The following is a 124,500-nucleotide window of genomic DNA, read 5'->3' as shown; positions in this document are numbered from 1 at the left end:
TTTTGCGGTACGTGGGCCTCTCACTGTTGCGGCCTCTCCCATTGCGGAGCACAGGCTCCGGACGCGCAGGCTCAGCGGCCATGGCTCACGGGCCCAGCCGCTCCACGGCATGTGGGATCTTCCCGGACCGGGGCGCGAACCCGCGTCCCCTGCATCGGCAGGCGGACTCTCAACCACTGTGCCACCAGGGAAGCCCCCACTGGCTCTTTAAAGCTTACACAAATGTTAAATAAAGGGGTGGTGCAGCAGCTTCACTTTTGTTGGGTTTTTGAGCCTTTGCACCTAAGTGTTTCTTCCTCTTTTTTTAATTTTTTTTTTATTGGAGCATAGTTGACGTAGTGTTGTGTTAAGTTTCTGCTGTACAGCAAAGTGAATCAGTTGTACATGTATCCACTCTTTTTTAGATTCTTTTCCCATATAGGTCATAGAGCAGTGAGTAGAGTTCCCTGTGCTCTACAGTAGGTCTTATTAGTTGTCTGTTTTATATACAGTAGTGTGTATATGTCCATCCCAATCTCCCAATTTATCCCTCTTCTGCCCTTTCCCCGTTGGTAACCATAAGTTTGTTTTCTCCATCTGTGCGAGCGTCCCTTCCTCTTAACGTGTGTGTGTGTGTGTGAATTTAAGCCGTACATAGCATGCCATAAAAGGGGCAAGCAAGTTGAAATTCTGTAAAAGTCTAGGAAGTCACCTCTTTGAGAAAGTGTCTACACTTTATAGCAGAATCTGCCAGCATGACGAAAAATGAGCGGGTTTCTGAAATGTCTTATGTGATTATGGATGAACTACGTTGTTGGATGACCAGGACACCCTGGGGACTGCACCTTGCTTCCAGTGCTTGCTGAGTCTGGGCTTTGTGAATTTAGGCCAGTGCTGTCAGTCCGTATCGGAGCCATGAGAGGCTGGTGGGGGAGGAAGAGGAGGTAGACTTTTTCTTCGTAGTCCCTTTAACTGGCTCAGCTTCTAGTACAGAAGACTAAGGACACCCAGAGATGTGTGATGTCACAGATTAGACCACAAGGCTAGAGTGTGCATTCCCAGTTAGATCAAAGAGCTGTCTGTGAAAGCTCTCAACGTGTCATTTTACTAAATGCAAGCAAATGTGGTTTTTTAGGAAGTTTATTAACCAGCGTAGTCCATTGAATCTGCTTTGGCTCATTCTTTTACTAAAAAAAATTCATATGTATATGTGTGTATTCATATATATGTATACACACAGATACATAAATATATATACCTATACACATGCATGAGTAGGTAGCTAAATAGGCAGACACACATGACTCATGGGACGGTTTATCAGTTAGGGTCTCACCAGGAATCAGAAACCATTTGAGTTCTTTAAAAAGAGGGACTTTAATGCAGGGAGTGGGTTATCCAAGCGTGGAATGGCGGAGAAGCTAAACCACGGGGTAGGGGGTGAGATGAGTGAGAAATTGGCAACCTCAGGGAGTGAGAGGGACAGTAGGGGAAGTGGAATTCCCGGAGTCTGCAGTCAGGGAAAAGTGTGATGAGATCTTTCTCTATTCCCCCGCCTTTGTTTTTCTACCGCTCTTCTGATAGCAGTTTCTGATATCTCTAACCATTAGAAGGGAAAAGAAAGAAGGGGGTGGAATGGGTGGGGGAAGACAGTTCTTACCCGACAAGTCACCTGTTGGCAGCTGGAACCACCAAGGAAACAAAACGACTATCTCAGAGTCCATCCATGGCAGAGGGACAAGGAACGTGCCCTGGTTTCTTCCCCCTCGGATCTTCCATCTCTCGGCAGCACCTGTCACTGGCTGAACCCAGCTAGATCTCAGCTGACATGGGAACCTGGGACAATGGCCTCTCAGAATCAGATCTCTTGTATTAATTTTCCATACCTGTGTAACAGATTACCACAAAGCTAGAGGCTTCAAACAACACATTTATCATTCCATACTTTCCCTGGGCATAGGGAGAGTGGGTCTTCTACTCATGGGCTCACACGTTGAAATCATGGTGTTGGCCAGGGCTGTGGTCTTATATGAAGCTCTGGTTCTCTTCCATGCTTGTTCAGGTTGTTGACAGAAGTAATCTCCTTGTGGTTGCAGGACTGAATTTCCTTGCTGGCTGTGGGGTCTAGAGAGGCCCCTAGAGGTCGTACTCAGATCCTAGCTCCCCGGTCCTCTCACGACATGGCAGCCTTCTTCCCTCTCCACTCTGCTAAGGCAGAGTCTTATACCACGTGGCCTAATCAAGGAGGCGACTCTCCCATTACTTTCACAAATCCTGCCCCCATTCAAGGGGAGGACTTTGTGCAGAGCATATATACTAGCAGTTAGAAATTTGGGGGCCATTCTAGAATTCTGCTACCACAGCCCTGAGATAATAAACAGAGTGGGAAGGGGGCAAAAAAATGGATCTGGGGGAAGCCAAGCCCAGGGCCAGCACAAATGCAAAAATCAAAGCAACTTTATTTCCGTATCACTTCAGTTTCCTTAGTGAGACTCCTGAATTGCTTACCTTGGGTGAAAATGTTAGCAGACCTGGTAACTTCCTGGATCGTTCTGAAGTCAACACACCGAGGCACTTTAGGGTATGAGAAGGTCCGGTTGTGAGTGAGAGTCGGTACTTTTCAAACTGATCAAAGTTGATGCTTCTCTTCCTTCTCCCAACTTGGGCCCAGTGGAGCTTGGAAGCTGCTGTTGGGGAAGATGGTGGGATCATTCTTTGCTCTGTTTCCTTACTTTGCTCATCTTCTCTTCCCCGTGTTGCCAAGGGCAGGTTCTGAGACCGCCACCATTGGAGCAGAGGGGAGAGAGGCCCACAGGGTGAGGGTGGAAGGCGGGCAGGAATGTCCTCCTGTGTCTGGGGCTGTCAGACGTCGGCTTCACGCTTTCTGGGCCTGACAGAGGTTGAACACTTTCTCCCTCTTGTGAATGCTTCTGTGGAGACGTCTTCAGGACTGTCCCACCTACAGGTTCCTTAATGAAGGAGGATGAACCTCTCTTCCCACTGGTCCCTAATGGCTCTTTCCTCAACCTCTGTGAGTCTGGACTCATCTCCAGCCTCTCTGTGCTGAAGTCCCTTTGCCGGCTATCTGTCCATCTTAGACTAGATTAAGACCATCTCTTGTCAGCTCCCCCCCACATGACCCTTCTCCAGTTACAAGAGACGCTCGTGGATCCTTTGCTCTCAGAGATTCTCACAGGCAGGGCGATCCTCAGCTCAGCCACCCTTCCTTGAACCAGCCAGCCTGCTTTCCACCCTTCAGGGGGAGGAATCGGAGTCAAGTCCACTGAGCCCCACCATGTCATTCTAACCATGGAGTTCTGGATGGAGCCCCACTAGGCTTGAAGTGCAGGGCACAGTCTCGCCCCCCTGCTCCCTTGGGTTGGTGTGGTGAAGTGGAGTTTAAAGCACCCTAATAGCTCTCTTTTCCACCCTTTCATTCCTTAGATGTGGGTAGGGGCTTAAGAATCATGTAACAATTTTTGGTTTTCTCTTTTGAGAAAACTTGCATCTTGGCCTGGCACCCGACTTAGGAATATTATCTAATTAACTCAGTGCTTCATTTGAAACTTTATTTTTCCAGATGGGGAATCTTAAAATCAAGGGAATGCCCAGATTGCATAGAGAGGACATACCCATGTTTCAAGGGAAACTGATCTATCTTCCAGCCTCCACTTTTTTCTCCCATAGAGGGACTCAAGTATCGTGAGAAGCTGTCCCAGATACACACCTGGGAAGATCATTTGATTTCAGAGCTGAGAATCCAGCCTCATCCTCAACAGCTTTCAGACTATGGAGTAATTCTAATAAACTTATTAACTTGGACAAGTGTCTGTGAACATTACGAGTCATCGTTCATCAGCAAGCTGTCAGAAGCAACTTGAGTTGACTTACAGCCCAAGAAAAGGAACGGAATCAACTTTGTTTCCCTGCAGCTCTCTTGTTCTGCCGTTGGTGTTTCAGTGATTTCTCACATCTCAACATTGAAACATCCATCTCGACTAATGGCAGAACTACACCCACGGGGTTTTACAAAAGACAAAAATTTGTCCTCATCGTCTATCTGAGTATTCTCCCAGAATGTTTAAGTCCAGCATCTCCAGAACACCATGTGTTCTGTGACACCATGTGACAATGTTTATCTACGTAGACCCTCTGTGATTTTTTTTCTTCCTGTTTTGCTGATAAAATTACAAATGAAGACGTTTTCCATGCTACAAGTTAAGATGGAAAATATCAAAGTTGTATCGGGGAAGAGAAGCAAGTTCTTCACCCAGGAAAGCAAAAGCCCATCACAAAATAAATAAAACACACTTAGAAAGCGGTTATTTCACAATAAACTTTTTGTTACCATAGACACAAATCCTTCTTTTCAAGCTTCTTCTCTGCCATCCTCGTATACATCTCTTGACACTCACAATTTCACATCTTTCCCAAATATCCGTTTTCTATCAGATGCCCCCAGTTCTCAAAGATGTTTCTGTCCTCTTCGAATGCCATTCTCTGTCATTGCCCGATAGCCAAGACTTAATTCAAATGTCTCCCTCTGACCTGTAGACAGAGGAGTCGGTGCCTGATTCCTTGTAATCCCCTAACACAGAGCACAGAGGTTGGCAAACTACAGTCCTGTGGGTCAAATTCAGCCTGTCACCTATTTTTTTATAAATAAAGTTTTATTGGAACACAGCCACCTCATTTGTTTCTGAATTATCAATGGCTGCTTTCCTGCTACTGTGTTAGAGTTGAGTCATTGCTAACAGGGACTGTATGACCCGCAAAGCTTAAATATTCATTATCTGGCCTTTGGCCCTGCCCTAAAACATTTGCATATATAGAGCAGGGTCCTTGCCATCTTGGACAGAAATTGTTTGCTTATTTACCTGCTTGCTCACCCACATCATCTTTGTCTTAGTCCTTCAAGGTACAGACCATGAAGTACAGGGGCTCTGGAGATGGACTGCCTGATTTTAAGTTTTAGCTCTGCCCCTAAACGTGTGACCTTGAGAAAATTACTTCGTCTGTCTGGATCCTCAGGTTTCTCATGGGTAGAACAGGGATAATAATAATAATAATAATCTCACAGGGTTGCCATGAGGATTAAATGAGATATTACAAAAGTGCTCTGAATAGCGTCTGCAACAAAAAACGTTCACCTGTAAGTCATCTTTGTATCTCACATGCCATTCAAATGCCTCTCATTGTTAGAGTGCCTGAAATCTAGTGCTCTCTCCATAAAGGTTTCTTGCATTTGTTGAAAGAGTAAATGAAGGGGAAAAAAAACATAAATATTCCTGGAGACTTAAAATAAGAGAAAATACCCAAAGTTGTAGACTGATTCCACGCACAAAGCCAAAGTATAACTCAGTGTACTTAAAGGAGGGGCAATAAAGCAAAGACATAAAAGCCTTCACAGAAGAAAGAGAAAAGGAACAACTGGAAACCTTTTGTTAAATAATAGAAATTCTCCGTGTGTTACGTAGTTTTTTAACAGAAGAAAAATATAGAAATGTTGTAGGAAAGCTTGCCCTCCTCTATTCTGTTGGGTTTGAAAGGAAGGAAGTTGTGACACCAACATAACCTTCACCCACAGTGTATAGTAAGGGAGGAGCTTTTCTAAATCCTTATGGACCATGACTGTGAAATTAACCAAATATGTACCTACAAGAAATACCTACAATCTGGCCCCCATTGGGACTAGATACTTCTCTAGCTTGTGCATATCCAGGACCTCTACTGTGCATCTCTTTCCAGAGTCAGTGTTTCCTATGCTCTTTTTAATCCTGTAGCTTCTAAGCTGAAGCCAAAGCCATAGCACTTTAGCTCTGTCACTGCTACGGGGAGCTGTGCTAATTTGCCATGATTAGAAAACGTTTGAAGGTCTTTGCCAGTTTTTATCAAGGCATAAAAAGCAATTATTACAATTAATGCAATTTACCGTGTGTTACTCTTCCAGAAAAGCTATTTCAGGGTAGGTCTGCCATCTGTCCCTTTCAGAGTTATAAATCTTATAATTTAACTCTGTCCAGAAGCCCAGGTTTTGCATGTAAAACCTCAGAGAGCATCCTCAGAGAAATCAACTCCAGCATTTGCCTGTTGGGCTGTCCAAGGTCTCACGTTCATGGGCTCACCTTACCTCCATTGTGGGAAAGACTCTCCTGGCTGGGCAGGGGAATGAAAGAATCCGCCCTCTAAATGGATATTCAGACATTTGTTTCTGCAGAGGGAGAAACAGCCAGCAGAGGGAGCCTCCTTTTTGCCGTCAACAACCCTGTCCCTTAATACAACACTGATGCTTGAAGATGCAGTCCGCCAGCACGGCTTCTGACAACCAGGAAATAGGGAGGAAGCCTTATAGATGGCATATGCTGTCACCCAAGCCAATAGAAAAGAGAAAAATGCTTTGCCAGGGGGATCCAGGCTGAGCAGAAAAGAAAGGAGGAAACAACGTGATTCCTAGTTTATATACCATGTGTTTTTAAACAAAATTTAAGGTGGACATCCAAGATCAAAGTTCAACTGTCAAAGTTCAAGATAAAATGTAAAACAACTATTTGTTATTGTTATCCTTTGGGGGAGGGAAAAAAAGCTTTATCTCTGTCTTTATCTTCCTTTTTAAATGATTTGGGGTTCTTGGGAAATATGAAGCGATATGACCCATTTTAAAAAGCATGGTGCCAGCCACATGGCTGGAAAACTCGTACTTTGCTTCTCACCAATTTTCCTCCTCCTTCCTCTGAAAGAAATCTGGCTGCAGAGCTGCTAAGTGTGTAGTGAAAAGAAAAACGGGGCAGTCTTTTCCCAGTGAAAACAGGATTCCCAAAGACAGTGAGAAACAAACCAGCTTTTCTCCCTGTTCACGCGTTTGGTGGAAGCTGCCATTTCTCAGGTTTGGCACCTCTTTCTTTTCCAATAAGCAAGAAGATTTTATGTAAGATGTTTGTACACCTATAAAATACTATCTGTATGGGTTTTTTTAATGGCTGAATTTTTTTTTAAGTAATTTGTTTTTATTTATTTATTTTTGTCTGCGTTGGGTCTTCATTGCTGAGCGTGGGCTTTCTCAAGTTGTGGCGAGCGGGGGCTACTCTTCGTTGCGGTGCGTGGGCTTCAGTAGTTGCGGCACACGGGCTCAGTAGTTGTGGCTCGTGGGCTCCAGAGCACAGGCTCAGTAGTTGTGGTGCGTGGGCTTAGTTGCTCCGTGGCATGTGGGATCTTCCTGGACCAGGGCTCGAACCCGTGTCCCCTGCATTGGCAGGCGGATTCTTAACCTCTGCGCCACCAGGGAAGTCCCTTAATGGCTAAATATTTTTATAATTTTTTTTATCCCGATGCTTTGGCTTGTACATCTTTTTTTACTGAGATCCATGTAGCCCTTGGGTTTTTAAGAAGTTGCTGGAAAATAAATTAGGTTCTTTGAGATGACTTTTGGAACCTTCAGAATTTGTTTTTCAGGAGACAGACTCTTTCCTCTTGTCTACCTTCAGATGAAGCCAAGGAATTGGGACGAGGGCATTTGTCTGAGGTGTAGCGACAAATTCATCCTTCTTCAGTCAAAAGGGCTTGGAGGTGCAGGGAGTTAAACTTACTGTTGCTGGAAACTTTCCATTTTCCTCAGATCACATGAGCCAACTTCACGCTCTCACCCACGTGGCAAGGGAAATAGAGACATCAGTTTTCAATGTCAGTTTCTTAAACATCGTGTACCTGACAATGTTTTAGCCATGTATTTGCTGTCACATTTTATATCTGCTGTCAGGCTTTAGTTTACAAGTTAAGGTGAATATTGAAAAATCGCTATCAAGATACATCTGAAGATTTTACACAGGATTGGGTTTTACATATACTAGCTCATGTGCAAATATATAATTGGCAAAGTAAATGAAATACAGTTAGTAGATATGAAAATAGCCAATAAAGAGATCACCATTGTTATCGTAAGTGTACGGCCAAACCCTTTTATACCATTTCAGACTGTGAGCCTTAAAGTAGAACTTCGGTGGCAACTGAGATTCACGTGAATGGAATGCAAAAGCAAAGCAACCCGACATACCTGTCATGGTCACAGGCTCTCCAATGACTCCTTATGGAAGAGTGGGCTCTGACTGGACCAGTGGTGTGCACGTGGTCCACTGGCAGCCCCAGAGTCTCTGTGAGAGGGTCCAATGACCGGAGATGGCCTCATACAAAGGACTCTGCCCAAAGTTACTATAGTAATGAACTAAGCAAAGAAGACCAGGTCCTTCCAGAGTCTGAGAACACACAAAAGAATGATCAGTTAGGACCTAGAGGAGAACTGAGCCCACACACACAGAACAAGGAAAACAAGAAGGGATACTTAAGAGAGAACATAGACACTAGAAAATCAAGCCAGTCTTAGAAGGCATCTTAGTTCCTGATGGGTTTTGATCTTGCGCATGAATGTTTTTATAATATACGCCCTTTTGCTTCCGTTTCTAAGGTGAGCCTTAGTTCCTTCTTTCAGAATAATCCTAGTATGAGAGGTACTACTACAGATACTACTACTACAGACTATTATAAATAGCCTAGTTTAATCCCTAGGACAGATATTATTGTTATTCTTAAATATCTCATAAATATACTCTTAAACCTATATAGAACAAAGATGACTGCTCTTCACTTTCACATGGTACTATGTAGACTTGATTTCTGTATGTAGAATCTTTCTGCCCTCTACAGACAATTAAACAGTTCTCCAGAGAATATAGGTCCCTGGCACATACCACCTAGTCAACCAGCTGCCCCTATAGATACTTGGAATGGTGAGAAAAAGTGAATATCTGTTTGCTTACGGCTGTTCCTTTTATTTAGGTGTTGTTTTTTAAAAAATAACATTGGAGAAAATAAAAGTAGAAAAATTATAAAATTTCAATGAAAAGGAAACCTCAGGGAGAATGGGACATTTTTCAAAACTGGAAGATACAGGCACCTAGATAGGACTGTTTTTGGTTGGTGTTGACCTCCATTCCCTGTGAACTGTTCATAAAAAATAAAGGAAAGTTATGAGGTAATTCTCACCGTTCACCTGCGGACAAGTGGTACTGAGGTTTGTAAAGGGACTGGGAGTAGAAAATGGACAGGAGGTAGACATACATGGAACGGCCAAAAGCCACAGGTATAGTTCACTTATTCAACAAGTATTTACGGAATTCCAGACATTATTTCAGGTGCTGGGGATATAGCAGTGACAAGAACAAAGTCCCTTCCCTCGTGGGGCTTATATTCTAGTTCAGGGCATCCCGAAGTGTGACTTACAAACTGCTAGTCTGTGGAGGGTCAGTGGTCTATAGTAGAAAGGGGGTCCTCTGATTTTAAATGTTGGAAAATACTTGGTTGAATGAAATCAGGTAGATTTTCTTATAGCAGGTCTTTACCACTGTATTGGTTTGTTAGGGCTGCCATAACAAATTACCACAGACTGGGGGCTTAAACAACAGCAATCTATCGTCTCATAGTTCTGGAGGCTGGAAGTCCAAGATCAAATGTGGGCAGGAAGAGGCCTCTCTCCTTGGCTTGTAGACGGCCGTCTTCTCCCTGTGTCTTCACATGGTCTTCCCTCTGTGTCTGTGTCCTCATCTCCTCCTGTTGTAAGGACACTAGTTACATTGCATTAAAGCCCACTCCAGTGACCTCATTTTACCTTAATTATCTCTATGAAGAGCCGATTTCCAAATACAGTCACATTCTGAGGCACTGGGTGTTAGGACTTCAGCATATGAATCTTGGGGAGAGAAACAGTACGACCAGTAACAACACTTTTGTGATCCTGAGTCTTTCAGAATTGTAAATCGGATCATGTCAGTCCCATCCCCCTGCCTGTGCTAAGACCCCTTTAATGAAACAGTGAATCCTAATGTAAACTGCAGACCAGTTATTAATAACGTATCGGTGTTGGTTCGTCAGTTGTAACAAATGCACCACACGAATGCAAGGATATTAATAAAAGGCAAAACCATGTATGGAGGACAGACGGGATATATAGCAACTCTGTACTTTCTGCTCTAATTTTCTGTACACCTAAAACTGCTCTTAAAAATATCAGTTTTTTAAAAAAAGACAAATCCTATATAAACAGCCAAGAAAAAGACCCTTTGAATTACCAGAGATCTTGGGGCGCTGCCCCTTCCCCCCACCTTCTTCCCCTCCTTTCCCTCTGTTCCAGCCATACTGACCTTCCTTGTGGTTCTCAAGCCTGTCAGTCTTGTTCACAAGGGAGGGTGTTTTGCTAGTTGTCTCCTCAGCCTGGATTAACTTTTTTTCTCCCCAGATTTTCCCGGTCTCAGTTTATCTGTCATCTCCTCAGGGAGGTCCTCCGAGACTACGTCTAAGGTAGCCCACAGGGCACTGTCCCACCTCCCTGCTTTTATCTTCTTCACAGAATTTATCCTTGCCCGGTTCATTATATTCTTGTGTCTATGCTCTGTTCCTTCCTTTTTGGCCCCCAGGTTCTGGTTCTCACTGAGCCCTCGCTGACTCCTTATCACCCTGAGACCTCCTGGTCCAATCCTCCATCTGACCTGATCTATTCCAGCAGCCTCCTAACTGGTTATCAATAAGATACAAATGGGGCTTCCCTGGTGGTGCAGTGGTTGGGAGTCCACCTGCCGATGCAGGGGACACGGGTTTGTGCCGCAGTCCGGGAAGATCCCCCATGCCGCAGAGCGGCTGGGCCCGTGAGCCATGGCCGCTGAGCCTGCGCGTCCGGAGCCTGTGCTCCGCGACGGGAGAGGCCGCAACAGTGAGAGGCCCGCATACCGCAAAAAAAAAAAAAAAAGATACAAATGAAGATGGGTGGGAGTCCTTGAAAATGATTCCAACAATTTTGTCCTTTCAGTCCGATCTGGATTTAATTTCACACACAAGGATTTTCCCGCCCCCCGACCGTTTTCTCTTGGACAGTGCAACTGGAAACACATGAAGAAAATAAATAAATAAATAAATTCCCTTCTTCCCATAAAGATCTTTGTTTAGCATTTCAGATTGAACATCTTGGAACTCTTAGGGTAACCACCTGAGTTGATCTCAGGTGGTATAGTTGAGAAAGGTGATCCTGAGAACAGCAAGAATTTATGAGGCAATTTAAAAAAAGATCGTTTGAAAAACACAGAGTGTTCCTGGTAGACTTTGGAGCACAGGTGTACCTTCTTCTATTTGGAAAGAATTGCAAAGCAATACTGTCCAACACTGTAGATGAGCTGATGCATGGCAGCAGCTCCTCAATTACCTGGAAGTAAATGGGCTTTAATGGATGATTTAAGAGGTACAGGAGAGGGCTCAGGGACTTTTATGCCTCATTCTCGGAAGGGAACTACCCCTGCATCTCAAAAAACCATCGCGGGGTGAATGCGTCAATGGTTTTATTTTTTGTTTGTTTCGTTTTATCCTTGTGTGTTTTGCTCTGTTTTGCAAACAACAGAAACAAAACAATTTTAGCCAAGATGGGGCAGGGGAGGGGGGAGTTGGTAACAGAGACACGGGGGAGTCTCCTGGAAATGATGGGCAGAAACGGAATCTGGTTCCAGAAGGCTCCCTGTCTCCCTTCCCCTCTGCCTGGCTGCCTGTGCCTTAGCTTTCTCTGCGAACTGCCTTTCCTTCTCTGTGTCACAAGGTGGGCACCAGTTGCCCTCTTTCTGTTATCTAAATGGACAAAAATAAGTCTAGCAGCTGCAAGAGGCCAGCATGAGTCTCTCGGTGTCAATCCAGATTCCTGGGAGAAGTCATCTCAGTGGTACAGTGTCCATCTCTGGTCCAGTATCTGTGGCCGAGGGGAACAGGGCAGAGACTCACGGTACAAACTCGCCTCCTTCCACCTCCGTGCTCTGTACATTGTGAGGGAGGGATGAGAGGTAGGTTGGGAAGTGAGAAAATCCTCAGAGAAGGGGAGTCGTTGGGAGCCAGACTAATACTCCCCCAGGGTTCCACAGCACATGTATATTGGTCATTCAGTCATTGAAGATTTATTGAGCTGCTACTATAAGAGGGCAGACTTGCAGGTACTGAGAACAATCCCTGCCCTCTAGAAGCTGGGAATCTAGCCGGGAATCAAAATATACATGTACGGAAGTTGTCAGGAAACATGTAAAGAGGACTAAACATGTGTAGGGGTAAAATATTCATTGAGTACTTGCACTTGTAAGATGCTACAGAATGTTAGGGAGTGAGGGTACTAAACCCCCTCCTCCCTGCCCAAGTTCAAAACCAACTGAGAAATAATATAAAGAAAACAGAGACTGAAATACTACCTTTATTACCAATAAAGGCTAGGTTTTGGGGAGGTATAGTTGTTATCTGCCATCCAATGGACTTCCCCAGAATTAGGCAGAGATGGTGTAGCTGGGCATATAGAATGGAGTTCTAAACTTCATTTATGTGAACACCTACTATATGCCAGGCCCTAGGCTCTAGATAATGAAGGTACAGCGGTGAACAAAATTTAAGTTTCTGCCCTTATGAACTTGGCTTTCGAGTAGAGGGAAACAGATCCAAAACAGTAGGTAGTAATGTATACACCTGTATTGTCAGTGCCGCCATTACAAAGTATTACGGACTGGGCGGCTTCAACAACAGAAACAAATTTTCTGACAGCTCTGGAGGCTGGAAGTCTGCAATCAAGGTGTCTGCAGGGGTGGTTTCTTCTGAGAGGCATGAGGGGAGAATTTGTTTCAGGCCTTCTCCCCTTGGCTTGTTAATGGCCGTCTTCTCCCTCTGTCTTCACTTAGTCTTTCCTCTGTGTGTGTCTGTGTCCTGATTTCCTCCTGTAAGGGCACCTGTCACATTGGATTAGGGCCCACATTAATGACCTCATTTTAACCTTAGCACATCTGTAAAGACCCAGTGTCCAAATACAGCCACATCTGGAGGTACTGAGGGTTAAGACTTCAACACAGGAATTTTTGAGGGGGGACATAATTCAGCCAGTAATGAAAAACAAAGGAGCACGATAGAATGCCAGTGGATGGAACATCATTGTAGACAGAATGGTCAGGGAAAACATTGCTAAGGAAGTAAAACTTGAATACAAGTTTTCTCTCTTTTTGTAAAAAAATTGTATTGGAATATAGTTGATTTACAATGTTGTGTTAGTTTCAGGTATACAGTAAAGTGAATTAGTTATACATATACATATATCGACTCTTTTTTCAATTCTTTTCCCGTATAGGTCATTACAGAGTACTGAGTAGAGTTCCCTGTGCTATACAGTCCTTGTTGGTTATCTGTCTTGTATATAGAAGTGTGTATATGTGAACCTTAATCTCCCAATTTATCCCTCCCCCTTCGCCTTCCACCCCCCGTAACCATAAGTTTGTTTTCTACATCTGTGACTCTATTTCTGTTCTGTAAATAAGTTCATTTGTACCATTTTTTTAGATTCCGCATATAAGCGATGTCATGTCATGTTTGTCTTTCTCTGTCTGACAAGTTTTCTTTTAATGAACGATGAGTCTCTTGAGACCTGGGGCCTTTGGAGATATTCCAGATGAAGTAATGTAAGCAAGGACTTGGGCTTGGAAATGTGTGTGAGATATGTGAGGGGAAAGTTGAGGAAATTGATCTGCGGGGATTCACAAGAGGTGTTTGGTTTGGTTTGGTTTGGTTTGGTTTGGTAGCAATAGGAATGAAAGTCACAAGCATGCAGTTAGCATGAAGTTAGGAATTTAGGATTTATCTTGAGACAGCTAAGCTGAGAGAGAGTCCTTTGAAGGTTCCAAGAAATGGGAGGAACAATGAACGGTGTCTCTTGGGAAGAAAAATCTAAGCTCGGTACATACAGTGAACAAGAACCGGGCAAGCTGAAGGCCAGGAGATCGTGCAGGAAGCTGTGATGAGGGTCCTGGTATGTGATCATCAAGACCTGCTTTTGATAGCAACTGGGGGAAGAAAAAATCAAAATTAGAGATGGTTTCTAAAGAAGAATCAACTGAGTCAGAATCGACATTCAAATCTCATAGTTACTTGAAAGAAGTCGTACTCATTAAACTCCCTGGAAATGGTAACCTAGAGTCAAGCTATGCCCATGTCTGTAGTTCATCTGTTGCTGCAATTAAAATGAAGAAAATGCAGCCACGCTTGGATTGGAAATGCTGAATAGGTCTCCAGTCTCAAGGGACGGCAGTTCCCCGGCTGTGCTAACAATTGGAATTCTCAGTGTTCCTTTGTCTTTTAGGCATATCCGCACTAGACCATTAGTTATGGACTGAACTGCGTCCCCCACAAAATCCATATGTCCAAGCCCTAATCCCTAGTATCTCAGAATGTGACCGTATTTGGAGATAGAGCCTTTAAAGGGCTAAATAACATAACATAAGACCGTATGGGTGGGCCCTAATCCAGTGTGACTGGTATCCTGTAAAGGAGATCAGTGCATAGTCACACACAGAGGGAAGACCACGTGAAGACACAGGGAGAAGACGGCCGTCTACAAGCCAAGGAGAGAGGCCTGAGAAAAAACCAACCCTGCTGACACCTCGGTCTTGGACTTCCAGCCTCCAGAACTGGGAGACAACGAATGTCTGTTGTTTAAGCCACCCAGTCTGTGGTACTTGGTTACAGTAGCCCAGCGAGCTGATCCACCATTCTATTCTGGTGGCCACTTCTGAGTATGCCCGAGAGTTCCAGGGACCTTCTTGGATCATCTTTTTCTCAGGTTTGGCTCACAGCCCACGTGTAGCCTCATTGCTTCAATGAAATCCATTTCACTTGTTCTGTCCTTAAATAGATAAAAAGGATTCTCATCACACCGACCCATCCAATCCGTAGGCACTAGTCACCTGTGGTTATTTCAACTTAATTAAAATTCAGTGAAATTTAAAAATTCAGTTTTTCTGTTGCACTAGCCATATTTGAGATGCTCAGTGGCCACACGTGACAGCACGTAGATCAAACATTCCTAGCATCACAGTAAGCTCTATTGGAGCAGTGCTGGTACAGGAGAGAGCTTAACCCTCTCTTAAAGCCCCAGCCAGGTTGCGTTTGTTATGACTCTCTCCATTGTGAGCAAAATAATCCCACTTGAGGTAGAATAAGTTTAAAAAAAAAAAAAGAGTAGAGGGATAGGAAGGTAGTGGTGGGCCTTCTTGGAAGATATAAAATATCCCACAGGATTACTAGGACAGATAAAAGAACCAAGGGCAGCTCTAACAAGTTTTGCAAGAGGCCTTTGTGGGCCTTTCTTCAGTGGTGCTGTCAATTTCCATGTCTTTCTATTCCACGTCTCAAAAATCAGGAAAGGGAAGCATTTCAGTGGCCAATTTTGAGACAAGGTTCTACTCAGCCAAACATGGGTGGTAAAGAGATGGCTCCTTAAGGAAAACAATGGTCACATGATGTCCACCCTGGTTTCTTCCCCTTGATCTCAGGGAACAAGGAGTCAGTGTGAGTGGGACCACCACCCCAATCAGGGTCCAGTCCTCTGGATAAAGGTATCTCTTTAGTTGTTGCTTCAGAACCTTCCATGGCATAGTAAGCCTTGCATATGCTTTGATCTTTCAGTAAGTCACAACCAGCAAATAAGATGGTTCTCTTTACCTGTTTTGACAATTATCGGAGACTCACTTGGTACCCAGGTGCTGGTGTGGATGCTATGGGAGATATAAAAGGGAATAGGATATATTTTGTTAAAAATACATCTAGTCCCTTAATACAAACTCGTCTGTACAAAACTGGGTAATGTGAGAGAACTGAAAGGAGGCAGGTTTCACTGGATTCTCGGTCTCTTACTTCACCAACCTGAAGAAATACTTTTATCCTTTTTTGGCTTCACCAGTATGAAAAATCATACAAAACAAACAGCCTTCAAAGCAAAGGCTCTCCCTTCCAAAGCAACCATCTCATCTACTTTCACTAGCTCACATTGCCAAGATCAGCTGTAATGACATCTTGCCAAAGCCCAACATTTTATGTGAGTGAGAAAAATCCTGTAATTTTCCATTTTCATGAATAGTTTACTCCAAAAGAGTTTTCCGACTTGAATCCTGTATGTTTTATTTAAGTCATCGTATATATATCCCCCAACCATCCTGCAACGCTGAGCTCTATCATTGAAGCTAAATTCCACACAAAGATTTCAAACCCCTTTAAAATATGCTTCCTACCATAAAGAGGCCCCTTCGTTTTGAAGAACTCAGTTGAGATTGAATTCTCTCCTACTTGAAATTAAAAAACGTTACACGAATGAATCATTACAGTAATTGCATTTGTAGTTGAAAAATTAAATCACTAATGAGTCCAAAATTAATAATCAGCAAACAAAGGGAGGAGTATATGGAGTTGATGACAGCAAAAATGAATCTCCTGGCCAACAAAACAGGGGAGATTTTAATCTGGAGTTGCCCACTCCCAGCTGTCGAGTCCCTGATGAATGCGAGGGACCACAGTTTATCACGAGGGCAGAGTGCTAAGCGCATCAACGGATTTTGACTTGGTAAAGGAGATAACAGACACCTGTATGGCGAATCGCCACCGTTCCTGACTCCTCTCTAATTCCTTATTTCCAGTTGCACTGATAAATACCGTAATTGTCTTTTCCCAAGGGTTCCCAGTTCTTTGGAAATGCTCACATTGCTTCAGAGCTTTGCATGACCACGACGAAAGGTAAACGCGGAACTTAACCGTGCTGCCATATTTGAAACTTGAGTTATCTGAAGAAAGCTTGGTTTGTAAAGCCCTCCAAGAAAGAAAGCCAGCAAGTGATTTTTCTCTCTTGTTCAGATTCTCCTTTACTAGTTTAAACCACCTGTATTTATTCTGTCATTTTTATCTCCCTGGCTCCATTCCCTTTTGTGTTGTGGAAGAGTATTTACTCTCCCCCTTTGTATTACATAGTGTTTATTGCTTTGTAAGAGCAGTTTGCCTTTTGCCTTTTATCTTTTGCTGATGGGAGAATGTTGCCTTCTGAGTGGTTTCTGAACCCCGGGTATTAAAGCACTCAGCACAGGGCTGGCTTTCCCATCCACTGAACCCATTTCAAGTTCATTTGCATTGCCCGATACATATTTCTATATTTGTGTGTGCATCTAAGAGGAGCTGAAAATCATTAAAATTCACACTATACTGCATGCTCGAAAATCTTCAGAAAATTCATTGGCTGTCTCAGGAGTACTGGGATGCTTTTACCTTGCGTAGACTTGTCCATATCTTAGAGATTGTGAGTAAACATCCAGTGACTTACTCTAGGCTAAATTAAGGAGGTGTTGGGATTGAAATAAATATGCTTACTTATAAATGACCCGTTGAATGTGAAGGGAGAAAAGTGATTTTTTCATCTGCAGCAAGTAGATCAGTGTTTGCAGTTCACAAGTGCATACAGCTGTTAATTTTTTATATGGGTAGTTCCTGGTGTTTATGAATATCATTATCAAATAGTATATGCGGGCGTTTTCTGTTTACAGAATTGGAGATTTACGTGTGATTCCGTTAAATTCCTATCTGCTCAAAGTTGTTTTTATAATACGAGTAACACTTTTATATCTGTCATAATTCACAGGTCAAAATATTGTAGTCATGGCTTGGGAACAAATCTGCCAAATGGTTTAACTTTTTTTTTTTTTCTGTAGCTAATCACATTTGACTGATCTTTTCAAATTACACACTAAAAGGAAACAGAAATGTCGAATTTATTTGCGTTTGTTTTCGCTGAGTTTTGTCACTCCAGGGATAACGTTTACTGCACTTTTGATTTCTATTTGAAAATAAGTCGTCACCTCTTTTGGTTGAAACTCCACTCTCTGCTCTTTCTCCCATTCATTCTGTTCTTGCTAATTATGTGTTTTCTGGGAGCAGTATTTGCCTCTTATTCAACATGTCAGCTTTCTTTGAATGGATTTCAAGATGTTCTAGTAAGCTGAATAAGATTTGGGCTACTTTAGTTCCTCTTTGGGGAATAGTTCTTCAACCACCTTGACTGTTATCTATAATATTAGTTCATACCCCCTTCTTGATAAACTCTTCTTAGAATTCTGTGAGAGGAAACATTCTCTTTCTCCTGAAAGACTGATGTTTCTTTTAACAAATCATGAGCTAAAGGTAACTCATGGTGTTTCCCTTTTTGCCTTGGCTATTGGGGAACACAGAAGTATTTGATTTTCTATAGAGCATCTACTGTCCTGGATGTAATACTCCTGCTGCAGTATTTTTCTCCCTTGCCTAGCCCTTCTTTCAGTCACATAGCTCTAGTTCTCATATTTTTATTGTAAAGGAACTATTTTGTATGTCTTTTTTTTTCCTTGTCAGAAACTTCAAATACTTCTTTGGAAACAGTTGAAGTTTAAAAGAATTGATATGATCATCTGTATTTTAGAAGAAATATATTGTCTCTTTTTAAAAAAATTTTATTGTATTGTAGTTGACTTACATTGTCGGGTTAGTTTCTGCTGTACAGCAAAGTGGATCGGTTACACATATCCACATATCCACTCGTTTTTAGATTCTTTTCCCTATGGATAGGCCATTACAGAGTATTGAGTACTGTGCTATACAGTGGGTCCTTATTACCTATCTATTTTTTATATAGTAGTGTGTATATGTCAATCCCAATCTCCCAATTTATTCCCCCTGCTTCCCCCCCCAACCCCCAGTAACTTTGTTTTCTACGTCCGTTGAGCCTATCTTTGTTTTGTAAAGAAGTTCATTTGCACCATTTTTTTAGATGCCGCATATAAGCGATATCATGTGATTTGTCTCTGTCTGACTTCCTTCATTCAGATTGACTATCTCTAGGTCCATCCAGCTTGCTGCAAGTGGCATTATTTTGTTCTTTTGTATGTCTCTATTTGTTGACAGCAAACAGGGTATAGGCAGAAAATGTTTCAACACATCTTAAAGAAAGGAGGGGATGAACCCCATAAAAGATACACTGGAGGGGCTTCCCTGGTGGCGCAGTGGTTGAGAGTCTGCCTGCCGATGCAGGGGACGCGGGTTCGTGCCCCGGTCCGGGAAGATCCCACGTGCCGCTGAGCAGCTGGGCCCGTGAGCCATGGCCGCTGAGCCTGCGCGTCAGGAGCCTGTGCTCCGCAACGGGAGAGGCCGCAGCAGTGAGAGGCCTGCGTACCGCAAAAAAAAAAAAAAAAAAAAAAAAAAAGATACACTGGAGGATTTAGCATAGGTGATTCATATGGCCATGCTCTCAGACAGAAATCCCTGGGGAGTGCATGTTCCCCTTCGGTAATCACAGGAGAATTTTTGCTCCCACCATACACATGTTATAAAGTGTTTTGAAAATACGATGGTTGAACAAACCTAATAGTGTTTTTAAACTATTGCGACTGGTGCTAAGTGTCAGTGAGTCCGCCATTATCACTTCCTGCAGAGAAAACACATATTAGGTCTGACATCTAAGGCCCTAATGAGTTTCGAATCCCAATTCTTGTACAGATTATTTCTCAGTTCTGTCGTTTCTTTTTTTTTCATAATGGATACTAATCTGGTTCTTAATCTAACATTTTGGGCAGTTTAAAGAATGTTCAATCCTTGGAAATGTCTCATTTCCAGTCCAGGCGTGTTCGGTACACCCAGATTTCCTCAGTCTTAAAAAGTTCTTTTGCAAACCCTGCTGCTGATTCCCAATTCAGCAATTCCCATCAACAAACATGTATTTAGCCCCTAGTAAACGTGTCTGTGGTGCATGTGGGTAGGGGGAGGGGAGGGGTGGGAGGCCGAAGATGAAAGACCTGGACTCTCTCGCCGTCACGGGAGAAAGGACACGGGCCTTTGGCAAAGCAGAATGAGATCAGTGCTGCAGGAAGAAGGAGACTCATGGAGCTTGGGAGAATGATGCCGTGGCAGGAGGGGAGGTGGGTGGTGGAGCCGTCGGGAGAACAGAGGTGGCTCTGCAGTGGGGTCCACAGCAGGTGCCAAAGGAAGGTGCCTGCAGATGCCGTGCATGAAACAGTTTGCAGGTGGGAGAGGCTGGAGGCATAGGAAGGGGACAGCCAAGTCCGGCTCTCTTCTGGCTTGTTTTCAATTAGATTAAATTGAATTAAATGGAACACATTAATGAGAAGATAATAGAAGCGGCTTATCCAGAGACTTCATTCTAACTAGTGCCATCAAACGCCAGATAAAACATTAGATTAGCCCCTTCTGAGCTTGCTCTGAATTTCTGAGGAAAAAGTTAATTATGTAGCTTAGACCCAATGCATGATTTTCTCTGAAAGACCACACTTGTCCTAAAATTCCTTCTAATTAGCTCCTACTTTTTTCTTCTTCTCTTTTCTGCCCAAGGCCTTTGTAAAAAAAGGACCATGTGGATGCCTCCTTCAACCCTCAGGGAAATGGGTAAAGAGGTCCAACCAGTGGTCTGTGTAATACAAGGACAAATGCTCATGTGTCCCGGGGTGTCAAGGTCATGTTCTGGGGCTTTCAACAAAGAGAAACCACCATGGGTGGTCCATAGCTAGCTCTCATTATCTGACCGTGAAGACCTTCTGCTTATATATATTTACATACACACAAATATATTGATATATAAATCATATATTATATATATATGTATTATGTATATATATAATATATGTACCTGTATTACGATAATATAATAAATGTGCCATATTTAATATATATAATTGCGATTTTATATATATAGAAATATAAATACATAATGGCATCTATTGGATAATAGACATTTTCAGTTAATCCCTCTAATTCAGCCAATAATTTTAAATTTTCCGCCACGAAAATTTACGAGAAATTCACAAAAGCAGCCGTTGGTAGTAAAATGAACAATCTTGTCTGTGTTCCCACCTCTGTGAAGTTGCTGGCTTTCTGGAATGGTCCCAACAAGGCAGCAGTGGGCAATAAACGGCTAACACACCCAGAATGATTAACATCACACTCAGAATCTTCCTGCCTGCTGGTGTGTGTCAGAAGGGCCTGAGTGAAACCAGAGAGCCTTTGTGGATACAGGAAAAAGAAAATCACAAAACCCTGGTCTACGTAGGATCGACTTTTGCTGCCTTTTTCCACTTTCCAGAGCTAAAGATCAAGTAATTAATTGCATTATGAATCATTACAGGTTCTTTCAATGGGAGATATTGGCGTATTCACCTACTTCCATTGAACATGCAGCTACCTCCGATAGGTTAATTTTGGTTTTTCTTCCTTCCAGCTTATTACAAATCTAAACTACCTTCACAATTTATTTTTAGGATTACGGTTTGAAATTCTATTTTTACACCGTTTAAAACTATTCCCAAGAGATTGCCTGCATTAAGGAAAAGCTGATATGTCTGTTCACATACAGATACGCAAGGGACACAGTATTTCTTCATAGGACACATTGTTCATATTTGAAGGTCAGTTGCCCTGGGAGGAGTAGCAGTGGGGAGTGGGCCCAAGCGCACCCTCATTTGATGGTCACGCCCCCTGCAGCCTAATTACTCTTAGAGCTGGTTTCTGGAATACTGGCTGCTCTCAGCAGGGTCTGGTTCCATCCGAAGCTCTCCTCTCAGAATGCATGATGCTTTAGATTTTTAAAAACAAAACAGCAAGACTGCCTCAATTCTTATCGCTGCCTGACTGGTTCATCTGTCTGGTGCACAACTTCTGAGCTGTGTCCCTAGGATGTATCTTCTGCTGGAAAGTTCCCCGCAGTCTAACAGCAGCCACTTTTAGTTTCTTTTCTTAAAAATTTTACTGGAGTCTAGTTGATTTACAATGTTGTGTTAGTTTCAGGTGTACAGCAAAGTGATTCAGTTATACGTATACATATATTCATTCTGTTTCAGATTCTTTTCTCATATAGGCTATCACAGAATACTGTGTAGAATTCCCTGTAGTAGGTCCTTGTTGGTTATCTATCTTATATATAATAGTGTGTGAATGTTCATCCCAAGCTCCTAATTTATCTCTTCCCCCCTCCACGCTTCCCCTTTGGTAACCGTACATTTGTTTTCAGTATCTGTAAGTCTGTTTCTGTTTTGTAAATAAGTGCTATTAGTTTCTTGAGTTCATCCATCTACCTTGTATGACTGAGTTGTCCTGAGCATAGCTTAGGAGGACTTGCTGATCTCTTAGATTTCATTCTTTGTAACATTTCAATTCTACATTAAGTAGAGTCATAGGGACCATAATATTTGATCCATGGCAAGTCGAAAATATCATATCCATACTAGATATCTCATCCTTCTATGGAATGATATAGCAAGAATTGGAGACCAAGTTGAAGCCATATATTGTAACGGAGTCTTACGTCATGTGCTGGTTACCTCCCGTTTTCTGACAGTAGATCTGCCAAGCTAGCTGTTCAGCTCACCATCTTCAGTGGAGAGTTTTGTGTTGAGAATTCTCTCCTGAGTATGTTTATGACTTAGGTCCCCAGCAGTGTGATCGCTCTTCTGGCTGCCTGTACAAAGCCGCCCTCTCGGGTATGTTTGCTTTGTTGAGAGTCACCCTCCAGAGGCTCAGGTCCTGAATAACTGCCTCAGTGATTTTTACATACACTTGCCACTTGGGATTTGGAGAACTTTCCAGAGGACAAAAAGCACGTTCTAATGCTTCCCTACTAGGTTCTAAGTCTAAAACCTTGGTCTAGCAGACTGCTGTGAATTCAAATGACCTGGCTATGAAACGTTTTCTTCCTTTGGAGAAGGGTAAAGTGATCTTTATTTTGAGTTGTGTCTTGCTTTGTTTTATAACACAGAAGGCTGCTCTCCTGGAGAACTTCTGTGTGCTTTCTCGTTTTGTCTAAGTTTGTAATACTTATTGCCCATTGGATGTCATTTGTTTGAAGTCTGACTCTTTGCTTTAACTTCCTTGAGAGCCTTGTGTTCTACCATCAAGTTCATAGACATACACTACTCAGTAGACCTACAGTATACTAAGATGAAAGCTGACATTTACTGGGCTTTTCTTGGGCATTGAGTATCATTGTAATTATATGCATTAACTCAGTCCTCGCAACAATCCTGATTTAGGTATTTCACAGAAAAGGAAATTAAGCCTCAGGAAGTTTACAAGTAACTTCCCCAGCTACTAAATCAGGAAACTAAGATTCAAGTTAAGACTCCTCTGATTCCAAAGCTTCCCTACATAACTCCAAGCAGACCCTGTATGGCTGGAAACCTCCAATTCTTCAGTCAAACGAGTGTGTGTCCTGAAATACAATTTTGAGACCCAGAAATTAAAGATCAATAGCTGATCCGGCCCCCATTTATCAGCTAAGCCTTTTTTCATCCTGCCCCCATTTTTTTTTTTTTTTTTTACATTCTTAATGTCTATTTCTTTAGATAGCCCTTGGGTCTGTGAATTCATTATTTTTTTTCCTGTTATAAGAAATACTATTTCTGTTGAAGTGCTGCTGGATTTGGAAATCATTCTCATGACTAAATATTTGTTTGCCTTGGAAGAGCCCGGTGTAGGGCTGCCAGTGGGTGCTCAATAAAGATTAATGGGTGGCCACGCACGTCTTTGTGGAAGTCGTGTGTTTAGGATCTGCTCAGTTCTGCGAAAGAGACAGAAATGATGTGGGAAAGGTGAAAATCACAGGGGCATCACCCAAACCAGATCATGCGTTTCTGTTGTTTTTTTTTAATTAAATTTATTTATTTTTATTTATTTATTTTTGGCTGTGTTGGGTCTTTGTTGCTGCGCACGGGCTTTCTCTGGTTGCGGCGAGCGGGGGCTACTCTTCGTTGTGGTGCGCGGGCTTCTCATTGCGGTGGCTTCTCTTGTTGTGGAGCACGGGCTGTAGGCGCCCAGGCTTCAGTAGTTGCAGCACGCGGGCTTCAGTAGTTGTGGCTCGCGGGCTCTAGAGCGCAGGCTCAGTAGTTGTGGCGCACGGGCTTAGCTGCTCCGCGGCATGTGGGATCTTCCCGGACCAGGGCTCCAACCTGTGTCCCCTGCGTTGGCAAGCGGATTCTTAACCACTGCGGTAAACCCAGGGAAACCCCTGGGTTTCTGTATTTGACTTTATTATTTAATGGTCCCAAAGGCCCAGGGGCAGAAGGAATGGGAAGATGGAGCCTGGTGTTTTCTTGAGAAATGATTGGGAAGTTCTGTGAAAATTAGACTCCAGGGCCTGCTTCCAAAGCTAACATCAACCGTGAGAGAAAACTTGGTCCTCTGATGAGGACTGAAAAGAACCAAATATTTTTTTAATTGACACATTTTCTATTATTATATACATATAAAGATGATGAGTAATATGCCATATCAGATGGTTTATTCAAACTGTCAGAATAAGGGCTGAAGCGTGAGTAACTTTCCAAAGAACCTTCTGGGAAATTCAAGCAGTGAAAAGTGGCAGGAACCAGCCATGAGTTCATCTACAACCCAGGCATCCCTGAAGATCTTGGGGGAACAAAGGAAGTTTCTCCCAGAGTACAAATACTTGGTGGGACATTTCTAGAGGAAAGGAAGGAGACGGATCATTTAAACTTCCTTCACTAAAAAGCCAAATGCCCATGCGCTGTCGAGGTGTGTACGCTCGATGGAAAGACTAGGGTCAGCCATGGGACATGGGGGATGGTGTCCTCACTGTGAAGGATGACGATTGAGCACCAAGTCCAAATCTCAGCAGAACTTTGAGATGTTAGAGGCCTCACTTGGAAAAATCAAGCTCTGCTTTGGCATTAGAGAAAGTAGGAGGAGGAGAGCCTGAATTACTAGGAACAGTACCGCAGGTCTTGGGCTGGGCTGGGCTGCGGTGTACTGATACTGTGTTGTAGAGGAAGGTGTACCAGCAAGCGCATGGGATGACCCTGATTCTACTCGAGGCGTATGGGTCTCAGTCTCACCATCTGCCAAGCGAGCAGGTAGAGACTTGCTTTCCAGGGTCCATTCTAACTCAACTATTTCAGCCTTGATGGGTTCCTCTCTTCGTCCATGAATCTTGAGGGTTTTGATGAGAATTTATTTATACAATTCTACCTTTCAAAAACCTTTCCTTTTATCCCCACTCAACTCTCCTTAGCGATAGAGAAGTCTTATGACGTTTGATCATTTGGTGTATCAGGGAAGAGCCCGTTTCATTAATATATTACCCTCCACTGACACCATGTGTTACCATTTTGTACCCCCCTAAAGAAAGGTGACTTTGAGAAGCAACCCGGAAGAGATTTTAGGAAAACAGGTGTTGTAGCCAGGAGAGAACTTATTATGTGTTTGCTGCTTAAACACATGAAAACGATGCAGCTCGTGTGAACAAAAATAGTGTGAAATGTGCGTGTCATTATGCCCAAGGTAAAGACACATGTTTATAAAAGCAGCCCCCTCGAATAAAAGTGAAAGGTTTGAGAAGTGAGAAGGACTGCGTCCCAGTAGCAGGAGCAGGGCCTGTGTCAGCATCCAGAGCGAGGGAGAATGGAGACGGGGGAGACCAGGGCTGGGCTGTGCCTCACAGCCCAACGCCTCAGTGGTGATTCTCCCAGGAAAGACCTGACGAGCTGCTGACATTTCTCTTAGAAGAATCAATGAATCTTTGTTTCCTTCTGCCTCCTCATTTGACCTTATTTTGTTCTGAAACAGAGAAGGAGGAAAGAAAGAACTGAACTGGTGGGATGGGGATAAGGGGTCTAGGCTGAAGGCTGAGCGGAGGGGAGGTCCGTCCATGCTATGGAGCCCACGGACCAGACCACAGGCCCCTGATCGGCGCCGGGGATGTTATTGTTTGCTTACTGTGTAGTCTTATTTGTTTCTGCTTCTCATTTCAATTCTCGCCCTGGTGTGTAATAAGTCACCATCTTCCCAGCCATCATCCCCGTATTGACAAGCAAATGTCACCCACATTTGACTGACATCCGTTGCTCCTGAATATGCAAAAGTATGATGTACGAATCAATTCTACTTGTTTATTTAAAGCCCTTCTTGTGTGTCTTATATATTTGTTGGTGGGATACCTTGCCTCACAGCTACTCCGGGGGCTTTCCGTTAATATCATAAATCCAGGCTGTTCCTTCTCCTGTTTGCCACGGCAAATGGGAGCTCTCCTCTCTCATACTTTGCTTCTGTTCCCCCTCCCCCAAGACACATGCAGGAGATATGCTCCGAAACTTACAGGACTCTTTCTATACCGTAGGAAAATATCTTGCTCAGTACTTTGGTGAAAGCTGCTTGCTTTATCTGAAGACTTTTGAAGGCATCTTGACAAGTGCTTATTTCTCATGCCTGTGGCACCTTTAAGTAAATGCAGCTTAGGTCAGTGGCTGAATCTCCTGAAAGGCTGCTGGAATTGTACGTCTGTAAATAAGAGTTCGTATGTATACACCCACCATCTGCAGCGTTAGTAAAAAGAAGCAACCCTCCCCCGCTTTGATGCGGTGGGCACGTTCATTTAAAATCATTGAGAAACGGCCTTTGTCTCTTCAACACACCTTACTGTTCTCTGGGAAACATCTTATTTCATTTTGGAAGGCTGGTGAGGAAAACCATAAGGTTAAAAAAAAAAATCACATCTACCATCTGGAAAATTCTAGAGGGCTCTCCTTATGTTAAAAGTGGCATTTTGAAAAAACACCTGAAACGCTGATGGTGGGTGAGCCATTAGAGAAATACTGTCGACCCAGCCATCCTCCTTTCAACCTTCAGCTGCACCCTCCAACTGGGGCTGCAGGCAGTGGGGAAACAGGGGACTTAGGTGTGACTCTTGAGTGCTGAAGGCTACAGCACGTCTGTCTCACTCCCCACCCCCATCTGTCCAGCGAGAGCGCCGCCATCGGCTGGGCTCAGCAAGGGAGTATTCAGAATCTCACTGTTCATCCATGTGCAGAGGGTGGGGGGGGAAGAGAGGCCGAGGGGGGGGAAAAATCCCACATTGTCAGAGTAATGCCAAACTCCCTTTGAGTGGGATGAGAAGAGCAGATGCCGCAATGAGATGCCAAAGCGGCTCCCCTTCCTCTGCGCCTTGGGTGCCTATAAATTGCTCCGGCGCGCGTTTGTCAGCCTCCTCTTCTCCTGGCAGGTGGTACCCAGGCAGAATTCTGCGTTCGCGGGCGGCGAGAGGGCGCCCCGCGCACCCCACCCCCTGCTCGGGGACTTGCGCGCAAGTCGCCGGGCGTCCGAGCTCCCTCCCCAGCCGCAGCCTCGGCTGGGGGGGAGCGAGAGCAGGCGAGGAGCGGCCGGCGCGCGCGCCCGCCCAGGGGACTCGGGGTTCGCAGGGGGCTGTTTTCGGCTCTGAGGAGGTCCCCGCCCAACCTTCAAAATTTTGTCCAAAAGCAGACAAGAGGATCGCCCCGCGCTGAGCCGGCTGGTGGGCAGCAGGAGGCGCCTGATCGCCGCCGGGGCGCTGGGGGTGGTGATGGTGCTTCTGCTGGTCGTTCTCATCCCGGTGCTGGTGAGCTCGGCCGGCACGTCGGCGCACTACGAGATGCTGGGCACCTGCCGCATGGTCTGCGACCCTTACGGGGGCACCAAGGCGCCCAGCACGGCCGCCACGCCCGACCGCGGCCTCATGCAGTCCCTGCCCACCTTCATCCAGGGCCCCAAAGGCGAGGCAGGCAGGCCCGGGAAGGCGGGCCCGCGGGGGCCCCCCGGTGAGCCCGGGCCGCCGGGCCCCGCGGGCCCGCCGGGCGAGAAGGGCGAGCCCGGCCGCCAAGGCCTGCCGGGCCCTCCCGGGGCGCCCGGCCTGAACGCGGCCGGGGCCATCAGCGCCGCCACCTACAGCACGGTGCCCAAGATCGCCTTCTACGCCGGCCTCAAGCGGCAGCACGAAGGCTACGAGGTGCTCAAGTTCGACGACGTGGTCACCAACCTCGGTAACCACTACGATCCCACCACGGGCAAGTTCACCTGCTCCATCCCGGGCATCTACTTCTTCACCTACCACGTCCTGATGCGCGGAGGGGATGGCACCAGCATGTGGGCCGATCTCTGCAAAAACAACCAGGTGAGCGCGGGCAGGCGGCGGGGAGGGCGGGGAGGGAGCGCGGGAAGGTGCAGGCGAGAGGGAGGAGACCCCGGGCGCGGGGGTGGGAGCCCGCGGAGGAAGGGCGCGGCAGCCCCGCTCCCGGGAGCCGAGAGCGAGGGGCAACGCCGTTCTACCCCGGGAAGGCTGGGGTCGTACGCCAAAGAGCGCCCGGCGGCCTGGAGACTGTGGTTCCCGAGCCCGGGACCTGCACTTGGTGCGCGCGACCCCCGAGGGGTGGAAGCCGGGGTTCGGTCCCCGGGGCAGTTTGTGCACCGCGGGGAGTCCCGGAGCAGCGAGCGACCCCCGGCTGCGGGGTTCTCAGCCGTGCGGGGTCACTGTCAGGCCCTGGCGGGGATGGGAGGGCTGGGGGAGCCAGGAGTGGGCGTGCCAGGGTGACAAACCCGGGGGAGAAAGACCGGGGCCCAAGGGAGAAAGAAGGGGCGCGGAGTGAGTCCAAGCCGGGCGCGTCCAAGGCCGAGGCAGAACCACGGGGCCGGCGGTCGCAAGGTCCCTGCGGCGTCCCAGACCCGGGAAACTCACAGATGGTCAGATTCGAGATGCAAAAACTCTGCTTTAGATTTCAGCTGAAGAAGGGGGAGATGTAATGAGTGCTGCTAACAAAAGGAAAAGTTGAGACTCTGGGTCTGTGCCGTAAAGCACGCTCGCAGACACAGAACCCAAACTCCACTGGCTGGAGGCGGAGGGCGCACGGGCAGGTGGTCGGGAGGCCGGGCGGAAGAGCCCAGCCCCGGGGCTCTGGGCCTCAGTGCCAGCGAGCCCCAGGGCGCCTGCGTGAGGGTCTTTCCAACCCAGCCTTTTGCTCACAGGCGGCAGTGGCCTTGGCCTTGGCTGTGAAATAGCCTCAGATCAGCCCTCGGCCAGAGGACCTGCTCTCCTGAGCCGAGATGACCGGCGCTGCCACAAGGGCCACTGGTCTGCAGTGTTATGCTGGGGCCACTTCCCCGTTTGCTTGAGAAATTCGCGGTCATTGCAAAACCAAAGTGTGTCCCATCTCTTCATGGGGGGAGGAAAATAATATCTGTAATTACCTCAAAGTGTAATCAGACCCTCTGCAGGTCTGAATCAGCAGCCGCTGGGGGAGACCTTGCAGCCTGCAGTCTGGGTTGAATGCCTGGGCTTCAACTTTGCTTATTGGGTGGTCCAGGGAGTGGCCCCCGCTACCCTGCCGTGGCCAGTCGTGATTTTACAAGGGCTCTCCGGCTTCAGGTCACTTCTCCCTCGAATTCAGACCTTTCTAGCTGTAACCCAGGTTTCTATTAGCAACATTAAAAGCAGAATTTATTCCAAAGTCCTAATTCACAGTGTCAGAATTCTTCCAAAGTGGAAGACAAATACCCTAAACGTATAAGAGGAAGGACAGAATATCCTGTCCCTCCCGCTACCTACCACCCCTCACTTCTAAAGGAATTCAGAAGTAAGTAGCTTAAGGGACCCTAAGGTCACGTAGAACAAAAAGAGGAAAAATGGCCACCAGGAGGCACTGACAGGGTTGTTTATCGTAGTTCTTATACACGAAGATAATATTAAGATAAATAAAAATTATTCACCGAGCAGTGGGATAGTTATAGGTAAATGGCTAAAAATGCCATGACGCATTGTACCAAAATAGAGCTGTCGTGTCACCCTCACAAAAGGACTTGTGAGCAGCCCCTCAGCAGGCAGGGATGAGGCACCCGTTTATTTACAAATTGGCTGTCTTCTGACTCAAAGGTTAGGTCTGGCAGATACTATCAGGCTGGAGAGATTGTTTTCAGAGGTATTAATTCAAATAGGATAAGATTCAAGTTTTATCAATGTATAAAAACACACTTCTTTAAGTATCTGGAAATTGCAACTGCATGAAAAGCTAGGGAACAGTACATTTAAATTAGTTTAAATGTTGATGCTGAGGCCCAGGTCAAGATTCCAAGAAAACCATTCCATATTATGTGTTCTATGTGCATTTTGGTTTTTTAAAAAATTTTTTCATTGTTTGGAGTGTAGCATGCTTTTTTGTATCATCCTAGCATGTACATTCTATGAGGATGGAGGGGGAAGAAAAAAAAAAAGGCACAACAGCTGACCTTAAAATGTCTAATGCTTTGCATTGGCATTATTAAGCCGATACTTCTACAAAAGGTGAGCAACAAGTTATTCAGAAAAACAAATCTAGTAGAAAAACGATATATTTTCGAGTTCAGCACGGACTGTTTTGCAAAATGGTTATTGCAATATTACTGTTAAGGAATTCTATATCTAGAATAGAACTGTTTTGTAAAGTCTGGTCTGCAGGCGTTGCAAATGAGAAATCTTTAAAAATCCTTTTCTAATTAATATTAAAGAAAGAGTTTTTCCTTGATTTTCAGTTTTGCTCTTGTCTGATCACTTCTTAGTTGGCAGGCAGTTCCCCCCTCTGAGCTGCCCTAATTTGTTTTCATAAAACAGAAACTCAGAGATCCATGTCAGCGTAATGTTCTATGGATTAAGTGGATTTGGGAAGCACAGAAAAATTAAACTAAAAATGCAGTTCACTCTAGGATAGAGGAACGCCTCTGGACGCTAACCACATGAGAACCATTTTATTTATGCTTTGTGTTTGAATGCAGGATCACAGATGGAAACATCAAAGGCCAGTAAATTAACCTGTTGCGCCACTTAACCTTTTGTTTATGATTCCACAGAAGTACAATGAAAATGAAATTATGAGAGCATCAGTAGCGATTAATTAAATTAGCAAATGTTACCATAAATATTGTCTCTAATGATAAACCCTCCCTAATAAGATAATGCTGAGGCAGAATAGCCTATTACATCCTCACAAACACAGCACTAAAAGGATCACGGTTCTCATGTTCCCCAGAAAACCATCAACCTAAATTTAATCTTACCCTGTCTAAAAAGCCCATGACAGTGCATATTAAAGGCAAAAGTTGGACTCAAATAGCTTTCCATAGAGACTGGAAATATTTTTTTAAATGTTTGTATACATTTAGCAGGAAACCTGAATAAAAAATATTGCTATTTGAATCCAGTCACTGTAGTACCACTCTAATAAGCCACTCTAGCAAAAACTAAAACTGGCTTAAGGTTAGAACTATAAAATAATTAAAGACTAGTTTTTACTCTAAGAATTTATTAGTTATGGCACCATTGAACATGACATATATTGGAAACAAGACAGTTTGTGGGCTGTTATTCATTTATTAGCAAGATTAATGAAATGTCAAATGAATTATCTTTTTAGGGGCTGTGAAACGTGCACCAAAGATCAGCAGAATCTAAATAGTTAACTTAACGAGATGGAAAGGTATTAGAGTACATTTAGGTAGAAATGGGTATATCGGGCTAAGGAAAGGATGCATCATATCGTCAGAGAAAATGCTGCAATCTGTGTACATTTAGGAACCTGAAAATAGCCTCCAGGGTGGACGCATTACTTTCCTCAATAGTCTGATGGCTTAAAGGAAGAATTGTTGGAAGTTACTGGGCTGGATACTACAGCTTGAAATGTCAAGTCCCATTATACCTTTAGAGTGTGATCAGGTGAGCGGGCATACTAGAATCACGCAAAGCACTCTGGAGTATGGCAGGTATTTAATTGGGAGAGTCTTATGGTTCAAATCTTAGAGAATCACTTTCATTAAAAAGCAATCACACTGGCTTTATCCAACAAAGGAAGTGAAAACCATAAGGGTAACCTTCCAGTCTGTGGGATCATAATAATGCATTTGCAGGGTTTTGTGGTAACACCTACTGAATAAAGATGGTAACAATTTTGTGGGCTTGTGGTTATATCCCACGGAATAAAAATGGCATGTTATATTTATTTATTTAAGACTGTTGTCTCTAAATCAAGGGATTTTAATGAACCCCAGTTCCCAAATGCCCTCATGTAGAAAACAGTGTTAAAGCATAATACCCATAGAACTTAATACTAAATACCTAAAGCACTAAATAAAAATGTGTGTCTGGTTATTAATCATAGGTGAGAAGTATATCATAGATTGATAATTAATTAATATATTACTAATATAGCTAATTCGTATTTTATATTTTAATTTTTCTCACGCATTAAAAATCCACACATTAAAAAAAAAATCAGGTCCTAAGAGTACGGTTCTTTCTCCTTGTAGATTTTTTTTTTCCCCCTGGGGACTAATGACTAGATGAAATTAATGAATCAAAGCATCCAACTCCTATAAACTAGTGATTAATTCCTAGGAAATATTATGACATTAAATTGTATTATTACTTAATGGTCAAAACGGATCAACTCACCAAGTTGGTGTATACATTTAAGTCAGTGCTTGTGAGCATAATTATATTTTGCTTTCATTTTATTAGTGTCAGCGCAATGTTAAGAAATTCTGAATCTTTTAAGCCCTTTTCTCCTTTTGCTATATGATACCCAGGAATAATTTTTTTAAATACTACTCAAATTACTTTACAAGTTCAGCAGTGTCAAAGAGTCTTCTCCTTTTTTAACATTTCAGCATTAATGTGAGAACATACCACATGAAAATTTAATTTGAAAACCAATCATTTAAATTTTGATGTCTCATTTCTCTCATTTTGCCAAGTGATAAAATCTCACATATTGCACCCCAAGTCACGCATTATTACGTAGTGCAGGTTTACAAAACCACTAAATCACTTGCTGTGTTATTCGGAGAAATATCATTACAGTGGAAGAGAAACAAGCCACAAAGTAGATGTTTTACTGAAATAAATCAAGTACACGTCTGCCTATTGAAAAAATTTTTTCCAAGTCAGAATCAAAATATAGCTAAACGGATATGAAGCCTAATTGGAGTTGAGGATGTGACAGAATGTCCATATTACTTGATATGATGGGTGGGCAATTGGACTGTTTGCAAATGTCTGTCAGCTCACTAATGAGATCACAGGCTCAACCTGAGTGGATTAGAAGCAAACCTCCATCCTCAAAGCAAACCACACATTCAGAATCACCTCAATATAAAAGGGTATTCAATGAGATCATTCAAAAGAATTTAGAAATTTTAGAGACTTCAAATTATAGAAATGTAGTTCCTTCTATAACTTTTAGATGTGTAGAAATTAAATAGCTTATTTACGTACACACATCACAATTAAGTGATAAAAAGGCACAAATAGAAAAAAGAACTCTGAAGACTTTTAAACCAAAGATGTTTCATTGAGTTAAGCTTTGGGTACAGGGGCTTTTCCTTGAATTAGATTTCAAAAGCCCAAAATCAAAATGATTTTTCTTTTTTTCTTCCTGTATAGTAGAGTTACGGGAGTGGGATTTCTTTGAGTCTGTACGTACTGTGGATCTCAATTTTCTAATAATCATGGGGACCAACAGAAGTTTGGATTGAACTTCTGTCCTCCAACAGCTGGTTAGGATATCGCTGCCTGGCTTTAATTAAAATGCAAAAAAGTGGCCATTTCAAGAAGTGATTGGGTACAGAGTCACAAGGAATTAGAAAAAGTCATGATTTAGGAAGAGAATAGAGTGGTTGGTATGCATTGTTTACCGCGTATAGTAAAAAGAGAAACAAAGACTGTTAGAATCACCTTCACGAAAGCACTATTTTCTCCTTTCCAATAACATAGTCGAAACTGTTACAAAGATATCCTCATAAAGCCCCAAGGCCAAGGTGGACTTGGCTGTGCTAAATTCAGTGCCATGGCAGCCAGTCTGCTTATGATGCTGTGTGAATGCCAAAAAAAAAAGAAAGAAAGAAAGAAAAGAAAGCCTGAGCTTTGTGACCACCTAGAGGGGTGGGATAGGGAGGGTGGGAGGGAGGGAGACGCAAGAGGGAAGAGATATGGGAACATATGTATATGTATAGCTGCTTCACTTTGTTATAAAGCAGAAACTAACACACCGTCGTAAAGCAGTTATACTCCAATAAAGATATTTTTAAAAGAAAGAAAGCCTGAGAATTCTCTCTTACAAATTCTAATTCTTGTCTGTTTCACGCAGGTGCGTGCTAGCGCGATCGCCCAAGACGCTGATCAGAATTACGACTATGCGAGCAATAGCGTCGTTCTTCATTTGGAGCCAGGAGACGAAGTCTACATCAAATTAGACGGTGGGAAAGCCCACGGAGGAAACAACAACAAATACAGCACATTTTCTGGATTTATTATCTATGCTGACTGATCATGCAAAAACTAAGCTTATTACTCTGAGTTTGGACACTGGATTCGTATGGCTAACGTCAGTGAATCGAGGACCCCAGGGGATGCCGGATGCGGGGCGCCTCAGCTGTGTGTATGTGGGGAATTCAAATGCTACCTGACTCACATCTGTATACTCAGAAACATTATGTAAAAAAAAATATTAAAAGCAAGATAAGCAGATGTTGATCCACTACCGCCAAAGCAAATATTCCTATTGTTCGTGTCGATGTGAATGAAGTCCTATATAGATCACACATTTTTATAGAAAAATCTAAGACACTGAATTATTTCTTCCATATATACGATACTTTGGTGTACTGTGATCTTGCTGCTTTTATCCATATGTCAGCTTTGGTTCTTGTGAGTTTACCTGCTTATTATTGATACTCGGGGTCCATTCATAGCGTGGGGAAGAATGATTTTTTACCCCGCAGGAGGAGGTCTCATTGACATAATGCTGCTTTGTCCCCAAAGAAATTGTCTGCCTTGTACTCCTGTTAACTTTAGAGCTAGACCTGGGAATGATTCAACTTTAAGCCTTAACCTGGAATTTTCTGGATTTGAGGGAATTCCCAAGCCTGTGATCACGTTTCACATTCTTTTTCTTAGGAATCTTCTTTCCTCTCTTTTCGGGTGATAGTCTTTAAAAGTAGAGATTGAACTTGTATCATAGGATTACCCTCTAAGTGTGTAAATGTGTAATTACGTATGGTATTTAGAAAAATCCCCCTGTGTCCAGTTTGTCGATAGAATGCATTTAGGTTTACTTGGAAAGTCAGAGAAATTTATTCTTTGGTGTTAAATCAGACTGAGGCTTTTGCCTTCTTTGGAACAAAAGATTATTCGTAACCCAACGCATATAGGTTTAATTTGCGCTGGTGCATGCGTCACCAAGGGGACACTAAGTAAGGCCTTCAAATAGTTACCTACAAGTCATGGCCTGAGGTTATTTCGATGTGAACAATTTCACATATAACCAATACGACAATAAAGTGTATATATTTTATACAAATAACCTGCTACATATATATATGTATGTGTACATATATATATGTTAGATGAAAAATATATATGGCTTCAGACCGTAGGCACAATGGCTGTATAGCCCCAAAAATTTAATTTAAAGAAGTGTACGTGTAGGCACACACACAAACGTGTATAAGTTATTTGACTTATCTTGGATTGAAATATATTTTGGAAGACAAAAATATATGAAGTAGCAAAATAATTTAGATGACTTCTAAGAGTTATCCAGAAAATTAAATTTTATTAGGTTAAAATGCCCCGGAAATCATGTGTCTGTAAATTAGGTCTGTGGCTTCTTTATTACCATATGCCAATCAATACTTTCACTGCGTTCTGTGGCCGACTGTTACTGTTAGGACTGCAGAGATGAAGTAGCTCTCCTTTGCAGTGTTTATGAAATATATACATTTGAATGAGCGATGTTTTTCTTTTTTCTCAGGTGGACCGAAGCTGACAGTAAAGTAGATTTTGAGAGTAGTGCAAATCCTTCCTCTCTGGTTAAAGTACACTGCCAAAAGCCATCTCTTTAATCTAAGAAAAAGATTTAAAATGCGTGTTGATACGTCCTAACTATCAGACAGCTTCCACTATTACAATGAAAAATCTGTTCCGCTCTCAGGTGCCTTTGAAGACTCTTTGAGAAGTAGATTTCAAAAACAGAGATTGAAAAATCTGCCTGTTTTACTGGCGAAGGACATTTGCATTTTTTTCATTTAAAGGAGTTAGTTTGTTCTGTTCGGCTCATTTCTCTTGGATACTTTCTGTTCTAATACACAGAAAGCTTGACCATCGTTGATCCACAGAAATATCTTTTATTTAGCCAACCTCAGCTTTCCAAAAGAGTTATGCCTGGTGTTCCCATCTGAATGTGCTGTTTGCTTGGTTTAAATGCCTTGGTCTGAGTAACTCTCGTGATTTATATGATTAAACACATGTAAGCCCGTTTATCAAGAATAATGACTAATTCTATTTGGCCTTTCTAATATGTAAGATAACTCATAAAGGAATTGCAGTGGATTTTATTTCCATTTAACAATATGTATTTATCAAAGAGGAATTAGCAGTAAGGGTTTGGAGATTTTTGTTTAGGTAACAAATCATAGTAAAGGATTCGACCAAAAGATTAGCTTATAAACAGCAGAACACGTCAACTGAGAGTTTTAAAAAGGCTTTATTTACACAAAACATCAGGGCTGGGTGTCTTTTAAAGAGTTGGCTCTAGAATCAGACTGTCACTTCTAATAGATCTGACATTTTCTTCAGATAAGTAAGCGTTATTTTCTCTGTTCAGGCCCACGGAAAGACAAATAAAAGGTAAAGGAAATAAAGAGAATATATATAAGGCAAACATTTCTCTTTTTTTTTTTTTGCATTCTATATTATTAATTAAATTGTGGCCTTTGTTACTATAAATGTAATGATTCATTAAACTATATTATGTAATATATTTTGACTTTTATGATTGAATTTTTCTAATTGAGTACTGTGTTATGTGTTCATGTCCCCTTGTACAAATTTTTCAAAACACAACAAAATTTATAGGAAAACTGGATACCAGAAAGCCACAGGCAACAAAACTGATTTATTATCAGTATATATAGATAGGTGAACAGCATATAATTAACCTTCCACAATATTTTTACCATTGTGAATTGGTATTTATATTACAGTATCTTTTGAGAAAAAAGTCTCAAAATTTAACTTCCCTCGCTGCAGAAACTATCTTGAAGTGCCATATTATTCATTAAGCATTAATTAAAGAACAGCAGGATAATTAGTAGAGTCATCAATATTACAGGAAACATTAGATTGCTCCAGAAAGGGGTAATTTAACTAGAAACACTTTAAATTTTCTCATGCAGTGCTGGTGATAGATTAAGAAAACAAAACAAAAGGAAGCAAAACTCCATTAAGGGGATGTAGACTGTAAATCGTTGTTTGGATATGGGTACTTTTGTCTTTACTTCGTTAAGGAAAAACAATAGGGCTTAATTAGGCTCAGTAACTCCCTGAAGGTACAGATGTAATAGCCAGTTTCTGAGAAGGCAGAAGTCTTCTAATTCTCCTAAAAAGGAAACGCTCTGTCAGTCCAGTGTAGCTCTGATTAATATCTCACAGTGGGTTTGAAATCCCTGTCTGTTCCCTGCAAGCTTTATACTCAAGGTATGAATTCAGAACAACCGTCCTATTTGAAAGTTAGCCATTGCTTGGGGTTCTCTATCAGCATCTTATCAAGTGCAGCCTCAGTTATACCTCTAAACAACATTTTAGGAACAATGTTGGTAAGTATATGAGAATAGCCGTGACCTCCGTATTTCGTCAGCCGATGCTTCGTATGTATGTCATGTGCCATCAGAATTCGATCTTCATAGCCCTCATCCACCAGAAGACGTACCCTGTGAAAAATGTTAACTCATTATATGGCAGCGGTCTCACGTTCACAGTTTTCAGGGTGCTTTAAACTTTTTACTCATAAACCTATTGTGTTGTCATAAAGATACCGTCTTCCCTTGCGGCACGTGTCCCGGGAGACCCTTAATAAATATTGTGTGGTGATGATAAAGATATTACCGCATCCTAGTAGGAACGTGATCCTTATTCCCTGCACACAGAAATCCCTAGCCTGTGATATTTATGACGATGCCTGGCAATCCTGCATTAGAGACAGCTTCTGATAGGATGTGCCAGTTTGCATAAGTGGCCACTTTAGCATTTTATTAAATAACTTTATTCTGGATTTGTAGCCAGCTCTCCATTCTAAAATGCCTCGCTTAGTCGACCCATTTTTCAGATTTCATTCTCTCTGTCTCTCCTTTTTCTCCTAGCAAATAAAATCAGCGACTGTTTGTGATTAAAATAGGGAAACAAAAGGAATCTTTGTACGCGTAAAACATTCTGAGAGTAAAATCAGTTGGTTTGAAAATGAAGGGCATATGATGAGCTTGATAGTTATTTTTAACTATCAAGTTAAAAATTATTTTTAACTAACTATTATTGAAGTACAGTTGGTTTACAGTGTTGTGTTAATTTCTGCTGTACAGCAAAGTGACCCCATTATACATATATATATTCTTTTTCATATTCTTTTCCATTATGGTTTATCACAGGATATTGACTAGAGTTCCCTGTGCTATACAGAAGGACCTTGTTGTTTATCCATTCTCTGTGTAATAGTTTGCATCTGCTGACCCCAAACTCCCAATCCATCCCTCCCCCACCCGCCACCCCCTTGGCAACCACAAGTCTGTTCTCTATGTCTGTGAGTCTGTTTCCGTTTCGTAGATAGGTTCATTTGTGTCATATTTTAGATTGCTAGTCATTTTTAAAAGGTCAGTTACGGTCCCTCTGCGCTAGTCCTTTTGAAGCCGATGGGAATTTTGACTTAGTAGTAGTCTGGGAGCATTGGATTAAATTGGCCAATAAAAATTTACTCTTTCTTCCTTCCATTTCATTAAGATTGCTATAAATAATGAGCTGTTCCTTTAAATTTATAGTCAGTTGACTACAGAATGGCTTCCTGCCTATTGTCTAAACATCTAATCCTCTTGGCTTTGTTAAGTGCTGTAATCTGTAATGTGAGTCAGTCACCTCTGACAGCCACCATCTGTATAGGTCTGGACCCTGGGCATTGTCTGCCGTGACTTCCATGGGTCTCTGGTGGCAGGAGATGCAGGTTGGAGACCATGGCTGTTCTCTGGCATTTTCTGTCTTGTCTTGTCGATCCCTAGATTTCCAAATGGATCTAGGTGGATGGGTAGCGCCTTCTGCCAAGGACTAATTATTTGAAAGGTATCTTTTTTGTTTCGGTAGCATTTCTCGGCATTCTAGTGCATGAGTCAGATTTAATAGCTACTACAGCAAGCAAAATGTGGGCCACTGCATCAAAAACCTCGAGCACAAAGCCTTGCCCTCTGAGAACATACATTTTAAAAGAAATTATACTTAAAGATTAGATCTTATGTTTGCAGGCCAAAGGAATGCCAGAAAAGAGCCAACCTGGGTGTTTTGTCTAGAAATCTGCGTTCACGTCACACGAACCTCATGTGTGTCCTAAGAATAGAGTGCTAGCTGTGCCACCATCATTATTTGCTTCTTTCTTTCTTTCTTTTTATTGAAGTATAGTTGACGTACGATAGTATATGTTACAGAGGTACAGTATAGCGATTCACAAGTTTTAAAGGTTATACTCCATTTATACTTATTATAAAATATTGGCTATATTCCCTATGTTGTACAATAGATCCTTGGAGCTTATTTCATACATAATAGTTTATACCTCTTAATCCCCTACCTCTGAATTCCCTATATCCCTACCTACCCCTCTCTAGGGGTAGGGCATTACCCGCCTCTCTAAGATTTGTATAATGTCCAAAAGACCTGATCTGAAGTTACTTGTGGAACGAACTCTCTTTAAGGGAATTATTTAAGGCAGTTACGCGATCGTTTATGAAAAGAGAGAAAGATTTGTCAGATGCATGTACAGTGCTGAAACATAGTGTGACAGACCTTGATCCGCAACTGGAAAGGAGTGTCACCTTACAGGAAATCTTAGGGTACGCTTTCCCCTGTGTCTCTTCTGAGCATTTTTGTCTCTTTTCCTTGTCTGAGAAAAAGAGATATCTTATTACGACAGAGGCACATTGGGGTAAACAGATTCCTGTGTCATACCCTGAAGCACAGAGCCGCTGAATAGTGCAGTAGTATGGAAAGATACTCGTTTCAGAATGGGAGCCCTTCGAGCTCATTAAGTCAAGAATCTGGAGACTAGTTATTTCATGAAAAAGAGAATGTCCTGGCTCTAGAAACATAATTATACCCTGACTATCAGGAAAACTGCCGGGTCACTCCTAAAATAAGAGATCGTCTCATATGCTGCGCCATTGTGTAGAAGAACAGTATTTAGAGAGAGACCGCCAGAAGGAAGGAACCAATACAGATGAGAAGACAAAAAATCACAGTAATTATAGAAATACAAATGAGTTCGTGTTTTGCAAACAAATATTAGAGAGAGACTACAAAGTGTGAAAAGGCAGAGATATAATAAGATTGAGAAATGGAGCATAAGATTGAAAACAGGTGTTAGACACAGAATTTCTGGTGCTGAAAACCAGAGGTGGGCAGAAGCGTGCTTCTCTGTTCTTGCACTTCAAAGCTTTGAGATTACTGAGGCTCAGAGAAGGACTGCTGATGAATGATGAAAATCAGGTGCCCAGGAGGTAGGGACAAGGGGATCCACACACAACCCAAAAGTCACTTAGTAATTACCGTGAGCTGTACTTGAGTCCAGGGACTTAATGCATGGTTTTAATTTACAAAGATTAAGGATGCATATATCCACAGATACATAGATATACACAAACACACACGCACACATATACACTTTTTGATGTATTTCCGTACATCTAGAATGTTTACATTTAGCTCAGTGAAAGCTCATATCCCCATAGACCTCCCTCTGCAGATTCTCTCTTTTATTTCAGGTCTAGGAGTGTCGTGGAAAGCATAGGGGCGGAGAAGATACAGCTCACTGCCGTAAACGGGCTTAGAGAAACAAAGCAGGTCCTGGGAGCAAACTTCCTATTTCCGAGATGAATTGTAAAACGTGTGTTGAGGGCATTCATCAGGAAATCATGGTTTTGAGGTCATGAAAGATGAGGAAGGTCTACACAGCACCCCATTTCAAATTCCAGAGAATATTCACCTCTGAGTATGGTCCAAGCTAGTAGGACTCTTAGGAAACCTGTTTGCCTGTATTGAGTGGTACTCCTGGGCAAGGAAATTAAAATCATAAAACAAAACAAACAAACCAATAAATCTGTTTATCAAAGAACTGGTTTGAGTAGTAGGAAAAAAAAAAAAAAAAAGCCCTAGCGATTCTGGTCAGAACAGTCAAAGCAGTTTGCTCGTGTAGAGCTGAGTGTCTCCATATTTATATACAAAACTACTGTAACGTCAGTCAACTCTGTGTGATGATATTAAACTTGAAGCCTATTTTACTGTTAATAAGCTTGTCAAGGAGGTCTGCCAGTACACAGGGACAGTAGAAGGCATACATGTAAGGATAGACTTCCCGGGGGAAAGACCCTAAGGCTGTCTCAGCTGTGGCCCCTGGCTCAAGACCTCCCCCTCAAACCCAATGTACATGTGTTCAACTCCTGCTGCTTGAGCCTCACGGTTTCTGGACATCACTTCTCTGCTGCAGTTTGGCTTTTACTCCCATTCCAACCAGTTTTCTACAGTCAGAACCCTGTTCTGCTCCGTGTCGCCATGGAGAACTACTTCCACTCAACCTTCCTTTCCCCACTCTGACCAGGAGTTCCATCCTTCTACTTTTTCGCTCACCTTCTTCCACTATCCGTACTCACCCATTTGCTTCAAGCATCCAGGGATTTTCCCCTGCTATGTTTATTCCTGGACATCTCTCCATCTCTCTCTACACTTTCTTCCCTCCAGCTTGGACCTCGTGACCCTCATCTCAACCCCTCCATGGTCCCCCCAATATCAACCACGTTTTTCAGACAGAACCCCAACCCTCAAGCTCTCTGTCTCCATCTTGTACTTCTACTCACAAAATTTCTTTGGTCCTATTACCAAAACACAAAACATTTTTTAGGAAAATAATCACCAAATCATGGACATTGGTGCCAATAGACAGTCATGTAGTCATGATCTCTGGCCTCCACTGGGTCTTCCACACAGCAGTATCTCTCTCATTCATTCACCATGCACTCCCAGCCTTTATCCTCCTCTACAAGGTCCTGCCCTGAATCCATTCCTTCCTTCTCAGGAGATGACCATGTCTCCTTCACAGGCGCCCTAGAGATCACACGGGATCATCTGTCCTCAGTTTCCTGTTCCTCTCACCAAAACACCATTCTGCACTCACTCCATTACCTGCCTCACCTGCTCTCATTTCCATGGAGAAAGTATACCTCCTTTCAACCAACTTCCTATTTGCTGCCCAGATTCCATCTCTTTGTCCCTTAGGAGCCTTCCTCTATATCTCTTAGCTGTCCAGATTTTTTTTAGGTTAACATTGACTGACCACTTCCATAGTCTACCCCAGACACTCAGCTACAAACCGCATATTTTATTTCATATAAATTCTAGAATAACCCTGTAGATTAGGTACCACTTCCCTGGCAAAACCTTCCTTTGGTCCTGTCTGGACTTCTAGCTCCAGGGCTCCAGCCCTGCTTCCCTTTACTATCAGTCTTCTTGAAAGAGTAGCCTCTGTCCTCTTCGTCACCTTCTACTCGTTCCTCAAGCCTTTTCTGCCAAGACTGCACTTATTGACTGAAATAAAAACTTCCTGGGCTTCCATGGTGGCGCAGTGGTTAAGAATCCACCTGCCAATGCAGGGGACACGGGTCCGAGCCCTGGTCCAGGAAGATCCCACGTGCCACCAAGCAACTAAGCCCGTGTGCCACAACTACTGAGCCTACGCTCTAGAGCCCACGAGCCACGACTACTGAAGCCTGCGTGCCTAGAGCCTGTGCTTCGCAACAAGAGAAGCCACCGCAATGAGAAGCCCGTGCACCGCAACAAAGAGTAGCCCCCGCTCACAGCAACTAGAGAAAGCCCGTGTGCAGCAACGAAGACCCAACACAGCCAAAAATAAAATTAAAAAAAAACAAACAACTTCCTGATTGTGAAATCCAATGGATACTTTTCAGTCTTTATCTCACTTGATATCTGCCACATATTAAAAGTGTTCAAGCCCTTCTGCTTTAAGTATTCTTCTCCAACAACTTTCATAAAAATGCATTTCCCTGATATTCTTAACGCTTTGAAAATTTCTCAACCTGTCTCTGAGGGTCTGTTCCTGAGTTCATCCCTTAAGTGTTGGTGGTCACCAGAGCTCTGTCCTCATTGTCTTCTCTGAGTGATCTCATTCATTCCCACGCTTCCAACTGTCACAGGCAAGCCAACAATGTCTAGATTTATGTCCAAGCCTCTGTCCTGAGCTTCACACCCTTATCCCAGGGCCCCACCAGATAGCAACGCGGTGTTCCCAAGATAAAGTCATCCTGTCAATCCCCAATCGATTTCTCCTCCCACATTCCCTAACTTGGTGCATTCAGTCTTCATATCACCATGTAACCAAGACAAACCACGTAGCATCCAGCCTTGACTCCGGAAATTTTCCACTTGGTTGCAGAGAATGACTTGTACAATTATTTGCTTTCACCCCCAGAATATTGGACAATTTTGAGAGGTTGGATTTTATATACTGTTTGACCTTTAGACATTATACTTATAGCCTGTACGTTGCAGTCACCTCTTTAGTGAATATTTTAAGTAAAGCATTTCAAAAATTAATTATAGGAGGTTAGGACCTCAGGTGTGGTCAACCTGAGAAAGAAACAGCTTACTTCGTTAAGAGTAAAAAAGGGGGAAATGTCTTTTCTTTTATTGTCAGAGCAGAGATTGAGTATTGTCTGTATTTCTTATCAGCTGCCAGTCTGCACTGAACTAAGGCTTTGCGAAGCTTCTGCCTACTTAGGCTGATTCATTTTCTCCTCAAAATAATATATAGAGATTTGCCTTCCTGAAACAGCATTGATATATTTTTCTCTGCAAGTCCCTGGTTCTGCCTGCTTACTGTTTTCTGAATCTTTGCTCATACCCACCCAGATAAGAAAATCCAAAAGAGATGGTAAAAGGGAATACCATGAGAGATTTCATCATGTTTACCTTTCAATTCTTTTATTATCATGGGGCATGTCAATTTCCGGGTTGAACTGATAATGGAAAAGTTCAGAACTAAAGAGATCATATTCCAAGTAACAGCCAAGTTGAGCAAACTCCAGTAGTTCCCTCTTGCCAAGGAGAGTCCTAGAGACAATAAGACAGACATATTGTTACTCTTTTTTTGTTTGTTTGTTTGTTTATTTGTTTGTTTGCGGTACGCGGGCCTCTCACTGTTGTGGCCTCTCCCGTTGCGGAGCACAGGCTCCGGACGCGCAGGCTCAGCGGCCATGGCTCACGGGTCCAGCCGCTCCGCGGCATGTGGGATCTTCCCGGACCGGGGCACGAACCCGTGTCCCCTGCATCGGCAGGCGGACTCCCAACCACTACGCCACCAGGGAAGCCCCATATTGTTACTCTTAAGAGCATATTTTCCAGGTGCTTCTCTGGTGGCCCGGGGGATTAAGACTCCAAGCTTCCAAATGCAGGGACGCCAATTTGATCCCTGGTCGGTCGGGGAGCTAAGATCCCACATGCCACGTGGTGTGGCCAAAAACAAACAAAAAAACAAGAGCACAGTTTTCACATATACAGATTCAAAGTTTTAAGCACACTATGTACTGGAATGTAGTTGAAATCAAGTAAAAGAACTTTTAAGTTGGCTTTTATGATGTGACTATAAAATAGTTCAATTTGTTACCAGAAATTAGGGAAAATTCCCATCCAAAAGGGAGTTTTCCCATCTCAAGGACTTGGGAACTACAGACATTTTAATTATGCTGTCATCTCCAAAACAATTTTGTAATTCTTTTTCAGAATTGTCTTCAGGATATGCTCCGTATTCCTTTGAAAATCCTTAGTGGGACTGCTGTGAACTGTGGAAACTATCAGAGGAAATTTGGCATCAGGACTGGAGAATTAGGTGAGTAATACTGATCTGGATAAAACAGGAAGCCAAGGTAAGGTAACAGGGCGATTTTCTTGTGAGGATCATACAGCTGTTCTAAAATTAATTCCAAAGCATATGTGAATATCATTGCAATTTTTTTTAGAAAAAGGAGGGGCAATACTCCTACAGATATTTATGTTCTGGTGTGTTTATTTTTTAAACAGAATTTATTATTTTATGATAATTTTACGGCTATCTTCTCACTTCAGTAGAGATCATAGTAAAAATATCACTCTTTGTAAGACTGTGTAAATGAATGGGAAAAGGAGAAAAATATAGGATGAGTGCAGGCTACAGACAGAAGAGTTGAGTCTGGAACGAGTAGATTATCTCAAGAAATTGAGACTCTAACAAGTAAAAAGGATGCCTAAAATTAACTCCCAAAATGCCATCGTAGAGATTCAAGCACAGAGAGAAATAGGAAAGAAAGAAAGAAAAAATCCTACCAGGAGGCAATATGGAAAAAATGTGAAGGAAAAAATACACCTCATTAAACATTGTGTGAAGGGAGTTAACGACCTAGAGGAAGGAAGTGATTGTTTGGGATCTGAGATGGGCTTGGAGAGGAGTTGCAACATGAGATAATCCTTGTCTTATTAGGGTTTTATCCATTCTGATATGCTATTACTTTGGCAATGCCAGGATGCAAGGATTAAAGCACTATTGTATGTCTATAAATCTGCTTCTAAGAGGTCAGAAGTATTTTCAAAGCCTCTCTTCCAAACCCTAGGAGGACCAATTAAGCCTCTGTGTCCGGGTGTGAGAGGACTCTGCTGTCCCGGGCTGCTGCCGGAGAGTTGGTCTTGACTCACTCAGCCATCCTATCGTAGCTGGCTCCTTTTTATTCTGTTCACCAGTTTAGCGTAACTTAGAGTTCACGATGTTGTTTAAGGCAGGGAGGCTAAAAACGTCTTTCCTTTATGCTATAAAATGTACATTAGCTCTGTGCTACCTTCTATTAATACCACTCCTTTTCTATCTTCTTACCATGGAGACCATTTTTGCTTCCAAAATTACTAGGCTAAAAGAATATGTGTTTTACTATAGTAAACATATTCTGTTTTCCCCAAAGAACCATGCTTAAAAATGAAATATACACAATTAAAATAACATAAGGGGGAAGAGATAAGTTTAGTATTTTTTTCCTTTTCTAAAATTTTTTATTATTTTTGTCTGTGTTGGGTCTTCACTGCTGCGCGCGGGCTTTCTCTAGTTGTGGCGAGGTGGGGGCTACTCTTCGTTCAGGTGCGCGGGCTTCTCATTGCGGTGGCTTCTCTTTGTTGCAGAGCACGGGCTCTAGGGTGCGCGGGCTTCAGTAGTTGTGGCTCGTGGGCTCTAGAGCGCAGGCTCAGTAGCTGTGGCCCACGGGCTTAGTTGCTGTGCGGCATGTGGGATCTTCCCGGACCAGGGATCGAACCCATGTCCCCTGCATTGGCAGGTGCTTCTTAACCACTGTGCCACCAGGGAAGTCCCAGTGCTACATATTTTATCCTCTAAGGACATTTTCCAGAATTACGTTGACTTTGTGTGCACATTGTGTGTTTTAATTTTTATTTTGAAATGTAGTTCCCTCCCCGCAGTACCCTCAAAAACTGCACTTGAAAAATGGAAGTTATCCAAAAAAGTAAGAAAGGCTTAGTTTGTGGAGGTCTTCAATCAGTAGCTCAAAGCATAACGACATGTAATAGACAGGATTTGACCATTACAGGTATTTTGGATATTTCTAATAATATGGTCAGAGGAGGAGAAGGAACTGTATTAATTGTGACCATTGCTTACTTTCTTACTAGGAGCCTTATGTTGCTCTAAGCCTCTTACAAATACTAAGTGGCACATATTAAGGGTCTTCTGTACTGAGGTCCTCTCTCCTGAAGTTCAGACTTGCATGCCTAATTGCCATCTCTACTTGGATGTCTAATAGGCAACTTGAACTAAACCCCTCATGTCCTGCCCCAAACCAGCTGCTCCAGCTAAGTCGATGGCAACTCCATCCATCCAGTGCTCAGGCCAAAAATCTTGGAGCTTTCTCCTCTTTCTTCCTCTGAATCACTCTACATCTAGCCCATCAAGATAGACTTTTGGTTTGACTTTCAAAACAGGACCAGAATCCAAATATGTCACCACCTCCCCTGCTACCCTTCTGGTCCAAAACACCATCTTCTCTTGCAGGATCCCTGCAATAGATTCCCAAGTACTCTCCCTACTTCTCTACCTTTCCTCTGTTACAGTCTATTCCAATACAGCAACCAAAATCTATCAACACACCTAAGTCAGATCAGGTCTCTCCTCCGCTCACAACCCACCAATAGCTCCCCATTTCCCTCCGAGAAAAAGCCAGGGCCTTAACAGTGGCCCACGAGGCCCTGAGTGATCTTCATGGATGTGGTCTTCCAAAAACCTCATCTCAGAGAGGGCTGGGGAACGTAGGCATCTAGATCTCCAGATGTCAATTATATATAAATCCTGCCTGTATTGGAAATGTTATCGGAAGAATGGCACCATAGGCAGGGTTCACTTTCTAGAGGAAGACGGACATGTTCAGTAAGATTCATCTACACATGGAAGTTTCAAATGTAATCCCTGGGAATTCTTACCCTGTAGAACAGCACGTAGAAAGGAGTGTGTCTTAGAGGGAAATGGTCCCTCTGTAAAACACTCTTAAAAATTTCACAGTCATATGTAGGCGAGAAGATTTCAGAAAAGAAGCAATTAAGCTGATTTTGACCATCAGGAGAATGCTGTTTAAAAAGGAGGCAGACAAACTTGCTGTCATTAGAAAGCCAGGATAAATACACACACACACACACACACACACACACACATACACACACACACACATACACACACACACACATACACACACACACACACACACACACATACACATACATATACATATGTGTATGTACATACATATATACATATTATTATTAGTAGTGACATTTGATGATGTGACACATCCTAGATAACTAAACATCAGTGTGAAGGCAACTAAGACATGAGTGCACTTAAATTCTCCCTATTGAAGGAGGAAACATAGTATAAAATCCACGGGAAAAAGTAGGTCAATGATCAGACATACTTTTCAGAAGACAGCCCTGAAAATAAAATGAGTTTGGTATTAGGTGTTAATGAGGCGGTAGGATGGAGAAGTAGGTGAAGCAAGAAAATAAAACAATAATCCTCAGGCAAAATAAACGGCCCTTTCTCATTTAATCTTTACAAAAACTACATGAGAAAAGTATGATCATCCCCATTTTATAGATGAGGAAACTAAGTCTCAGAAAAGCTTGTAAGTCTCAACTCCCCAAAGGAGGAGGTGGTGAATAAATGCAAATTGCGTTCATCTTCAGAAGCCATGTTCTTAGACCCTGCTGCCCCTTTTGTGATGACAGCATTCACCCGCCTCAGCTGCTCCATTCCTTACGTCAGCACTTACCTATGGAGAAATACACCCCATCACAAAAGCATCTCACCTTGCACCGTGAATGTCTAACAAGGTGACTTAACTACATTAAACTGACATTCAGCTGGATGACTTCCAGGGATTGTCAAGGTGCTACTGAAGTTGCATTTATGCATGTGACTTTTTTTTCACTTGGAGAACGGATTGACCCCAGATGTCAAAATGGTACCAGGGGAAAATGTACTCTGCTTGACGTCTGTCAGAAGAGGATTAAACGGAGGTCCTGCCCCTCAGTGATCTCATAGCGCTTCTTATAAGAGCGAAGGTGCCAACCGCAGCCAGTTTTCCTCATTCCATATTCTACAGCCATGAATAATTATATTCTCTCTTATTCCAGTCTTCCCCAGCCTTTAAGGTACATATCTTTCACCTCTTGCCCTAAATAGTCAATGAGGTGACTTTGAGATGCAGAAGAGCTACTGCATTTCACACTGGAGAAAGTCCCTTCTTCCAGGTGAATGAAGTTGATTGCAATGTCATTTGTAAAATGTCCTGAGATTTCCCAAGAGGAAGACGAGGTGTTTGAATCAAGTATTTGTTCTTGTTATTCATACTATATCATTTCTTTTGTTGCATGTTTGACACTTTTGCTCTTCAACCAGTAAACAGATTCTCTCTATGTAAGGAACGGGCTTATTATATTTATGACAAATATATTGCTATTAACTAAGAAAATGGTTCTCTGATGCCATTTGGCTATCTTCATTTTCAGAATATGGTTATCACGTACATACATGTTTTAAGGCCAGTATTAAAACGCAAGACAGTTGATTCTGTTTTTCAAACCTCTTTATCTTCTAGATCTGAGGGGTGTAGTTTAATGTCAAAATGCACTCTGAGTGGGAACAAGGAAGTCTGTGTGAAGAGATAATTTAGACAAGGAGCTTTGTGCTCTCTGGGAAGCAAGAACTAAGAAGCAGAGGAAAGGATATAACACGTGGTGCAATCAAGATGATGACATTACCTAACATCTGTCTTGGGTTTTTACAGTTTCAGGATACTCGCAAATGCATGATTTCGTCTCATACATTCAAGCACACCTTCATGAATTAATTCAGCCAACATTTACTGTCTTGTGCTATCACCTACCCCGTGCTAGCCTTTGTGCTGGGGATACTCCTATGAATAAGAAATTTAAGCTGCTGTCTCAAAGAACTGAAAGTCTAGGGAAGGAGATAGATATCTAAATTAATAACTACAATTAAATGTGTTGAAAGCTTTTTATAGTACAAATACATACAAAGTATTATGAAAGAATAATGAGAGAGGTGATTCCTTTGATTTGAGTCTCGAAGAAAACTATTCAGATGTAGGTTGGTGGGGTTTAAGTGTCCGGTGACGGATGGATAATCCAGGAGAACACCTATTGAGAGGTAAAAGAGCTTGTCGTTTCTAGAAGATAAGGCTGTAATTTATCAGAGCTAAAGTGCATGAGGGGAGACGCATCTATCCATCCATCCATCCATCCATCCACCCACCCACCCATCCATCTAATAAGAAATTGTTGATCATCTACTTACTATGAAGTATGAGCCGGGGAAAAAAAGACAAATAATACAGGGTCTCATCCTTCAAGAAGATCAGTGTCTATTAGGGAAAAGAGACATGGAAACACAGAATGGCTTTTCAGACCTTACCAAGTCTAAGAAAGTACTACTAGGAACTGGGTTGACACAAAGAAGGAGATATCAAACACTGCTTGGCTCATCCAGGAAAAGCTTCGTAGAGAACAAAATCTCTGATGAGTTGTATATTGAAGAAAGACTCTGCCTAGTAGATCAGAGAATAGGGTATTTCCACCAGACGGACTAGGTTGGAAATAGGTTACTCAAAGTCACGGGCAGTGTGGCTTTAGCCCAGATTTTGCCTATGCACTAGAGAGGGTGGGAGATGAGATGGAGAGATGGGTGGGGACCAGATGACCAAGATGTTTGGATTTTGTGCTGAAGGTGACACAGAACCACTGAAGGATCGTAAATCGGGGTGGGGGAATGTAATCAGATTTGTGTTTGCAAAGATCCAAATGATGGCAATTTGGAGGCTAGATTAGGGAGCAAAGCTAAGGGGGTGGTTCCTGTTTGGAGACAATTATAGTAGTTCAGGTGACAATGAGGACCTGAATTAAGTGAGGAATAGATCAGAGGGGCTGTATTTGGAGATCTTAGTGTGGTAGACAGGTTTTAACATGTGGGGCTGCAGAGGGGAGGGGACTTTAGACTAACATCTGGGCGAATAATACTGTCATTGACCAGAATAGGGCAAGAAGGAAGAGTAAGTGGTGGGACACGGTCTCCATAGTGACAGAAGTGTAGAAGGAGAATCAAGGGCCTGCCACGGGCAGTTCATTAGATGTTGGCATCATTAAATGCTACCACGAGCATGGAAAGGGCAGGTTCTGAAACTCATAATGAACCGGTGAAATACTGATGCTGCATATTAACACGATTGCAGAAATGAAGAAACTAAAGCTTGGGTCTTTTAAGTGATCAAGAACTCAGGAATTCCAGGAACTCCTAGGCTAGTGCACTTTCCATTATACTGTGCAGTGACTTTGTTGGAATTGATCAGCTACTCCAGTCTGTGAATTCCAGGGCCTGGAGGGTAAGCGCTGTGAGTGTCGCTGTATTTTGAGACTGGACTAGCTCAGGGCCTGACACATACAGAAGCACAGAATATCTTCAGTGCCAAAACTTATGAACTCGACCAAGTAATTAAAAAAATTTTTTTAACTTAAAAATACGATAACGAGATGTTTATATATAACCGATTTATTTAAAACAATGTTTAATTTCAATGACTGATTGTTATAAAAATTGTTTACCACAAAAGAACTCCAAAAAAGTCCTGTCTCCCTCTTCACTGAATTTCTTAATTTAAAACCAATGAGTATTTGTACAGATAGTGTCATGCGGGATTCTTTATAATTTTATGAGAGTTCTTCAACAACTACTTAAAAGAATTATTAAACTCACCTAGAATTGTTGATGTAACAACCTAAAATAACTTTTAAAACAGTTGTAATACAATGTTTAAAAGAAATTAATATATAAACTACTATAACCTAATAAATTCAATGTTAATATAATTTTACGACACTACGTATATTTCTATACCATTAACGGCAGTTGCAACTTACCTGCAAAATCTGAAAAATTCTTAATTGATGAATTTCACTTAATTTATTTTTTAATGTCAAAAATAGAAACGGAATAGAATGAAGTAAGTTTATAATGTACGGCCTAAACATCGTCTGTGGCTAGAAAGTATAATTTATTATTTCAATTAAATATTTACCAGGAACTCTGGTTTCACACAAACTCAAAGCCATCAATTCAGATGGTGCATTCACATTAATATACTAGTTTATTCCCATATATGTAGGTATTTTAAAGATTCTTTTGTCTTTTTTAGAGGATTTTTTTGTGATAAAGCATTACTTGTATGGCACAGTCTTTTCAACTGTAGAGAGTAACTGGGAATGAAAAGCAATAGAAAAATAATTCCGATTGGCAATGTACTTATTTTACATATTCCTCATTATCTATATTTGAACAGGCGTCTTCCTCCCACGTGATTCAGTTCTCTCCTTGGGTCTTTATCGTACAGACATGTTTAATGATGTCATAGGAGGGAATGACGTCACATTTTCAATATTATGACATAAGTGTAGGCTTGAGGAAAAGGAACAGATGGCTGCAAGAGAAAAAAACTCTTGTTTAAATTACACCAAAACCAGAAGTTGGCTCTGAATTGAGAAATGTAATTAAAACCTCATTTTAAAATGGATTTCACAGTTTATCCGCCCTAGGAAGAGCTTTTTACCATATGAACTTTCCAGCTACCACAGAGCACAAAAGAGGTTGCGTTTTTCATGTAAGCGATACACAGTTCAAGGAATGACGGTATTGAGGAGAGTGAAGGTAAATCTCATAGACATGGCAATCCTTTTTGTTATAATGTCACATTTCACGGGAATGGTGTCAGAGTCATGAAAAATGTCTCTAGAAGAAAAAAATTACTTGTGGAAGCTTTTGGTGGGTATAATGGATCAGAGAGAATACAGGACTAGTGCCTTCGTTTGCTCTTGACATTGGGCTGATTTGCCCAAGTGTCTTTGTTAAAGAGTCCGATTTAGGATACTCAACACATACCAATTACCAGCATAACTTAATCGCATTTTATTCGGCACTTTTAGGTATATTAAGTAGTTTTGCTCCATTTCAGTTTGTCCAGTATTTGCCTGGATTTTCTATTTCTTTTAAAATAAGTCTTGCAATGAAAGGAAAACCATGATAAACGATAATCGGGGAAATTTGCCTAACACATTAAGGGTTAAAAAGTAATTTTTCTTAATGCCTTTTGACAGATGAGCAAAAGACTGGAGGCTTAAATGACTTGCTGACGGTCACTTAGCAAGTAAGTGCTGGTGTCAGAAATAGAATCAGACACTGTGACCCCAGCACTCCCTCCTTCTCCATTGTCCCAGGCAGACATAGAATAGGCACTGCATTCATGAAAGAGTAGCTGTGGCCAATGTCACCACACGACGTCACACAGAAATGTGTTTAAGGTTTGTGTTTCTTTGTCACTGAGTGCTCTCTACAAACCGATGTAGACTTTAAAAAAAATTTTTTTTTATTGGAGTATAATTGATTTACAATGTTGTGTTCGTTTCTGCCGTACAGCAAAGTGAATCAGTTATACATATACATATATCCACTCGTTTTGAGATTCTTTTCCCATATAGGTCATTATAGAGCACTGAGTAGAGTTCCCTGTGCTATACAGTAGGTCCTTATTAGTTATCTGTTTTATATACAGTAGTGTGTATATGTCAACCCCAATTTATCCCTCTCCCCCTTCCCCCCATAACCACAAGTTTGTTTTTCACATTTGTGACTCTATTTCTGTTTTGTAAATAAGTTCATTTGTACCATTTTTTTTAGATTCCACATATAAGTGATATCATACGGTATTTGTCTTTCTCTGTCTGACTTACTTCACTCGGTATGACAGTCTCTAGGTCCATCCATGTTGCGACAAGTGGCATTATTTCATTCTTTCTATGGCTGAGTACTATTCCATTGTATATATGTACCGCATCTTCTTTATCCATTCTTCTGTCGATGGGCATTTAGGTTGCTTCTGTGTCCTGGCTATTGTGAATAGTGCTGCATTGAACATTGGAGAGCATGTATCTTTTCGATTTATGATTTTCTCTGGATATATGCCCAAAAGTGGGATTGCTGGATCATATGGTAGCTCTGTTTTTAGTTTTTTAAGGAACGTCCATACTGTCCTGCATAACGGTTGTATCAATTTCCATTCCCACCAACAGTGCAAGAGGGTTCCCTTTTCTCCACACCCTCTCCAGCATTTGTTGTTTGTAGCTTTTTTGATGATGGCCATTCTGACTATTGTGAGGTGATACCTCATTGTAGTTTTGATTTGCATTTCTCTAATAATTAGTGACGTTGAGCATCTTTTCATGTGCTTCTTGGCTACCTGTATGTCTTCTTTGAAGAAATGTCTGTTTAGATCTTTCACCCATTTTTTGATTGGGTTTTTTTGATATTTGATTGGGTTGGTTTTTTGATATTGATCATGAGCTGTTTGTATATTTTGTAAATTAATCCCTTGTCTGTCCATTCATTTGCAAATATTTTCTCCCGTTCTGTGGGCTGCAGTGTAGACTTTTATGTAAACTTTAGCTACAGTCATACCTAATTCTATGCCAGTAGCCATAATTGTATGTTTAAAGACATCTCGTTTTTCTTACATTTTCCTGTCTCATGCCATACGGGTAACAGAAGAAATGTCAGTGGATATTAGGAAATGAGAACAGGGCAGTGTTACTAGTAAATATTTTCTCTTAACAATTCTCATATGCTTATCAGTCCCCTGCTTTGTTGCCTGAATTGATGTCTTTAATTTCTCACTCCGTAGTTAGATCTGAGCTGATATGACTAAGTAAGTTGTCTTTACTGTATATAACATGTACAAAGTATATACTCTACAAGGCATACTCAGTCCTCTCACCACATACTGTGCATTTTGCACGTAATGCATGCATACACACGATCCTGACAATAAACTGTTAAGAAATACAGCACCGTACACAGAGGATTCTAAGTGTTATAAACCATGTCATGCGCAAAACATTCCAATTGTTCTTTTTTTTTAAAAAAAAAAGTACCTCCATGCTATTTAAATATATAAAAATATTTTGGTCAGTTTTAAGTTTGCCGAACTTTTGCCTGGAATTGTTTTTGGATGGTTTCACATTAATTCACTAGTATTCACAGGAATTAAAACTGTACAGTTCAAAGGATACCAGATGATTATTTTTTGGTGCCTTTACAAAGACACCCTTAAGGTTAAGTCACCATAATTATAATGAAGTAAGCATGTTGAAGGCAGAAAATGGGTCTTGTCCCCTGCTACATCCTAGTGTCAGGTATATGGTAATTAGGCACTTAACAAATATTTGTTGAATGAATGAATAAATGAAGTGATTTTCCACTCACTCACTTTATCTAATTAAGAGCATGAAAAAAACTGTATCTAAATTGTGTCCTTTAAGGAGGTGGACGAATTTGGCCTGAATAATCAGGGGTAAAGAGCCCATCCACTGCAATCTGCCTTCTCCTCTTTCAGAAACCCTTGGGTCAAATTCCTCTCCCTTCCACAGGGAGAAATTTTCAAAGAGAGAGATGTGCTATGTCCCTGCACTTAATTATCATTGTGCCTCTAATCAAACTCTAGGCCCTGGATTTCCATGAAAGCCCTTTGGTTTGTTAAATCGATAAGTAGAAGAAAGACTGAGGCATAGCACCTGTCTTTGGCCGTCCCAGTGGCTCCGACTTTGATCAGTAAATAGTTAGTACCCAAGTACCTTCCAGCCATGTTGCTCTACCCAGCTTGCCTTGGTGATGACAGAATTTTGCTGTCGTAAAAATACCTACAGCTACTCTATAGTACATTGCAGAGAAAATTCCTCGGAGGCGGATGGCAAAAAGACTCTCTATGGGTTATCTTCTTCAATCCCATATACCCTGTATCAAACCAGGGGCAGAGGCAGTGCTGTGATCATATGCCACCTGGAAATGTGGCTAGAGTTTTAACAGGTAGTCAAGTTTTAATACGTGATTAAAAGGCATAAAGCCTTTGTGGATTAAAAGCCCAAACGGGAACACATAAGTGCTGGTGTTATTTTTCGACAAATGTTGACTTTGGGCGGCTGTAACTGTCAAGGGCAGCCCCCTACAATGTTCCCCAGGGTTACATCCACCGCAGTCCACAGGCACTTCCACAGGCCTGTATTTCTTAAAGAGAACAGATGGTTAGGGGAGGGGCCCAGACACAGAAGCAGATTTCTCTTGTCAGGCTGTTCTCTCCAGGCAAATGACCTGAAGCAGGTCACTAGTGGTCACATGACAGCAGTGTGGTTCAGAGGTGTCCTAAGGCGCTGGCCATTCCTTAACTCTTCCCTCTCGGGGTCTCACCTGCTTCTTTTGGATAGGCACATAGCAGTTCTGTTGTTGTTTTCCGTGTGTGTGCATCTATTTTAAGGTAAAATGCCTTATTATGAATGCTAGTGAAGATTTATATATCTTTAAAAATATTTAATTGTTGGTACTTCCCTGGTGACGCAGTGGATAAGACTCCATGCTCCCAATGATGCAGGGGGCCTGGGTTCAATCCCTGGTCAGGAAACCAGACCCCACGTGCATGCCGCAACTGAGAGTTCACACGCCACAACTAAGGAGCCCGCGTGCCGCAACTAAGGAGCCCACCTGTCACAACTAAGACCCGGTGCAACCAAATAATTAAATTAAAAAAAAAAGATTAGAAAAACTTTAAAAAAATTTAATTGCATCAGTGGATTGTGGACACCTGGAGATATTTTATTTTGTATTCTCAAATGATAGAAATCCTACCTTTAGGGGGATGAATGAACAGTTTTACAGGTAGTCAAGGCTGAGCGGCAGTCCGGCTAGAAAGCGCGGTGTCCTAAAAAGAGTTGCAGGACAGAGCCAGCATCTTACCTTGCTACCCACAGTCACAGCAGCCTGTGGGTTCAGAACCTTCTCTTTCAAGCCTAAAAATTCCTGTTGTTTTCCGGGAGGCCTTGTTTTCAGGTTGCTCTTCTTTTTGTGTGTTGTATGTGCATTTTGCTGCATGAAATACATGTTCTTTTGTGATTTGTCCCCATTATAGAAGCTGAAGTCCTTGCCCTTTCAGTACAGGCCAGATTGTGTGTGCAGCCCGGCAGACCTCAGAGAGTCTGTGAAAGGCTGACCTAGTCAAACGCCAGCCTGGCAACTGTCTTGCTGTGAACACTCACATCAAAAAGCTGAAGTTGCCTGCCTCTGCCTCCCTGAATTTTTTTTTCTGTTACTTTATTTGGTTTGTGTTTCCAAATGCACTCCTTTTTCTAAGGCCATTTTCCCTAGTCGCCTGTCCTCTGAAATGTTCATACTTCTAGGTATAGTATTTCCGGCCTGGAACCCTGAATAATCCATAATATAGGGACAGAATGGCTGGCTGTCCTAGGATTGGTCTCAGGATTTTCTAGGATGCTCTGAGTTTGTCTCATGTCACTTCAAGCTCTCCATTCCATCCTGGGCCATTTTAAAAGGAGGCATTGAAATGGCAGCCAGTGAATCTCAGATACCGTAGCTTTGTTGTTTAAAAGAAAATACATATACATATGTGTATATACATTTTATGTACCTATACATGTTGTTTGATTTTATGAGCAAGGAGTAAACATATACACACACACACACACACACACACACACACACACACGTAGAGTTTGATTTTATGAACAAGGAAGTCCTACTGTTGTAGAAGTTAACGTTTATTTCACAATTTTCAATGAAAGCTTATGTTCTATTAATGCCAGGCCTCATTTTCTCACTTACCTACATGTCTAAGTATAAACAAATAGAGTTAGAAAGATTCTTCTTTAAGAGTTAGTATGAGCCAGTCCAAGCAGTAGGGCAGGCTAAACGTTCACAGGATACCTTGCCAACATAGTACATGTAAAATAATGAATAAAATGAAAGGGGACAAAATATCCTATTTTTAAATGCCTGGCTAAGCTGGTAGGAAAGTAAAGGACTTGTTCAGGGGGCAGAAACAAAAGAGAGAGCAGAGAAAATAAGGAGTAAGGGGTGACCTAGAGCAGCCGTTTGCATGTTTGTTTGTTTTTTATTGAGGTAATTGGTATACAATATTATGTAAGTTTCTGGTATACGGCATAGTGATTCACAATTTTTAAAGCGTATATTCCATTTTTAGTTATTATAAGATATTGACTATATTCCCTGTGTTGTACAATATATCCTTGTGGTTTATTTATTTTATACATAGTAGTTTGTGCCTCTTAATCCCCTTCTGCTGTCTTGCCCCTCCCCGCCCCCTCTCCTCACTGGTAACCACTCGTTTGTTCTCTGTATCTGTGAGTCTCTTTCCTCTTTTGTTATATTCACTAGTTTGTTGTATTTTTTAGGTTCCACATATAACTGATATCATACAGTATTAGTCTTTCTCTATTTCATTAGCATAATACCCTCCAAATCTATTCATGTTGTTGCAAATGGCAAAATTTCATTCTTTTTTACAGTTCAGTAGTATTCCATTGTTTATAGACATCACATCTTCTTTTTTTTAAAATTTAAAAATTTTTTTTTTACATCTTTATTGGAGTATAACTGCTTTACAATGGTGTGTTACTTTCTGCTTTATAACAAAGTGAATCAGTTATACATATACATATGTCCCCTCCCTCTTGTGTCTCCCTCCCACCCTCCCTATCCCACCCCTCTAGGTGGTCACAAAGCACCGAGCTGATCTCCCTGTGCTATGAGGCTGCCTCCCACTAGGTATCTATTTTACATTTGGTAGTGTATATATGTCCATGCCACTCTCTCGCTTTGTCCCAGCTTCCCCTTCCCCCTCCCTGTGTCCTCAAGTCCATTCTCTAGTAGGCCTGGACATCACATCTTCTTTATCCATTTACCCACCTGTTGATGGGCACTTAGGTTGCTTCCGTATCTCGGCAATTGTAAATGATGCTGCTGTGAACATTGCGGTGCATGTATCTTTTTGAATCAGTGTTTTTGGCTTTTTTGGATATATATCTAGGGGTGAAATTGCTGGGTCATATACTAGTTCTATTTTTAGTTTTTTGAGAAACCTCCGTACTGTTTTCCACATGACTGAACCGACTTACACTCCCGCCAACAGCGCACAAGGGATCCCTTTTCTCCACACCCTCACCAGCATTTGTTATTTGTGTTCTTTTTGATGGTGGCCATTCTGACAGGTGTGAGGTGAGATCTCATTGTGGTTGTAATTTGCATTTTCCTGATGATTAACGATACTGAGCATCTTTTCATGACCATCTGTATGTCTTCTTTGGAAAAATGTCTGTTCAGGTCTTCCGGCCATTTTGTAATTGGGTTGTTTGTTTTTTTGATGCCTGGGGGGTTTTAAAGGACAAAGTGGGAAAGAACTGGGGCTGAATAGAAATAAATCAGAGACATAGCCTCTGCCAGCACATGAAGGGAGTACTCCTCTCACCCAAAACAACACCCATGTGGGTGGACTCAGTGCAAATCTGGCCCACAGGAGGAGTCTTTGGAGATTATATGTCTTCCTCAGTCTTGTCTTCTGGTGGAGGGGAGGCAGTTGGGATAAAAGTCTTCCATGAGAATCTATAACCACAAACCTGCACTTACTGAGTTTAGGGGCCAGAATTCATAGCACCTGAGTGGTTCTAAAACCCTCAAATGCTTAAACAGTCACAGAAAGATAAATACGGTAGGATTCCACTTGTATGATGTACCTGTCGTCACATTCGTAGAGACAGACAATCGAATGGCGGTTGCCGTGGGCCAGGGGTGGGGGGATGGGGAGTTGATGTTCAGTGGCTATAGAGTTTCAGTTGTGCAAATGAAGAGAGTTCTAGATATCAGTTGCCCAACAACGTGAATGTACTGAACACAACCAAACTTGACATTTCAGAATGGCTAAGATGGTAAATTTTATGTGTATTTTACCACAGTAAAAATTGTCTTTTAATTTTTAAAAATTTAAAGTAGTCTCAGGTTGGTAATGCCCCCCGACTGCCTATAAGAAACAAACATAGCAAACAAACAAAAGGCCAGGAAAAGACCCTCCCACCCAGGATTTGTAATAATTTCCAAGGAATCTAAGATCACAGTAATATTTTACAAGGAAATAATGAATGAGGGCCAGAAGAACCAACAAACTATCCACTCAGAATAAAAAGACAGTGGGAATTAGATTTATTAAGTGCAAGGTTAACATTGTATGCTTAATTTTTTTTTAAAGATGAAGCTGAAAGCATGTTGAAGGAAAAAGAAATTATCAAAATTAACCAAGGAGATTTGAAAAGTAACCAAATACAACTTACAGAAAAAAAAATAAAAACTATAGTTCTTAATATTATAGACCAAATTGATAGACTAAGTAGCAGATTGATTCCACTGGAGAGAGAAGGAGTAAATAGGAAGATGGAACTGAAGAAATTACAGCTCAAAGATGCAAATGGATGGAAGTATGAAGTGCAGGTATTAAGATCCTACCTATATCAACTTATAGATTACAATGTAAATAATCTGGAAATATGGGTGAAGCAATATTTGAAGAGACAATGGCTGAGATTTTCCAGAAACAATGAAAAATACCCTTCTACTGAGGAATTCCAAGCATACAAAATAAAAAAGAAATTCACACTGAGATAGATCATAGGGAAAATACAGAATACCAGAGAAAAAGATGCTACAAGTCATCAGAAAAAAAAAAGACAGGTTACTTCAAAGGAAGCACAATTACTTTGAGCTGATATAACAGCAATAATACATGTCAGATAAAAATGGAAAGGGCTTGGAAAGAATAGCTTTTAAATAGAATTATTTATTCTAATTCACTATTATAAATTATCTATTATATTAAATGATCTCTTATGAATGAAGGAATAAATGCATTTGCAGACACATGAAATCTAAGCATTTATTACCAAAACAGACCCTCAGTAAAGGACTTCAAATGATGGACCTCAGGAAATAAGTAATAATTTAAGGATAAAGGTCTGAGATGGGAGAGGAAATGATAAGCCAAGAAAAAAAGCAAAAAAGTTAATCTAAATCTACATTAACCATGTTTTTTAATAATAAAATAATCTCTTATCACTGGGATTAAAAAAAATCAAGTAGGGAATTCCCTGGTGGTCCAGTGGTTAGGACTCCACGCTTTTACTGCCAAGGGCCTGGGTTCGGTCCCCAGTCAGGGAACTAGGATCCCACGAGCCGTGCAGTGTGACCAAAAAAAAAAAAAAAAAAAAAAATCAGGTAGACCCCACATCCTGGAAAATAGAGCCTAAGACTTAGATGGTGAGTAACTGAGGTTTCTAAAGTTCTTGTATTACTAGGAAGGAAGGAAGGTAAAATTGTTTACTTTTTTTTTTTTGCAGTAACACGGGCCTCTCACTGTTGTGGCCTCTCCCGTTGCGGAGCACAGGCCTTGGACGCGCAGGCTCAGTGGCCATGGCTCACGGGCCCAGCCGCTCCGTGGCATGTGGGATCCTCCCGGACCGGGGCACGAACCCGTGTCCCCTGCATTGGCAGGCGGACTCTCAACCACTGTGCCACCAGGGAAGCCCTGTTTACTATATTTTAAAATGTTTAAATTTGATGTGTTAAATATACATGTTAAATTTTCTGCTATAACTACTAATAGGATATAAATCGTACACATACCTTCCAAAGAAGTAAAGAGGATAAATAGAATATGGAGGTGAAAAAAAAAAACCAATAAAAAGAAATCAAGAAATTTTAATGATAACTATGACAAAAAAATGAAATAAGCATATCAGTAAACATAGTCAATGCAAATAAACTGAATTTAGCGTATAAAAAAAGAGAATGACTGGGTAAAACTCCAAACCCAGCCATATGCTTTTTATACAAGACACATGTAAATTATAAAGACAAACACAAAAAGACTGGTACAGTCACATTAACATCAGATAAAACAGCTTTTAAAACTCTAGTACTGGGCTTCCCCGCTGGCGCAGTGGTTAAGAATGCACCTGCCAATGCAGGGGACACGGGTTTGAGCCCTGGTCCGGGAAGATCCCACATGCCGCGGAGCAACTAAGACTGTGCGCCACAGCTACTGAGCCTGTGCTCTAGAGCCCGTGAGCCACAGCTACTGAGCCTGTGTGCCACAACTACTGAAGCCCACGTGCCTAGAGTCCGCGCTCTGCAAGAAGAGAAGCCACCGCAATGAGAAGCCCGCGCACCTCAACAAAGAGTAGCCCCCGCTCACCTCGATAGAGAAAGCTCACATGCAGCAATGAAGACCCAACGCAGCCAAAAATAAATAGAATAAATTTATTTAAGAAAAAATAAAATAAAATAAAACACTAGTACTTACATTGCAAGATAAAGCAGCTCCATATATGTTGATATAAGTTTCAATTCATCAGGAAGATATAATCATTTGTATGCATGTGATAACATAGCTTCAAAATATATGAAGCGAAAACTGAAATATGTACAATCAGAAACTAAAAATCCACCATGAGAGATTTTAACATACTTCTCATAGTAACCAATAGATCAGGCAGTCAAAAAATCAGTAGGAATATAGAATATTTGAACACCATGATTAACAACTGTAGTCTAAGGGGCATATAGAGAGGATTTATATAATAACAGCAGAATGCAATGTTTTCAAGAACTTAATAAATATTTTAAAAAATTTTAAATATATATTATCTATACTCTTTTGTATGCCTGAAACACTTCACACTGTTTAAAAAGAATCATCCTTATTGATTAAAGGTGCTACATATATTCCATATCATACAGGAGTATATTATCAAATACATTATTTTAAATTCAAATGAAGCTACCCAGGATTGCATAGCAAATGGTAGAGGCAAGATTTAAAAGCACATGTCTCTGGGTCCAAAGATTCTATTCTTCACACTACAATGCACTACCTCTGTGACCAGTATCCAGAAACATCCCTCTGTTGTATCAGTACAACCAGAAGATTCCTGAAGATAGCCAAGTATTGATCTCAAGAGCAACCCAGCTGCCAGGACACCTGCCTTTACCTTGAGGTCCCTCAGGTTCCCCGTTAACACTGGCTTCTCTGTTCTGCCACAATTATAATATGTTTTATTTTTTTTCTGCACAGGATTTTACAGTATTTTTATTAAGATGAAGCGTTTTACCAATACGTCCTGTAGGAGCATTCGTTTATTAAATAACAGACTGTCGGGTCTGATGATCAGGATTTATCAGTCTGCTAACATGGCTGTATTCCACTTTGCAAGACAGAATGAATTGTAACGTATTATCAGTCTCGTCGGTACCGTGTTAATTCTTTCATCAATTCAACGTAAAGGCCGATGTCTAGCCTTTGCGGCATTGTTAGGCTTCTTCATACAAATAACTGCAGCCAATGTCTATTTATATAGTCAGTTGTTTTGCTGAGCCCTACGGGTCTAATACAATATGAGAGGGTTGAGTGGTGGACCTCAGAAAGACATGTCCATGTTTCAGCCGTCTGAATCTCTGAAAGTGACCCTATTTGGAAAAAGGGTCTTTGCAGACGTAATTGTGTTAAGGATCTTGAGATGAGATCATTCTGGATGATCTGGGTGGGCACTAAATCTAATGACAAGTGTCCTCATAAGAAGCACAAGAGGAGACACAGACGAGCAGAAGGAGGCCATGTGAAGACAGCAGAAATTGAAGTTAGGCTACAAGCCAAGGAAAACCTGGAACAACCAGACACTAGAAGAGGCAAGGGACCCTCCTCCTGTAGATCCCTGGAGGAAGCGCAGCCCTGCCAACACCTTGATTCCAGACTTCTGGCCTCCAGAGCTGTCAGAGAGTACATTTCTATTGCTGGAGGCCTCCCAGTTTCTTATAATTTGTTACAGAAGCCATAGGAAACTAAGACATAATACCGCCAAACAAATAATGTACGTATTACTATTATTTTTTTAGCCATGCATCTTCCAAAATTAAGATGATTCAAACCACCAGTCACAACCACACACCTCAGCACTTCCATGCCTGTGTTCGTTCTCAGGGTGAGAGCCATTCAATTCCCCTTCCCTTTATATTTGCAGATAAATGTATCACTCTCAGCTACTGGCAAACACTGAGCATGTGGAGTTAGCGCCCCCTGTGACATCATACCCTGAGACAAAGTGGGGACACCAACTGTGAAGCATTAGGAAGGATTAAGTAAATTAAAAGAAATGCCTTGTGCAAAATACCTAGGATACTGACACGGGGTAGGGACACAAAAATGGCACTGGTGATTTTTATTAACGTCTATGGTAAAACTTTATAAATACTATCTTCCAAGTAGTTCGTAGTTTTTTTCTAGTGCTTTATTGATCTGATGATTTTATTTATTGGATCATTCATGAATCTTGCAATGGTTCGCACTAATTGGTAGATGGTCTGCTTACCTGTCAAGGTGTGACGTAACTTGTTGTGGAGGTGTGACATAACTTGTTTGGAGGTGGGATTCCTTCCCGGGTGAATAATAACAGGACGGCCAAGCTGAGCCTCAGCGTGAGCTGTTGCCTGTAGAACCCTTCTTTCACCCTCAGTCAGAGGCCAGGAGCAACCAGTTTCCCCAGTAACGCCACACTTGATACTGGTTCCATCAGCTCCATGGAGAATTTCATGAACAAGGACATCGGTAAGCTGAGGAAGAGAATGAAAATTGATAGGTTGGATTTTATCAACATCGAGTCACCACAGTATGTGAATGAATCTAGTCATTCAGTCACTCATCCTTTTAAAAATGTATCCAACATTCATTCAGTTAGTATTGGTCAATGGGAAAGGCATTTTACTGACCAAATCTTAAATTCAGCAAGTTACCGTAAAAGAATTGGAAAAAGAATCGATAAATGTATATGTATAACTGAGTCACTTTGCTGTACACCTGAAACGAACACAACGTTGTTAATCAACTCTACTCCAATATAAAATACAAAAAGTTTTTTAAATCAAAAACACAAGTTACTCTAAATCAAAGAGTCCATAGAACTTACTGTGATTATTTACCAAGAAATTCATGGCTTTAGGAGGCTGCAGGGGAAAAAGTGACTTAATGAGAAGTACATTCATTGTACATTCGTTCATTGAGATAAAAATCTGTATTTTAACCTAAGGGGCACCCAGAATGTAAAAAGACTGCCTCTGAATCTATGTCAACTGTAGCAAGTAATTCTTTAATTTTCTCTTATTCATTCTGTCCTTTATCCTATACAGCAAAGCAAATTCACAGCACACACAATAATACTTATATTGAGTGCTTAGAAGAATGTGTAATCCCTGATATCAGGATAGTCTTCAAGTAATATAAATGTGTAAAAGGGAAAGGCCTGACTGGAAAAAAAATGCAGATTAAGTTTTGAAATATTAAGTATTTTAAAGATTAACTGACTCTTTGCAAAGACTGCAGCTGACGTTCTATGCCTATGAAACAGGCAATGGAAGATACGTATAAATATATACATATGTGTGTAAACACACATCTAAATGTATATTATACGTATATATAGAAGGAGAGCACACACACATACAAAAAAGCTTCGTGGCTTATCCTTTCTTTTTGTCCCTGAAAGATTTACTTTTCCTTCTGCCCATTCTTGCTTAAGATCATATTATGACAAAAACAGGAAAATGGATTTTCTTCTACCCCTCCTGGTTTGTAAAAGGAGAAGGAAACATATTCACGACTGTGCCAAGTCTCTGCCTGCCAGGTTTCACCCGACAGTGAATTTTTATTGCTGGTTATTATAAAATCCAGAAAGAAAATTGAGGTTGCATAACTGAAGCTTCTAATGGAAAACTGAGGTTTACACACAGACTGTGCCACCGCTACTGCACACCATGATATACATGAATCTAAGTATTAACCCATTGGGTCTTCCGGTGACCAGTGCGTTAAGATCTCCTTCCTGGATGCTTTTTCTTTATGAAGTGAAATGTTCCTAATTTAGGTCCCATTGACGGATGCCTTTGCTAGCTAGCAAATTTCTACAGCGTGCCTCTGAGCCAGTGACATTTCCAAATGTAGATGACACGTAGGGATAATCCACGGTCTGAAGTTCTGATGATTCTGAATTTACACGCAAATATTGTCCAAGAAATTAGGGCTTTTTACCTGCTCCACTGACATGGCTCTGGTCTCTGAAGAGTGAGTTCCATCCACATAAAACCCAGTTCCGGATGTGATGTGGACGCCAGTCTCTTCTGCAAAATCCGCTTCAAGGTCTGCACATCTCAGCTGATCCCAGTGGTTGTGTTTTCCACCAAAGCTCCTCCACCTTGGGCTTTAAAATCCAACAGTTCTTCCTTGATGGCTTCCGTCTCCTGATTCAACTGCAGATTCTCTTTATGGGAATAAGGGTTTTTCTGGATCCAAAATAACTTTTTCATTGTAATAGGTTCATTGGAGATCACTTTACGGCACGGAGGAGGTGGGTAGTAAGAGCAGGCAAAAGTCATTGTCAAGTGTTCGTGGGTCAGGGTGCGGCCCAGTTTGCTTGGCCCCGCAAGGCCCAGAACAGTTTGCACTTTCCCACTTAAGGAAGACATTTCTGATGGGACCAGGAGATGCTCTAAAAAGAGTGTTTTCCGGAAAAAAGAAAACTGTAATCAGAAAATTTAACACACACATAAATTCTGTCCATAGGGGATGTGAAGCTGTGAACGTATACCGGTATAAGAGAGAGAATCAATGAGACTAGAGATACGATCTCACTTATCATCCTGCCAAAGTCAGAGTCTGCTGCTTGTAAATTGCTTGCGTTCACTGCAGCTCTAAGTGACATGCGTGGCGTTAAATGTCCCCCAACCACTTCCACTGGGACTCCTCTGCCCCAAACTCATCTACTGGAAGTATCTCTTGGTATTCAGTTCACATTTTTCTTTCGCTTAATTTTACCTCATTGGTCATAGCTATGCTGCCTTGGATAATTCAAAAATAATCTCCGTTAAAAAAAAAAAAACTTCATAATCAATAACTTGTCTCAAAAGCAGCCATGTATCAGAACTGTTTCATTTGTCATTTTTCGGCTAAATTAAATGTACTGAAGCTACTGATCATTCCATGACTCATTCACTATCCACGTGAACAAATTTCTCTTGAAGGTCCACCATGTAGAAATTGGATATATAAAGAGAAATACGACAAAATCTCTGACTATGACGATTTCACAGATTATTCCCCCCAAAACAGCTGGAGGGACTACATCTAGGTTGAATAATGAAAAAGAAAAACAAACCTCTCCATTCTAGATGTTTTATTTTGCCTAGGGCACACCTCAGAAATACACTTCAAAAATACTGAAAAGCAAAAATTCTTAGGCGTAATGAGCGACTCTGAGTTACTGAAACTGAAGTCTGTTGTCTCTAAAAAGAACAAATACCTCTCTGTTTATCCTCTGTTTACTTTCATTTGTGACACAAGTTAAGTGTGCACCAAGTGTCTATCAGTGACAGCAAGGACCCGATTCCAGTGCTTTTCATTTCCTAAATGAAGGGATTTGGCTTGGAAAGAAAAAAGACGATCCTGAAAGTGGTGAAGGTACACAGTCAAGGGCAAAACCACGGCCAGAGACAGTGTCCCACTGGAGCACCAATCAGACACACCCAGACGGACGGTGGAAAACAGTCTGCTGGGAACTGAGTAAAACAGTGTCTTTCGAAGCTCTCACATTGTTCCTTTTTCTTTTTTCCTCCTCTCCCCTCTTTTTAATTGTGGTAAGATATACATAGCATACAATTTGCCATTTTAACAATTTTTAAATGTACAATTCAGTGGCATTAATTACATTCACGGTGTTATGCAACCATCACCAGTATCTGTTTCCAAAACTTTTTTCATCACTCCAGACAGAAACTCTGTAAACATTAAGCAATGATTCTCCATTCTCTCTTTCCCCAAGGCTCTGGTAACTACCAATTTACTTTCTGTCCCTATGAATTTACCTCTTTTAGATATTTCATTAAATATTTGTTCTTTCACGTTGTTCCTTTAAAAGACATTCTGTGACCATTTTCCCCCTTTGATGGGGGAGGCACATCCCTCTGATGGCCTTCTCTGACTTTCTGAGAATCAGTTTTCCCATCTGTAAATTAGAACGACAATGCACATTTCATAGGCTGCCGTAGGAATTAAATTACATAGCACAGGTAAAAAGACCTGTAAAAGTGTCTGGCACCCAGCACACACCTTCAAGAAAATAGTAGCTTTGTTATGCTCCTTCTGGAAACTATTATATATGTCCTGGGTTATTTCTTTCTAGAGGAAGTGGTTGACTAGAGAAGCAATGGGTATAGCACAAGTTTGTAATGGGTGTAGCGCATACATAAGACAAGGTGAAAATAAATCAAGGGTGGAGAAAGAGGAATACTGAGTTATGGGGCCACTTTACATCAAGCCACTACGATTATCTGGAATGCAGGTGTTTGATATATACTAGGGTGCAATGCATAGATGATTGATTTAGACTGTTTGACAGAGAACTTTAGGACTTGTGGCTAGCATGGCCATTAATTTCTGTTTGAGAGTGCTCGTCTGCAAGCCAGGCTTCCAAAAGCTAAATATTTCACGTGGCGGGCATAGCAGAAGAAGATCGTATCTATTTAGAGAATCAATCTGTAGCTACCAGTCACTACAGACAGCAATATTTTCCATGGATGATGTCTAAGGACTCAGTGTTCGATGCCTTATTCCTTGCTACTGTAGCTAGTTCTGAAATCAAAGTACCATTAATAATAGACTCCATATCCCATGTGGGTTCATTTGTTCTTTCCCTTCTTCTGGCTGATGGCCTCACCGGTGTGTTCCTAGAGAATCGCCAGGGGCCAGAAACTTGGATAAACTGACCAAACACTATCACTTTTACTAGAAAAGCACCACACTGCATATTTAATTGATATAGATTTGAAAGAGCAATGTTGGTAAGTTTCAAACTCACAAGCTGTGAGTCTTCGTGAAAAAAACATCACCTAGGAAATGTCATCTCCTCTGGGAAATTCCTCTAACACTCTCAGGCACAGCTAGTTGGTGCTTTCTGTGATCATATACAATGTAACCCACACTTGAAAGATAAAAGATTAAAGAACAAACTATAGCCAACACCACTCTATGCTAGAATGTATCTTTTAGTGGATTAAAATATGCAGGTAGATTTCCTAGTTCCTCTGCAGTGAGGGAGCCCTTTTGGGTCTATATTCACCCTGGAACTTGTTCTCTTCTCAGTCAGCAGGCAAGGGGCTATTAATGGCCCTCCTCCATAGAGAGAGTGCACAGAATACAGACAGTAAGTGGGCAGTGAAAGCTGCAGTGCACAACTGTGCAAGCAGGAGTGACCCCCCACCCCATGCAAAAAGGAGGCTTCAGGCATTTTACAGAGCATCTGTGGCAACCTGCACACTGTGTACACCTGCACAGAAGGTAGCAGGAAGAGGGTTAGCCAGAGCTGTAAACACATCGGCCACAAGCTTTGTTGTACTTCAGGTATGAAATCTCAGCAGTCAGAGAGACTGAGGACAATCTTCAATTACTATGACAGCCTGACCAGGGGAAACAACTCTTCCAATTCCAATGAGTATGGAATTTAAAAAAAAAAAAGAACATAGAAATTTAAAGAAAAAAAGAGGAACAGAATCAGAGAACAGCACTACTATACCACTGAGCTGGCAACCAGAGACAATATGCAGGATTGGTCTTTTCGGAAAACATATGCATAATTGAACTTTTATAAAATGTATAGCAGGGCTTCCCTGCTGGCGCAGTGGTTGAGAGTCCGCCTGCTGATGCAGGGGACGCGGGTTCGTGCCCCGGTCCGGGAGGATCCCACATGCTGCAGAGCGGCTGTGCCCATGAGCCATGGCCGCTGGGCCTGCGCGTCAGGAGCCTGTGCTCCGCAACGGGAGAGGCCACACAGTGAGAGGCCCGCGTACCGCAAAAAAAAAAAAGTTTAGCAAATTGGATAAATTACTGGAGTTGGGTGGTGAGTAGGTAGTTTGGGAGCAATTTTAGTTTCATTTCACTGAAATTGTGCCACAGCTATTTCACCCTAGCCATTACTCTTAAGAGTTTTTTCTGTCTACCTAGGGTGGAGATCCATCTCAATTATATTTCAGAGAGTAGGACTTCTGAACCTCTGAATATTCTACATATGAATGTGTGGAATTTCTTTAACAGCAATATACTGTCCAATTTCATAGACATAAGCCCTCTTCCTGCCCCTACATCTGCTGTACCAGGTCCTAGACCAGATTGGAGATACACAATTTATAATTTTAGAAGCAATGGTGAAATTGGCAAGTTGATGTTGGATGAATTGATTTTCAGTTCACTTGTTCAACAACTGTGTAAGTTCTAAGCTCTGTAATAAATCCCTTGGTCCATTTCACTTATAGTTGTTTCCTTTCCCTAATCAAACCCTGACGGATTAAAAAATGGGAAAGCATTTCAGAGTTTTATGCAGGAGAAGATATGATCTGAATAACCTGGCAACTGTGCGGAGAATGGACAGAAGAGGGGCCAGTGTGCCTGCAGAGACCAGCGGGGTGTTGCTAGAATCTGGACGAAATCCAGTGGTGGCTTAGTCTGAGCTTGACGCCAGTGGAGATGGTGAGACAGCAGAAGCAGAAAGAAGTACAACAGATGGAAGTTTCTCACTGGCCTTGCTGGTGCTATAAAAGTAGTATCCCCCAAATAAATGGGCTCCTTAGAAAAAAGTGCTGTCTCATGGAAATGTGTGGGCACTTCTATTTTTTTATGGGTTACATCATACGGAGCAGCCAGTACTCCATAAACGCTGCACTTAAAGCTGACATTTGATTTGTGACTAAAATATTTTAAACACCGCATAATACTTTTGGAAGCTTGTTTGAATACTTCCGTCATGTGCAGGTTCAAGCCTTTGACATGCCTTCTCTCCAACAGCATCCGTCCGGTGGCCGAACAACAGTGACACAAGGAATTTCTCCTCACACACGTCCCCACATGTCCACTTGCCCAGATATTTATGGCTAAGTGGTTCTCCTGCGTGGAGATTTATAACTTTTCATATTAAACACTGTCCAAAGATCAAAAGCCATGTCGGAATAAACAGAAAGAAATCCAGCCACCTCAGTACACAGAACAATATGGGGACCCAGCAAGCTCTTCAAACTGTGACATAAATAAAACAAAACTACTCAGAGATACAAATGAGCAACTTGTATCTGGAATTCAGAGGAAAATGGTGGGTTTCATCCCCAAGTTTTTTTGTTTTTTTTTTGTTTTTTGTTTGCTATTTGACTAAGGAAGTAAGAGAGACAAACTTGGGATATTTCTAAATCTCAAACAACAAATATGAAGATGGTGGCAGAGATGTACACAGGAAGTGACATTCCTAGAAAAATGCGGTCACAGGCAGGTGTGCCTGGGAAAGATGCCTCCCCCTCCTCTGGCTCAGCTCGGCGCTTCCCCATCCTGTGCTCCTTGATGAGAACGGTTCATCTAAACCACTAGGTCAAGTCATTCAAGTGTTTATTAAACTCAGAAATTACACCGGGCTCTTGACTGAAGGGATGGAGCTTGTGGCTTCGTTGACTCTTTAATTTAGTCAACCATGTGCTAACTAGTCAACCCTTCAAGTCATACACACTGTAACTTTGGTAAATTGTACTGCTGGCTTCTTGAATCCATTACGTGTTTAGTCAACAAACGGTAAATATTTTCTCCTCAATAAAAGAAAGAGAGGAAGGATGTGGGTGTAGGGGGAAAAGAGAGGGGGAAAAAGCAACATTTCTTTCTATGGAGGTCAAAATACAATATTGCTTGCTACTTATCATAGTAACATAAGTAATCGTTGTGCAATGTTGGCAAAATGCTGCTGTCTGCAGAACTGAACGGACCTTCGTGTTTTTCGTCATTTGAAAAGCTAAGATCTTAGCTCATCTTAGCCTTTCTTATTCTCAGAAGAAGGTTCCATACTCAGTGCTTTGAGGATGTTTGATGAGACTTTTTGATTTTGCTAACATGCAGTCCTGGAAGAGAAACATACACCAAGTTACTGAATACAATAATTAAAACTTCTTTTTCTTCGTAAAGAACTCTCTGAGGTGAAGTTAGTTCTCAGCTTATTATAGAGGGCGTTTTTTTGTTTTTTTTCTTCCATGGATTCCTAGCGATAGGTTGTCTCCTGGAAACAACAATATTTTGAGCAAATTGCACAGCTGGTCCTTAACTATATTTAGTCATTAAGAATCTTAAATTTTGTGCTAATTTTAATTCTTGGCAAATCAAATTAATGTCTTACCCACAAAATATCTATATTCCTCACACAGTTTCATTTGGGAGGCTATTCTTGAGGTGGCCTGGTTTAGTTGGAAGAATGGTCCGGTCAGAGTCAAAGCTCTTGGCTTTTCCTCTAAACAGCTGTGTGACTTTGGGCAAATAACTTAACACTCTGAGGCTGTTTTCCCATCTGTGAAATGAAGGGGTTGACCAGATGACTTCTGGATGACATCCATGCTTCTGTGATAGCTTTTAGCTTGAAATGGATATTATTGACTTTCTAGAAATCATTATCAATGAAGGTTGTACTTTAAGAACAGTTATTAAAATGTGTATTTTATATAGATATGCCTACGTACATATAATAAGAGAGACAGAATGAATTTCATCCATTAAATATCAATTTCACTTATTAACTATGAATAAAGGCTGTACTTTAAGAATGTTTTTTAAAATGTCTATTTTAGGGAGTTCCCTGCTGGTCCAGAGGTTAGGACTTGGTGCTTTCACTGCCGCGGGCCCGGGTTCAGTCCCTGGTCAGGGAAGTAAGATCCTGCAAACCACGCAGCCAAAAAAACAAAAAACATCCGGAGCCTGTGCTCTGCGACGGGGGGGGCCACGACAGGGAGAGGCCCCCAACCCCAAAAAAAAAAAAAAAAAAAAAAGTACATTTTATGTACATGTGAATACTTACATACATGGAGAGACAGAGAAAGAGAGAATGAATGAATGAATGAATGAATTTCACTTTCAGCTACTTCTAAGCTTAAAAGAGAACTCTCCAAGAGGCTAGGAGGGACAGATGGTTTGAAAGAACCCTGAACTTGAAATTCTGGCTCTAATGTTTCCTACCTGTGTAATTGTGGAAAATTTTAAAGCTTAAGTGAGTTGAGCTGATTTCCTCACTTGAAAACTGCAATAGATCTGCCTGATCTACTGCTTTAGATTTGAAACGAAAAGCAAATAAGATAGTACCTAAAAGCGTTACCTAAATTATAAAGCCCCAGACAAATGTCCTGAATTATTATTATTTGCCAAACTTTGAATTCTTTTCCAAATATTTGCTGAGTATCCTTAGGCAAATGAACCTAAACTTGTACTCTAAAAAAAAACTAACAATAAGGGGTTGGAGTTGATGAATCAAACTGAGGCTCTAATTTGCTTAGAAAGGAATTCCTTCACTTGAGGCCCATGACTTTTAGAAGCAGATTGACTGTTTCAATTGACATCACAACTCACTGGACTTTTGGAAATGACCCACTGAAGTGACTACAGCTACAGGAGGCCTTCATTATCCATGGAGAACTGGTACTGGAAACGCCTTTTTAAATGAAGGGACTTCAAACAGTGTATTAGCTGGTCTCCATAGCTGGCTTTCGGTGAACTGTGCTTTCCAATATTCCTGTCCTGGGGCAGCAGCCTCTTTCCAGACTGAGCTAGCCTGTGACTGGCTTTAACCAGTAGTGATGCTGTGTCAGTTGGGGACCCAGATTTTTGGAAGTAGCTTCTGCTTTTGTGCTTTGGGGAACCTTGAGCTGCAATGTAAGAAGTCTGGCTACCCTCTCATGTGGAGAAGGAGGGACCCTAGGACTACATGGATAGTGGGAGAGGCTCCCGAGTCACCCCACTGAGCTCAGCCTTGTGGCCGTCCCTGGGAAGGTACCAGACAAGTAAGTCATCTTGAACATCTGAACCCAGCCAAGATCCCACATGACTGCAGGCCTAGCTACAGCTAACCTAGCAGAGTCTGGCCAACCCACAGGATTATGATTATGAGAGATAATAAAATGGCTGTTATCTGAAACCTGTGGTTTGGGGGGATGGTTTGTTACACAGCAGTGGGTAATCAAAATGTACAGAGACCAAAGCTGAATAGTAAGTCATATTTAAAGGACTTGATTAAAATTTCAAATTAGAAAAATAAAATATTATAAAATAAGTCATAATTATCAGTGTGCCATAATTGTTGGAACAAAAAATTAATTGAATGTTGGATTTTTAAAAATTAACTGAATGTATAATTTTTGTGATGAAATTAGGTGATATGACATCCTTTACTTGACTTTCGCACCCCAGTTATGGAAAAGGTTATTTTTGCCAAAATATTGCTGAAGACTTTATCATTTTCTTTTTACCCAGGTCCCCTATTAACCAGTTTTATGCTGCGTATTCTCTTTTGAAGCACTAATCCTGATACTATCCATGTTAATTTCTCCTCTTGGGTTGTTAAAGGTCTAATTCTGTCACATCCTTATTTGGGGTTTGTATGTATTATAGCATTTCTCCAATATCACTTTTCTCAATCATGACGAACTGCATCTTTTTTTTTTTTTTAATTTTCAATTTTACTTTGCAGTCTATTTGCATCATATCCCTTGATACTGATGACTATTTACAGCAGTCAGCAGAGTTGAAGAGAAAGATACTCAGATGCTAGGCAGGAACAGAAATTAGGATTAAGGAAACAGGAATGCTAAAATGGGAACTAGTTTTTGAATGGTCAGTTCATTAGTGCATAGATTTGGTTTATCTAAGCCTCTTAATGGTGGGGACGGGCACTCATAGTGAGTATATCATAGAGTGAAATTTAAACGTATATCCCAGCAAATGTCACTTTGTACTGAATTGATCTATTAAGGGATTTGTCTCCATTTGACTAGGTGCTCTGTGTGTGTGTGTGTGTGTGTGTGTGTGTGTATAGGAGGGGAAAGGGGGAAATCTCTCTTTTCTCCCCTATGCTTACATAGTATCTAGCATTTGGTTTGCACCTGTGAAACTGGACTGAACTAAATAGAGTCATTTGTTTATGCCCTAATGAGCGAAAGAGCAAAAAGTTTCATCCTAAAATGAAAAAAGGAAAATTTACTATAACTCTATCATTCCAATAAGATTAAAATCCCCCCCTTTTTGTTGAAGTTTGCAAGTGGAAAGGGCACATACTATGTACAGCTATACTCCAAATCCCAATGGATTATCCCACAAATAGTTACTTCTTCTTTTATATACAAACAAATGTGACAGTCTAGTTTAAATTATGCCTTCTTAGTGAGAAATGAAGACAGAAGTGGCCACACATATAAAATTCTCAAGCCTACAAACTAAACCTCAAGCATGATGTATTTTTTAAAAATAATTGCCAATGGATACAACATAATGGAAAACTGTCCAAATTTCAAATAAGATACTTATTTGGAATTGCTGCTGCCGGGTAAGCTCTAAAACATGGTGGCAGAGAGGGGAGCTTGGTTTCAATTTTGTGTAAACAATGCTTAATAATAAAAGTACTTAAAATGTATACCACATTTAAGGAACTTAACTTACACTTGAAACACAGCTAACCATTTGGAATTTGTCATAGATAGAAATCTAGCTTCCCATTAAAAAAAAAAAAGCTTTCCATTCTAAATGGCAACTGAGTCCTAAAAGTTAGCAGAAGTGGGCACATTTTGGGGGATCCAGTAGAAAGTATGAGTTGGGAGATGGTTAAAACACAGATGGCTCATTCACTGTCTGGCTTGTGAGAGATGAGTAACAGCATAGTGAACATGGTGACATGTGGCTCTCCTATACGTAACCCTAGCAAAGTGCCGACTTGCCCAACGTTTCTGAAAAGCAGTTTAGCAATATGTAGCTAGAGGTTTTCAGTGTTTTAGTGCTGCTGGGGATCTGTCTTCAGGAAATATTTAGATACCTGTAAAAAATATTTATGCCCGAAGTTTTCTTTTTGGCATTATTTAGAATAGTGACCAAAATATCCAGTAATACAGGAATGTTTCCCTCTATGATGGAACATTATGCAAACATTCAAGTTATAGTTTCAAAAAATATTTAGGGATAGAAGAAAATGCTCTCATAACATGTGAAAGAAAATACAAAACTGTAAATTTATGGTGAATGTATATGGCTACATATGAGTAGAACTTAAAATGTATTGTGTATCTTGGGCAATAGACAGTAAAGATAGATAATTTTTTTCTCCATTACAATTTAATGTTATGTTCCAGTTTTTTAATGTATATCTGTTTCATTTATATCATTAAAAGGGAGTAAAATGAGAAAAGGTCAATCTTACCAGTGTAAACCTATACTATCGTATGCCTATACTATTGTCACCTGTAAAATAATAGGGTATAGGGCTTCCCTGGTGGCGCAGTGGTTGAGAGTCCGCCTGCCGATGCAGAGGACGCGGGTTCATGCCCCGGTCCGGGAGGATCCCACATGCCGTAGAGCGGCTGGGCCCGTGAGCCATGGCCGCTGGGCCTGCGCGTCCGGAGCCTGTGCTCCGCAACGGGAGAGGCCGCAACAGTGAGAGGCCCGTGTACCGCAAAAAAAAAAAAAAAAAAAAAAAAAAAAAATAGGGTATAGATTTTGGTTTATTTATGTATTTATTTTTATTGAAGTATAGTTGATTTACAAGATTGTAGTAGTTCCTGGTGTACAGCAAAGTGATTCAGTTATACATATATATGTATATTCTTTTTCATATCTTTTCCATTATGGTTTATTACAGGATATTGAATATAGTTCCAGGTGCTCTACAGTAGGACCTTGTTGTTTATCCATTCTATATATAATAGTTTGCATTTGCTGATCCTAAACTCCCAATCCATCCCTCCCCCTTTCCCCCTCCCTCTTGGCAACCACAAGTCTCTATGTCTGTGAGTCTGTTTTGTAGGTAAGTTCATTTGTTCATCCGTGTCATATTTTATATTCCACGTATAAGTCATATCATATGGTATTTGTCTTTCTCTGTCTGACTTACTTCACTTAGTATGATAACCTCTGGGTCCATCCGTGTTGCTGCAAATGGCATTATTTCATAGAATGTAGAGTTTGAATCCTCAGCTAAGACACACAAAGATTTATTAACTCAAGAGCGATTTCAGCTTCTTCTTTATTATCACAGAATTGCTAACTGCCAGTCGAGCCTGAGATTTGATATTATTCATGTGCAAATACTTCTGATCAAATTACATGCGTTGCAGTGGCTATGGTTCGCTTTGATTACATTCAAGCTCTTTGACCGAGCCCTTCATGGATTGAACTTGACTCTCGTTGAAGTCCTGGAGCCCAACGAGAATTTTGGAAAAGCTTCAGCAGGCTGAATAAACGTTATCACAGTCAAGCCACTCAAGGACCACAAATCCCACTATGCAATACACTCCTGTTTGTGGTTAGGGATGCAGATGGGGGGGGGCGGTAGTCAATGAGTCATTTCATAGGAAATGTCAGAAATGATGAAGTATGGGTCATCATTTATTTATAAGTGAAAAAGAGGGATCAAACAATATAAATTTTAAGTAAAGATAAACCATATAAGGACAAAACCATAAAATAATCTTTTTTCAAGGAAGGTTAACAGCCTTTGACAGGTTAGCAGAAAAACAAAAAGATGAAATAAACATAGTTATCTATCCACTGGGTCCCCCTCCAACTTGTTCTCCATAGACTAGGGATCCTGATAAAACATAGATTTGATCATTTCTGTCCCTCCTTCAAAATCCCCTAGAAGTTTCCCATTGCCCTTGGGATACAGCCCAAAATACTTGGCATAAGCTATAAAGCATGGCATGATCTGGTTCCTTCTCCTATCATTTCACTCCACTCTACCCTTTCTCCCTGACCCCTCTCCTCCCTGGCCTTTCAGTTACTCAAAAATGCCAGACTCTTCAACTCACAATCTTCCTACAGACTCTAAAGTTTGTGTTGTTTTCTCCCCCACTGATTTTGTGGCTAAATTCTCAACTCAGTGCCATTTCCTTAGAAGCTTTCTCTATTTTCAAGCTTGTGTGGTCCTGAGGGCACCTGAGACTTGATCCTAAGTACATTCTCCTTGCCCGCCCCTCCCCACTTGTCACAATGCACTTCAGGTACCTTCTGCCATAGCCCCATCTGCCTCTCTGCAGAAACCTCCACAAATTAACCCTTTCACATCCAGCTTCTCCATCCTTTTAAAAAAAGCTTCTCCATCCTTTTAAAAAAAGCCATAAATATTTCTTGAGCATCCCTTAAGTGTAAGATCCTGTGCTTGGCAGGTAGAGCCTATGGGAGATACTCAACATGCTTGCACCTGTCTCAAGTCTCTGAATGTGTTTCTGCCTCTTTTTTTCTGAGCTAACAAATCCCACCTACTCCCACTCTATTTCCTCAAGCCTTTTCCTATCCTGGCTAACTTGTACTAGGCCTTCAGGATGAGGCTTTGGCATCATTTCTTTTTTTCTAAAAAAAAGGACCTTGAAATGCTGAAAATAACCTTTTTTTTTTAAGTATTTAAAAATTTTTAAAATTTATTTTTGGCTGCCTTGGGTCTTAGTTGCGGCATGCAGGACCTTTGTTGAGGCATGCGGGATCTTTCGTTGCAGCGCACGGGCTTCTCTCTAGTTGTGGCATGCAGGTGTTCTCTTCTCTAGTTGTGGTGCTCAGGCTCCAGGGCACGTGGGTTCTGTTGTTTGCGTCACACGGGCTCTACTTGAGGCGCACGAGCTCAGTAGTTGTGGCGCGCGGGCTTAGTTGCCCTGCGGCCTGTGGGACCTTAGTTCTCTGACCAGGGGTCGAACCCGCATCCCCTGCACTGGAAGGAGGATTCTTTACCACTGCACCGCCAGGGAAGTTCCTTGGCGTCATTTCTAACTGGAAGGTTTTCATGATGTTCCTCCTTGTTGCTCAAGCATTCTGGATAAGATGCCCACTCTAGGTGCTCTCATAGTCTGAGTTTACCCTTGAAACTCACATCTTGTGTTAATGTCTGTCCATCAGACTTTGAGCTCCTTGAGGGCAGAGCCCATGTCCTGGCTCTCAGTCCTCAGCCCCTGGCAGTGCCTGGCACATAGCAGTCCTTAATTAAGAGCTATATGCTTGCTTGTTTGAGTCCAGCCCTATTCAACGCAGGATTTGAGGTAACTCACACAAATGACACATAAAGCAAACAAATATTAAAGCGGAAGCAAGGAAATTGTAAACGGAAGTAGAATCAGGACCAGAAAAGAAGAACAGGTTCATGGTTGTTAGAAAAGGGCTAAAAAATTTTTCCTGGAATATTTATTCATATGCATCTAACAATAAATAATTCTAAGATCATAGCATGTCCCATTTATGGCACATCAGATTATTTCCCTAAATCAAAACCACTAAAACTTATTTAAAAGCATGGAAAACTGTTTTCCCAAAAGTTTTGGGGTTACGGATTTTGAGGCCATGTTTGTTTTTTCAACTTTCCTGTATCTTTGCACTCTAAACTCTCAGAAGACAGTAAACATGCCATTGTAGCTTATCCTTCTGCACCCAACGCAGTACTACATGGGAATACATATGCTCTTTTTGTTTTTTTGTGTGTTTTTTTTGCCGTACGCGGGCCTATCACTGTTGTGGCCTCTCCCGTTGCGGAGCACAGGCTCCGGACGCGCAGGCTCAGTGGCCATGGCTCACGGGCCCAGCCGCTCCGCGGCATGTGGAATCTTCCCGGACCGGGGCACGAACCCGTGTCCCCTGCATCGGCAGGCGGACTCTCAACCACTGCGCCACCAGGGAAGCCCACATATGCTCTTTAAAAACAAAAACAAAAAACTTTCCCTTACGAAATAAGAGCAAGACTCTTGAGCATATAGAAACAATGTCAAGTGATTTCATCTTCAAGGAAGTTCCTACCTGAATTCGTAGCCACCAAATATAAATCCAGAAACTAAAAATACTCAGTAAAATTACTGCAGGTGATTCATAGCAGTAACCATTCCTTTATAAGGAGTAAAACTGGATAATGACTCTTACAGCTAATTTTTTAAATGTATAGACCATCCCCCCCTAATTTCTTTTTAAGAGAGTTTAATTTCAAAATAATTTTCCTGGAATCCCAGAAAGCCTTTCTACTGCACGAGTAGCTACTATCTAAAAGGCATTTCCCACAAAATCATCTCAGGTTATTTATTTTGAAGACCACACAGTAGCCTGTCTTCGAAAAGTCTTGACTTTCACTATCCTGCTTAGCTGGATTAGCTCAGCTTAAAAAGAATCAGTACCACGTATGTGCTTTTAGATTGTCACATTTAGCCTGTTCGGTGTAAAAAGTGGTAGGCCTGCCAGTTCTCCTGCAGAAAAAGGTCAAGGAGAGCCAGAGGACTCTTCACCTGATTGTAGCCCTCCTTGTCTTGTTCTAGAGACTTCCAGAACATGATCTGTTTTCTACCCAGATGCCTGTATGAGAAATGCCACCCAGGCTTGAGGAAGAGGATTTATACATATAACTACTTTTGCTTTGAACACTACTTCCCACACATGCAGAAGTAGGTACCACCTCTGAGCTATATTAGTTATGGGCAAGAAGCAGATGCTCAGAAAGTGTCTGTTCAACCAATGAACAGCTTGAGTTCCAGCCACCCTTCAATTCCACACTGATGGAACGTAATTTCAGCCGGAAGCAATCTGATGTTCTCATTGGCATCGTGGCCTCGTTCTAGGCTTGTGACCAGCTACTGTTATTCTTTTTGAAATATTAAGAAAAGTAACTTTGATTTGTAGGTTTGAGGGGATAACTTGGTCCTTGGATTCTCAGAGCGTAGGAAGGCAACATAAGGGAGCCTGCCTCCCAGGCATCCACAGATTTCACCTGAGTACATTTCAATTCGGTGTTACAAACGTTTGCTGAGGATCTGCTGATCTCCTTTGGAGGAGGATACTATGGTAAACAAAGATGAAAAAGGAGCACTCCTGCCTTAGGAAGCTGAAGCGTTCCAACACAAGTGCCTGACATAGGGTGAGCTTCCAATGTCAAACTGATATTTTCTGTGTATTGGTGGGACAGCTATGATATAAAGCAGAGTGCAGTAAATGTCTGAAAAGAAGTACAAAGCAAGTGCTCTGGGGAGTATTGTCTTGACAACATTCATCAGTACTGGAGGGGCTGCGAGGGCTTCCTGGAGGAGGTGACATTTAGGCAGTGCTGCAGAACATTAAGAGGATTTTCGCAAGGAGGCATTCGGGTGGCAGGAGCAATGAGCAATGTTTTGGGGTTTGTAAGCAGTCTTTAGAGGCTCATGCATGGATTGCATGGCAGGTCCGTAGTAGAAAATACTGATGCATGGGCTGGCCCCAAAGGATGAGACCTGTATTAGGATGATAATTAAATGGGCAGTGTGAGTATAGGCTGAATGCTGGAGACTGGAGGCTAGGATGAGTTAGGAAACAAAAGGGAATTTTCATTGTTCCTCAGGGATTTTAAGAGCAGGAGTGCGTCTCAGGGGAAAGGAAGCCTGGATGAGTATTCTCTTTTTTTCTCCTCTCACTTACAGAAGTGTTAAAATGATAGCTGTGTAAAGTACTTTTCCCAATCATAGTTTGAAAGCACAATTGGAAAGTCTTAAATGTTGACTGAACATAGCATGACTTGAATACTCATTGATCTCTCAAACATGTTACTTATTGATGGGAAAAATTAAATCAAAATACTTAGAACAATTAGAAAGTTCACAGTAATTGAACTCTCAAACCCCACAGTGATGACCACTATGAATATCACATGGTATGAATGTGTCTTCATAAAACTCTAACTGCATTGAAGCCCCAGCTTTCTATATTGCTGGTTTCATTACTTTCAAGAGATTATGGAATATCAAAAGTGTGATCTACAATAATAACGTCGTGTGTTTCTCTGAAGAGCTCAGGACGCTCTTTACACTTTAATTAAATCTCCTAATGTCCTGGTGAAATAAGCAAGGGACCAGTGAATGTGAGTCACCGAAAAGTACCCACTAGACTTTGGACCATGGGACATACTTCTAGATGAAATCTGCTATTACTATTATTGTTCCCATTTCACCAATGAGGAAGTAGGGTTTATTCAGACAAGGATCTTCCATTTTCACTGAAAGCAGAATACACCGTTCTAGGCTCTGTAAGCATCCCTTGGGAGGCCTTTAAAAATAGTATAAGATCTCTGAGGTTTCTCCTTTGAGATTCAGCCAGTACTCTTTTTTTCTTTTTTCTTTATTTATTTATGTATTGGAGTAGATTTACAATGTCGTGATAGTTTCTGCTGTACAGCAAAGTGAGTCGGCTATACATATACATGTATCCACTCTTTCTTAGATGCTTTTCCCATATAGTCAACCTGCACTTATTAATGAACACCTAAATGCGCACCAAAGAAAATAGACATCCCCCTTTTCTTGCAAAAGAACACAGGATGAGAACCCCAATGTGTCATGATATGTAATCTCTTAGCTTTCATTGGCTGGTTTATCAGGAGCTTGGCTGAGTTGTCTCACAGCTGCCTTCCCTGTATCCGTGTCCTTCCCACAGCAACAGAGAGATGAGTGGGTACCAGTCTTAAGGGGGTTGATTGTGTTAAAGACACGGTACAAACTGCAAGAGCTAGGAAAAAAGAAGACTAGAAAACGGTAACTCCTGACTCTTGGTTCTATACTTAGGATAGTGGTATAGATTCTAAAGTGAGACTCTGAAAAAGAAACAGACATGCAGTTATCATACATGATATAGTTTATAAACCAAATCCACTTCTTAGGAAGGAAATTAAAGGGCCCAAACCATTTTAACCAGACTATGACACTACTGTCTCAATCTTACCACCTCCTGACATCCTACAAAACACAGGCATGGCTCCCAGAGAAACAGAGATCCCAGTTTGGGGGGAAAAAAATCAGAAAAAGAGATAGATGCTGTCTTGGTTTTAGGTAGTAATTTCTTATCATTGAAGTCTGAAAAACAAATGGGGATACAAATAATGAAACTTTATGGCAATATTTGGTTGTAAGATGCTTATAGTGATCCAGACTATGCTTACAATTGTTTAGATTATCATAAAAATGAAAACACAAAATCAAGCATTTTTGTTGAGAATTTGTGGCTCCTCAAGTTTGAGAAAAATTGCTTTAGAGATAATTTTTACTGATGGGTCTAGGAAAGAAGGCAAGGTAACAAATTTTGCCTCGTCCTGAGAGACTGTGGCACCTGACACAGAAACCTCTTTTGGGGAAAGACAGGTATTTGATGTACTAAAAATAAAGTAACAAACAGCTTATTTCTACTCCTGAAAACTGATTTCCGACAGAGGCACCAAGGGCAAGTCTGTAATAAATACATGTGTCATAGAGCAATAATCACTCTCTCCCAGTCTTTGAGATGGCAGGAAAAAAATGCTCTAAAGGAATTCTAAATTCTCAAGCCTCACAAAATTAGGAAGATTCCCTACAGCCAACTAACAAAGTTTTAGTTAACTAGTCCCTAGTCATATATATGTATTTAAATATAAAGGGAATGTAATGCTTATTTATTTTCCTCATAAAAATAAGGTACCCTAAAAGATTTAGAAAGGTTATCTAACATTATATTTTAATTTGGTACTTCAGTCACTGCTATTACTTGCTTCGTAAGAATTCACAGAAAGCTGTATATTTGAAGTACTATTCAACACAGTATTAATCTATGTACTCGTACAATTATGAAAGCAGAAGTTTCCTTTCACTGTAGTTCTAACTGTAGTTTAACAAGTATAGGTATACCAAAGCACTATAATTTTAATCTCTTCTTTGGATTAGATTTATATCTGCAACTTTAATAATTTTCATCAATTTCCTAAATAAAAAAACATTTTAACTCAAATTACAAGTCTGCTGGAACATGTCAAATTATTAGATACATCTAAATAAGGTATGGTTTTGAATTTAGGTTAATGGTTTCGAAGCAGGTAACATAAATTTTTTTATTAATATTAAATATTAAAATGCACATTTGTAATTAAAATATGAAAGTTTCAATTAATGTTAAATACTATTTGTTTGCAGATTTTTTTTTTTTAAGAAAGTAAGGACCTACTGTTTAGCACAGGGAACTCTACTCAATGCTCTTGTAATGGCCTCTATGGGCAAAGAATCTAAAAAAGAGTGGATAGATGTATATATTGTTTTTGAATTTTATTTTATTTTTTTATACAGCAGGTACTTATTAGTCATCAATTTTATACACATCAGTGCATACATGTCAAACCCAATCGCCCAATTCAGCACACCACCATCCCCACCCCACCGCGGTTTTCCCCCCTTGGTGTCCATACGTTTGTTCTCTACATCTGTGTCTCAATTTCTCCCCTGCAAACCGGTTCATCTGTACCATTTTTCTAGGTTCCACATATATGCGTTTTGAGCTGGAAGGGACTACAGAGCTCACTTAATACAAAGACTTCATTTTTAGATGCAAAAACTGAATCCTTACTTTTTGAAGGCCAGATAACCTAGACCAGAACGCAGTCTCCCAACTTGTTAATCCAGTGCTCACTTTATGTAACCACGTAGATATTTGCTATAAACACCACACTACGTTATCCTGGTGTCCATTTATATGGGAACAGTATTCAGAGGGAACATCACTCATTGGCCTAAGGAAGAAGCTACAATTATCCAGGACCAGAAAATCGAATCCCAACTCCACTGTAGACTGCATGGCATGAAGCAAGCCATTTAAGTGCACTCTCCTTCCCTTTTCCTAAATAATAAAAAAAGAACTGGAAAAAAAAAAAAGGACTGGAGTAATTTAAATGTATCTACCTAAATTGGTTGTCGCAAGAAGTGGTAATAAAAATAATGACAAAGCATACAGAATCTCTAAGTGTGAACTAAATACTTAATAACAAAAAACTCATCTTAATTATATTTAAACCAAACAGTAATAACCACTTTGAGTCACTATTAGGAGGGAGTGTATATTAGCTATTGCATGTCCTTATGCCATCCGAACAAGCTAATGCAGGGGTTTATCTAACAAGTTCAGCAGCTCCTAAACTTTCCTAGTTTTCCATAATCGGTCTTTATGTTGACCTAAGCCATATAGTAATTATCAATCAAGAACAAACTAGCACTCCATGACTTATCAAATGCACTCCTCGTTACTAAACAGACATAAGTGTTAATGAAGCATTTGTAGTGTTAATACTGTAGAACCATCCTGTAACATATGCAGAGCATAAACCCTGCCAAATACTATTCCCTAATAACAAAATATAGTTTCCTGGGTGACATGTAAAATCATCCAGCTTGAGCTGACCTTTAAAAAACAAAAACTTATCAACTGGATTCTCTTGGATAAGAAATAGATCTTGCAGGGGGGGAACCTTCAAGATGGCGGAGGGGTAGAACGTGGAGATCACCTTCCTCCCCACAAATACATCAAAAATACATCTACATATGCAACAACTCCTACAGAACACCTACTGAATGCTGGCAGAAGACCTCAGACCTCCCAAAAGGCAAGAAACTCCCCACGTACCTGGGTAGGGCAAAAGAAAAAAGGAAAAACAGAGACAAAAGAATAGGGACGGGACCTGCACCAGTGGGAGGGAGCCATGAAGGAGGAAAGGTTTCCACACACTAGGAGCCCCTTCGCGGGCGGAGACTGCGGGTGGCGGAGGGGGGAGCTTCGGGGCCGCGGAGGAGAGCGCAGCAACGGGGGTGCGGGGGCAAAGCAAAGAGATTCCCGCACAGAGGATCAGGGCCGACCGGCACTCACCAGCCCAAGAGGCTTGTCTGCTCACCCGCCGGGGCGGGTGGGGCTGCGAGCTGAGGCTCGGGCTTCGGTCGGTCGGAGCGCAGGGAGAGGACTGGGGTTGGCGGTGTGAACACAGCCTGCAGGGGGTTAGTGCGCCACGGCTGGCCGGGAGGGAGTCCGGGGAAAAGTCTGGAACTGCCTAAGAGGCAAGAGACCATTGTTTTGGGGTGCGTGAAGAGAGGGGATTCAGAGAACCGCCTGTTAACCCCATAAGGTTAACAGCTGATCTTTCAGCAGAAATTCTGCAAGCCAGAAGGGACTCGATGATCAGAAATAAATGAAAAAGAAATGAAGGAAACAATAGCAAAGATCAGTAAAACTAAAAGCTTGTTAAAAATAAAACTAAAAGATGTTAGAAAAAAAAAGAAAGATCTTTCAACTTGGAGGGAGGCGGAGAATTAATAAGTAGATTTTACTTATTACTGTATAATATAGTACTTATTACTGTATAATACAAAGTTTTAATGGAAAAAAATGTGTACCCTATGCATAGGAAATAGTCTGAAAATAAGGAAAATACCCAGGGATGCTAATAGAGGCCATTTTGAGGGGTAGAATTTTTTTTAGTTGTTTTTTCTTTTTCTCCTCTGTGCTTATCTGTTTTGTTGGATTTTGAACATAGATAATTTTGTCATATATTTAAAAAGATGACTTTTAATGGAAGAAAAATTGCTTTAGTCTCTTGTTTTGAGGGAGGTAATGTACTATCATGCCCACTTCAAAAATGAAACCAGAACACTTAAAATGCTAAGTGATGGCAGTGATAGAAATGGGAGTTGGGTCCAGGGTTCTTGTGTCCTGATGCAGTTTTTGGTTACTTTAGGGGACCAGAAGAGGGGGAGAAAGTCTGGGGAGGCCACTTTGAGGTGAGCTTTCACCCCAAGTAAGTACCAAAGGACAGAGTTGTAAATGGTTCTAACCACTCCTAAGCATGCCTTCTTTCCCACCATTTTCATTTCTGGATTGTATGTCTCTGTCTTAAATTTAAACAAGCATTGCTTTCAGTGTTTAATTACAATTTAATGGAAACACTACTTGCATTCAAATTAGCTTTTAGTTTTCACATCATTAATGTGCATCCAAGTTATTGTGTCATTATAATCTCATGTTATAATGGCTTCATAATGCAAGTCCCTGCAGAGTTGAATTAGTAGTTTCCTATGGTAATCACCCATCACTAGAATATCATAATCACATAAGCACAGTCCCCACATGCTTCCACTGCAATCATTTTGACATTGTAAGGGCATTTTAATAGTATTAGCATAGATTCTCCAGAGAAATCATCTCATTGTCACTGCATTACCATATAAGATGAATTGTGATGGAGACATGTTGTTGTAATAGGAAAGCTTAAAAAATATTTTTTTAAAAAAGTGATGCTCAGCAGTAAAACATTTCACTTCTCAAAAGGTCAGTGCATGGTGCAGTAAGGTTTGCCTTGCGACTCTTAATCGAAGAGATGTCCTTTCACAAGATGTAAGGTTTTTGTTGTGGTTTGTTTTTCTTTCTGTTTGTTTGGGACTCATACAGCAGTAATAAAGGAGGTCAGTTCCCTCTCTGTGGTGTAGAAAGGAAAAGCAGACGTGGTTCCTGTCTTTAAGGAGTTTATAATTTAGTCAGGTTTACGACAAATTATATGCAACATGTAGGTAAAACGCAATTAATACTCTTATGCTAAATTTTGAAGTAACTGGCGTTACATAGCTATGACAGCAAGCAAACAAGGTGCTCCTGAAAAGAAAATGTTTGCCAGTTAATAAAGGGCCAAACAAAGACTGTATGGCAGGAATGGAGTCCAGGTTATCAGTATTCATGAGAGTCTGCCTGGCATCTTTGTAGTCACTAACTCTGGGAAGAAGGAAGGCCACCAAAGACACTAGTAGGGGACACAGCCAGAGTCCCACACAGGGACGAAGCAAAAAGAGGTTGTGGGCAGGAAACCTCTCCTCTGCTCGGATCTGAGCAGAGCATGGAAGCTGCACCTTGGTCTTTTTTTTTTTTTTTTTTTAACATCTCTATTGGAGTATAATTGCTTTACAATGGTGTGTTAGTTTCTGCTTTATAAGAAAGTGTATCAGTTATACATATACATATGCAGTGTCTATATGTCCATGCACCTTGGTCTTTATCGCTGAGAGAGGAATGAGTGGAGATGCTCTCTGCAAGCGTCAGAGTAAGGCTCAGAAGAGCACCACCCAGCCCCCGACACTCTCCTTGGTTTGAAGCCGTGGTGTAAAGTGAGTATGTTGTGTCAGTGACAAATGGCACATGCTGCAGAGCCTGGCCAGGCGCTGTGATCATTGGAGAGCCCTCTAATCCTCTGATACTCTCTAGAGACACCACAGCAGAACTGCAAACGGATTATCCTAACTCTCAAGGAAGCCTCCTGTCTGCTCAGTGTTAAGTGAGAACCGCGTCACAGCCAGCATTTAGCATCGTGACTGACCCGTGGCGGGCGTTCCAGAAACGTTTATGGATGAGAAGTCAATTAACGTGACTGGAGAGAAGGCACAGGCTTCAGAGCTGCTGTAGGTCTGAAGCCACAGGGAGCAGATCTGGAATATGGACTCTCCGGTAGCATTCACAGCAGAGGAATTACCAACTGGCAAATGTCTCTTGTATTATCAAGACTTGCCTGCCTTCTTGGTGATGGCACATCACGGCATTCAGCGGGTAATGGTCACTAATTTTCCCTTTCTCGAATTATGTGTGCCTGGGAGATCTCAGAACTACGCCGTGACTCAGTTTCCAAAAAGAACTAATAACACTTTTTTAATTGGAACACAATGCGGATACAGATGTGCTTTCTAAGTGCTCAAAGATGCTTTTACCGACAAGCTGTGGAGCGATAGAAACTTATTACATAAACAAAATTAGCTGTTCCTCCTTTAGAAGTGATTTTTAATTTCATAAGTAAATGCTATGGCCCTTGCTACCCTACTCTTCTGCGAGTTCTTGCTTGGGCGTCACATGAAATTAAACTTCCACTTCTTAGCCCTATTCTTCACAGTAACTCACTTCATACATTTTTCATTATGAATTCATGTCAAAACTTACTTTTATTACATCTGATGATGAGTTTTCTATTATTTTGTTGTTATTAGACATAGATTAAAAATCAAGAACTCAGGGAGGTTTGAATCCAAGAGCACCAACCATCAGAACAGAAGTTTTATCTATTACGGAAAATAGACCTTGACGCTGCTTAAAAATATATCAGTTTCCCTCTCTTGTTCCAATGTACTGAAGGCAACAGATATCGTTCCTGATAATATGCAATAGGTTAATCTTTCATTTGATACAAACAAAAGTTAGAAGCTATATATCACTTATATGTGGAATCTAAAATATGACAAAAATGAACATTTCTGCGAAGCAGAAACACACTCACAGACATAGAGAACGGACTTGTGGTTGCCAAGGGGGAGGGGTGCAGCGGGGGGATGGACTGGGAGTGTGGGATGAGCAGATGCAAACTAGTATCTATAGGATGGATAAACAACAAGGTCCTACTGTAGAGCACAGGGAATTGTATTCAATATCCTGGGATACACCATCATGGAAAAGGATGTGAAAAAGAATGTATCTATCTGTATAACTGAGTCACTTTGCTGTACAGCAGAAATTAACACGACGTTGTAAATCAGCTAGACTTCAATTTTTAAAAAAGCTAGGGCTTCCCTGGTGGCGCAGTGGTTGAGAGTCCGCCTGCCGATGCAGGGGACGCGGGTTCGTGCCCCGGTCTGGGAAGATCCCACATGCCGCGGAGCGGCTGGGCCCGTGAGCCATGGCCGCTGAGCCTGCGCGTCCGGAGCCTGTGCTCCGCAACGGGAGAGACCGCAACAGTGAGAGGCCCGCGTACCGCAAAAAAAAAAGAAAAAAAAGCTAGAAGCTATAAAATACCTTAAGTGCCGCCAAAAATTAATGTTAAGTTACTGTTTTAAAAATGGAATTATGCACACAGATGGGACAGCATCCTACTTTATGAAAATATCACTATTTCCCCAAAAGGAGGAAAAGCTACACGTTTACCAACTACTTAAACGTTACCAAAAAAAAAAGTTGATATGCTCAAAGTGTGTCTTTGCATAAATCACTTAGTCTGTGGGCCTGTTTTCTCATTAATAAAACAAAGGAATTAACAAGCAAGGTGATTTGTAACGTTCTTTCCAGATACAACTTCTCTGATTCTATGGGAAGAGGCATCAAATGACCTCTCAACTGGTTTTGCAGTCACTCCCAGGAGTTTAGACACTAAACAAATGGGGATATACGCGTAGTAGAAAATTAGGCGCTATACAAGGAATGTAAAAACTATTGATATCTTTCTAATTCTATTCTGATCTCCCATCAAGGCAAACCATCCTTAACAAACCACATTACAGTATTTGCTATCTTTTAAAAATATTTATTTATTTATTTATTTGGCTGCAGCCGGGTCTTAGTTGCAGCGCGCAGGATCTTTTGTTGCGGCAGGCAGACTCCTAGTTGCGGTGTGCATGTGGGATCTAGCTTCCTGACCAGGGATCGAACCCCGGCATCCTGCATTGGGAGCGTGGAGTCTTAACCACTAGACCAGCAGGGAAGTCCCTTACAGTATTTACTATTAACTTCAAATTATTACTAGCAGATGAATGAAAAATATTTCACTACCCGGATTATTACTTTTCTATGATCACCCTTTATACTGCTTATGACTAAAAGCAAAGTAGAGGCACTAGGATAAAATAATGGTGGTGATTAGGCCTCAAATACATGACGCTGATTGTCTAAGCAACTGAAAACTTTTGCCTCTTTCCTAAATAAAAGCTGAAATGATACATTACCTGTGTATATGTGTACTTAGATACATATACATATATATGTATATGCATTTTCTAGTGTTTTCACAGTTTCTAATCATCACAGTACAAGTACAGAAACTATTCTGAAAATGAGTCTGTGCCAGCTTTACAACCAAGAACTATTTTATTTTTTAGTGGGCAGTGAGGTAAGTAGAAAAAGTCGATCTGGTTCTTTTTGGTCAGTGTTTTCAGAAGGTGTGATATATAGTCCACTGGTGTTCACACTGATTTTAGGTGATATATGGGCATTTAAAAATGTTTTAAACAAGTATTTATTTTAATGTGTCTTAGAGAAAAACTAGTAAACATTGCAAGCCTGTGATTTCATGAATAGTTTTGCTTAGGATGAGGCTGAAGGAAAACAGTGGGTTGGTTTAAGAAAATATATTAAGTAATTAGTAGTGACGGTAGTACATAGGCATAGCAAACACTCTTCAAGATGATACGAGAATGAATCAAATTTGACAAATTTGAGGAATACTAATGAATGATAAATGTATTCATCCACTCTGATGAATATTACATTGAGTTTATGAAAACTAAAAGGCATTTAACATCTCTGCAATGTCTTGTAACAATTTATTTTTTCTGGCCTATTAAGGAACTAACTCCTGTTCTGGGGATAACATCCCCAACTCATCAGAAATATAATCTTGACTTCTAGTTAGGCAAAGAAAGCTATTATCCAATTTTAACTCTCAGACCTTTTTACTGACAACTATAATTGCTGACATTATTTTAAAGGATGTTGATTAAAAATATAAATATGATATTATATGATGTAAAAGAATATGGATTGAGACAGTGTGGTCGGACATAGTACAACTACTTAGTAAGCTTTCAAATTTTTATAGAATAAAACTCTGAAGTTTAATACATCATTCTTTTTAGAGAAACAAAATATAAATAAACTCTCCTTTAGTGCCAATGTTGTAAAATCACCACATTATATAGGAATAACTAATGAAAACTTATTTTAGCCAAGGTATTACTAACACAAAAATAAAAATAAATAAGTAGAAACAGGTTCACAAAAAAACACAGTATCCCTACCTAATGCATTATGAAAACTCCACATTAAAACAAAAAAATCTTTTGCAATTCTGATTTGGTCTATTAGAAAGCAAAGGAATTTAGAAACTAATGGTTTTTGACCTCACTGTAGCAAGAATAAGTAATAGCAAAGGCCCATGAAGTATCCCTAATGCTAGAAACTATATATATTCTTTTACATATCTTAAACCTAACAACCAAATGACATTCAATGGACAAGAATATATAGAACTATATAGAATCTTTACAGAGACCATTTTAAACTCGCATCTCTTAGCCTGAAATATTTTAATTTATCTACTGAAATATCCTGATAGACAAAAAGTGAAAAGACAGTGCCTGGGAGGAATGAAGAAAGTCAAAAAGGAGCACTGCAACTGGATTTGCCGGAACCTTCTCTCTCCCTGGACGCCTAACAGGTCAAATATGGATGTAAGGTCAAAGTCTCAGTCTTATTTAAAACAGCAGAATCTTTGCTACGTATGCACTCAGCTGCTCCGAAATATTTAGTTCCACAGCAGAAACAGGAACCCTTGGAATTTGTTCTTTTCTGGATGATAAGGGGGCAAGTTCAAAGCAACAGAAGCAGAGGGGAATCAATGTAAGGCCTTAGATTTGCTTTGGAAGCCAGTGGCCTCTTCCGGAATTCCTGTGTTAAATGGATTTGTGCAGTGGCAAATGGAAAGTCTCTAAAGTTAAAGACTGGGGACTTCCCTGGTGGCACAGTGGTTAAGAATCCACCTGCTGATGCAGGGGACACGGGTTCGAGCCCCAGTCCAGGAAGATGCTACATGCCATGGAGCAACTAAGCCCGTACGCCACAACTGCTGAGCCTGTGCTCTAGAGCCCGTGAGCCACAACTACTGAAGCCCACTCACCTAGAGCCCGTGCTCCACAAGAGAAGCCACCGCAATGAGAAGCCCATGCACTGCAATGAAGAGTAGCCCCTGCTCACCACAACTAGAGAAAGCCCACGTGCAACAATGAAGACCCAAAGCGGCCAAAAATAAATAAATTAAATAAAGACTGAACTTGGAGAAACCTCCGCCTGGGAAACTCTATAACTCGCAGAAAAGCACTGACTCATGAAATGATAGACGTGCCGTAGACCAGGGAGCAATAAATAAAATCATGTCAAATAACCTAGGTTAAAAATAGCAAAGACACCCTTGTAGCCTTTCCCAGAGAAAGGTTTCAACAATACATTTCTGTGGAGTGACTGGGAGTGAAAAACCACATCCTACTTACATGGGAATTATCTTACATATGCATGCAAATTTATTTGCTTATTATTCACATTTAATCTGTCCCTGAAAATTTGATGGTATCAAATTTTGCATCACAGAAGTATATATATAAAATTATATATATAAAGAAGAAATGAATTTTATATATATTTATAATTATATTACATAATTATATTTGTCTAATTATATATATAATTCAGTTCTTTTTGTAAAAATCAATTCTTTTTTTTAAATTTTTTAACATGGACATTCTAAAAATGTTCACAAATGTCAAGAGTAGTATAGTGAACCCCTATGTATCCATCACCCAGCTTCCACAATAATTCCAACTAAAAACAGTTTTTGAAGGGAAAAATGTTTCGCAGCTCATTCCAAGCCATCAGCCAATTATCCCATATATTATGAACATACTCTTAAAAACCCACGTAACAATCCTCTAAGGATTTCTGGCTCTCAGTTTACTGCAAAAGACATTTTAAAAAATAATTTTTAAAAAAGGCTACTTCAGACTGTACTTCAAAGCTACAGTAATCAAGACAGTATGTACTGGCACAAAAACAGGAATATAGATCAATGGAAGAGGATAGAAAGCCCAGAGATAAACCCATGCACATATGGTCACCTTATCTTTGATAAAGGAGGCAAGAATATACAAGGGAGAAAAGACAGCCTCTTCATATAAGTGGTGCTGGGAAAACTGGACAGCTACATGTAGAAGAATGAAATTAGAACACTCCCTAACGCCATACACAAAAATAAACTCAAAATGGATTAAAGACCTAAATGTAAGGCCAGACACTATCAAACTCTTAGAGAAAAACATAGGCAGAACACTCTATGACATCAATCACAGCAAGATCCTTTTTGACCCACCTCCTAGAGAAATGGAAATAAAAACAAAAATAAATAAATGGGACCTAATGAAACTGAAAATCTTTTGCACAGCAAAGGAAACCGTAAACAAGATGAAAAACAGCCCTCAGAATGGGAGAAAATATTTGCAAATGAAGCAACTGACAAAGGATTAATGTCCAAAATATACAAGCAGCTCATGCAGCTCAGTATCAAAAAAACAAACAACCCAATCCAAAAATGGGCAGGAGACCTAAATAGACATTTCTCCAAAGAAGATAAACAGATTGCCAACAAACACATGAAAAGATGCTCAACATCACTAATCATTAGAGAAATGTAAATCAAAAATACAATGAGGTATCACCTCACACCAGTCAGAATGTCCATCATCAAAAAATCTACAAACAACAAATGCTGGAGAGGGTGTGGAGAAAAGGGAACCCTCTTGCGCTGTTGGTGGGAATGGAAATTGATACAGCCACTATGGAGAACAGTATGGAGGTTCCTTAAAAAACTAGAAATAGAACTACCATACAACCCAGCAATCCCACTACTGGGCATACACCCTGAGGAAACCATAATTCAAAAAGAGTCATGTACCACAATGTTCATTGCAGCTCTATTTACGATAGCCAGGATATGGAAGCAACCTAAGTGTCCATCGACAGATGAATGGATAAAGAAGATGTGGCACATATATACAATGGAATATTACTCAGCCATAAAAAGAAACAAAATTAAGTTATTTGTATTGAGGTGGATATGGGAAGCAGCTGCATAGCACAGGGAGATCAGCTCAGTGATTTGTGACCCCCTAGAGGGGTGGGATGGGGAGGTGGGGACGGAGACTCAAGAGGGAGGGGATATGGGGATATATGTATACATATAGCTGATTCACTTTGTTATACAGCAGAAACTAACACATCATTGTAAAGCAACTATATTCCAATAAAGATGTTAAAAAAAAAAAGACTACTATTCTATTCCAAAGCTGAATATTGTAAAGTTCTCCAGAATCAGTTCTAGTCTGCATGGTAGATATGGGCAGGTCACACTGAGGTCTTTGAGGCTTTCACATTCCCAATATTTCTGCAAATTTAAGAGCTTATCTGGCTTCCTCTTGGGCTCATCATCTTTCTTCAGAGACTCTTTGGCTTTCATAGACATTTTCAGTTGATAATATTGAGGCAGGAATTCAGAACACGTCGAACAGCAGGAGCACAAGGTATCACCCTCTCGGGAGAAGATGTGCGATAGGACCAGAGTGTATTTTATATCCTGTTGCCCTTTTTGATGGCGTAAGTATGCAGACTAGTCATGGCACTTTCTTGATTTTAGGTGAGAGACATTTGTGAGTTGTCATCATAAATATTTGGATGATTGTAGTTCAGACAGCAAGGTAAACTTGCTTATGTGCATTTTATGGTTAACAGCCTAATAAACCTTATATTTGGGTTGGCCAAAAAGTTCGTTCGGGCTTGTCAATAACATCTTTTGGAAAACCCGAATGAACTTTTTGGCCAACCCAAGAGAATTCATTTAATAATGTTGCTTTGATTTTAATCTAATTAGTTCAATCTTTTAAGTCATAAGCATAAAACTCTCCTCCAAGTAATGTTAAGAAGTTCCTGAACTGAGTAGACCTTCCAAAAGATTTGTAGTTATCACTTGATTGCTCAAATTTGATTAAAAAAAAAAAAACCCTGCCAAAATGATAGTTTCTAGAGGCCATTATTATTGTAGGCTAGTATGATGGGCTGAATTGTACCCCCTCCAAACATTCTTATGTTGATGTCCTAACCCTCAGTATCTCAGAATGTGACAGTATTTGGAGATAGGATCTTTAAAGAGGTAATTATATTAAAATAGGTTTGTTAGGGTAGGTCCTAATCTAACATGACTATTTTGTGTAGTTATAAGAAAAGATTAGGACACAGAGGGAAGACCACAGGGAGAAGGAGGTCATCAGCAAGCCAAAAAGAGAGGCTTCAAAAGAAACAAAATCTACCAACACCTTGATCTTGGACTTCTAGCCTCCAGAATGATGAAAAAAATCAATTTCTGGTGTTTAAGTCACCCAGCCTGTGATATTTCGTTATGCGGCCCTAGCAGACTAATACAGTCAGTAATAGAGGTTGTGTAGTCCAAGCCACGGAAGTGACCTTTAATTAAACCAGGGGGCTCTGGGTCCATAAAGTGAGTAGAAAATCTGTCGAAGGGTCTGGCTGGGCATATGCAATATAATCTAATCCTTTTTGACAAATGTTGATGCCAATGAGGTGACAGCTCAGTGTATGGACTCTGAGTAAATAAATGATTATTGCAGTGATTTGTCAGGGCTTGATAGGAAAGCTTGCTGAAAAGGTAAGCAGATACCACACACAACAGATGTGGCAGCTGTATGATGTGAAATACCCCTGAACTGGGGAATCCACTTTATATTTCCTCCAAACTTTTAGAGTCCAAGACTAATGACATCTAACCTTTCAGAGACATAAGGAATGTAGTACATAAGACCTAGAAATGTGACAGTATAAACCTGATAACTTTGAGAGTGTATGAAAATACTTTAAATATTTCAAAAATCAATACATATACAGTTTTGAAAATAGTAAGCAATGTTAAGAAACACACCTTTGTTGGTACACAATACTAAGGATTTTGTGGTTGCAGTGGACTTTCAATTATACAACAGAGCATTAAATTCATAATATTTACCAATAGTCTTTTCAAAGTGCTTTCAAACACTAAATAATTACCCAATTAAGCCATTGCAAGATAAGCTGTTATTACTCTGGATTTAGTGGAAAGGACTAATAATTATTATTTTAACAGTTTCCGTGAAGAAAGACTCAATGTTTACTGAACACAACTGTGAGAACAGCTCAGCCTTTTAGTGAGTAGGAACAGGAAAAAACAAAAGGTTGATTAGCTAAGTGAATTCAGGGGAAGACAGAGATGATTAAGAATTAAGAACCATGACCTGTGAAAACGGAGAATTTAATATGCAAAGCAGAGACCAAAATTGGCAGAAAGCTACTTATGAAAACTGCCAACATTCAATGTTGTCGACAGACAATGGAGAATCTTTGGTTGTGCCCTGAACAACATAATTCATCACACCAGAGCTCGGGGCAGTCATGTCCAAGCAATTTATCATTATCATATCACTCGTCTGAGTAAGAGGGGGAGAACTTTGATTGTTAACCTCTAGGGAGAGTGGATTTATAGCCAACAACCCTAAGAATGCAGCATGGCTCTGCCCTAAGCAAAATGCTGTGGCTTCACTTTTGTTTAAGTCAGAGGAAAAGAGAGAACACATTGCTTCCAGGATGTGGAGCAAAACCTAGGTCTGATCCTCTTAGATCCAAAATAAGAAAGCCAAGAAATCATACTTAAATTACTCTTCGAAGCTGCTTTCAAAAAAAATTAGATATTAGTCAATGGTAAGTTTGGATGATTCATTTCAAGTGTCCCTTGATGACAAAGTAATTTCTGAAATGCATCCACTGATATAACTACACCTGGAAAGAATTGTGTGTCTTAACGATGAATCCATAAACATTCCTTTATATTGGAAAACTTGGAAGGATGCCAAAAATTTTGTTTTATTTTTTAAATTTTATTTATTTTTGGCTGCATTGGGTCTTCATTGCTGCGCGCAGGCTTTCTCTAGTTGCGACGAGCAGGGGCTACTCTTCGTTGCGGTGCACGCGCTTCTCATCACGGTTTCTTCTCTTGTTGCAGAGCACAGGCTCTAGACATGCGGGCTTCAGTAGTTGTGGCACATGGGCTCAGTAGTTGTGGCTCACGGGCTCTAGAGCGCAGGCTCAGTAGTTGTGGCGCACAAGCTTAGTTGCTCCGCGGCACGTGGGATCTTCCGGGACCAGGGCTCGAGCCCGTGTCCCCTGCATTGGCAGGCAGATTCTTAACCACTGCACCACCAGGGAAGTTGGAAAATTTTAAATATAGGTAGACAGGCAGACAGACAGACAGATAGATAGTGTTTTTCAAAATGAAAATGAGAGCCTTAATTCCTATCCCTTGTGGACATTGAACCTTTATGTACTTTACACTTTAATACTGGCTGCCCTTACAGAATATAATTAAACATCTAAATGCCATTTTTTCCACCTTTGATTAAAATCGCGATGTTCCAGAGCATTCTGGAAACAAGTCCACACAGTAAGAGGGACAGTGGTCACAACAGCACACTTCTTAGAGCATCCTCCCTCTTTTAGGCTACCAAGGAGACCAGTAATTCTTGGAGACGTGTGGCTCAGACCCTGAGTGTCTTAGTCAGGATAGGCTAGGTTATGTTGCTTTAACAAACAAGTCCCCAAATCCTGGGGTCCAAACACAACAGAGGCTGATTTCTGGCTTGCACTATGTGTCTAACACAGAGTGATGGGGGCTCTTCCGATCATCTTCATTCCATGACCCAGGCCAACAGAACACCACTACCTAGACAATTGGTGGTCACCCTGGCAGAGGGAAAGAGAGTGGGGTGCACCTCTCATTGGCTTTTAAAGCTTCCACCTGGAAGTGACACAGGTCACTCCACTTAAATTTCATTGACCAGAGAAAGTCACATGGCCATGCCTCATTGGAAGGGGACAGAGGTGGGAGCCAGGTGACTAGGTGGGAGCAGATATTTTATTTTTCTTCTTCCTTTTTTTATTTAAGTGAGGGAGAGACGTCTATGAATGAGAAGGCTTTTTTAAATGAAACTTTTTTTTAGAAAAACATGAACCACTGAGTACAGAAGAACGAGGTCATGTTTGGCAATATGAAAAACATATTCAACAATCATCTCAGGTTCTCCTATTAACAATGAAGTTCATAGAGCAGAACACAGCTTAAGGACTTCTCAGCAATGTTACTGTATGGTTCACTGGGGTATTTAAGATGTTTGAGAAGGATGAAAGATTCCTCAGATAGGAACACTTTAAAGCATATGGAAGCAAGAATGGATATTTTCCATTCTGTTTTCAGTAGCTCCTCCCATTCTCTGTAGTTCATTATTTTGTCTTCAGGCTTAATTCTGAGAGCAACCTCTGTAAGCCTTACATAGGGGTCCTCTACCTACTATAATCCCAGGGATCTCAGGGCCAAGCCCCCGACTGAGAAGGCAGCAAGTACACTGGCACAGACTTTTCAAGACTCTAAATGATCTGTTGCTCTTTGCTCCTGTCTGGGTCAAAATTTAACTATGCACACTGCAAATTGTCTTAAGTTAGTATTATCATGTACAGAGCTCAGAGAAGACCCCTGGTGATTAGCTTTTACTAACTGTCAAAAATTATAGGCTTGGGGCTTTCTATTATGATTCTAAGATCAAGGAATGGAAATAAAATGTATTTTGCTATTCTATTCCAAAAATCTACATTGCATACATTTTAGTCACTTTTATAACAATAAAGCAACATCTAGTCTCCACGAATGAATACAGAATTTCACAAAGTAGCACTCTGAGTTCTTTGTTCAAATTATCCTCTTTAAAATTAAGTTGCTATCTTATTATCAACAGTCAGCAAGTTGATCGCTTTCTCTTTGCCCTGTGCACTGTTTCTTTTTGAGAGGGGGTTGGTTATTTCTGGAATTACATCAGACCTTCAGGATAATGGCTGTACACTCCTACTGCCCATGTAAAATAAAATGTAACCGGCCAAGTCCTAAGTCTTAGGGCTCTTTTCTTACTGACGTTCACTCTATATGACAGTGAATGTGACGATCCTTTAGGATAGGAGTCAATGCTTCCTATCTCCAGTTTCCTCCACTGGAGAGGTGATTTAAGGACGAATAAACCCGTATGTCCAACCAAGGAGTTAGTTCTCTAAACGCAGCCCCCGCCCCAGGTGTCACTGCACCTGAGGTGTCTTCACAAATGTCACATCGTGGCTGTAAATACCATGATCATATCCGCACCCAAGTGTATTTGGAATATCTTTACGATAGAAGGACCATGACGGTAAAATCAAGGCGAAAGCTGAGGCCCAAGGCTTAGAGGTATGATTTCAAAGCTTATTAGAGGAGAACAAGCGTGGAGTAGGTGCCACCCCCGACCCGTCATCCCAGCACAGCGGCCCAACGACGACCCCGGAGCATTTCTGTCGAGCAACCCCGAGCTCGAGCCACGCGGGGCCCTCGGGCCTCGCTCCGCGCCGGACTCTGAGCCTCGGGCTTCAAGTCAGCCTTTGCAGGACTTAGACTTCGGGGCAACCCTCCAGCTGCAGGCCCAGGCCAGCCTCCCAGGCCTCGCAGCCTCACGATCCCCGTCTTTGCAACTCCCCCCGAGCGCCAGGAGAAAGGCAGCAACTAGCCAAAGCCTTAGGGACTGCTTTAAGACTCCTTCCCAGGGCGGACCTCCGCCGGGGTCCCTGCAGGAGTTAACGCGCCCAGCTCGCCAGCGACCCCATTCTTCCTACCGGGCCCACAGCTCCCGCGCCCGCTCCGGCTCCCGGGCTCCTTCCCTCCACTCGTTGCGCGCCGCCTTCTCCCCGGGGACCCTCCGCAGGAACTGGGCCTTTGACGTCTCCCCAGTCTCCGCCCACTTCACCTTTCGGTCTAGTGTTCTCCGCGCCCTAGGGCCCCAGGGCCACACTCCACGGGCCCCGGCCACGCCCCACCCCTTCCTTAGGCCGCGCAAGCCAGGCGCCAGTCGGATCCCTCTAGACTCGGCCGCGCCCAGAAGGTTCCTGCCAGGCTCCGCCTCCGGCCCTAGGCCACGCCCAGCGGGCCCCTGCCCCTGCCCCTGCCCCGCCCGGCCCGCCTCCGGGCTGTCTGAGCTCCAGGCCCCGGCGGCCTGGCCCTACACTTGAGCGGGCAGAAGGCGTGTAGCCTCAGTATCCACTCAGCGGCTGGGCTGAGAACCCACTTCCTGGGCGCAGGTCTGTTGTAGGTAGCCGCCAAATATCCCGGCAGGAGAGGTTTCTCTTCTCTTTCGAGTGCGGCTGAGTCAAAAGGACTAGGGGCTGGATCCCCCCAGGGAGAAAGGAAGCCGCTGCCTTTTCCCCAGATCTCAGTTCTCCATGGAAAAGCCTGCAACGTGGAGGCTTTAGCAGCTATTTTAGTTTCCTTCGAGGATAACAAGTCAGAGGGCGTGCACTGCCAATTCGGTGGCACGAACAGGATTTGGATTGAATACAGGCAACTCTCGGTTTATGCCTTTCTTTTTTCCCTCCCAGATGATTTTTTTTAATTGTGGTAAAATACACATAACATTTACCATTTTATACATATTAAGGTGTACAGTTAGGTGGTACTTAGTAAATTCACAATATTTGGCGTCAGTTTATTGCTTCGTTGTTTCATACTCTTGGGCCTGAGGCTTCTCATCTTTAAAATTAGAGTCTATACTATAAGCACTGGCCCCAGCAATTCTTGTGACAAATAGCCTATTTGAATACCTGTGAGTCAGCCTAGGAAACACAGTGCTAGGAGCCGTTGCCGCAGGACAGAATTTAAGTGTTTAAGTGTATTTCATTAATGTTATCCTGAATTCTGAGAAAAAAGTTGAGTAGTCAGATGGGAAGAACCTCCAGGTGTCATTTGAAAGGAAGTCATTTAAGAAGAGTAATAAAAATAATAGAAGATGTTTCCTGAGGCCTCCTCTGCTGCTCTAGATACCTGCCTCTGTTATCTTAATTTTTAGAACAATCTATATGTGTTAGGATCAATTTCTCCTCTGATTACAGATAAGAAAACAGAGAAGTGCCTTGTGCAAGGCCGGGGCTAGAACCCAGTTTGGTGATATCATAGCACCTGCCCTCCTAGCAGAGAGCAGGGGACTTCCATAGGATGCCAGGAAATACAGTAATATATTTAAGTGAGAAAAAGAGGAGAAAAGGAAATAATGGGGGGGGTTGTTTTTGTTTTACAAGGAGGGTAAAAGTATCAGAAGTTGGTTGGTAAGGGATAGGCAGGGAGAAAATACTGGGAAAGCAGTGGTCCTTAAAGATGGTGGCTGCTTTAATCCTAAGAACAGGGAAGGGGATAAAAATAGCACCCAGGAGTGGGAGAGACAAGAATAAATGTACAGGTTAAGAACTCCAGGGGCATGAGTATTGGGACAGTTGAATATTCCTAAGAGTGACTGGGGCTCATACTGAGATTGTATAATGAATAGATGGGTCAAGGGAAGCTTCTAAAGTGATTTCAGTGCTGCCTGCTACTTTGATTGCCTGTACGGCAACCCTGAAGCCATATAAATGTGTACCTGAAAATGGTTGTTAAGGTGAGGCCTAAAAGTCCATTATTTACAATGTTACGTATTTTACTAGTCCATGCTGCCAGACATGAAATTATACACAAGATTCATGTTAAAAAATGACTTCTGGGCTTTCCTGGTGGCGCAGTGGTTGAGAGTCCGCCTGCCGATGCAGGGGATACGGGTTCGTGCCCCGGTCCCGGAAGATCCCACATGCTGCGGAGCAGCTGGGCCCGTTACCAAAAAAAAAAAAAAAAAAAAAAAAAATGACTTCAGTTTTCCTTTATGGAAGTTACTAAATTCTCCACTGTCCACATTACACCCATTGTGCAAGGTTTGTGATGGATTTCACACGCAGGCTCTTCTTTCTAGGGCTTTACACCTTAAACAGATAGTGTCAAAGAGAAACTACTCTAGATTTTATTTCTCTTTGAAAGAAGTAGCTTCAAGGAAACGTCAAATTAATAGGTAGGAGTTTTATTTCAGGAACTTTATCAAACTATTGTGAATACGTGTGTTCAAACACAGGGAGAGAAATCCATGCAAATTCAAGGTACAACATTGAAAAACCTTGATAGTGTATGGCATTTGAGTATAGACTATAATTCCATTTCACATCATACGTGATGTAAGCACTCCTGTTGGTTAAGCACCAAATGCTATCCTATTTAAAAATAATTAAAATAGGGACTTCCCTGGCGGTCCAGTGGTTAAGACTCTGCACTTCCAATGCAGGGGTCACAGGTTCGATCCCTGGTCGGGGAACTGAGATTCCCACATGCTGGGCAGTGAGGCCAAAAACTTAAAAAAATAAATAAAAATAATTAAAATAGGGACTTCCCTGGCGGTCCAGTGGTTAAGACTCTGCACTTCCAATGCAGGGGTCACAGGTTCGATCCCTGGTCGGGGAACTGAGATTCCCACATGCTGGGCAGTGAGGCCAAAAACTTAAAAAAATAAATAAAAATAATTAAAATAAACATGCTTCAGAACTGGCCCCGAAATCTACTAGCCCTGATGATAGGTAGACACGAAGGGGTAAAAGACGTCTTTTACTATGTCCTGCCGTCAAATATAATAATCTGCCAACAAACCTTGTACCCAGTGTCATTTTCCAGCCTTTCTTCCTGGAAAAGCTTAACTTGCAGATATTTTTTGAAACCTAGAATATTACCGTACCATCATCTGAAAGATTTCCAAATCAATCTCCCTGTTAAGGGTTTAGTTCAAATGCACTCTCATTTCCACAGTACCTGCTTTTCATTTTCATAGTATCTTTGAATTTTGACAGTACCTGTACTCAGAAACACTAAATTGGCAGAGAGAATAAAATCAAACCCAAACATCCAGTACCCCTTGCTGTTTGGGTTAAACTCCTGGAAGGCGCTCAGGTTTTCATCACCCTAGTTAATTTTTTAAATACTTATGCAGAAATGAACTATAGAAAAAAATCTGGAGAAGACAAAATATAAAGTTATCCAGATGCTTGTCCGAGGGGCAGCAGGGGAAGAACACAGCTGATGATATCAAGTCTTAAATGGTGTTGCTGTCAGGTTTTAACTGTTAATTGGAAGTTAAAATTTACGGTGCTCCAGAGATTTTCTCAGATTACTTTTTAGTCATGGTGTGACAAACTAGTCCCATCATTTCTGGGAAATCTATTAGATACCAGTGTCACAATAGAGGTAGGACAGAGCTTTCAACACACATTTTTGTATCAAATTCCTATTCTTTATACCTCCCAGAGAATACAACTAACTATTCAATGTATTTTATTACTTAGTGGCAAAAGGAAAAGTGAAATTAAAATATTCTAGTTCTTAAAGAGCTAAGTTGAAAACACGTAACCCCTCCCATCCAAGGAACTTTTTAATAGGGACTATACCTTTACAAAGGAGTCATTACAACCATTTGTAGAAGCCAATCACAAATTTGTCTTCAAAAACTATTATGACTTTACAGCCCCTGTGGAAAACAGTAGATCAGGTCATCAAAAACTAGTGTTAGCAAATGATCCAGCAGCCCCACTTCTGGGTATAGATCCAGAAGAAGTGAAAGCAAAAAACCAAACAGATATTTGTACCCCTATGTTCATAGCAGTCTTATTCACAATAGCCAAAAGGTGGAAACAATCCACATGTTCACTGATGAGTGGATACACAAAATGTGGTCTATACGTACAATAGAATATCATTCAGCCTTGAAAAGGAATGAAATTCTGACAGTGCTACAACTTGGATGAACCTGAAGACATTACGCTAAGTGAAGCAAGCTGGACAGAAAAGGACAAACACTGTATGATTTCACTTATATGAGGCGCCTAGACTAGTGTCATTCATAGAGACAGGAAGTAGAATAGTGGTTGCCAGGGGCTGAGGAAGGGGGAACGGGGAGTCAGTGTTCGATGGGTACGGAGTTTCAACTTGGGAAGATGTAAAAATTGTGGCGATGGATAGTGGTAATAGTTGCTCAACAATGTGAGCGTACTTAATGCCACTGAACTGTACACTTAAACATGGTTAAAATGGTAAATTTTATGTTGTGAATATTTTACCACAGCAGAAAAAGACTTGATTTCAGACAGCTGTTTGTAAATAACTTATAAAAGTTGACTTGAATTTAGAACACCTGTTACTCTCACTCAATTTGCTAGTATAAATAAAAGGTCATAATTTTTAATTGTATCATCATTAGTTAAAAAAATAAAACTTTTAAAGTGAACTGCCTGGGGGTTTCTTTAGGTTTTTTTTTTTTTTTTTGTGGGAGGGAGGTTGGGTTTTTTTTCTTTTTCCTGGCCTAGCAATTTCTTTTGGTATTTGTGACAGAGTCTCAGTGATGTTTGGTGGTTAGGTGCTCACTAAACCCATTTCCTTCTAATCCTCTACCTGCTGGACACATCACTACACTACATTTCCCAAGCTCCCCTGCAGTTAGATGCGGTCCTGCCACTGAGTGCCAGCCAATAGGATGTGGCATGCCTTCTAGAAGTGGCCTCTCAAAAACCTCCCACCTACCCAACATCCTCCACTCTTTCTCCACTCTTGGGCAGGATGGAGAGAATTTCTGGAACCTGCAGAGTGGAGCCCCAGGCGAGAAGGGGGCTGTATCTGAATGGCCATGTGAAGCAGAGCCCTCCTACCACCCTTAACTATGAGGAAATGTGAGTGAAAAGTGTCCTTTTGATGTCTTAAACCACTGAGATTGGTTTATTTGTTAAGCAGATAGCCCACCCTGATTAATGTAGTATTTGTCCTGGTAAGAGGGTGAGGAGATTCCGTATGCAAATTGAAAAGCACCCTCATTTAGCCAGCCATTAATAACTAATATGAAATGCCTTCCATGATGGTTTCCAAATCCTTTAGAGAATTATTTGTGTTAGAGGCATCTATCAGCACAGGATAATGTGATTATTGATCTCTAATATTAAATACAGCCTTGAGAGAAACAGAATGATATTAAACCCCACTCCCCCAGCTCAAAAAAAAAAAAAAAAACCTCAGCACGGAAGCTCTTCATTAACTCTAAGTCCAGGCATGTGTGTCTGTGAAGAACGCCAAATGGTAGTTTTCTCAGTGTTGAAAAACAGAACAATGTGGGTTTGAAGCAAACATTAAAAGGATGACTTGAATGTATAATTCAAATAACTCGACATTTTTTTTTCCCCTTTAAGTAATATGAATAATTTCTGTGTTTTTATTTCAGGATCTTTTAAAATTTTGTGTGTCTGTGTGTGTGGTTTTTTTGCCACAGAGTTAGTTAAAATTGCTTTCTAGAAACCTTGTTTAAATACTGGTTTTAAATATTTTGTGCTATGTAAGGAACACAGCCTGTGCAACCTTGCGCTGAAGAACTCTTTCCTGTGAGTACTTGGCAAAATTGTGTATTGCTTAGTAAATATTGTTAAGAGAAGTAACAATATACTAGGGTATGTAAAAATCACGTTGTGGCTAAAATAACTGAAGAGAAGAGTTTACTTCCATCTTCTAGAATAAGAGGGGGAATGAGGGCCTTCTGTTGGAACGAATCTCCAGACAGAATGTGCTGGAAGCAGCTCCATTCTCTGTGAACACAGGGAACCAGGTAGAACCAAACAGTACCTTCAGCGGTAGCTCTGGAGTCTGATAAACCTGATTGCAATTCCTGGGACCTCTTCATTTCCCTGAGCCACGGTGTCCTCATATAAAATGAAAACACAATTACCTTCCTTGGGCAGCTTGCTGGTTGTTCTTAAGATCTGTTCTCCTTTTCTTTCATACTAATAATTTAGCAGGGTTTATGGCCACCCAATTAAAGATTATACTTCACTGGACTTCCCTGGTGGCACAGTGGTTAAGAATCCTCCTGCCAATGCAGGGGACACGGGTTCGAGCCTTGGTCCGGGAAGATCCCTCATGCTGCGGAACAACTAAGCCCGTGCGCCACAACTACTGAGCCTGCACTCTAGTGCCCACGAGCCACAACTACTGAGCCCGTGTTCCACAACTACTGAAGCCTGCGGGCCTAGAGCCCGTGCTCTGCAACAAGAGAAACCACCGCAAGGAGAAGCCCACGTACCACAACAAAGAGTAGCCCCCACTTGCTGCAACTAGAGAAAGCCCGTGTGCAGCAGCAAAGACCCAACACAGCCAAAAAGAAATAAACAAAAAACTAAATAAATAAAATTTTAAAAAAAGTTAGACTTCACCGCCTCTCTTGCAGCTAAGAAAGGCCATGTGAATTAGCAGATTTGATTTGTGCCCCATCCCACTGGGAGAAGATGGGAGTTGAAGAAGCTGTCTTAGGACCAGAAATAGAGTTTGTGTGTTGAAGGTGGCAGAGACCTTGTGTCTTCATAGGGTTTGTATGTGGATTAAGTGATACCCTATACGCAGGTGTCTTACCTGGAGTCTTCAGAATAAGACTGGGAGGTTTGCTAGACAGGAGAGGTAATTATGGTTGAAGTATAGAGAAGTAGTGGTGTAGGTCAGTTAGACTTCAAGAACAAACAAACTCAGAAAAAGAGATCAGACTTGGGGTTACCAGAGGTGGGAGCGTGGGGAGGAATTAGATGGAGGGGGTCGAGAGGCACAGACTTCCAGCTATAAAATAAATAAGTACCAGGGGCACAATGTATAACACGACTAACGTAGTTAACGCTGCTGTGTGTTGTATGTGAACATCGTCAAGAGAGTAAATCCTAAGAGTTATTTACAAGGAAAAACTATTTTTAAAATTTCTTTAAATTTTGTATCTATGTGAGACGATGTGTGTTCACTAAACTTTCTGTGATCATCATCTCATGATGTACGTAAGTCAAGTCATTACGCTGTACACCTTAAACGTCTCCCGTGCTGTATGTCAGTTAGATCTCAGTGGAACTGGAAAAAGGGGAAAAGAAGGAACAGGAAATAGAATGAAGTAAATAGTGTGTTTTCAGATGAGAGGGTAGGTGGGCCTCAGGGTGCAGTACTCTAAGAGACCACCCATGTGAGGAGCATCAGATAGAAGCCCAGGAACCAAAGGGTCAGGAGAAGGGATTCAAAACCCAGGCGGGAGGCAGGAAAATCAAGTATCAGAGCCTTGGGCAAGACGCCAAGGAGCAAGAACCTAGAAATAACGGCCATTGTAGCAGCGCTGACAGTAAAGGCGAAAAATAGTTATAGAAATAACTCATTTATCGACAGTCTGTGTGCCAGTCTCTATTCTAGTAGCGCTTTGTAAACATTTGTAAGATTTTTACTTGCATAATCCACATTTTGCAGATGTGGAAACTGAGGCTCAAGAGATGTGACATCTTTTTGCTCAAGGTGTCATAGCTAATAAAGGGCTCAGCTGAGATTCAAATCTAGGACTCGCTGACTCCAAAATCCAAAGGCTAAGAACTCACTACCCGGTAATCCAAGTCAGCTTCTTAGCACAAGGCATAGCAAAGGGATGTTTGTTTTTGTTGTTCAGACAAGGGAAAGAGTATGGGGTGCAGATCGGTAGAAGCAGTATTAAATGTGATCTGGAGAGTCTGTGAGTCCAGGCTCTGTGTATACTGTGTGTGCGTGTTTGTAGGGGAGAGTGTAGGGGGGTGGGAGGGCGTAGGGGGTCTTCTGCTTGTTAGTCACACTGGAGAGTAAAGAAGTGAGAAGTCAGGGAGTAAAGTAATTCCTAATTCCAAGCAGTCTTCTTTTTCTTCGATTGTATGAGGAAGGAAGCGATACTTTGAGAACAGAGAAGCTGGAAAAGAAAGCGAACACTCCGTGACTGTCACAGAATCAGAGATGTTTAGAGCCAGAAGAAGATCTTAAAAACAACCTGGTATCCACCCCTCTCCTTTTGGAGGGAGGCAAAGGACATTCACTGGGATTTTTTAAAACATCACCGACTGCTGAGAAAGATGCAAACTCAAAAGGGCTTTCAACTCCAAGAGTTTGAAGTCCCCGAGGAAGGTTTTAACTTGAGAGAAGCAGAGTGAGTCAGAAAGCACTCCATAATCACGGCATGTGTGCGAGATTAAGGTTAGAATATGTGTTAATAGTAACAGATGTAGTCGGAAAACTTCTATTTTAGAAGCTGGCATTCTTTTTCTTAACATTCCCTGAAATAAAGCATTTCATTATTCTGGTGTTTACGTGGTAATAGGATGTGAGGATGGTATGGTCCTTTTAATAAAGAACTATCTTTTTTAACATAAGGTGCATAGTTGTGTGGAAGCATTAACAGGCAGTCCTATTTGAATATCAGGCACATGGTAGTTTTAATTGACACAGAAGAATATATTCAATAAATATTATGGAGGGTAAAAAGCCTAGTAATAAAATAAACATCTGTGAACCCACCACCCAGCATTACCGATACCATAGATGCCCCTTGCACCCTCTTCTTTGGTCTCTTTACCTTTCACCCCCATCGCAGGGCAGCCACTCTCCTGAATTTTATGCTAATTATTCCCTGTCTATCCTTAGAGACACCCAGTATTTCAGGCACACCCACCATCACCATCTCCTGGATGTAGGATTCCAAAGAGTAGGAAAAATATTACGGTTAAAAATCAGAGTCACAAAGTGACAGCAAATGCCATATTTCTTAACACGGTTTTGCCCAAATATTCCTTGTTTTTTTTAAGTTAGCTAATGATGGTACTTACTTCTCACAGACGAGGAAAATAACGCAGACGTGACTTTAAAAATTCCCTCAACAGAAGATTTAAACACGTAGTCTACTAAATTCCATAACCAATTAATGAGCTTGACTTGGTCTCAGTCTTACAAGAATTATAATTCCCCAAGGAATAATGTCCACAATAGTTACATATTGAGAAGACTATTTTAACATTAACACTCAAAATTCTATAACGTTCAGAGCCTGAGTGTAGAGAGGCGCAACAAAGTCACAAAACAGGTATTTGCAAGAAGGACTGTTTTGTCTTTGGGGGATTTGGGATGAGGGTAATGATGCACTCCACTGCTCTTTAAATCAGAGATCCCAAGCTTTTCCTGGTGAATGCGTACACAGTCCTTCTCACAAAGACTCCCTTTTTATAGGTGTGGTGTAGGGTGAGGAAGTTGTGCAGAGAGAATAAGAAGTTGATAAGAGCAATTCTGGCTTCATCAGCTCGCCTGCCAGAATTAGGGCAAGGGTAGCTCTGGAGAGCCTGAGGCTGGAGGGGCGCCAGGAGAGAGAGACTTCTGATCCACTGCAGGTCACACTGGAACCCAGTTAATGCCACGGCACCCGAGGAAGAGCACGGATGGTCGGTGTTCCATCTTCATACTGCTTGGGCTCTCCCAACTGAACATCCTAACCTAGGTCATTCAACAGAAAGAAACCTGGTAACCAGAGGTTCGGACCCAATGGTGATATGAGATGAGAAAGTTTGTGACTTTGTCAGGAATGGAGTGGGAATGGGGGGAAGAGAAGACCCTGGAGGCAAGTGCTGGCTTCGCTTTTTGTTTAAAAAAAAGAAAAAGGCACTGATGCTAATGAACGTGTTTCTTTATTTTGATTGGAGCAGTATTTTGGTATCAATGGCCTGAAAGTGATGTTGGTTGTCTTATTTTGTAACATGTTGGTACGTTTCTATGTGCCTTTGATTGTGTGCTCTGGAAACCATGTTCCAGTGATGCCACTGGCAAAGCTTTCAGAATGGAGATGCTGGCGGTTTCTGTGTGCCTGCCCTAAGACAGTCGTTTATGTCATGCTTTGTGTAAAAGCAGCCAAGTGCCACTGAGAATAAAAAATTTCCTCTGTGCCGTAAAATTCCTCAAAGGTTGCCTAGAACTCCTTTGCCTCGTTCTGGAGTTGTTTCTTGCCCACAAATTGCATGAAACCCTAAGCTGGCTCTTCACTGATCACACGTGACCTTGAAGGTGCACCAGCCCTGAGCGGTGCCTGTGGTTTTGCAGACTTGTGATCCTAAACCAGCATTATTGGATTATTCTAATCAGTGGGAGATAGGCAAAGAGGAATAAAAGTGGAAAAGACAGGATTTGAGATCAATCAGGGACTTACATAAAAGGACAAGCTACTCTTCGTCACATCATTTATTATAGTAATAGAAAACAGCATACTTTTTTTTTTAACATCAAGCAAATTGAATATTTTAAAATAAATCGTGTGGGAATAAGATATCACTTAGACCCCTCAGAGATGGGACTATTACTTTGCTGCTGGCCTGGGTGAAGTTATGGAAATGTTCATTTCCCTAACTTTTTTGCCTGTCTTCTTTCCTCTTTTAGATAACAGGACAGCCTGTCTTATCAGCATTAAAAAAAAAAAAATGTTTCTGTCAGCATCCAGAGAACCTGTAGTAAGTGTAAAAGGAGAGTAGTTCTGTCAGCCGGCACTTTTAACCTAAGCCGAGACACCCAGAGCTGCACTGAATTAAAAAAAAAAAAGTTGCAGGCTGTTATGCTAATTAACAGTTGATAAGGTACAAATATCCTAGCACATCATATAACAGGCAGATGACACCTTTTGACAGGCAGTAGAAAGCTCACATGAAAATATTTCATTGACTGTGAGTGTTAAGGTGGAAAACATGACATTAAGTAGGTGGAAGAAATAATAAATGCTTGCTATGGCAGAACACAGTTTTCCTTCAGCAGGAAAAGGATCCAGTTCAAAGTAACAGTCCCAACAGATATCATGTGTTCGTTGAATATGATGTTAACGTGTTAGGCACGTTTCCCAAATGAAACCTCCATCACCACTGCCTTTTAAACTATCTATCTTCAGTTATAATGAGAGGCAAAGTAGAAAAGTTGCTTTTAGGCTCAAGCGAATCCCTCATCGTTTCAAATATTTGAGAAATTTAAAGTTGGCATGGTGCTAACATATTAATTCAGAGTCTTGACCAGAACTTCACTTTACAGTAGAAACTGATATCCCACGGGGAATGAAGATAGGTGCCTCCCCTAGGAGGTGAATCTTTGACTCTTGTTACAGGAGAAAATTCTAAATACAGAATCTAAAATTGTGTGGTTTTGAGGAATGTTTTTAAAATAGTAAGTTAACCCATTTTCCGTAGAAGGGGGGAGTTCAAATATGGGTGGTGTTGAACTTCAGAGCCTTGGAGAAGTCGAAGTGTATTGAATGTTAGGCATTAACTTTGTATTCCTGAAGGTCTCCACTCTTTTGCACATTGTAATTATACTCACTTATAGATGAAAGCAGAAAGGATTACGTTCGGAGGGCTTACAGGCAGGGAGAGCTCAAATAGCTGGCCGCCTCTGGAAATAAGAAATAGTGAAATTTTTCTTTCCTGGTAAGGGTAGTCTTAGGCAAAAGATTTCCATGAACCAAAATTGCCTTTAATGCCGCCCACTGTTTTCCCTGTTCGCTTCTATTTTAGTCTGTTTGGTGATTCTCACTCGTGCTCTCTGAACTCCACTTAATGCATTCTTTGCTCTCTCTGGGATTTGGAGTAATTCTTACTGGGTAGCTCTGCACCTGAGTTTACCTGCCCACCAGTACTCCTCCCCTGCTTCCAGCGCCCTCTAGGTATCACCCATTCTTTTTCAGTCACACCAAGACGTAAATCTCTTGTCACTGCAAGTTTCTGTTCTCTGCAGCTAATTATTTTGATAGAAGAAAAAATCCAGGCTCAAATATTCATGAACGATATGGCTTCATAAGTTGTCCATCTAGTTTGGACATTTGCGTGCTATTAGGGGTCATCTGGGAAAGTTGCATTTTCTAATCTGAGACAAAAAAAGCAGTCTAATAAGATACACTGTAAAAAAAAAAAAACGTGTCCCATGGTCAATCAAGTTTGGAAAATACTACTTATTTACGTCGCATTACTGGAGATTCAGAACACTATGTGGTCTCTCCAAGCATGGGTAAGTTAGACAGTGAAGACAGCTATTTCTTTAAACCTGAAGTTTACCCACATTTATGAATATTAATGAACATGTAAGTCTATGTGTATATTCTTTTCTTACTATAACACCTATTAATGCTCCGTGGAGAGCACACTTAGAGATACACCTCCTTAACCCAAAGTAGTGATTTTTCTGATGGTGTAAATTTCAGATACCATGGTGCCACCTTGGGTAAGTGTTTTGGAATTAGAGTCTTTCAATACTTCTAAACTCGCACTGTGTGAATTGCTGTCTTCTCTACCTATAAGTAGTGGGTTTTCTTATCCAGTTTACTTTAATAGATGACCAATTCTGGTGTTAAGTCTATTCAGACAACTCATTTACATGTCCTTTACATCATCACAGATTTCCAAAGCCCTCTGCAGCAGCACATCCAAGACATGGGAGTGGGTGGAATGTGTAGCCACAAAGAAAGGCTTCATCTGGTTTCCCCGTGCCAAACGTTGACCATTTCTGTTCATTTGGATAAAGGAATCTGTGATATCAAGGATCCTTCCTTTGAGCATAGAACTCTCACCAGCTCAGACTCTGTAGGAGCAGCAATCATTGCTGTAATCTAGAAAACTGAGGTATGTAATATATTTTCCTTGCCGCACATTGGCAAGTGTGGGGGGACTGTGGTAGTGTATACGGTGAGTATGGTGGTGTATAGGGGGACTGTGGTAGTGTATAGGGGGACTGTGGTAGTAGATAGGGTGAGTATGTTGGTATATAGGGGGACTGTGGTAGTGTATGGGGGACTGTGGTAGTAGATAGGGTGAGTATGTCGGTATATAGAGGGACTGTGGTAGTGTATGGGGGGAATGTGGTAGTGTCTAGGAATCAAGTTGCCATTTCAAAGCTTAACTGTCCAAGTCTACGTGTAGGAGAAATGGCTTGCTTTTGTTTGGAACGGTTTCTTTCATTATTTGGTGTTAAGATGGAGAGGCTGTGTGAAGGAAGTCGCGTGTCTCTCCTGTAGTAACAGAGGCACTGTTCACTTAGGATCCAGGTTTACCCCCCCATCTGTTTGGAGAACACTCGAACTCTTTACCTAAGGGATTAGTGTTACCTGGTGAATCGGAACCTTGCTTGAGATGGTGTCAGTAAGTTTTTTCTTCTGTAAGTTAATTTGGAAAGGAGTTGGAAAGAGGGACATTAATAGAAGCATAAATGCTTTTCAGTTTAAACTACTGTAGGATGTATAATATCTATTGAAAAGTAAGTAGCATGCACTGTCTTATAAAAAGAATAATCCTGTAATAATTTACTGAAGAAAGGTACATTCACCATCAGATAGTACTTTTCTTGAACATTACTTGAGAATTTGGGGAGAAAGATATTGTCCTTCAAAAGCAAACCAAAAGCAATACGAATTAAAAACAAACAGAATTAGAGAAAAAGATACACATTAGAATCTTAGTATCTGTCCTAAATCAATGGAAAAGTATATTTGTTTGTATTTCCTTAGCGTTTAGCATGATATTTTTTAAAAATATTGCTCAGGGCTTCCCTGGTGGCGCAGTGGTTGAGAGTCCGCCTGCCGATGCAGGGGACGCGGGTTCATGCCCCGGTCCGGGGAGATCCCACATGCCGCGGAGCAGCTAGGCCCGTGAGCCATGGCCACTGAGCCTGCACGTCCAGAGCCTGTGCTCCGCAACGGGAGAGGCCACAACAGTGAGAGGACTGCGTACCGAAAAAAAAAAAAAAAATTGCTCAGAAATTTCAAGTGTTACAAATAAAAGTAGATTCGAGAAAGAGCTTACTTTTTAAAACGTAGTTTTTAAAAACTAAATTTAAATTTAAAAATACACGGAACTCAGCTAACTAAAAGCTTTAATGGACTCCACTGATTCTCGCTTTACCCCTCTGTAGATGGGAATATATTCTGAGCATATAGTAAGTTTTATGGATTATAATGATGTGAAAGTATCTTATAATAGAAAAATACAAAGTAGATCAAGTTGGTATTATTCTAATTCAAGTTGCTTTTAGGGGAAAATTGTAAGAGAACAAGCTATTCTATTTAGAAAAACGTAGCAGACCAAAACCATGGCTCCATTCCGGTACACCACCAACTCACCTATGCCTTCTGCAGTCATGTTCCAGCATAAGAATTGGAGTTCTGGGAACCCCCTGATGGTCCAGTTAGGTCCAGTGGTTAGATGCTTTCACTGCCAGGGCATGGGTTCAATCCCTGGTTAGGGAACTAAGATCCCACAAGCCTTGCAGTGTGGCCAAAAAAAAAAAAGAACTGGAGTTGTAAATGCGTGTCCTAAAACACTGGCAGAACCTGGATTAATAAGAACAAACTAAAGAATATTTTGTTTACCTTCTAAGGAAAGAAATGACTGCATTTTGGAAAGGTGGTCTAATAAGGATTGAAATATAAAGGTTTTCTGCTTAACGTGGAGTTAAACAGAAGTTATTAGTGGTTGACTGTTGCTAAAAATTACCAAACACGTTGAAACTGACCACAATGAGTTTTGGTGAACATTCAGTCTAATCCAGGCAAGTAGTGACCTTTCAGAAAAGGAGTACGGAGTTTTTAATCCTTTTGTTTGACGATAGAAAGTGAAGGGGTGACAGAGCACAGGCAGACTTCGGGGATATTGTGGGTTTGGATCCAGACTGTCACAATAAAGTCAATATTGCAATAAGCAGGTCACACGAATTTGTTGGTTTCCTAGTGCATAAAAAAGTTATGTTTACACTATACTGTTGTCTATTAAGTATACAATAGCATTATGTCTAAAGAAAACAATGTACTTACCGCAGTTAAAAAATAATACTGTTCTGACCAGTATGAGGTGATACCTCATTGTAGTTTTGACTTGCATTTCTCTAATGATTAGTGATGTTGAGCATCCTTTCATGTGTTTGTTGGCAATCTGTGTATCTTCTTTGGAGAAATGTCTATTTAGGTCTTCTGCCCATTTTTGGATTGGGTTGTTTGTTTTTTTGATATTGAGCTGCATGAGCTGCTTGTATATTTTGGAGATTAATCCCAGTGGAATATTACTCAGCCATAAAAAGAAACGCAATTGAGTTATTTGTAGTGAGGTGGATGGAGCTAGAGTCTGCTATACAGAGTGGAGTAAGTCAGAAAGAGAAAAACAAATACCGTATGCTAACTCATATATACGGAATCTAAAAAATAAAAGGTTCTGATGAACCTCGGGGCAGGACAGGAGTAAAGACGCAGACATAGAGAATGGACTTGAGGACACGGGGAGGGGAAGGGTAAGCTGGGACAAAGTGAGAGAGTGGCATGGATATATATACACCACCAAATGTAAAACAGATAGCTAGTGGGAAGCGCCCGCATAGCACAGGGAGATCAGCTCGGTGCTTTGTGACCACCTAGAGGGGTGGGATAGGGTGAAGAGGGAGACACAAGTGGGAGGGGATATGGGGATATAGGTATGCATATAGCTGATTCACTTTGTTATACAGCAGAAACTAATACAACACTGTAAAGCAATTATACCTAATAAAGATGTTAAAAAAATAATAATACTGTTGGAAAAATGACGCTGATAGACGTTCAGGGCTCCTACAAACTTTCAGTTTGTAAAAAATGTAATATCTGTGAAGTGCAGTAAAATGCAGTATGCCTGTACCCCACTGGCATTAAACAGCTCTAATCTACAAAGTGTTTCCCCAGTATATTTACGAACTAAAGGCTCACTGGGTTAAGCTAATCTCAGAGTGCAAATGCCTTCTGGATGGGATGAACCTCTAGGTCCTACACAGCTTACAAGTGTGATTGTTAAACCTTTATTTGTCTTGGATTCCTTTACATTCTTAAACCTTATTGAGGACTCCAAAGCGCCTTTATTTATGTCAGTTATCTCTCTCAACATTTATCATATTAGAAATTAAAACTGGGAGTTTTTTTAGGACACAAGAGTGCCTAATATACTTTCCGTGAGCTGTCAGAGCAGCAAAGTCATCACACAGCATGTGGTCTCTGAAAAGCTCCACTGTAGGCCTGTAAGAGAATAAGAGAGAAAAAGACAAATAGCATCAGAGTATTTTTATCAGAAGAGTTTTGACCTCATGGACTTGCAGAAAGCGACCCAGGGAATTCCAAGTGTCCTAGATCTCAGGTTGGAGCCACTGTCTTCATATAAATGTTTTCTTAATCTAGTCCCTTTTGCATTTTGGAGGCAAAGGAATCACTGGGAAGGGGGGTGGGTATTGATTGAAATGCAGATTTTAGGGTCCCATATCGAGAGATTCTGATTCAGTTGATTTGGGATAAGGTTCAAGAATGTTTCTGTTTAAAAATCACGATGCCCAGAATTCCCTGGCGGTCCAGTGGTTAGGACTCAGTGCTTTCACTGCCGAGGACCTGGGTTCAGTCCCTGGTCAGGGAACTAAGATCCCACAAGCTGCAGGGCGTGGCCAAAATAAATAAATCACGACCCCCACTCCTCCTACCCTTCACCACCAACCCCACTCCTTATTATTTTGATGTAGGGGTCTGAAAATGCACTTGACCGACCCTGCCTATATCTCATGGTTGTTAATATTCATTGTTATCAAATTTACCCTGCATATGCACACTGGTATTCTGGATCAGAGAGGGATTTCATATTAAATACCTCATAGTAAATAGTAAGTTCATCCATCCTTCTTGGAACAGTCTTACCGCTGAGGTGATGTGATGAGTGTCAGGTCCCTCGTCCCACTATGGAAATAAATCTCTCCAGAAGCCTGATAGCCTGGGTGTCCCTGCTTTTGTGACCTTGAGAACTCTCTAAGTTCCAGGGGCCATTCCTTTTTTTTTTTATTGAAGTATAATTGATTTACAATGTTGTGTTAATTACTGCTATACAGCAAAGTGACTCGGTTATACATATATATATATATTCTTTTTTTGTATATTCTTTCCCATTATGGTTTATCACAGGATATTGAATATAGTTCTCTGTGTATACAGTAGTACCTTGCTGTTAATCCATTCTCTATATAAATGCTTACATCTGCTGACCCCAATCTCCCACTCCATCCCTCCCTCATCCCCCTCCCCTTTGGCAACCACCAGTCTGTTCTCTATGTCCATGCTTCTGTTTCTGTTTCGTAGGTAGGTTCATTTGTGTCGTATTTTAGATTCCACATGTAAGTGATGTCACATGGTATTTGTCTTTCTCTTTCTGACTCACTTAGTATGATAATTAGTAGTTGCATCCCTGTTGCTACAAATGTCATTATTTCGTTCTTTTTTATGGCTGAGGAGTAGTCCGTTGTATATATGCACCACATCTTCTTTATCCATTCATCTGTCGATGGACATTTAGGTTGTTTTCATGTCGTGGCTATCGTGAATAATGCTGCTATGAACATAGGGGTGCGTGTATCTTTTTGAATTATAGCTTTGTCTGGATATATGCCCAGGAGTGGGATAGCTGGATCATATGGTAATTCTATTTTCAGTTTTTTGAGGAACCTCCATACTGTTTTCCACAGTGGCTGCACCAACTTAAATTCCCATCAACAGTGTAGGAAGGTTCCCTTTTCTTCATTCCCTCTCCAGCATTTGTTATTTGTAGACTTTTTAATATGGCGATTCTGACTGGTGTGAGATGGTACCTCATTGTAGTTTTGATTTGCATTTCTCTAGTAATTAATGATGTTGAGCATCTTTTCATGTGCCTCTTGGGGGCCATTCCTCTTTGAAATGCAAATATCTAGGGAGCTAGCTAGCACTCCTGTCTTCAAGACACCTTTGACTTAGCCTAGGGACCTACTCAAGAGCTGTAACTATTATATTTGGTCCACCTGGGAAGATAGGAAAATATAGTACTCTTTCAAATCAGGGCAATTAACTAGACAAATGGCTACATATCAAAATCCCCTGAAGAGTCTTAAAAGGCTATGGAAACACAGAAAACTTCCAGGGAGATTTTCTTTCTCCACACCTGTTTACCTGGAAGGAAAAGGAAAGAGAAACTTTCTAGCTGATCTAGGTGATCTAACCTGCAGTCACTTGGATTTTGTGATCTAGCAAATTCAAAAGTGCCTGTCGTATCAATGGAATATTGAGATGTTACAGAACCTGTGCAAAACCCTGGTGGATTTAGGTAGTAAAGTGTCCATGTGTATGAATGGATATCCAACAACAAGGATTGTCAGGAAGGTGGGGGACAAACCCGTAAATAAGGAGTAAAGGGAGACTAAGCAATGAGCAGGACCACAGAAGCAGTCTGGGAAGAATGTCATGGTCACTCTGCTCCTTAGGCACATGGCCTTTTATAGAGCAGCTGCCATACTCTCAACACTGTCACGGATAGTGCTGCCTGTGACCCAAGCCAGAGCAACCCCTGCACCAGGTCCTGCCCTTTAGAGGGCCCCACTTCCTGCACTCACATACGCACGCGCACACACACACACACACACACACACACACACGTTAAAGAACATCCAGACATCCCTGACGTGTGGGGTCTGGTGCTCAGGGCTGGCAGTGCAGGACCCATAACTGTAGACATCGTTCTTTTTTAGAAATCATTTTCGGGCTTCCCTGGTGGCGCAGTGGTTGAGAGTCCGCCTGCCGATGCAGGGGACGCGGGTTCGTGCCCCGGTCCGGGAAGATCCCACACGCTGGGGAGCGGCTGTGCCCGTGAGCCATGGCCGCTGAGCCTGCGCGTCCGGAGCCTGTGCTCCGCGACGGGAGAGGCCACAGCAGTGAGAGGTCCGCGTACAGAAAAAAAAAATAAATAAATAAAATAAAATAACTTCCAACAAAAAGGGTAGAACAGGGCTTCCCTGGTGGCGCAGTGGTTGAGGGTCCGCCTGCCGATGCAGGGGACGCGGGTTCGTGCCCCGGTCCGGGAAGATCCCACACGCCGGGGAGCGGCTGGGCCCGTGAGCCATGGCCGCTGAGCCTGCGCGTCCAGAGCCTGTGCTCCGCAACGGGAGAGGCCACAACAGTGAGAGGCCCGCGTACCGCAAAAAAAAAAAATAATAATAATAATAATTTTTATTGGAGGATAGTTGACTTACAATGTTGTGTTAGTTTCTGCTGTACAGCAAAGTGAATCAGTTATACATACACATATATCCACTCTTTTTAAGATTATTTTCCCATATAGGTCATTACATAGTATTCAGTAGAGTTCCCTGTGCTACACAGTAGGTCCTTATTAGTTATCTATTTTATATGCAGTAATGTGTATATGTCAATCCCAATCTCCCAATTTATCCCTCCTCCCTTCCCCCCACCCTGGTAACCATAAGGCGTTTTTTCTACATCTGTGACTCTATTTCTGTTTTTTAAATAAGTTCATTTGTACCATTTTTTAAGATTCCACATATAAGTGATATCATATGATATTTGTCTTTATCTGTCTGACTTCACTCAGTATGACAATCTCTAGGTCCAGCCATGTTGCTGCAAATGACATTATTTTGTTCTTTTTTATGGCTGAGTAATATTCTGTTGTATATATATACCACATCTTCTTTATCCATTCCTCTGTCGATGGACACTTAGTTTGCTTCCATGTCCTGGCTATTGTAAATAGTGCTGCAATGAACATTGGGGTGCATGTATCTTTTCAAATTATGATTTTCTCCAGGTATATGCCCAGGAATGGGATTGATGGATCATATGGTAGCTCTATTTTTAGTTTTTTAAGGAAACTCCATACTGGTTTCCATAGTGCCTACACCAATTTACATTCCCACCAACAGTGTAGGAGGGTTCCCTTTTCTCCACACTCTCTCCAGCATTTATTTTCTGTAGATTTTTTGATGAAGCCCAGTCTAATCGGTGTGAGGTAGTGCCACATTGTAGTTTTTTTAAAAATAAACTTATTTATTTTATTTATTTAGTTTTGGCTGCGTTGGGTTTTCGTCACTGCACTTGGGGTTTCTCTAGTTGTGGTGAGCGGGGGCTACACATCGTTGTGGTGTGCGGGCTTCTCACAGCAGTGGCTTCTCTTGTTGCAGAGCACCGGCTCTAGGCACGTACTCTTCAGTAGTTGTGGCACGTGGGCTCAGTAGTTGTGGCTTGCAGGCTCTAGAGCGCAGGCTCAGTAGTTGTGGCGCACAGGCTTAGTTACTCCATGGCATGTGGGATCTTCCCGGACCAGGGCTCGAACCCATGTCCCCTGCATTGGCAGGCAGAATCTTAACCACTGCACTGCCAGGGAAGCCCCTCATTGTAGTTTTGGTTTTCATTCTCTAATAATTAGTGATGTTGAGCGTCTTTTCTTCACATCTGTTCTATCCATTCTTTTTTTTTTTTTGCGGTATGCGGGCCTCTCACTGCTGTGGCCTCTCCCGTTGCGGAGCACAGGCTCCGGACGCGCAGGCTCAACGGCCATGGCTCACGGGCCCAGCCGCTCCGTGGCATGTGGGATCCTCCCAGACCAGGGCACGAACCCGTGTCCCCTGCATCCGCAGGCGGACTCTCAACCACTGCGCCACCAGGGAAGCCCTGTTCTATGCATTCTTGATGCTAAGACACTGACACTGTTAGTGTCTTTTCTTGACATCCATTCTTGACACTAACACTATTCAGGCCCTGCGAAAGCACTTCACATCTCTTGCTCTACATCCTTGAAACAAAAGGCAGGTATTCCTGATAAATGTTTGTGGGTGGCGTCCCTGCCAACATGAGAGACAGACACTGCTTCAGAGCACAGGGACAATTCCGGCAGCCAAAGAACTTAGGTAGAAGAAGAGAGAAATTAACATGTCCAAGCCTTCTCAGATACTATCAGGGCAATATAGTGTTGCATCAGGAAATAACATTTCTTAGCAATGCTGAACATCCTTTTTCCTGCTTCTCTTCTTGTTCTAATTTGTGGCCCTAAAGATACCCATGAATTAATGTGGAACTTGCTGTAGTTGTACATGGCAGCTGAGGAAATTTTTGCAGTATTAACTCATGTTTCTCTTACCTTTGTATATATGTAGCTCTAATCTACCATTCCCCTGCATCGGCAGGCGTACTCTCAACCACTGCGCCACCAGGGAAGGCCTAATCTGCCATTATTACTTCTGAAAATTAGATGTTGTTGCCACTGACAACAAAGGATTTAAGTCATTTGCTCCCAATTCAAAGTCAAGAGTTTAGGTATTGACAGATCAAGGACACCTATGTAGCAATGCCTGGCTGCAAGGGAAGTGGTGAAAGTGAATATTTGGTGTTTGGGGCTCCTATGGTATCAAGTAGGCTTTGCCTCCTACCAGTTCCCACACGGTGAATATTAGCCAAGTGTAGAAAAATCATCGTATTTTTTCTGAAAATCGGGACCTATGGTCACTTTGAAATGAGTCTAGACACAACCCCTCTTTTAGTATCTTGATGAATTATTCCTGAAGAAAAGAGAAGTTACAAGAGAATGGCAGAGGGTAAGCTCTTTTTTCTTTTGAGGAGGTATGAAATATAGGCTGAGGTTAGATGCCCAAAGACCTAAGTGTTCTGTAATCTTGCAAGGGTCCCTTCATCTACCTAGGGTTCAGGCAGTTCATACATAAAGTGAGAGAATTGAGCAAAATAATCTCTAACTTCTCTGTGTGCACTAAGAAATAATATATCATTCTTTTTCTCCAGGGCAAGTATAGAGTTGAGTCAAAGGCTGAAATGGAAATAAAGCTAGAAGTTCTCTCAAACAACAAGTACTGAAGATGCATTTTTCTTTTTACAGCCAATTTTCCATCTCATGTGGTTTTTAAAATAATGTAACTGTACTATATATCAGTGAAAAAGAATAAAATATCACTGCACACATCAAATTGGATGCATCTCAGAAAATAATATTGAGTGAAAAAGATCAAGTTGCAGAAGAATTCAGACAGTGATTCCATTTATATCAACTCAGAACATCTGCAACTAAACCACCCACTGTTTGAGAATATCAACATATGTGCCAAAACAAGGTAAGGATAAACCAGAATTCAGGGTAGTGGTTTCCTCTAGGGAGGAGCAGTATGACGTCATGGAGTGATGCATAGAGGCCCTGAAAGGTGCCAGAAACATTCTCTTCCTTATCTGGGTGGTGGGCACGTGGTGGTCGATGTTATTGTAATTCACTGTACCTTATGCACATATTGTTAATTAAATTTTTGTATCCATTCAGTTTTTAATACGAACAATTAAAACTAAGTTGAGAACATGCATATTTTGATTCAGAGTAAATTTTTCTTCTCTATTGTGTGTGTTTCCATGTTCTTTATTTCTTAACAGACTTTCGTGTTTAAGTAAATAGATATTTCACGAGAAACATGAAACAGAACCTTGTGCTTTGGGAGTTCTTCATATAAAAACAAAACAGCATCAACAACACAAGGTAAGAAAACATCAACAAATATGTAACAGGTACCTCTGCTAAACAAGGACTATATAAACGTGGATTGTGTGAGTTATGCATTTCTGCAAACAGAGAACTTTGGTGCCAGATTTCTAGCGATATTATTAGCTCCTTACATTTGAATAACACAAATTCCCTTTATTCACAAATATTGAAAATTAGGGCTTACTCTTCCCCATTTCCTTGATCATGCAATTACTCGTTTTTAAATATCATTTTCCAGGCACTGCTTTGCGAGAACTGTTTTGCAAAAGAACACCAGGTTGTGTGAATGTTGAATCTGGATTTCTTGGCTGCACTGTGGGACCCGGGAGGCTACTGCTAGTAGACGGGTGACTTTTCAGGCTTTAGAAAATGCTTAATAAGTCATTAGACCCTTACTGCAGTTGGCGAGGCTTCTCAGCTCATAGATGATAAAACGTCTAGTGAGGGAGGGAAAACAACAAAACAACAGTGAGGTCTAAGATTTTATTTATTTTTTCTTAAGATTTCCTTTTTTTGATGTGGACCATTTTTGAAGTCTTTATTGAATTTGTTACAATATTGCTTCTGTTTTATGTTTTGGTTTTTGGCCACGAGGCATGTGGGATCTTAGCTCCCTGACCAGGGATCGAACCTGCACTCCCAGCACTGGAAGGCAAAGTCTTAACCACTGGACCTCCAGGGAAGTCCTGAGGTCTGAGATTTTAGAACTGTGAACTTTCCCCCAAATTTAAACACCATCAACAATGACCATTATGTTCCCTGACATACCACACTCCCTCCTTCACCCACCTAATCCCAGCGTGATTCAGATCCTGGGGGTCATGTAGGTGTGTGTGTGTGTGTGTGTGTGTGTGTGTGTGTGTGTGTGTGCGCGCCTGTGTGCATGCACATGGGGATGGGGAGGGAGATTGAGAGAGAGGGAGAGAGAGATGAGCTTCCTTAATCATGTTTCATTTCTCTATCCCCCAGATTATATACAAAGAAAATAGTCTCTTATCTCATGTGAGTACATAGTAAAATAATTTTAATTCCTTGAAATTCAGTCCCTAACGCTAGTCATAATTAAAATATAGTTTGAAAATGAAAATAATTGACTCAGTTGATTTAGACACACACACAATAAATTTTGGGGTTTGTCCTATCTGTGAATGTTTGCAGGAATGCGTTTCAAAGGCCAAAATCAAAGTAGCTCACAGCCATTTAGCCTAGAAAATGCAAAAGAAAGCCGTTTCCTTTCTTATATCTCGTTGCTATGGAAAGTTTCACAGTCGGGATATGCACCCTAAACTCTTTCAAAAATGGAATAGACAATGCAATAAAAGTGAAATTCATCTTTGTTCTAAACATATAAAACAGAGGCAGCATTTCATAGTAAAATTTATAGGATTTCTTTTCTATTAAGATGGAAAATAAGTTGTCTCCATTTGTAATTTTTATAGAGACAAGATTTCTTTTGCAGTTGTTTGAAAATACAGTGATAAAACTGGATATAACAGAGATAACATACATGACAGCTAAAAATGGATACAGAGAAAGACATACATAGTGACTGAAAATACATGCCTGAAAAGATGTCCACAGAATAATGACTTAAGGAACCTTGTTATTCCGTGGGTTATTGCCAGATGTGCATTTGTTTAAACTGAAATGAAAGTGGAGAAACATTAAAGTGTGTAGAGAAACAAGATAATACCTGGTAGGAACCCAATCTTATGTGCAAGTCAAATTAAAGGACCCCATGATCAACATGGTCAAAAGCAACTGACATTTCTAACACGAATAAGGTCTGAAAATTTTGGTGGAATTGCTTATACTTCTATTCAGACTCCCTGAAACAGACCCTATTAAGTCAGACTAAATTGTACCAAGTGCCTTAAAGAGGTGCCTGTCTGTTTTAATTTTCCTGATGCTTCTAGCTGGGGCTTGGTCTAATAGTGATTGTATAGAGCTATTAGGAATGCATCTGATAGAAAAATGCAGTTGTCAGCTACTGCTTTATTATTTTATTCCTATACAATCATTTCTCTCATGACTATTGTTACATAAAATGATATATTGGCTACCAGCTCAGCTTCTAATTAAGCAACAGTGAAATTCTATACTAATATCAGACTTAAAGGGAAGATTGTGAATGCATTTATCTTCAAACTTACCTAATTATTGTTAGTGTACTATTCAGGACATAAAGAAATCCACTCTATGAATGAGTTTTAGAGTGCAATGCAGTTTGTATTATTTTTTTGAAATCTAATTCTTTAAACTCATTGGGTTTTTAAAACTTACCTTCCCTTTAAAAATATAGTTTAGAATGAATTTATAGGCAAGTAAGACATTTTCAGTCACTTGTTTTTGCATGTATTTGAAAAGTAGGTGCCATAGAAATGTCATATTTCATTAATAATATGTTTTGATTTTGATGTGATGAATCAATCAGAGAAACATTGAGCAGGTAAAAATTAATCTAAAGGAAATAGGGAATTCTTTTACAAATAGGCGACAGCTTCCAAATTAGCTAGAAATGAAAATAGTTGGTTAGTGAAACACAATGAAGCAAAAAAAAAAAAAAAAAAAAAAAAAATA

General features: G+C 41.2%; 2 protein-coding genes and 2 non-coding genes across 4 annotated transcripts; 3 read left to right on the top strand and 1 right to left on the bottom strand.

Moving 5' to 3' along the window:
- The first annotated feature begins 27,100 nt into the window (after positions 1–27,100).
- On the top strand, positions 27,101–34,103 carry C1QL3 (complement C1q like 3). Its single transcript, XM_024750099.1, has 2 exons — positions 27,101–27,808; positions 33,801–34,103. The coding sequence occupies exons 1-2, from the start codon at positions 27,221–27,223 to the stop codon at positions 33,978–33,980; spliced, it is 768 nt and encodes a 255-aa protein (XP_024605867.1). The 5' UTR covers positions 27,101–27,220; the 3' UTR covers positions 33,981–34,103.
- Positions 34,104–36,178: 2,075 nt separating this feature from the next.
- Positions 36,179–99,677, bottom strand: PTER (phosphotriesterase related). Its single transcript, XM_024750073.1, is given in 7 exon segments — positions 36,179–37,422; positions 43,724–43,864; positions 58,991–59,075; positions 63,668–63,908; positions 65,380–65,472; positions 65,475–65,836; positions 99,496–99,677. Coding segments are annotated over 6 exon segments (1,110 nt in total). The 5' UTR covers positions 65,814–65,836; positions 99,496–99,677; the 3' UTR covers positions 36,179–37,211.
- A 2,291-nt stretch (positions 99,678–101,968) lies between these two features.
- Positions 101,969–102,041, top strand: TRNAG-UCC (transfer RNA glycine (anticodon UCC)). The gene has a single exon. It is a non-coding gene; the product is annotated as a tRNA-Gly (tRNA).
- Positions 102,042–102,114: 73 nt separating this feature from the next.
- On the top strand, positions 102,115–102,187 carry TRNAG-UCC (transfer RNA glycine (anticodon UCC)). The gene has a single exon. It is a non-coding gene; the product is annotated as a tRNA-Gly (tRNA).
- Positions 102,188–124,500: the final 22,313 nt, after the last annotated feature.

The sequence above is a fragment of the Neophocaena asiaeorientalis genome, unplaced genomic scaffold (genome assembly GCF_003031525.2).
Source record: "Neophocaena asiaeorientalis asiaeorientalis breed wild unplaced genomic scaffold, Neophocaena_asiaeorientalis_V1.1 scaffold4, whole genome shotgun sequence".
NCBI lineage: Eukaryota > Metazoa > Chordata > Mammalia > Artiodactyla > Phocoenidae > Neophocaena > Neophocaena asiaeorientalis.
The sequence above is the reverse complement of the archived record's forward strand: the minus strand, read 5'-3'. Positions and strand labels throughout refer to the sequence as shown.

What these genes read in the sequence shown, in the direction of transcription:
- C1QL3 (XM_024750099.1), top strand. Translation starts at nt 27,221, where the DNA reads ATGGTGCTTCTGCTGGTCGTTCTCATCCCGGTGCTGGTGAGCTCGGCC. An exon ending in ATCTCTGCAAAAACAACCAG is followed by an intron (nt 27,809 to 33,800) that starts GTGAGCGCGGGC and finishes TGTTTCACGCAG; the next exon opens with GTGCGTGCTAGCGCGATCGC.